At 37.4% G+C, this 104,958-nt stretch overlaps 3 protein-coding genes across 6 annotated transcripts; all 3 read right to left on the reverse strand.

The window, feature by feature from the left end:
* Window positions 1–14,265: 14,265 nt before the first annotated feature.
* On the reverse strand, window positions 14,266–55,717 carry LOC136261532 (interaptin-like). The gene is made up of 16 exons (XM_066055545.1): window positions 55,379–55,717; window positions 50,026–50,622; window positions 46,271–46,336; window positions 43,808–43,864; window positions 43,643–43,708; window positions 41,209–41,292; window positions 41,058–41,132; window positions 37,616–37,699; window positions 37,477–37,551; window positions 36,125–36,292; window positions 33,054–33,137; window positions 32,537–32,611; window positions 31,443–31,610; window positions 29,797–30,084; window positions 20,995–21,994; window positions 14,266–14,463 (listed from the first exon to the last, which is right to left on the reverse strand). The coding sequence occupies exons 1-16, from the start codon at window positions 55,562–55,564 to the stop codon at window positions 14,438–14,440; spliced, it is 3,099 nt and encodes a 1,032-aa protein (XP_065911617.1). The 5' UTR covers window positions 55,565–55,717; the 3' UTR covers window positions 14,266–14,437.
* A 320-nt stretch (window positions 55,718–56,037) lies between these two features.
* LOC136261985 (cytoplasmic dynein 1 heavy chain 1-like) lies at window positions 56,038–93,043 on the reverse strand. 3 transcript variants are annotated; one of them, XM_066056097.1, is made up of 20 exons: window positions 92,576–93,043; window positions 90,257–90,512; window positions 89,454–89,646; window positions 88,044–88,267; window positions 84,861–84,911; window positions 84,640–84,806; window positions 82,676–82,900; window positions 82,354–82,570; window positions 81,934–82,020; window positions 78,824–78,982; window positions 77,482–77,607; window positions 75,791–75,925; window positions 71,316–71,471; window positions 68,879–68,992; window positions 66,590–66,700; window positions 66,430–66,543; window positions 66,188–66,254; window positions 65,886–66,139; window positions 62,988–63,137; window positions 56,038–56,331 (listed from the first exon to the last, which is right to left on the reverse strand). In XM_066056097.1, exons 1-20 carry the CDS (start codon window positions 93,010–93,012, stop codon window positions 56,221–56,223), a joined length of 3,354 nt encoding a protein of 1,117 aa, XP_065912169.1. In that variant the 5' UTR covers window positions 93,013–93,043; the 3' UTR covers window positions 56,038–56,220. The 3 variants fall into 3 exon arrangements, with proteins under 3 accessions (XP_065912169.1, XP_065912168.1, XP_065912167.1); XM_066056096.1 differs by having other exon boundaries at window positions 65,886–66,254; window positions 66,605–66,700; XM_066056095.1 differs by having other exon boundaries at window positions 65,886–66,254.
* Window positions 93,044–95,370: 2,327 nt separating this feature from the next.
* On the reverse strand, window positions 95,371–102,612 carry LOC136259549 (uncharacterized). 2 transcript variants are annotated; one of them, XM_066053013.1, is made up of 5 exons: window positions 102,475–102,612; window positions 98,492–98,587; window positions 96,813–97,634; window positions 95,628–96,695; window positions 95,371–95,579 (listed from the first exon to the last, which is right to left on the reverse strand). In XM_066053013.1, exons 2-5 carry the CDS (start codon window positions 98,522–98,524, stop codon window positions 95,562–95,564), a joined length of 1,941 nt encoding a protein of 646 aa, XP_065909085.1. In that variant the 5' UTR covers window positions 98,525–98,587; window positions 102,475–102,612; the 3' UTR covers window positions 95,371–95,561. The 2 variants fall into 2 exon arrangements, with proteins under 2 accessions (XP_065909085.1, XP_065909087.1); XM_066053015.1 differs by having other exon boundaries at window positions 102,331–102,551.
* Window positions 102,613–104,958: the final 2,346 nt, after the last annotated feature.

Below are 104,958 nucleotides of genomic sequence, written 5' to 3' on the forward strand. Positions count from 1 at the left end.
TGTAAGCCATACATATCTTACTAAGTACAAGTGGAATTTTAAGTTCGATTAGGGATCATAGCAAAAAAAGTAGTGGTCCCCTACACCTGCAGATATACTACTGGATATTCAATACCTAATTTGCTAAGTTAGAGTTCACTACGTGCAGGTGTAAGTGACCTTCTTTGTTTCACTACTTTTTTTATGATCCCTAATCAAACTTAAAATTCCTAGTACCTGTTTGTTTACTTTTTGATAAAATTACTATGACTGGTGTATCTGTAAATACCACATCAAAAGAAAGAACTGCACTGGACTTAATGTTATCATGTGAACATGCACCTCAATTATCAATTACTGGCTGAAAAGTGAAGTGGACATTATGCTTTATTTTCAGCTGTGTTCAGCCTGTTACACAGTGTTACAAATGTGGAACACTTTAAGAACCGCTTCTGCAATCGATTTAGCTACTACAGAAATATGGATGATTTTCATTACTAGTACAAACATAGGGAAGCCATCATGCACCAGCTACCCTGAATTGACTCCTTGTGCTGTCAGCAAAGATAAATGGGACATATGTGATGCGTGCATTGTACATACTGCGGTATGCCAAAAGGCACCTGTCAGGTTAAAGTTACATTTAACAGTGAAAAAATCAAGCTCATAGCCTTAGCTAATATTGAGTTACACTTGTCTCTAAGGTATTAGTAAGTAAATAAGTAAATATTAAAGTAAGTATGTCAGTTAGGAAACAGAAAATTCCTCTCTTTTTTTCATTTTTTATTTCATAGCAACCTATATATTGGAAGCATTTCAGGTCACACTGAAGGTGCTTTAGGACTTGGTTATACCTAACCAATACTGCCAAGGTGATATGAAGGTATTGTGAGGCTGGTTTCTGTTTTGTGAGAAGGTGATAACCTTCACGATCCCTAGTATGCAGTTACTAAAGATAGAGTTTTTACACAAAGATTGTACCTAGGATCAACCATATGCAAGTTGCAAGATATGAGCATTGCTATGTAATTATTTTTAGAGGTACTTAGTACATTTAAAGTTGCTGGAGGGAAGGTTTTATAAGGAATCCGTATAACAGTGATTTAAAACAGAAATTGTACCATTAATACAGTTGTGATACTTTAGCAAAAAGAATGAAATTCCTCTAGCTATATAGCTGGCTACATCTTGGCCACTACTATTTTCTGGATGGATGGTAAACTAACTAGCTACTCTAGCTATGTATTTAGCCTTTTCTATATAATAAAAATTAATGTAAAACTTAATTCTTTGCAATATCTACGTATACAAGTGTTGTACACCCACTACAAACTACCACACACTTGTGCTTGTGATAACTCATCCTGTAATGACTCCATTGATTCTCTAAGCTTACTGTTGTGCCTCATCAAATGATTATTCACTTCTACTAGACCAGCATTTTCTGTGCTCAACCTCCTGAATCTTAGTTGTAACTCATTAACATCTGAAGTGGCTTTAATCCCATCTGAAGTTGCTTTAATCCCATCTGAAGTGGCTTTAATCCCATCTGAAGTGGCTTTAATCCCATCTGAAGTGGCTTTAATCCCATCTGAAGTGGCTTTACCAGTGCCTGTAGTGGCTCTGCAAGTGTCTGAAGTGGCTTTACCAGTATCTGAAGTGGCTTTACCAGTATCTGTAGCAGTTTTACCAGTATCTGAAGTGGCTTCGCCGATATCTGAAGTGCTTTTCAGTATATGCAGTAAAACAAAATTCAGACTCTATCACATCATATATTCACAGCTACGTAGGAATATGTGTATCAAAATTTACCTGTTTAGTACTGCCAGAGAATAACCAATCACATTTGTTCTTATTCTCACTCATACATAATAGCTATTAAATATGTACATTTGTGTGCCTTTTTCTAATGGTTGAGCTTGAGTCACCTTCTTTGGAGAATTTGCTGGTTTTTTCGTCAACAATTGTGCAAAGAAATTTACTAGTACATTCTCATTAGAAGGTCTGGTTTCCTACACAATATAATAAACATGATAGCCATGTAGAATAAGCATGAACCTCTCTCTGACTTGCCTTCTTCTCCACATGTGCGTTTTCCTTTGTGCCATCCTCCATTGGTTTAACCACTTGGTGTTTAGCTTCCACTGGTTCAACCACTTGGTGTTTAGCCTGTTTTAATTAATTTTAACAATATAGCTAATTGAAACACAATTTGCAGATGATAAGTAGTCTAAGCATTTATGTCCACACATTTTGAATGACTGAATAATTAGTTTTTGACTAATTTTGAAAATAGCCTATTATGCTTTTGAGCAGTGCTCAAAAATCAAGCCTATTGTGCTCAAAATTATGCTTTTAAAAGTTATAATTGAGAGCTGACTGTTTTGATACAGTGTGTCAGTTTCCTGACTGATATATTAGGGTAATTGATGGCTTAATTAAGTATATATCTTGATCTTATTCTGCAAGTCATCTAAGACATACATTTTTTGAAGTACAGTAACAATTTAATGTGCAGTGTGTCTTATTTTAAGTGTCCGCATTCCAAATTTCATTAAAAATCTGAAACTTGTACTGGCATAATGCTTGACACTATTGCATAGCCAATTATGCTTGAAACTATGCCGGCATAATTTATGGAACTAATCTATTCGTGACCTAAATGAACTTTTTATCTTTTGCTAATTCTTTGCAATACATGTTATGGTACCAAACATTTGTCCTGCAAACTACAGTTATAATGTTAATGCAAACTAGAGTTCTTGTATTTCTTGTATGCCACAAGTTTCCACCATACCAAACTACTACTGTTGTTACTTCAATCCTGTGATTATATATATAATAGAAACTGGAACCAACAAGTGCATCAACAGTGCTATGGAGCTTGATCTGTATGTAGCAATTAAATTCTAGCTATTTTCTTGCAGTCTTTTTGGCCAACTCTATTTCTTTGGCAGAAATTCTCCCAAATCCTAATATGTTTAAATAATTTATGCTTATTATGCTAACTAAACACATAATAATGTCTTGCCTATTTTGCTATCACAATTATTATATAGTTATACAACGGCCACGAGTGCTCTGCCTGATATAAACGCACGAGCCTGAGGGCCGTTAGGCCCGAAGGCAAGTGCGTTTATACAGGCAGAGCACGAGTGCACGTTGTATAACTGTTATGTACCACTCACCTAATAGGTGGGGAGAGTCTCACAAGACAGCTGTAACACTTATAAAGGCCAGGTTTCTAACATCGATTGTGGGTAACCAAGCCGGACGTTGCGATGACGTTCCCCCTGCAGTACTGCAGCCACCTGAGATATTGAAAGCTAGTACGCTATGGGATAATTATATCACTAACCTGCATTCGCTGTTCGACTCTCATTATGTAGTGCTCAACATGCCAGCGTGATCACTCAATCGCCATATAGACTAAGCGCCAGACTAATCGCCATACTGATTCCCTCGAGCGAAAAAAAGTAGCTAAATAGACGTTTTAAGTAAACAAAACCCAACTACTAAACGATACTAGTCTAATTCTTACTATTCACACTGGCTAAACTCGAATCTGGTGGCATGACAAAACTGGTTACCACAATCGAACGTAAAGGTTAGTATTATTTAGAATATATTTGTTTTATTGAGTCATTGTCGAAGTGGACTATACAGTTTAATCTGGGCTAAGATGGCACCAGACTAGTAAGGTGTATAAGTACGTTTATATATATGTAGACTAGAGTTGTGGCCACCCGTGTTGGCTTTTTCGATCGCCATTGGCTGCTTGTAAACATTATACGTATTGGTGACGTTATGGCCCACAATCGACCTTTACATGTCAGGCTATAAAAGAATTCGAGTGATCTGTGAAGTGTTCTTCCACCTATTAGGTGAGGTGTCGTAGTGGTCTTTGCTACCGGCACTTGTGCTATGCTGCATAAAACCGCAGCCAGTGCAATATCTGTATATTGCACTGCGGTCGGTGCATTATAACTTATAATGCACTCGTTGTGGTCTAAAAAACCGCAACCAGTGCGTTATAAGTTATAATGCACTCGCTGCGGTCTGCAGCAGTGCAATATACAAAATATGGCACTGGCGGTGCCTTTGAACTGCCCACGCAGAGTGGTACATACCAACATAATCGACTGCTGAAAATAGCAATAATATTAATATGTGACTGGATCTGCAAGAATCCCACATGTTAGTGCAAGCCTAATTTTACAGTAGAATGCAATAAACACAATGGGTGGGATATATACGTAAGTTTTTAAAAAATCCATTAATTTTTTGAGTGCTTGTTTTACAATGAAGGAAAGTGCTAATGATAAAATCCTGGCAGCATTGTGAATTGTGATCCCCAAAGCAAGAAAAGTTCCAAAATCATGTTGGTGCTCTCAAGGATACTATTATTATTAATATTATATTTGTTACTGTACAGAAATCAAAAAGATTGTTGTGCACAGGTGTGATCATAATGAATGTTCAGGTTAGTACAAAACTCATCTAAGGTAGGGGAGTGAATTACAAAGGGGGAGTGTGTTCCAGAGTCTGACTGTAGAAAGGAAAAGGGAAAATTTATAAGAGTCAATCATAGTGTCAAGCTGTTTATAATATCCTCCCTTGATGGACGATGATTAGTATAGGTAATCACACACATTTGAGTGCAATTAGGGAATAATTGTACGAGTAACAGTCAAAATTGCACGAGGCGAAGCCGAGTGCAATTTTGGCTGCTACGAGTACAATTATTCCATAATTGCACGAAAATGCGTGTGATTGCCTACTAATCACATAGTGACCACCCTTCATGGTTTGTAGTACACATCTATCCAGTTCTATGTGGCCATTAACTTCTACCAAGTGATTGCATCATCCTTCTTTGTATTACATCATTTGTTGTTGCACTTAAAAGGCTTCATGTGTCAGCAATTCTGATTGGCTACTCAAAATGTCTACACATGTTGCACTTAAAAGGCTTCTATTGTCAGCTTATTTGATTGGCTATTCATTATATCACTTTCTTGTTGTACTTAAAAGGCTTCTGTTATTCTGCTATTTTATTGGCTATATTACAGTGCAATTACAGAAACAAGGCCATGCGATTTGGGATTAATTGCACTCCTACTATTGGGACTAATGTATGGCAAATTAAACCACTATGTGATTAGGTATAAAATCATTTGTAGGTATACTTAGATTGTCATTAATTATTTTATACATTGTAGTTATCTTAGACTTGCTTCTTCTTTCTTCGAGGAGGTAAATTTAATGATGACATCATTCTTGTTACATTACTAAATCTAGAAAAATTATTGTAGCAAAATCTGGCTGCTCTCCTTTGGATGGATTCAAGTTGGTTTATGTTGGTGTGGGTGTGGGTGTGGAGGGCCCAGATAGAGGATGCACATTCAACAATGGGACAGACCATCATCTTATAACAATTGTTCTTAACAGAAACAGGGCATTGGTGAAGATTACGACGCAAGAATCCATTAACCTGGTTTACTTTGCTAGTGACTCTTTGAATGTGTTCATTCCATGATAGTTTCTAGTCAATGGTGACCCCAAGATATTTTGTGTGAGGAACCTCAGAGATGATAGAATTCTCCAGATGATAGTTATGAATGATGGGATTTCTTTTATTGGTAATTCTCAAGTGTTCACATTTCTTAATGTTAAATTCCATCAGCCAAGTATGAGCCCATTCAGTAAGTTTGTCAAGATCCTGTTGTAGGGCTATACAATCGGATTCAGAATGTATGTAGGAGTACAGTAGGACATCATCTGCATACAATTTAACCTTATTATTGACACAAGCAGGGAGATCATTTATATACAGTAAAAACAGAAGTGGTGTGAGTACAGTACCTTGGGGTACACCAGAGAGAACTTAACTGTTTTTCCCTTCTAGCACTACATACTGGGATCTGCAAGTTAAAAAGGACTTAATCCACAATAGGATAGATCCATCAATCCCATAATATTGAAGCTTGAGGTAGAGTCGGGAATGTGGAACCTTATCAAAGGCCTTACTAAAAAGTCAAGTAGAAGTACATCACATTGGCCCCAGTGGCATAGCCAGGAATATTTTTTTGCCGAGGCTAAGTTTATACATTGACCTAATTAAGAGGATCTGACTCAACTGATTCACAAACACTTTCAAGTTTGGCATTTGCAGGATGACTGGTTGGATGGAAGAAACTGTTTCAGAAGATAGACTCTGAGCATTTTTCTACATGTCATAAGTAATGCTCCAGCTTAGTTAATACTACAGTATACCATTTTTCAATTATTAGACTAGTTTAATTTCACTCAGCACAAAATGCTTACTTACTCCGGAGATATTTTTTGAGGTCAGGCTATCCATGGACTGCAACAGAGATCATAGTCATGCATACTATACTTTTTATTGATCTGATGTGAGATTTAAGTCGGAGATTATCTCTTTTGTGTGATATTCAGCTATATGTCAAGTTAGGAGTGTGAGGGTAGCATGCTCCCTCAAGGAAAATTTTGAAAATATATGCTTTGAAATGGCATGTGGAGGCTATTGTTTGATTGTAACTGCTAATGCATGATGTGATCAATTCAGTAGCTCAATGCAATACCATGCAGTTGACTCATTGGAACATTTGAAAAGTAATTTAAAGACAATTAACATAATGTAAATGATTTAGACCAAGCAGTGTGATGAAAACAGTGGCTATAATCTGTACTGAATGCTCTATTAGAGTATATTACGATGACTGCTCTATTAGAGTATCTCGATCTTTTTGATACAAATTAAACTCAAGTAGCTGAAAAGTGGTCCAGCCAATTCCAGACTTTGTCACCGTGGGCTCCGGCCCTGTAGCTGCTTAGTACTACAGCCATATAGATTCTATTATGTGTGGTACAGTAATGCTGTCTTAGTAGCAGTAAACATTTGAGTAGAAAATTAGGTGTGCCACTGAAAACTCAGGCTGCTCAGCCTGAATTGTTCAGCATTTTTTACCGAGGCAGCTGCCTCAATGGTAGCTACACCACTGATTGGCCCTTTTGATTCAAATACTTGGCAAAGTCATTTACCGTGGAAATTAAATGTGTTTCACAACTCCTTTTGTGACGGAAACAGTATTGTTCATCACATAAAATGTTAAAGCATGTTAAATGATTAGACAGACTTGAATATACTATATGCTCTAATATTTTGCAGCAGATACATGTAAGGGGCACAGGTCTATAATTGCATGGGTCTGATTTATTATCTTTCTTATAAATAGGAACTACCTTCGCAGTTTTCCAGATACTTGGTAGTGTACCTTGATCTAAAGAAGCCTGGAAGATCAATGATAAGGCTGGGGAGATTTCATATGCCACTTCTTTAAGAAAACGAGCAGAAAGGTTGTCAGGCCCAAATGTCTTATGTTATTGGATGTTTGATAGTAGTTGGTATATGCCATCCACATGTATCTATATTGGTGGTATGCTAGGTGTTGGATCAGTACTTAGTGTAGAAAAGTGAGTGACATCTCCATTGGTGAAACAGATGAGAAATAATCTGCTAAGAGGTTTGCTTTGTCTGTAGCATCCACAAATGTTTCACCCTGATGTTTGAGGGTGCCCACTCCAACAGAATCTTGCCTTTTATTCTTAATGAAAGACCACAAACATTTAGTAATTGTGTTCTTGTTAGGATCAACAAGGTTGGATACATATCTATTAAAAGCTGTACGACATTCACGCTGGGACTGTCTTTTGAGATCGTATTACTTAGACCAGTCTGTTGATAGGTTAGAATGTCTAGCTTGATTGTATGCACGCTGCTTTCTGTGGGTCAGTCTCTTAATATAGTTATTGATCCAAAGGTGCTTACATTTGGAAGAAATTAGTTTGGTTGGGACTGAATCCATACAGGTATTACAAATGGACAGAAATTCATTCCATAAAACATCAACAGGAGTCGAAGTTGAATAGTTATTGAGAAAGTCCTCACAGAGTGTTTGAATGTTGCTTCGGATAATGTTAAAGTTAGCTTGGGCCCACAGATAAATTATTCTTTTAGATGGAGAGGAGAGGTTTGCTACAACGGATGAGACAACAAGAACTGCTTCATCATCACTGATACCATCTACAGTGTCACATGTCTCAACTAAAGAAGGTCTGTTGGTTATGAAAATGTCTAATATGTTTGGACCTCTAGTGGGTGTGTTGACCATTTGACTAAGTGCATTGTCATTAAGGAAATCAAGGAAGGAGTTGTTTAGAGTAACAGGATAAAAGTGACCGGTGGTGCAACTATTTACCCAGCTTTTTATATCAGGAAGGTTAGTGTCTCCTGCAATCCAGAATGCAGAATTGGGGAATTTCATATGAATAGCTGTAAGCTGTCGACTGAGTTCTGCTAGGTAAGATTTGTCACTAGAAGGTGGTCTGTAAACTGAGCAAGCAATAAGTGATGACTGATCTGTTAGTTGAATATGACAAGCCACGAAACTCACAAGACAAGGCAGTGAGATGAATATCATGAGTAATAATGGTATCACGACAAGCAACAAAAACACCACCGTAGCCGTTGGCTCAGTCTTGATGATAAACAACATAACCACTTGGAAAGACTTCACTGTTCTTTATACTAGATTTGAGCCATGATTCTGTACCGAAAATGACATCAGGAGAGTGAGTATTAATTATATTCTGAAAGGATTCTTTCTTGGAAACCAAAGATTGACAATTTAGCATCAGAGCAGTCAAAGGGTGGGATACATCAAAATCAGCAGAAGTAAAATCAATTAGGGAAGGGGCATGGGATTATTAGTGCAGAGGGGGTTTAAGTGGTCCTCCGCACTATTTTCCCATTTTTTATCATATAAACATTTTCTGACTTATTCATGTCAGCCAGTTGATGCCTCAGTGCTTTGTGTTTCTTTTGTTCAAGTGGAGTGAGATCTGGTGTTATAAACAAGGAATGGATATTTGGTGGACTTGTGGTAGATCTGAGTTTTGTTTTGTTCTTTAGAACAGAAGCTCTTCTTGAGTGGAACTGAGAAGCACTTTCAAAGTCTTTGGCTTACCAGATCTTTTCCCTAGTCAGAAAGCATTGGTGGTTGATACAGATAGGCCTAGGTAGGTTTGAAGTGCTGAAAAACACTTCTTAATGTCATCCTGTTTTCTAGTAGTACCATCTGTGGCAATAGACCCCTCAAGGTTATGTATGATGATGTTTGTCTGACGCTTCTCCTTCCTTTTTGTTCTACAACTAGGGAGGCTGCAATCTGAGCAACAGAATCTTCAGAGACTTGTAGAGGTGTTGAAGAAACTGGGTTGTTGGGAGGTGAGGAGTTGCTTGCTATCGCAGTTGTGATTTCTTTGTGGTATCCACCAAGCTGTGATTAAATATTTTTAATTGCCTCAGAAAGTTTCTTCTCAGTGGATTGGACCTCTGAGAGCTTGGTTTCAACAGATTCTAGCTTTTAATCAACACATATCTGGTCTCATAAAATTGAAGGGCCATAGGCACCTTCTCAAGGCAGGTTGAACAAAAAAAACACAACATTATTCAACATACTACTGAGATCAGCAGTTATCTTGGCACAAGCACTGTGCTGACGACTCTCATACCAGCAGCATTCAAACACATCGTCAGTAGCCTTTTCTGAGTATACAATACAGTTCTCCGGGTTATTCTTTGACGGTGATTCAGTTTTAGGTAACTTGATTCTGTTCACAAACATAAATCCTCCAATTGATGCCCAGGGTAGAGCTGAAAAACAACGCACAAAGCAACAGAAAGACATAAATACTGCTGGCCTTTAAGGTACCATTAAAGCTGACACGGTACCACGCCATTTAGGTTTGTCTTGAAGTTTGGTAGAGAAGATGTTTGATGACTGGCGAAGATGAGCTTCGTAATTTTCGCAGTTTTTCTTTTTTTTTTTCTTTTTTTTTTTTTGATACAGATGATATGAGCATAATTGCATTGGATGACAGGTTCACTATCATTCTTTTTTTCTCACATTTTTGCCTTCACCCTTGTTGTAGGGAGGACCTGGAAGACAAAGTCTGCCCAGTAATAAATTTGCCTGTTCTTGGAGAACCTGATGGTGTAAGTTTCATCAGTAGCTGACACGTTCTGACCGTTCATTTACATGCCTGTCTTTTATTTGCCATATTCTCACCATACAAATCGATTACCACATTGTATCGAATCGATCACTGCTGTTTCACAGCTGTGCCAGATCCAATTAGTCTAACTTGCGAAAGGAAGCAGTACGAGTTTCGATTTTTTTTTCAACACTTCAACAAAAACATGTTCAGTCTTCTGTGATTTTTTAACATTGCATGACGATTGCAGTACAACATATAACCCAATCCCACAATGACTCCATCTATATGCCCATATATATAATGCATACATTTTTTGGTTAGAGACCACACCCTCGGATCTTTGTGTATTTTAAAAACCTCGCTTTTTAAAATCCACTCATGCTAGGTCTCTCTAAGTATGCGAAGCGGCATTTGGTTTGGTGTGGCCACCTATAATGTGGGCAGTGAACAAAGTGTAAATGATGGCCTTACCTGACTAACGCTGACTTGCGCCTGCTGAAGTACCGTCAGTATAAGACTCTTGTTTTGTAAGAATTTTGTTTTGGGTGAGTACATTTGTTCATCGTGGCATTTTAATATTGCCCAAGTAGATAATTAAGGCATGTTTGTAGCGTTTCATTAATATTTATGATTATATTTAGTAACAAATGTTACAAAATCAGTCATTTTGTTAAACGCACATTATTTAGAATGTAACCTTAAATGGCTGCTTGTATTATATGTGTGAATCTGATTATACAAGGGGTAGTCACTACCAGTAGTCCTGTAGAACCATAAATACAGTATACTTGCCACAAATTATCTCGACTACAAACATTACACAAAGTTTTTTACCAACAGATATCACTTACAATTCCTCCATACTACCTACCAACATCACGATCCACGAAACAGTACCATCCACTACACTACATCTTACCACATGTATCTACCACAGTACACCAAAATAGTTATTTTCAAGAACAATAATAATGATTGGAACTCTTTACCAGTAGATCTTATTGAAGTTGCAGATGCTGACATTTTTAGAACTGGACTACAATCAGTATTGTAATTGTGTTGCATGTATTTGGGAAAATCTGAGCACACCAGCAGGGCTGACTGCTCAGCAATAATAATAATAATCATGCTTTACAAAGGACTGGAAATGGAAGTAGTGCACTAAAACATCTGACAGCAGAGCTCTCAACTCTCACACATTGAAGCAAATTCTCTAAACTCACGCATTAATCCCTCTGACTCACAGCATGAATCTCAACCCAAAGCTGCCGTTCGAGCCGTTTCTTAGTATCACATGATCACTCGTAAGGGTGCGCTTAATTATATTCCAGCTTGTATTCATGAGTATAATTATATTCACTTATGTTAGGGTTCTTCAGCCACCAACCATCAACAGAAGCCATGTAAACAGAAAGTCTCCCATTCAGAGCTCTCAACCTGCAGCCTTTGCCAGGAGTGAGATCAACAAACTGCCATCCATCCCATACAACGTGATGGAGTGAACAAGCACAACATACATTGTACGTGCCCTTAGGCTGATAATGTGTAGTTGTGCACTTATGCTTTCTATCTATCCACCTGTTTATGCAGGCTTGTGCACGATACATTATGCTACCATCTGCTATGCCACACTAGAATTAGTTGAGCACACTGACGTATCCATTGAATTCTGGTATTCTGGCAGTGCACTTTTAGCTATCCTTTGAAGGCACTGGAATGCCACAATCTTTTTAATGTTCAGCCACACTTAGTTGCTTGTTCTCTATTTTCATTTTGCAGTGTATCCATGGCATCACGCGATCATTTTATCGTAACACAGCTCAAATAACACTTGAAGGCAGTCGAAACATTCTTTTACTCTTTTATTTTACATCTCACTCTGTTGTCCCAGCTGCAGCCATGTCTTAAACCAGTGCTCTGACCATAGACAGGAGTTCATAAGCCTATAGATTATTAATACCACACACATGTGTGATCCAGTGCCATTTCCTCGTTTAAATACCAGAGATCACGTGAGAATTATCACGTGAGAAGTATCACGTGACACAAACTGTTCACAACTATAACAATCCGAAGTTCTACAGACTTTTTTGGTTCTAATACTAAACGTTTTTGTGAAAGTTGCTTGTAGGCGCGAGATTCAATACCTTGGGTGTGTGAGCGTGAGATATATTGCGCCTCAAATCATGAGACTCACGCCGGAGGCGTGACAGTTGAGAGGTATGCCCATTGCCATTATTGAACTCATTGCACACACCTTATAGCTAGCTAATTAACTGACTTCACAAGATTTTTTAACATCCAATTATTATATACTAAGTCATTTCCATGCTGTATAGTTATTGTATGTATTCAGATCATTATGTTATAATCAAAACAGAGCCTTTTCATAAATGCAGTCCTGCAGAAGCGGTGCTCAAGTCTGCGAAGAAAGCAACATCAAAATATAACAGGGCACACAGCAGCAAACAATGGACTATATAATAGCTATGTATGCATTATGCAATATAATCCCATACTGTATGTGATTAAAATCTGTATAATTTTTGTCCAAAAATCATGAATTTTTGCATTTGAGAATGTCTTGAGTTGCAAACTTTTCTCATACCCCAGACCTCCTAGAGGCAAAATCCTTAATTTGCATTCTGATCTCTCTACAGGGTGATTAGTTTCTATAGCTGATCTCTCTACAGAGCGATTTGTTTCTAGCTGATCTTATTTGTTCATGGCTGATCTCTCTACAGGGTAATGTTTTCTAGCTGATCTCTCTACTGTGTGACTTGTTTATAGTTGATCTCTCTACTAAGAGATTTGGTATCTCTACCATGTGACTTGTTTATAGCTGATCTCTCTACAGGGCAGCTTGTTTCTACTAAAGTCTCTGCAGGGTGACTTGTTTCTATATAGGTGATCTTTCTACATAGTGATTTGTTTTTCTAGTTAATCTTTTTTTCCAGCTGATCTTTCCATTGGGTGACTTGTTTCTAGATCTACAAGATGATTTGTTTCCAGTTGATCTCTCTACAGGATGACTTGCTTCTACAGGGGCGTAGCCAGGATTTTTTTTTGAAGGGGATTCAGATTTAAAGAGGAATGTCTTAAAGGAAAGGCCTGGGTACTTCCCCTAGACCATGCATGTTTGAATGAAAATGATGCATACACAAAATGTGCCCTAGGCAGTAATATAAAAATGTGCTGCTTTGTGCATCTAACTAGCTAAAACCTACATACTGCTGTTTATGTAGCTTATAGAAACTATAGACCTATTGTAAAACTAACTAATCATCACTTTCAAACAGCATACTGACAGCCAACTTCAATTTCCTAGCACACGGAAGCCCTCCACACTCAAGTCCCTTAATTAGCAATACTTCTTTCCAGCTATACATTATTCTCAGCCGGTCCTCCTGTTGATCGTCACTTCAGACTTCGCTTGTACTTCAATATGTTTGAGACATCATGTGCCCACAACATGTAACAAATAAACAAACCATTCATCAGGTAAATATATATTATTATCAACAATTCACAGTCTGTGCTAACCTGACATATGTATAACACGACCGCTCAAGTTTAGCAGCTCCTGCTTTGTAACATGTCTCAACCAACCATTGAACAATCCTTCGCCATTTCACTCGCACCATTTCAATTTGCATCATGTGCGCAAATATGATAATTACTCATAAAATTATCAGGGGCTTAGTTATATTGTATGTACCACAAAAGATTCTTTTTACAATAAAATCCAATGGTTTGAAGCTATACAAGAAGCAGGCTAGCCAATACTACCACTAGAAAAAACTTTTGTAAATTTTTGATGACTGGAAGTACTACTTATGCTTTGGAGATACTCCCTATGCTTTGGAGATACTCCCTATGCTTTGGAGACCATTTCTTTTTAAGACATTACTATAGTATGTTCGCGTTGAGCTGATTTCTCAAATTTATAACCAACTGAGACCAATCAAAGTTCTTACCATAAAGTTTCTATGGAAATATATGGTTTTTTTCTGTAACGTAATGGATACTGGTAATGGATACACTTTTCCTGTCATTACAAGGCTGAAATGTTATTTCTTTTAACCCAACATATTATAGACACTTATTGGCAAGAGAGTAAGTTTTTAATTATATAAATTAGTTTGCTATAGTCTTTTTCAGAACTTTAATTAATTAAATAAATAACAATTACATACTGTACACTTCTACTAACTAACTAAATTCCTTCCACACAATTATAACTAGGAAAAGTTAATGATAATTACATATGTATATAGCCACACAAATAAAGGAACTCTTTAGTTTACAAATATACATACATCATGTATACATACATTTTACAATCACTAAAGAAACTCATCCAATAGGTGCAAGTTCAGCTTGGAGTAGTATTATTTGGCCCTACAAAAATAAAATTACATCTTAAGTACTGTATTAACAAGGATTGTAATTAATGCAGTCTTCAGATTTTCCTAGCTACTATACAAAAATTCATTGACAGTTTTATAATTGTACCTAGCTGATTATGCTTATTGGTATCATATGAAGAGCAGGAAATTAGCAGAATTATGCCAGAATATATTAATTTGGGTTTAAAAGCAAAACTGCAAAAACAGTCTTCCGCTGTGCAAGATTTGCAACAGACAAAATGAATTGCATGTGTATGTCAATCATTTTAAAAACTTGCACATATATAACTCATTCTCTCTACGATATACAGGGGCGGATCCAGGAGCTGGCAAGGGGAGGGACACAAATAGTAGGAGCCAGATTCTCGTTAGTTGGTGCATTTTTGAAGCAGCAAATATTCACCTCTCTACAGTGTCTCACTGTTGAATTTTGGCCTTTGCAGATGGTTGTGAAGTCTTAAAAGCTGTTCAAAAGGCTTCGAATTCCTAATAAACAACATCAACACGATAATTATTTTTAGAGGCGTTTAGTACGCACGAAGGTGGTGGGTAACAATTTTACAACTAGTTTGGCTGGTTTGCTTTGATTCAGCCAAATGCTACTAAAATGTACATATTTTAATGAGTTTTATAGTAAAATTGATCTTGGCCTGGCAAAGTTTAGTATTGTAAGGCCAATGAAACTTGATTACCAGTTTCTCGCTCAGATTTTTGAAAATTTGATGAGGGCGGGCGGTTATTATTCATTATTCATTATTTTCCAAAAGCACAACACACATCCCAAACATGAAGATTTCTGCCAAAAAAAGTGAGATCTACATTGATTACTCTTGCATTAAATAGCTAAAGTACATTACTAATCCATATAACAAATGATTTTTCCATTAGAGTATAGCTGATTGCTTCATTAGAGTAAAAGTGACTGCTCTATTAGAGTATTTCAATCTGAAATTCCAATAATGAAATCCCATGCGGGTGTATCAAAAGAATGCGGGCGATGACGCGAAACTGCTAATCAAGTTTCATTGGCCTAATCAGAAGTAGCTAGCCTGCTAGCTATGGCCAGCTCCTCCACAAGGTGAGGGGGGGGGCATTTGCCCCAAATGCCCCGTCCTGGATCCGCCATTGATATATTATATAATCTATATTCTGTCATGTCATGCATGATCTCATGTATCCTCATTTACTATTATGGTATCATTGTGTTCTTGTTGCATGATTGTTGTGTATTGTTATGTACACTACCGGCTTTGTGGAAAATGTTATGTAATTAGCATTAGGCAAAGAGTAGGCAATGATAGAGCTTGGTGCGGTGGAAGGGTGGATAGCTAGGCAAATAAATGTGTATATATGAGCACATATGTGTAGTTGAATCCTCAATAGATAGTGGCAGTTGCCACTACTCCCAGGGGTGGGTCACAGCAACCAACATGTTAAGATGTGACTAAACAATAAACTTCATTATAGTATGCCTCGGTGCAATATTCTAATACAAATTTTTTTGGTGCACTTCCAGATTTCATTATACAAAACTTCATGTGCCTGAGGATTTGATGCTCTTCTGTTTAGGATTTATTTGAAATGTTCAAATGGAAATACGTAAGACTGTTTGCACAAAATCCAGAAGAAATTTTAAACAGAATGTAAAAAAAGTTGTGGCCCCACAAAGGCCATGGTGAGAAAAGATGCAAAATCCAAGGTGGCAGCCAAATGGCTGTGGTGGTAGGTTAATGGTAAAAATTTTAATAACGACAACTCAGGTGAATTTGGTGCCAAGACCAAGCAGTACCACCTGAATTGTCGTTACTAAAATTTTTACCATTAACCTACCATCACAACCATTTCTTGGCTGCCACCTTGGATTTCACATCTTTTTTCACCATAGCCTTTTTGGGAGCCGCACCTTATTTACAGCTTGGGTGTTTTAATTAGATATCACTTCTTTTTGTATTTGCCTACACCAAGGCCGTCTTATTGCCAGCTTTGGGGTTATTTTAACCTGTGTTTTTTTTCTTTATTACAGAGAAAGAAGAAAATTTTGATTTTATAAGTGATTATACAAAATTTGAAATTATTACATGCCATTTCTTTTCTACAGGATAACTGGTTTGTAGTAGTTGATCTCCACTGGGTGACTTGAAATCCAGCTGAACTCTCTACATGGTGACATACATAAAATGTAGATGAACTCTCTACGGGATGATTTGTTTGCAGCTGATCTCTTTACATGGTGACTTATTTCTAGCTGATTTTTTCACAGGATGACTTGTTTAAAGCTGAACTCTCTATAGGGTGTTTAAATTTGTATGTAGCTGAATTCTCTACATGGTAAATAGTTTCTAGCTGATCTCTCCACAGGATGACCTTTTTTTGTAGCTGATCTCTCTACAGCATGATTTGTGTGTGGAACTCTCTACAGGGTGACTTGTTTCTAGCTGATTTCTATAAAGGGTGAGTTGTTTCTAGCTGATCTAACATAGTAATTTGTTTATAGCTGAACTCTGCTTTAACTGATCACTCTGATTTGTAGCTGAACTCTCTATATGATGACTTGATCTCTCTACACGGTGACCTGATTTCTCTACAGGTGATTTGTTTCTAACTAATTTCTCTACAGAGTGATTTGAATCTAGCTGAAATATCTACAGGGTGACGTGTTTGTAGCTATAAACTCTCTACAGGGTGATTTGTTTGCAACTGAACTCTCTACATTTTTTCTAGCTGATAATTTTGTTTGTAGCTGATCTCTCTACAGTGTGATTTGTTTGCAGCTAAACTCTCATTTTCTGGCTGATCTCTCTACAGTGTGATATTTTTTGTAGCTGATCTTTCTACGGGTGGCTCGTTTGTAGGTGAACTCACTACAGGATGACTTGTTTGTAGCTGTTCTCTCTACAGGGTGACTTGTTTCTAGCTGATCTCCATACAGGGAGATTTGTTTGTAGCTGAACTCTCTACATGGTGACTTGGTTCCAGCTGATCTTTCTACAGGGTAACTCATTTCTAGCTGATGGGTAACTTTTTCTAGTTGATCTCTCTACAGTGCCATTTGTTTGTTGCTGATCTCTCTATAGGGTGAGTTTTTTGTAGCTGAACTTTCTACACGGTGACTTGTTTTAAGCTAACTCTCTACAGGGTGACTTAAAGTATAGTTGAACTTTATACAGGGTGACTTGTTTCTAGTCTCTCTCTCCGGGGTGACTTGTTTATAGCTGAACTCTCTACAGGGTGAACTGTATGTAGCCGAACTCTCTACAGGGTGACTTGCTTCTAGCTGATCTCTCTACAGAGTAAACTGTTTCTAGCTAATCTCTCTACAGTGTGATTTTTTTTGTAGCTGATCTCTCTACAGGGTGACTGAACTCTCCACAGGATGACTTTCTTTTAGATGAACTCTCTACAGGGTGACTTGTTTCTGGCTGATCTCTCTACAGGGTGACTTATTTGTTGCTTAACTCTCTACATGGTGACTTGGTTCTAGCTGATCTCTCTGCAGGGTAAATCATTTCTAGTTAATCACTCTACAGGGTGACTTGTGTCTAGCTGATCTACCTAATTTGTTTGTAGCTGAACTCTCTACAGAGTGATTTGTTTGTGGCTGAACTCTCTGGGGTGATTTGTTTGTAGCAGAACTCTCTACATGGTGACTTGTTTGTAGCTGATATTTCTACAGGATGAGCTGTTTCTGGTTGATCTCTCTACAGGGTGAGTTTTTCTAGCTAAACTCTCTACAGGGTGATTTGTTTTTAGCTGAGCTCTCTACAGGGTGACTTGCTTGTAGCTGAACTTCTCTACAGGGTGATTGGTTTCAAGCTGATCTTCCTACAGGGTGACTTGTAATGGTCTGAATCACTAGAGCGAATTATTTGCAGTTGTACTCTCTACAGGGTGACTGTTCTATTAGAGTATCTCCATCTTTCTTTTGCTACATGTAGTTGGCTTTCGAATCATAACTAAGTGGTTTGTATTCCAATTCTTCTGTACTACTGCAGGGACTTTCTATGATGATCATTCCAGCTACATACCAATTTTAAGCGCATTGCTCTAAGCGGTTTGCCTGGTAGGCATGAAAACTAATATATTTTTATTCATAAAACTTGATCGCGTAATTGTGACAAAGATTGGGTTTTGCGTCATATCTCCATGGCCTTTATCTGGATTCCTTTCAAACCACAACAAAGCAATCCTGAATGGTTACTCTATCTACATATCAACTTTCAGCTCATTCCTTCAAGAGGTTTACCCTGTGGGCGTGACAGAAGTTCGATCTTATTTTACATGAATAATTGGTCATAACTCCGTGAATGTTCATCGGATTCCCACCAAACTTAGTACTGAGATTTGCTTTAATAAGCCTTTAAGTGTACCAAATTTCAGCTTGATCAGAGTACGTGTTTGTATTTTATGGTAGATTTCAATGGTGGATCCAGGATGGGGCATTTGGGGCAAATTCCCCCCCTCACCTCTTTGGAGGAACCATACTCCTGATTAAAATATTAAACTTTATGTCAGGGCTAGATCAACCCATGAAAACGATATGCACATTTTAGTGGCATTTATTACAACAAAGTTGCTATTGTTCCGGCAGCCGGAAACATTTTTTCAGGGCTATTGTTCTGGCAGTCCACTAGATTCTCACTATCAAACACACTAATTGTATGCTATGCCCCGAGTATTCAACTTTAGGGCATGCATCTAGTAGGTTACCCCGAGTATTCAACTTTAGGGCACACGTCTAGTAGGTTGTCCCGAGCATCCAATTTTAGGGGATGCATCTAGTAGGTTGCCCCGAGCATTCAACTTTAGGGGACACAAAAAGTAGTTCTAGTGTTAGGGGTAGGGTCGGGTTCAGCTTTGGTTTCTTCTTCACCTTCAATAGAAGTTACTCCACTTGGAGACATATAAGGTAGAAACTAAGGGAGATGGATAGCTGGGGGCCATGTAGTACAATGGTTAGGACCTTTTTTGTCTAAGTTTTATTTTTATTCACATGACTGCTGGAACAATAGCAACAGGCTTATTACAAATTCACCTGAAACCAAAGTCAATTGCAAACTAGCTGTGAAATTGTCCTCCGGCACCTTCATGCGTACTAAGCGCCTCTGAAAATATTTATTGTGTTGCTGTTGTTTAAGGGATCCATAACCTTTTATATAGCTTTTAAAGCTCCACAACCATCTGCAAAAGCCAAAATGTCAAAAATCAACAGTGAGACACTACTAAGAGATGGTTATTTGCTGCTTCAAAAATGCAGCAACTAACAAAAGAATCTGGCTTTCCCCAACCACCTACAACTTAGCCTGTTTTGTCCCTCCCCTTGCCAGCTCCTGGATCCACCCCTGGATTTTGCAAAGAGTGCGAAAAGAAGTAAAAAAAGAAAAAAAGACAAAGAAAAAAACCTGACACTTTATCTCGGAAATTGCTGAAGCAATTTTCTTCAAATTTTGTTTGTAGACTCCCCTACCACACAGTCACTTCTGTAGCAAATTTGGTTCCAATCGGATAAAGGATCACGGAGCTACATATGTGTGAAAATGGCATTTTCTTTCTTCCTGTCAATATACTCAATGGTGTGGCGCACCGGCTTCTTGGGCTACACAACACAACCATGTGTCTTGATCCCTGATTCAGTCATGGTTATAAATGTCCACTGTTATATCTGCAGGTATAGGTAATCTTTCTTGTTTTACTACATTTTAGCTATTCCCTTGTTTCACTACTTCTTTCTTGATCCCTAATCCAACTTTTTTAAATTCCTAATTTTCTCTTTTATACTTTTTAATTACATAATTATAGTTGCTGAAACCGCATAAAACGGAAGAATGATGCTAGGCATGCATTAAATTATTTTCACATCTGAATGCAATCGATTACTGAAAAGTTAAGTAATGACTCTTTGTTTTCAGCTATTTTCCACCTGTTACACAGCATTACAAATGAAGAGCAGTTTAAGAATTGCCTCTGCAATCAATCCAGTTAACCGTTACAAACATAGGAAAGCCGCTATGCACTACCATGAATCAACACCTTGAGCTGTCACTGAAGAGAAATTGAACACAAATGAGGACAGAGGTAATTCCATGATGTGTGCGTTATACATCTGCAGTGGCATCTGTTGAGTTAACAATGAAAAATAAACCCATAACCTTAATCATTATTGAAATTACTTGTCTGAAGGCGTCAGTCAGTTAGTCAATCAGTCAGCAGAAAATTCCACTGAATAAAAAAATAAAATTTTGAGTAACCTACTGGAAGCATTGACCAGTACTGTGCCAAAGCACCATGAAGTACTGTGAGGCTGGCTTTGGGGTGATATTTTTGGCCACAAAAGCTCAAAGTTTCATGATTCTTAATATACAGTACTCTTTTACTGTATAATGATAATAGATCTAGTTTTGGTGGATTCAAGTATCATGTTTCAAAGTAAAACAACACAATGGGCATTAAGATTACATATCAATTGTATTTATGCAAGTATAAGTAAATTTATTTTTAGATGCAAAAACAAACATAAAAATCTAACCTGCACATTTTAACTTGGAAACAATTTGTTCTTTTTCATTTAGGGCAGCTTCCATTTCTTGAACCCTCATTGAAAGTCTTGCATGTAATTCTAGTACATCTTTAGTCTGGCTCTCTTCACAGGTAGCTTGTAACTCAGCCACTTGCTTAACAACTTCAGCAATAACAATCCTTGATTCCGGAATATTGTCCAAGCACTTATAAACCATGCCTTTTAGAGAAAAAGACTTAGGAATTGCTTTCAAGTATTTTGTTCTTCTTTCGGTTTCTGTAAATGCTGTCACCTTCCCTGTTAAAGGATCAGTTTGCACTTGATCCAATGGAATGGGAAACTCATGGGTCATCACATGTATCATCACACACCCCAGTGAAAACACATCAACTGGTTTACCATAATGTGGTTTAACTGAGAGTGCCTCAGGAGGCATAAATGCTTGAGTACCAGGAGCCAGTGTGTGTGTTTTGTTCAGTGTAGGATCAATCATTTTAGCCACTCCAAGATCAGCAATCTTGGCTGTCAAGTACTTTGTTAATAAAATATTATTAGAGGACAGGTCTCTGTGAATAATGTTTTTAGCATGGAGATATTGAATACCCAGAGAAACATCAAGAAGCATGGAAATTTTTACAAAGTGAGAAACCTGATGGAAATTATATCTTTTAAGAAAGCTAGTCAAATTAGTAGCCAATTTTTCCATCACAAGCCATGGTAGTTTTGCATCTTGGCTAGGATTGAAAATGCCAAGAAATTGTACTATGTTTGGGTGAGACAATTTACTATAGATATCACATTCTTTTAGGAACTTCTTCTTTACATGTTCAAATTGCTTCTTCCCAACATTTTCAACTAGAAGCTTATGAACATCTTTAGCTGCACATCTAGTTCCATATAGCAACACCTCTTTAACAAATCCAACTGAACCACTCCCTATTTCTATGTCTAAATCCACTACATCAGTAAGCTCCAATTCTCTTGCCTTCTCCAATTCAATTTTCTTTAACTACATTATTCAAAAAAGCAGCTACAGTTAATGACTTTATACATATTAGTAGTACTGGAGGATCCTAATGGTAACAGTACAGGTCAAGGTATGGCTAAAATATCTTTCAATTTATGAAGCAGTGTAAAGCAATGTCATACATTTAATGAAAAGGATTTAATTATTTTCTAGGCAGCATGATGAATGACAGGTTTGCCATATGCGTTGATGCTTGGCACCATTTATCAGGTATTTTATGGTCAGTAGTGAAATAATTCTAGCATCAATGGTTGGAGTTTATATAAAAGAAATGTGTAAAAAAAAGCTCATGCAGCTTTGGTTGAACAATAAAATAGCTACTTTGTTGTGATGGCAATACCTGTTCACTTCTATTAACGTACAGGACTTAAGTGAAATAAAATAAGTATGGTGGTGCATGAACACGTATACAAGTTAAACAACATGTATAGCTACATCATTTATACTTGTCACGGACAGTGATTGACTGACTATGTAGTATTGTATGATGTTGTATTGTGGGTTCTGTATGTATGCTCACGTGTGCTGTTAGTTAAATAGAATAGCAGTGAACACATGTACGTCCACAGCGAGGTCATGCCGTTGCGCTTCGAATGCTAGATTGATGCTGTAACCAGGATATCACTCCTTACAGGTAACACCACTATACCCGTCATTTGGTGCTGTAACCAGGATATCACTCCTTACAGGTAATGCCACTATACCCGTCATTTGGTGCTGTGATTGAAATTCGTCAGTATGGATGAAGCGCAACGCCTCTGAGCGAAACGACGTGGACTCAAGGGAAGTGTGACTAAACTCCTGACAAAGGTGGACGACGTTCTTTCCACGGAGCTTAAGACCGTAAACCTCAACTCAACCCCAGAATCCCGAAGATTATTAGCCGCCACAACTGCCACGCAACTAACAGCGAAGAGAGGCCAGATTGAAAAGCTAGATGATACGATCGTGGCAGCCATTGAAGAAAAAACGGAGCTGGAAACAGAAATTTGTGACGCCGACACGTACTTGACTACACTGGAGGTGCGCATCACATTTCTTGAGGAGTTCGTCAAGCGAGCCAGTCAGCCTCCACCAGCCCCACATGGAACTGCTGAGGAATCACAATCACGTGAGTCTCGTGAATTAATTAGTGCCGCTGTAGACACTTACACATGAACCAGAAGTAGTTAAGAAGCCAGTACATTCTGTTTCCACTACACACAATAGGGATGAGATTGCACGTACAGACAGTACTCACTACAGTCACAGTAGACTTCCCAAACTCGCTTTACCGACATTCAGTGGTAACCCTTTGGACTGGCAGACATTTTGGGACAGTTTCTCTGCTGCGGTTGACTGTAACCCACATCTCTCAGGTGTACAGAAACTCAACTACTTACGTTCTCAACTGCAAGGAGATGCAGCTGACGTCATTAATGGCTTCCCACTATCAGACATCAACTACGGACATTCAGTTGAACTTCTAAAGGAGAAATATGGCCAAAACTTCAAGCTGGTTAATGCACATATGGATGCCCTGCTGAACATTTCCGCTCCTTCACACAATCTAACCAGCCTACAGTCATTTTACAACACGATCAACATCAATATGAGAGCATTATCTGCACTTGATCAGCCCCCGGAGACATATGGTGCTCTATTAACATCTGTGATCCTGAATAAACTAGCACCTGAAACGAAGATACACATGGCACGAGACCATTATGATTCGCAATGGACTATTGATGAGCTGCTGGCTAGCTAAAAGAGATAAGGATTTTTGAAGCAGGCCAACAATCTGGTCGTAGACACAATTCTCATGCTAGCTCCTTGCCAACTACAAGCTCCTTTCACACTGGTGCCAATTACAACCGAGGAGCATCTCAGGAAAGGCCCAGAAAGAGTCTCAGTTGTATTTTTTGTAAGGGTGCACATAAACCTGGATAGTGTACTACAATTACATGTCATAAAGAACACCTGGCTATCGTAAAAAATGCCAACCTCTGCTACAACTGTCTCGCACGTCATAAGGTGTCCCAGTGCGCTTCGAAGTTCACTTGTAAGGATTGCCACAGAAAGCATCATACCAGTTTATGCCATGCCTTCACAACAGCTGACAAGCCACCTTCAATTCCACACAAAGATGTGACACCCAAGAGTATGTCACAGCAAAGTCAGACAGCTAATGCTACGACCACAACTGAACAGCTACAAACAGCAGTGACCACCGCATCACTATCAGCGTTGCACACAAGTGTTTGTTTACTGAAGACTGCCATTGCTGATGTATCAAATGGATCCCTCACAGTAGAAGGTCATATTCTCTTCGACGAAGGTGCTCAGCGTTCCTTCATCACGCAGGACCTTGCTGATGAACTTCAACTCCAACCAACTGGTCATGAGAATATATCTGTTTCCTCCTTCGGTGCTCAAGTGTCTGCCGTTAAGAGTCTAGCAGTAGCATCCATATTTGTCCATACACTGAACGAAGCTAAAATATTAGTGAGTGTCTTAATCATTCCCAAACTGGCTGCTCCAGTACGAAACTCAGTACGTACTCACTTGAACCAGCTCTCGTATTTACAACACTTACCATTAGCTCATCCAGTGACAAATGATGAAAACTTTGATATCTCTGTACTCATCGGAGCAGACTTTTACTGGCGCTTCATTCAGGACACGGTGGTTCGTGGTGATGGCCCAACGGCTGTGGAGTCCAGACTGGGTTACCTCCTGTCAGGCCCACTACCCCTCCCTCAGTCTATCAGTACATCATGCGTCCAAATTTCAAGCCTCTCATGTATCACAGAGGACACAGACTACAATACCTTCTGGAAAGTAGAGTCTATGGGAACTACTACTACACAGAATTCAGATGCAGAGTTTTTACAGAATTATCTGAACACTAAAGTGACTAAGCAGATGGACGGCTCCTACACTCTTAAGTTTCCGTGGAAGAAAGATCACCCACCTCTCCCCTCCAATTATGCCATCTGTGCTAGGCGAACCAGATCAATGGCTTACAGACTAGCGAAGACACCCAATCTCCTGAGAATGTGTAACACCATCATTGAAGATCAGGAAAGGAGGGGGTTCATTGAGAGGGTAGTCAATAACCTTGAACATACAGCCACAACTACACATTACATTCCACACCATCCTGTCAAAAAGGAGTCCTCTACCACACCAATCAGGATCGTATATGACTGTAGCTGTAAGCAATCATCTCTTTCTCCCAGCTTGAACAATTGCCTTGATCCTGGACCTCCCTTTCTGATGGACCTCTGTACTATTCTCCTCAGATTTCGTCAACATGAGTTTGCCTTCTCATCCGACATAGAGAAGGCCTTCTTACATGTCCACCTAGACCAGTCGGACAGAGATGTTACACGTTTTTTGTGGCTATCAGATCCAGCTGATGCAAGTAGCCCCTTTATCACATACAGGTTTAGAGTTGTACTTTTTGGAGCCACCTGCTCTCCATTTATGCTGCATGCCGCAATCACCTATCACCTGTCAGAGAAGGACTCAGAAGTATCTCATGACGTCTTGCACAACTTGTACGTGGATAATGTGGTATCTGGCTGTCACACTGAACAAGGTGCTATGAAGTATTTCTTGGAGTCCAGGACACTATTGAACAATGCCAACTTTAACCTGCGATCTTGGACTTCCAATAGTAGACATCTGATGAGTGTAGCAAGGGAACACAATGTAATGGAAACCAGCAATCCAGTGAAGGTCCTTGGTTTAGTATGGGATGCACAGTTGGACCTCATCTACCCATCACCCAAGCCAGAAACTGTCAATTTCACTTCTGCTAAGACAAAACATGCTATCCTGAAGTGCACGTCTAGCATTTTTGACCCATTGGGACTCATCACTCCAGTGACCATCTCTGCCAAGTTATTCATACAACAACTGTGGCAACAACATCACAAATGGGACAGTGATCTTGATGAGGAACTCTATGCAGTTTGGAATGCCATTGCTAGTGATATAATCCATGCTACAACATTGCCATACCCTCGAAGGTGCATCACTACATTACATGATGCTGAAGCAACTCTACACGTCTTTGCAGATGCCAGCCCAAGAGCATATGGCGCAGCCGCATACTTCCAATTTGGATCCAGTTCACACATCGTGATGTCGAAGGCCAGAGTTGCACCCATCAAGACACATTCATTACCAAGACTTGAGTTGATGGCAGCTGTGAAAGCTGCACGACTGTGCTCATACATTTTGACATCACTTAACACCAGTTTCTCTGTCTGCCTTTGGTCTGACAGCCAGATTGTCCTCTCATGGAGCCATAGTAAGAAGAGTCTAAAACCTTTTGTCAGTCATCGTGTGAATGAGATACGCTCCATTTCAACCACATGGAGATACTGCCCATCGGCTGACAACCCTGCCGATCTACTCACAAGAGGCACAACATATGATGTTCTCAACTCCTCAATGCAGTGGAAGCATGGCCCAAAATGGCTTTCCTCACCAACACAATGGCCAACATGGCAACAGTCTGACGTTCTACACATCCAGACTACAGATGAAGAGCTAGAAGTAGTGCAAGAAACCACCACCTTAGTCACTGCACCAGTCGGTATTCTCGGCCATATTGATATTTCAAGGTTTAATAGCCTCTCAAAGCTTCTGTCTGTTACAGCCTACGTGCTCCGATTTATACATAATTGTAGACAATCCATCTCGTCACAAACAGTCAGACCACTGTCAGCCCTAGAGCTTAAAGCAGCAAACCTGAAATGGTTACACAGTGTACAACATACCTTGTTTTCAGATGAAATACAGAATTTGCAATCTCATGGCAATCGCTCACCACTTGTACGCCAACTAAGAATATTTCTAGACAGTAACAATCTACTACGCTGTGGAGGACGCATTCATAATGCACCACTGTCTAGATTCCCATATCTTCTACCATCACGTCATCCTCTTATAGTTCTTATCATCAAGAATGCCCACTCAGTTCAACTTCACAGTGGAGTTAATTCGACCCTTACAGCTTTGAGACAAACCTATTGGATTCCAGCTGGCCGCCAAAGAATCAAATCTATCATTAGAAAATGCGTTGTATGCAGAAGGATGACTGGAAAACCATACACCATCCCTGATCCTCCCCCACTAGTGAAGTCGCGAGTCAGCCCCACAGATCCCTTTGCTGTAACTGGAGTCGACTTCACTGGTGCCCTATATGTCAGAGCTTCGGAGGGTGAATGCAAGGTCTATCTCTGCCTTTTTACTTCTGCAGTGTCACGGGCAATCCATCTAGAGATTGTCTCTGATCTCAGCGTGGAGAGTTTTCTGCTGGCCTTTCGAAGGTTTGCTGGCTGCCGATCTGTTCCCAAGTTTCTCATATCAGACAATGGCTCTACCTACTTAGCTGCGGCGGAGGAACTTAAGAGTCTGTTCTTATCTGCTGATCTAACAGAAGCACTTGCCCACAGAGGTACTCAGTGGCAGTTTATCCCGAAGCGTGCTCCCTGGTTCGGTGGCTTTTGGGAGCGACTAATTGGCCTCACAAAGTCCACCTTAAGGAAAACTCTAGGCAGAACACATGCCACCATGGAGAGCCTACAAACTATTGTTGCAGAAGTGGAAGCACTGCTGAACGACCGCCCCCTCACTTACTCATCTCCAGATGTTGGTGACCCAGAACCAATTACACCATCTCACCTGCTCCACGGTAGGAGAATCACTACTCTGCCGCACGTTACAACTGAGGATGATGAGATCACTGACCCCAATTTTGGAGATGCATCACAGGTCAAACACAGAGCGAGAGTACATGCAGTCATCATCAAACACTTCTGGAGTAGATGGAGACACGAATATCTGACCGCTCTAAGAGAAACGCACAAGACCACTGGTAACAATGAGCAACAAATCAATGTTGGTGACGTTGTATTGGTTCACGATGACTCGGCAAGAGTGAATTGGAAACTAGCGGTCATTGAGTCTGTAAATAAGGGAAAAGATGGTTTGATTCATTCCACAAACATCCGTACGGCAACTGGAAGGACAAATCGTCCTATTGCACGTTTGTATCCTCTTGAAGTGACAGCTACTGAAGAAACAGCTAAGCCACCCAATGTGGAGACTTCGGATATCCAGAATGAGAACCGCCCTGCAACATTGAGGAGACCAACTCGTGAAGCAGCTAGGAGAGGGAAAGAACGGATGAGAGAGTGGGTGAATTCCTTATGTGCCCCCCCCGGAGGATGTCACGGACAGTGATTGACTGACTATGTAGTATTGTATGATGTTGTATTGTAGGTTCTGTATGTATGCTCACGTGTGCTGTTAGTTAAATAGAATAGCAGTGAACACATGTATGTCCACAGCGAGGTCATGCCGTTGCGCTTCGAATGCTAGATTGATGCTGTAACCAGGATATCACTCCTTACAGGTAACGCCACTATACCCGTAAATACTGTTGATTTCATACCTGATGCAGAGTGCAGCATGTTACAGGGAGTTTGCCACTTGTCTGTTTACTAGGAAAATTTAAAGCTGCTTAATGAGCATGCTGCAGTAGCTGTTATAATTGTACATGGTCCAAATTTTCCAGCGAGTACTGTCACAAGCTAACTTAGCCATCTCTCACTACCCACCAGAAATATCTAACAATTACTACCATGTATGTACTCAGTGTTAGAAAGTAGGGTGTAAATGGCAACCAGCGTAACAGTGCCTATGCACCAGTTACAATGTAGTTTATTGTGATCATATGTATTGCTAATAATTTCAAAATCTCTTTAGTAACACAACTGGGAAAGCTAGAAGGATAGACTACTGGTTTAAGAGTGTGCATAGCATCCACTAAGATGTAACCATTGTACATTGCACTATACGTATACACTGTACATATAACGTGCAAAATATTCTGTCATTTTAGCTAATGTGCATGGAAATAATAGATCCATAATGAAAATTCTTTCCCAGCAGTCATGTTAATTACAACTTTCTGAGTTGGAACAGAAAAATACTCTTAAGCTGCGAAAAGAATGGAGTTCTAAGCTTGAAACTGAATAAGGTATAGCTACTTCAATCATTGTAGTGTCTACTTGTATAGTCAGTACATTTAGACTTCCATACATCACTCATGAGGTAGTGTCAGGTCTGTAAATGCTCACAATGTTACATGGTATGGCTTATTAATAACATCCTGCTGTTTACCTTTAGCTTGCTGTGACTGGTTAGTATCACTGGTAAATGCAGATACACACATATACATACATGCATACTTATATAACCAATGTATGCATGTAGATACATTTTGATTGAGAATTTGTGCATGTAAAGTTTGCATAATTCTTTAGTGTACACAATATGCATTTAATACATTGCTTGTTTTGCACCATAGTAGCATTTACATTTATTACAAGCAAGAGGATGCCTGCATGCACATATGTATAAACACATCTTAAACCACAACATAAGCAGATAATGAGGAAGCAAAAATACATTGTACTGTACTAACGCTTAACTATATTTTCATGAAGATTAACTTTTATCTATGTATATACCAGTACTGATGTACTTTATAAACGTACCTACACTGTAGGATGAAAATATGTTAATCACATATAAATTTCTCTATGGTCACAAAGGTATGTGATTGAACACTCAACATACTATGCCCCTCCATTTGGTAGTTATATATCATTTTAAGAGACTACTAATACATTGTAACTCAACCTTTGCACTTTGTAACTAATATTCACATCAAGTTTTCACTCCAAGTTTACTAATACATGCAATTTGAGTAATGATCTCACCATAGACTCCTTGTTTCGAAGTTCTTCTTCTACTCTGCACAGTTCAATTGCCAGTTGCTCAATTTTTTGCTCTGCATTTTGCAGAAGATCTCTTAAATGATTATTCTGCGTGTCAACATCTATTAGTCTAGCCACTTCTTGCAACAGATGATTAATTTTTTGCAACAGAGTTTCCTTTTCTCTCATCAGAGTACTAATTTCATTACCCTTCTGCTCAAGAAACTGTTTTTGTTGATTAATACTTTGCTCTTGGTCAATAAATCTTTTATGATAGTTTTCTACTTTAACCTGCATACATGCATACGTACGAAAGCAATATATACAAGTGATATGTTGTAAATTCATTGGTAATTAATTTTATAGTATGTACCTACACATGTATGGGTGTGCCTGTACATATGTATCCACCTATCTATGTTTGTCACAAAATATTAATTGTTTATTTAAACATACAAACTGTATGTTTAAGAACTATGTATACATGTAAGTAGATGAGTATATGTGTGCATTGTGCCCATCACAGTGGATTGTACGACATCATAATTGTCCCCTTCATCCTGTTCCCAACTTGATCACTATACAGGATACTGTATATGTTGAGGGGCACAATTTTTTGTGGATTTGCGATTGTATAGCTGTCCACAAAATTTTCATCTCAAACATTAACGTTTATCAAGATTAGCTCCTATATAATAGGGTTCCTGAGTAAAAATCCACAAAAACAACACTACAAAAACTTTGAAATTTGTTAACCCATAAAATTACTTACCTCGGAAATTTGTACATATATACATGTACAGTAAGTGCAGTGGCTACTAAAATGTAATGTACATCAGAAGTTACAGATTACTATTAATGTCTACAGGATTTTCTCCATATATGACCCAGTCTGAGAAAACCGGTCTTATCGCCCATGTCAGCAGATTCGATTTTTCACCCAGGACACAAAGCTACATGAATAAACTATCTAATTCCACAATCAAAATCAGCTAGACTTGAGTGGTCTGGTTTTGCTGGCTGCTTTTCCCAAGCCCAGTGGCAATCCGTACATGTGGTGTGGGGCCTTAATCGAGCTCTGGTCAGCCTGGGTATGACTGTATGTGGCTGTACAGCTCTGTGGTGTTGAATAAGAACCTCTGCTGTGAATTTCCTTTCATTTTAGCCAGTTTTGAGACCTCAATGGCCCAAAACATGGCCTAATTCATCCCTTGGCCTTCCTTTTCAATTTTTGAACACCATCTTGCCTGCCTTCCAGGGTCCCCGCCTTCCACCCGATTTGCAGCTCGCCTGATACAGTCAACCTCGGTTTAAAAACTATCTAAAATGGCGGGAAACTTAGTTGTTGGCTACTTGCACAGTGGATGCTCTGGAAGGTAAGGAATTGGTGCAAAACGTGTGAAAATTTGGTACGCATTGCTTCAACCATTGGCAAGCTACAACACACTAAATACTTAAAACCAGCGTTTCTCGAAACTTTTAAATAGGCAATAAGCCCAGTTTTTCCAGACTGGGTCACATATGGCAATATTTAAAAAAAACAGAATTATCTGAAACATTAAATATTTAGTTAGTCACTTGAAATAATAACTTGTATTAGACATGTTAGTGACACCAAGTTGGTCATACACATTACACATAATACACACTTTTGCCGATTTGTAGTGTTCATCAACTTGCTTATAATCTTCTTCCACTTTTTCCTTAATAGCTACAGTCTGTTTCAACGCTGCCTCCATTTTGTCCAACTCAGTGACCTGATCATTAATGAACTCCTCTAACTCAGCTATCCTATCCTCTCTCTCTTTGTTACCAGTCTACACATAAACATGTACACTCTTTAACCCTTAAAACCACAGCTGTTTTTTTTTTTTTTTAATGTAAGCACTGATAATACATAGTCCAGTAAAATGGATTTTACGCATTCCTTTCAACTCATAGCACAAAAATTGTATAAACTACAAACACCCTTTTGCTCACAATTAAATTCTGGTTTACCATCCTTTGTCACATCCTTCCAATCCAGAATTTCGCGCTGTACCTTGAAAGTATAAAAGAAGTATCCCTTTATCTTCCTTCTTCACATGAAAGACCATAACTTGGCCATTTTTTGTCTTATCTACTGACATCACATTACTCGTTACATTATGGCAGCAATTCTTGTGGCGGGTGAGTTTCCCGTTGTATGCTAAAAGTTTAGATAGCTTGCTCCTTGTCAGTAAATAAAATCTGTATTTCTAAGAGAATGGACGAATGCTTCATGAAATTTGAAACCATATAATTATATAAATTAGCAAAAAGTATTGTGCATTTGTAGTTCAATCAAATACAGTTTTCTGGACTATGCTGTAGGGATAAGTGTTCTAAGCATCAATACATGCTAGTTTTACAGTTGGAAATAAAGAAGTACAGTAATGACAATACAGCCTGTAAAATACATATTATGCTACAGATCAAATAAGTGTGGATTCTTCAACTTGTAATTCATCAAACCCTCAATAAGTGCCTTAAAAGTCATGTAGTTCTATGATTTTTTGATCTCTGTCAACATTTAGTTTGTCAAATCTGATGAAGAAAACATTTCTTCTGTCAAAGTTTCCTATTATATGGTAGGGAAAAAATTACTTAGCTATCTGAATTTAAAGCTTATGTAAAATTCAGTTCTACGATTGGCAGTACTTCAGAATACCTATTTGTGTGAACACTGCAATACGGGTTAGTTTAAAACATAAGTGTCACTCACCAACATGTGCTGCTCTAAAGATGCTTTATCAGTTAATAGCTGTTCTATATGACACTTCAGGTAATCCATTTCACACTACAGATGGAAGATTTACATAAAACTGATCACTGCATGCATGTATGTGTGCGGTGTGTGTATATTTATAATAGTGTATGTGTGTATAAGATGATATGTATGTAATGTGCGTGCGTGTGTGTATGTGTGTGTGTGTGTGCGCGCGTGCGTGCGTGCGTGCATGCATGGTGTGTATGTGTGGTATGTGTATGCATGCATATAGGTGGGTCATGTGTTTACATGTGTGTGTGTATAGGCGTAGTGTGCATGTGTGCACATGTGTGTGTATCACATGTGTATAGTAGTGACTATGTTAGGCATGCATGCGTGCGTGCGTGTGTGTGTGTGTGTGTGTGTGTGTGTGTGTGTGTGTGTGTGTGTGTGTGTGTGGTGTGTGTGTGTGTGTGTGTGTATGTGTGTGTGTGTGTGTGTGTGTGTGTGTGTGGCAAAAGCCCATGCATACCCTTGCTTGTTTTGTAATATCTTTTTCAAATGATAATTCTTCAGTTAATTCCTTCACCTGTTGCAAAGCCTGATTCCGATGCCTCTATAAAACCAAATAGTAAAAAAAATTATCCTCAATTTGGTAAACGGAAAATACATAATAATACTATATACATGTATATGTAAACTCATACATTAGGCATAAATCCATTATGCTCATTAAAATCATCTATTACACTCACAAGAAACACCTACTATTCCTACCAGAAGATTGTTAATAATCACTGCATTACACCTATAGTTATGTACGTTGCTATTTCAGTTTTAGTAGTCCTCCTGTATTCTTTAGCTGGTTGCTATATATATATATTAGAATATTTCATCATTCTACCTGACTGTGCAGGAAAAAAGCATGATTGCTCTATCAGCAATACTTTTGGCAAAATTGTGTAAATTGCAGATTTTCTTACTGTCAAAGCTTTATAGTTGTTTAGATAATACCTAATTTTCAGGGTATACATACACATGTTATTTCTGAACTATGCCAGCATGATTGCTGCATCCTACCATTATACGTATACAAAGGCACACGGTAGTGTGTCGTGCGGCCCAAGAAGCCAGCGCGCAACATCCATGAGTATATTGACAGGAATAAAGAAAATGCAATTTTCGCACCTACGTAGCTCTGTGCTGCCTTAATGTAACAAGACGATTTTTGCTGTGGACACGCCCTCCAACTTCAGCACTCCACATTCCAAATTTTAGCGAAATCGCTTAAAGCATTCCTGAGATATGCGACTTCAAAAATTGGCTTAGTTTCTTGGTTTTTTTTTTTCTTCTTATTTTTCTTCCTCTTTTCGCACACTTACAAAAACTGCTATAAAACACCAACGCCATATCCAATTGCCTTGAGATTTGGCACACAGAAGGAGGGTACAATGGCACATCGCGGTACCAACATTGGCTGGAATACGATAAACAGGCAAAGCATTATGAGCGATTATTCACAAAAAATAACACCAATATGTTGTCACGCCTACAGGGTAAACCGCTTATGGGAAGAAGCTGAAAATCGGTGGGTGAATAGGGTAACTATTGAACCTCAAACCTTTTGTGGTTTGAAAGAAATCGAGCTAAAAACCAGGAAGATACAATGAAAAAACCAACAGTGTGTAACAATTATGCAATCGAGATTAGCTAATAAAATAACGACTGCTCGCCATGCCTACCAGATAACCCGCTTGGGGTAATGCTTTGAAAATCGTTGTACAGATGGAGTAATCATTTTAGAAAGGCTCTTCAATGGTGTAGAAGAATCAGACTTAAAGCCACGGAGTTATAACACGAAATCCAACTTGGTGCAGCAAGTGCGAGATCGAGATACTCTAATAGAGCAGTCATCCTAATAGAGCAGTCACCCTGAAGAGAATTCAAGAGATCGGCTAGAAATAAGTAACCTGTATAGAGATCAGCTACAAACAAGTCACCCTGTAGAGAGATCAGCTACAAACAAATCACCCTGTAGTAAGATCAGCTAGAAGAAGTCACCTTGTTGAGAGTTCAGCTACAAAGAAACCACCATGTAGAGAGTTCAGCTAGAAGAAGTTACCTTGTAGAGAGTTCAGCTACAAAGAAACCATCATGTAGAGAGTTCAGCTAGAAGAAGTTACCTTGTAGAGAGTTCAGCTACAAAGAAATCATCATGTAGAGAGTTCAGCTGCAAACAAATCACCTTGTAGAGAGTTCAGCTACAAACAAATCTCCCTGTAGAGAGATCAGCTGGAAGAAATCACCTTGTAGAGTTCAGCTACAAAGAAACCACCACGTAGAGAATTCAGCTTCAAAGAAATCACCCTGTAGAAAATTCAGCCACAAACAAATTGCCCTGTAGAAAGATCAGTTAGAAGAAGTTACCTTGTAGAGAATTCAGCTACAAAGAAATCATTCTGTAAAGAGCTCAGCTACAAATAAATCACCTGTACAGAATTCAACTACAAACAAATCACCCTGTAGAGAGTTCAGCTAGAAGAAGATTCCTTGTAGATAGTTCAGCTACAAACAAATCACCTTGTAGTAAGATCAGCTAGAAGAAGTCACCTTGTAGAGAGTTCAGCTACAAAGAAACCACCATGTAGAGAGTTCAGCTAGAAGAATTTACCTTGTAGAGAGTTCAGCTACAAAGAAACCACCATGTAGAGAGTTCAGCTTCAAAGAAATCACCCTGTAGAAAATTCAGCCACAAACAAATTGCCCTGTAGAAAGATCAGCTAGAAGAAGTTACCTTGTAGAGAGTTCAGCTACAAAGAAACCATTCTGTAAAGAGCTGAGCTGCAAACAAATCACCTGTACAGAATTCAGCTACAAATAAATCACCCTGTAGAGAGATCAGCTAGAAGAAGTGACCTTGTAGATAGTTCAGCTACAAACAAATCACCCTGTAGAGAGAGCAGCTAGAAGAAGTCACCTTGTAGAGTGTTCAGTTACAAAGAAACCATCATGGAGAGTTCTGTAATAAATATATGTATTATATATATAATTTGTACATTTACTGATTAAATCAGAAATATTTAAAGTACATCTGCTTCATCTTTTCTTCTTCCTGTGGTAAAGAAAAAAAAATAGGTTAAAAAGTCCCAAAGCCGGCCATAGGCCGGCTTTGGGGTTTACAAATACAAAAAGAAATGAAATCTAATCCAAAACAGCCAAGCTGTAAAAAAAGTGTGCGACCCTCAGAAAGGCTATGGTGAAAAAAGATGTGAAATCTAAGGTGGTGGCCAAGAAATGGCTGTGATGGTAGGTTAATGGTAAAAATTTTAATAACAACAACTCAGGTGAATTTTGTACCAAGACCAAGTGGCACCAAAATTCACCTGAATTGTCGTTATTAAAATTTTTACCATTAACCTACCATCACAGCCATTTCTTGGCCGCCACCTTGGATTTCACATCTTTTTTTCACCATAGCCTTTCTGAGGGCCGCACACTTTTTTTACAGCTTGGCTGTTTTGGATTAGATATATATATGCACAAGAATGAAGCTTTGGTGTTAACTACAATACTTGTTATGCAAATAACAGAGTACCAACGCACTTTAATCAAACTACTTGTTTCAAACAGTTCCTTGTGAGCACTTTCCAACACTTCCTTATTAGCTACAGTTTGTTTCAATGCTGCCTCCATCTTGTCTAACTCAGTGACCTGATCATTAATGAACTCCTCTAACTCTGCTATCCTGTCCTCTCTCTCTTTGTTACCAGTCTACAAAATAAGCACAACAATCATATAGTGTTGCACTGATAATCGGTTCAATAATCGGTATCGGGCCGATATTGGCTACTAGCCGATTAATCGGTTTTGATTAAATCAAGGCCGATGTTAATCTCCACTGCGCTGTGTAGTATAATGATGTGGGGGAGGCTAGACATAAGTTATTTGGCATTTTAATTAAGTTATGTGTTAATGGTTTAGCGGTGACTACAAGCCATGCCCATAATAAACTGTCAGGGTTTAGGCCATGCCCAACAATAAACTGAGGTTTTTTAGGTTTCTATGTAGTGCCAGCCACTTGTCTCAACTGTATAGCAGTAGTAAAATGTACTTAAAGCCTGTTTACCATGAGTAACTTTTACTTGTGGTATACATCTAACTTTACATTTTAGCCTAGAATGAGCTGTATATCAATGGTTATGTCACTAATATGAGCAATTTAATAATGATGAGGATGAGTGTTAGTGTTATTAGTGTATATCGGATCGGTTATCGGTATCGGCTAATTATGTTGCTTAATATCGGTTATCGGAATAATCGGCTAATTTGGATATCGGTGCAACACTACAATCATACGCAACCACCCCATTTACACTACTCATGTACTTGTCAGGTAACCTAGGTTGGTGAACTTGAGCCAGTTCCTATTCAAACTGCTGCTCAACATGCAACCAAAACAATAACTCGTGACTGCATGTACCAAATAAGCATGCAATGCACAACTTGAATTATAAATTTTAACTCTTGTGTTTAGCCAATAGATATTTGTTCTTGGCTATAGAAATTGTTACATGCTAACAAGTAAAACAGTTGGGGTTTACCAAAAGTTCTTTGTATGTATGCACGGCAACATAGATCCTACTGAATAAATTGTATTGCACCAATCATTAGATTTTGATAGGCATTTATCATCATCAACCCAAGTTAAGTACGTGCCCTGGAAATGTTCATTAGCACCCAGTCAACTTGAGGCATCCCATGGAGTTGGGATGGACCTACATGATGTAGGACAGCACACCTTGATTGGTTCAAAGCACAGTTTATTCTCAGTCATACAGTCCTCCCAGAGATGGGGCGAACGGAGTATAAATAAAATACATGGGAGTGTTCTCAGTGAAAATAAACATGTAAGCTATACCATCACATGGAACTGGCAGTAATTAAACAGTGCTTACTGTCATTTGCTGATCCAATATACGTTTTTCATTTTGCACCTGCTGTAATTTGCCCACTGTATCATCTAACTGACTCTGTGAACAAAAGACAGTTGTAAGATAGTAACTGCCACAGAAATTTAAAATGCTGACTGCATACCATTGCAGCTTCTGTAGCCTTATGTTCAATGGCTAACTCATTTGTTAACTCCTTCACCTTGACTTCTAAAGTCACCACTTGACTCTACACAAGCAAAATTTTTATACCACAGTTAGCTACAAAGTAAAGTCAACTGAAAAGTTTACAATGCATAGGCGTAGCTAGCACCTTGTGATTGGGGGGGCTAGGTAATGGTAAAATAAAGATAAAATGATGGTTGAATATGCAAAGCATGTGAGAAAGTCTGCTTAACTAGGGGTCATGCCCCCCAGAAAACTCAGAAAACTAATGCTCTGAAACTGAATTTCAGTGTACTTTTAGCAGTAAAAGTCATGCCAGTAGTGTTTACTAACTTGTGTAGATTACCTTTATGTCCAACACAAACAACACTGATGAACACGAAAATTAATTTTAGAGGAGCTTATCACGATCGTCACTCTAAAGTGTTGCTGAGGAGCTGGGTCTGCAGGTAGATAGTTTCATAACTACTTTATGGATTGCTGATTGGTTAGAAAGGTAATTATATAGCAATCTGAATTGTTGGTGGTAGATAGATTGTTGTTAAGAGATAACTTGAAATGGCTAGTCAAATTATTGGGATGGCTTTATGCAATGTGTATGTACATACAAAAATCACCTCAGAAGTTTGAAGTCACACATATGTGTGTAGTACAACTTAAGCTATGAATACACACGAACACAACAGATGCATGCAGTTGATATGCACTGAAAAACAAGTGAAAAGTATAGTTTGCCTCAAGCATACAGTTGTAAACTTCACGGGAAGGTTCATTATGATTTAACATAGCATATGTCAACATATGTCAACTTGCTACAGGTGCTCAGCAAGTAGAAAGACAATTCATTAACATTCAACTCTGCATTACAAAAACACATGAATAATTAGCCTCACATTGGTAAGCCCATGACAGGGCTTATCTGTACCCGTACATTACAGAGAATGGCATAGCTGCAAAGATTATTTTCTTATTTATTTCTTACATGCAAAATCTATACGTATATAAAAAAGCTGCTTGCAAACTGCAATTTGTCACACTATGTCCTTTAAAACTATAATTAGCACAACAGAACATTAAAAATATACATACAGTGATTGGGGTATAGCTGTTGGCTATTTTTAGTACAACTTACACAAACTACTACACAAATTATCTTTTAAGTTTTACTCTATGTGCATTACTATACCAGTGCTCAGCAAATGATTTGACATTTTTAGCCATTCTCTTATGTATTTGAGCACTGCACATAGCTGATTAGTAAGTAATATCAAACAGTACAGAAGTACTGTTTAGTACGGTTCTCCCCATACGCCACAAAAATCACTTTTATGGAATAGCCTTAGTGTATACAGATAGCTGGATATTAATTTCTAAAAACTGTATATTCATCTGCCTACCTCAATGCCTCAATGCCTCAATGCCTCAATGCCTGCCTGACAACAGTTGCAAAGCTAGAAGCCAATCAAAGCAGTGCAAGGCCACCATTTCACACCACAATAACAAACTCATAGGTGGAATGTGCCTTTTCTGGTAGCGACGAGTATCTGCATTCTGTGTCTTGTCGTTTTTTTCTTTATGCAAGGAAATCATGCCAAAGCCAGGGATGTGCCCAGGTTTAGAATAGTGGTGGCTACAAGACTCAGGAATTAGTCCAGAAAAGTTGTATAGGGACTTAACTTGTGTATGTCAGAGGTGATTTGTAGTGGTTGTTGAGTAGTAGTGGTGGCTATTTTATTTGAGCGGTGGTCGGTACCAACCACTGTGGTTACATCCCTGCAAAGCATTAATTTTCCGTATCAACACTTTCCTTAGAGGAGCATATTTAGATGTCACAAAACTATTTGAAGTACTTAAGCCACTGTATGTGGAGTAGATACGTGTAGCTGCACTTAGAAAACTGAGTATAAAACAATCATTGATCTGACCGCACCAGCACAGCTTTCAGGAACCAAAATATTTAGCAAACTTGATGCAAACAGTGGCTTCTGGCAGATTCCCTTAGCTGAGAGTTCCAGACATCCGACCATTTTCATCACTCCGCTTGGCAGACTTTGTTTCAATAAGATGCCTTTTGGAATTTCAAGTGCACCAGAACACTTTCAACGCTGAATGAATAAAATTCTCTCTGGTCTCCCTGGTATTCTCTGTCTTTTGTACAGGTATTCTCTGTCTTTTGTACAGGTATTCGGAAGAGCTGTGAGCAACACAATAAACACTTGGAAGCAGTCCTTAGACACATCCAGTCAGTTGGCATAACTTTGAACCAAGCTAAATGTAAGTTTGGAAAGGACACAATGCAGTTCCCTGGCCATGTTATCAATGCAGAAGGAGTTTCAGCAGATCCTCAAAACATTACAGCTATCACAAAGATGAAAACTCCATCATCAGTTTCAGAACTTAGATGCTTCCTTGGAATGACCAACCAATTGGGAAAATTCTCACCCCGTATTGCTGAGATGACCAAATCTCTCAGAAAGCTTCTAAGCAAGAAATCAGTATGCCTTTGGGGTGCAGACCAGGATAATGCTTTTCAAAAGATTAAGCAAGAATTGACTTCCAACAGACACAGGAAACGAGGTCAAAGATACAGCCCCAACGGAAAACCGTGAGAAGTGGGCTGTTAATTTATAAAGAGAGTTAAAATTCAAGGGAAAGCATTTACTGGGTACCTGGTTTTTAACATCAACTTGTTGTATGACTGGTGAATCAGTTTATACCGAAAGAATAATCAAAAATTGTTTTTAATCTGAATTCACACACCATCTCTTGTATACAGTTCACTACAGAAAATACAGACTATTTTCATTATAAACGTATCAAGTTAGCATGGGGAAGCCATTTTAATACTACCATGAATTGACACCTTGGGCTACCAGTGAAAAAAAATAGGACACAAAGGAGCACAAAGGTAAGTCCATGATGCATGCATTGTATGTACTGCAGTATGTCAAAAGGCACCTGTTGGGCTGAAGCAATCCTTAAAAGTGAAAACATCAAACCTATAGCCTTAGCCGTTGTTGACTTATGTTGGTCTGAAGGCATCAGTCAATCAATCAGTCAGCAGAAAATTCCACAGAATATTAAAATTTCATTGCAATAATTATCACATAGTCACTTCGTATTCTAAGAGGCATTTACATTAATGTTTTCATAACAGTAAGGAATTATGAGCAGAATACTGTAGCTAAATGTGTATGACTGGAACAGTTGACAGTATTTAACTACAAATAGTTTAATCTGTGTTGTTTAACCTTTGTGTATCTTTTTAAAATGTTAGATAGTACACCCGTATGGTGTGAAAGCTATGTGCTTGGAAAATTGTATGTATGGCAAACTGAACACTTGTAACTGTTAACCACTGTGCAAAAATTAACATCATTGACATGAATTACAATGTACAAAATTATTACTGATATACTCACAGTCATGTGCTGTTCTATGTCTGCCTTGTCAGTTTGTAATTGTTGAATAATATTCTTTGAACAACCCAATTCATTCTGAACATTAAAACAATTATGTGATATGCTATCACCACAAGCAATTCATTACATAACAATCAACACAGTAACACACCATAACAGATTTAGTAGCTCTCTTTTCATTTTCTAATTCCTCTGAGTGACTCTTTATCCGCAGCTGCAGTGCCTCAACTTGATTCTGAAATATAATTTAACAACACAACTATAACAAACCACATATTGTTTCATAGAAGCTGCAATATTGATAGCTTAAAATGTCCACAAAATCTTCCCAGCTTTCTCACAGATGATAGCACATAAACAACTATTACCCTCAAGTGAATAGTATCATGTGTGTAAATGTCATTTTTGTATGCCATTTTTGCAAGAGCAGACACAAAATTTATTCTCAAATTCCAAGAAAAGATATCAAACAGTACAGTAGTACTGTTTAAGTAAGGATCCTCCCACAGTCAACAAGGCTGGAGGCCAAATGAAGCAGCACACAGCCACCATTTTACACCACAATAACAGTGGGATGTGCCTTTTGGGGTTCTGATGAGTGTGTGCCCTCTGTGCCTTGACTTTCCTTTTATCTTCAATCAGGCTGGTCTTCATCCTTCTTCATGCAATGAAACCATATTATATATGGCATTAGTTTTCTCTATCAACACTTTCCATGAGTGGCATAATTATATAGATACCACAAACCACTTACGCTCAATAGATGTTAACTTATTAACTTCATGATACGTTCAATACCACACCTATTAATGCAATCTTGGTTGATCAATACCAATTGAGCACCAAGATCTTAGCAATGATCATGATGACACACCCCACTATTATAGGTCTATACCAAAGAACAACACCACTTTGACACAGTAGCATTTTTCATTACCAACAAGTGTGCATAATACAGGAACCAATTATCATGCATTTGTACCTCACTAATTAGAGTAAAAACAATTGCCAAGCTATATTTTAAAAACTGGACAACTGATGCACATTCCTATACAAAAATTCCCCAAAAGAGGATTTAAGAGGATTTTGAATACAACATGATACAAATTTCAGCTATAAGTCACTAAGTCTAAGTCCTTGAAATTAGGTTAGGTAATTCTAAGGCTGCAGCACATGTTGTTGTTAGACCTTCAGTGCTGGTCACTGTAAAGTGCTAATAACAATAATAACAATAACAATAAATATTTGGTGAGAGATAATTTTGGCTAATTTTGGCAAAATTTTCTTGTTAGCAAACTTGCAATATGACACAAGCATTTGCCAAAATGTTATATGCCAAATTCCATTCAGAGTTAAAATTACCAAATTTTTCCCTCACCAAAAGTTTGTATCATACAGTATTATAATAACCTGCATTATAATACCAAATTTGTCCTGCCTGTGCAGCCTGACCACAGTCACAGGGCTAGAGGCTACATGATGCATCGTGTGACCACCATTTTTAGCCACACTAACAAATTCACTAGTGGCATGTGCCTTGTGGGGTTCCATTGAGTGCTTGCCCTCTGTGCCTTGCCTTTCCTCTTATCTTTAATCATGCTAGTCGTCATCTTCTTCATGCTAGGAAACCATATCAAGCATTAATTTTCCATGTCACACTTCCTTTATCGACACTTTCTGTACACTTTTTGTTCTCTGGAAGCAAGGTATCATTTTTTGACTGTCATCATGCAAGGACATTTACCATCTGGATTCCCATCTTTGTTGTCCTGCTTATTTTGACCTTTCTGTCAGATGTACCACCCAGTCTGCTATTATTTCCTCTGCTGCTTCTCAGGCTGGAGTGGAGGTTAAAGACAGTTGTTATTTCAACAATTAGAACAGTCAAGGAGGGTATTTCTTTCTTCTAGTTTGTGAGACTTTGACTTTGGTCTCAATTTGCCATCAACTCTATGCTCTATTGCAACCCAAAGTTAGCTAGGCATTAGGTATTACAATGTTTGTCTGTGACCTTATGGTGTTACAATTCATTATGTTCTTTGTTCAGAGGATGCTATGTATATGCATTAGTTTTTCTCCCTGTTGATATACATGCACGGTACGCTTTCTTGGTTGAATGATGTGTCTTGATCACACCTTTGATGCGTAACTGACAAACTATAATACAGTATAACAGCAAAGCTTTGTACTAAAAACAGTAAAACAATTCCCTATTGTATTTGCACCTGAAAGTGCAGAACTTAGCATAACAACTTGAATGGCAATGATATCTTGTTACTCAAGCATGCATATGCTGAAGCTCTTCAGGTGCTGAACGTACTGAGATGTAATGGAATAGGCCACGATGAGTAATTCCAAGAACAAATGGTGACGCTTCTTGATTATGGTTACTGGCTGGTAGTTAATACAATTAACAACAAATTTTTAGTTTTCATTTACAATTTACAAATGATAACATATATGTAGCTCCACAGATACATGTAAATAGATATGCAAGACAAACATGCATGATATAACACAATTAATGCACATATTATAAAGTACAGTACATCCAAAAATGCACGAGTATGTATATACGTATGCACCTGAACTGCTTCTGCGTTCTTTTTGTCCTGGACTTCTAATTCTTGGGCTAGTTTGCCAATGTAATGCTGGATAAACATACATGTAATTCTATACAACTTGCAATTACAATACTCAATGTCCTCTTGCTGAGGCATGCACATGTAAATACATGCATGGACACATACCGTTACAGCAGTTTCTGTGGCCTTCATTAGTTCCTTGGTTAGTTCATTTACTGAAAGCTGTGAAGTATTAACAATGATTACAACAAACATAGTATTGAAGTGCAGAGTTCATCATACACATGTTTATACAATGCATGTATAATATGTCAAAAATGTAATTTGCACAAGCATATAAATGTGAATATAGATACAGCAGTCAAATGTACATCAACACAGTAAAGACCATAGTTTTACCAGTATAGTATCAAACACACCAGCTGAAACCTATGAAGGTAAGTGTTTTGATAGGGTGGGGCAAGACCAGTGGAACAAGCTAAATAGTGGGGTAGGAAGGATAATGTACATTGGTGTTTGTAGCATACAACAAGAAGGTGTCAATGTGCATACTCTGGGGGCAAGCTCCCCACCCAAGCTTTAAAATCATAGCTCTGAGATAGTATTTCACTTTGATGTTACAAGAAAAACTTAGTTATACAGTGAACCTCTCTTCACAAACTCCCTGAATTAAGGACACATAGAAAAACCTCCTTAATTAGGATAAAGACTTTGGTCCTAATAGCTCTGGCTTCATATATTTTTACTTTTGAAAGAGGAAATCCTCAGCCTAAAGTTCTGGGTCCCAAAGTGTCCATTTAATATATAGAGGTTTCACTGTACATGGCCAGAGCCCAGAAATTTTGAGTGGTCTGGCCATGATCATGGACTACAAAGGAGGTCATAGTCATGCACACTACTTTTTATTGATCTAATAAGATCTTTGTGATACTCAACTAAATCTACTAAGTACACACAGGCACATGCACAGCATGCCAAGCTAGGAGGTCTGGGGGCATGCTTGAAATTTTTGAAAATAGATGCTCTGAAATGGCATCTGGAGGGCTAGTTTGCATGCAAGTTCTCTTTCTCCTTTTTGTTAGCATCAATGGTAATTTTGTGCTACTGTACCAATCATTCAATGTCATAGCTAATTTTATTTTCATGATACAAAAAATTCTTGAAGTAAATATTTACGTAGTTCTATACAGAAACCATTTAGATTGAAAGACAATTACCAGAGATTTAATGGCTTGAACAGCAATGTATATGATTAGAACACTCAACAGTGGCTATAGTCTTTACTGAATGCTCTATTAGAGTATCATGGTGACTGTTCTATTAGAGTATATTTTGATGACTGCTCTATTAGAGTATATCGATCCTTTTACAACTTCAAGTAGCTGAAAAGTGATCCGGCCAATGCCGGACCGTGGGCTCTGGCCCTGCTGTACCACCGTAAAATATCATGTCTCAGTTTTTGAACTAAGCCTGAGACAAGTGCATGTTACAAAATAACTGGCATAAGGGGTTTTGACTAACGGATCACTATAATATTATTGTTTACTTTTAGCACCTCCTTTACACTCATTTACTATGCTGAATGGTAGTTACATAGTTTCTGTAAACTCTTTGGTGTCTGGGATATAAGTGCATAACTGGCTTATTGCATACATATTTAGCTTGAAAATCTGGCTGTTCCATTACAGTTGTTGACTGCTCTATCACAATATCTTGATCTTTGGTAAAACACATTGTCCAGCAAACTAAGTAAGGGGCATGGTCTCCCCTCCTCCCATTATGAGGTGCAGAATACAAAGCGTCCTCACTGCCAAAGGCAGATAAATCTTGCATTCACTATATCCAGACAATAAAATACACTTTACAGTATGTCTAACACATAAATGTAGTTAAGCTTTTGTGTATATAGCCATCCCAGTAATTAGTGCCATATTCCTTTAGGTTCCGTAGTATGGCAACTGAGAGGAGCAACAAGCTGTACCTTGGAATTAAGGGTGAGAGGTTGTCAGCTTGACGCTCATGTACCAAGTACTTTTTACATATTTATATTTCAAGTAACTACCATAAAAATATTCAATACATGTAAACAGCTGAAGTGTGAGTGCCTTCTGGTAAATTAGATTTTAACTATGTATTATATGTACACATCTACATTCAAAGCTGGCTAATGGCTAAATATGATTTAGTATAAAACTGAACTGAAGTAACAACTTTCAGTAAGTTTTGCATATTAGAAGCAACTGCATGCCTCATTTCTTTAAATGGTACGCATGTCACTTGAATTGATCTTTATTCATATCACACAATACAGTGATACTATACAATAAGACTTAGTTTTTCTGCACCACAGTACTGCCTAAGAAAATGTGGTTTAAATATTAAGATACTCTAATAGAGCAGTCAATAGTTCTAATGGCACAATATGGTGGATCACAAATAGTAAAACCTTATTACTACATTTTGAGCTAAAATCTTTTGTACCAATGAATGAACAATCAATTAATACCATTGCTGAATATATCACATGCATGCATGCATATACGCACACAGTATGTATGTGGTCTTGTTTACTAAACACCACAATGAAACAATAAATTACATTGAAATAACACTTTTTCAATCACGTACTTTATGCAATCTAGCACTGCCAGAGAGAGGTTGAGCCACAGTCGCTGTGGTACTCCCTATATCATCCTACATAGAAATAAAATGTAAATGTATGTTACATATAAGCATATGATGTGCATATGCAGATATACAGATTACTGCTTACATATAGAAACTTACAATATATTCACTGAATATACTATAGAATCATCATATATAGTTGTGAACTGTGCAAATATATAATAAAACTTGGAAAGGCTATGGTTTGCACAAAAGCCAAATTTGCTTAGAAGCCACATTTCAGCCTGTGTAAATATAGCCATGATCACTACCCTTTAAATAAACACTGTAGCTTATACAGCATTTATCATTATTATAATAGGGACCACAAAGGTGTGGGTGCGGCCCATGAAAAAACATCACCCAAAAACCAGCCTCACTTTCCCTGACAACGATTAGGCAGGTTAGGTAAAAGGTTAGGTAAAACTAAGCCCAAACAAGCCTTTAGATTGACCCAAAACGTTTTTGACAAGTTGCTACGGAATTTAAAAAACATGAGGAATTTTCTACTGACTGATGCTTTCAGGCAAGCATAACTTGATAACGGCTAAGGCTACAGGCTTGATTTTTTTCATTGTTCGGCGTTGCTTCAGCCCGAGAGGTACCTTTTGGCATACCACAGTACATACAATCGATCCTTCATGGACTTACCAGTGTCCTCCTTTGTGTTCCATTCATCTTTGCTGATAGCAAAAGGTGTCAATCTGGCAGTAGCAATGATAGTTTCCCTTCATAATGGAAATTATCTGAATTTTTCATAGTGGCTAGTTTGATTGCAGAGGTGCTTTTTGAACAGTTCTTAATTCGTAATGCTGTGTAATGGGTTGCACATAGCTGACAACGAAGGGTATACTAATGGATACTTCACTTTTCAGACGGTAATTGATAGTTGGGGCGCACAGCACCATTTCTTTCTTTTGATGCGGCATGCGTGGGTTCACCAGTCATAACAATTTTACTTTGCAAAATAGGGACTAGAGCAGGGACTTAAGTAGGGAGTAATGACCATAGCACACCAATACAAAGTACCAAAACAAGCTGGAGTAGTGCTATTAAATCAATAAAAAGTGTTATATCCCTACTGTGCTCAAGATACTATAATGGAAATGCACAGTAGGGATATAGCACTTCTTATTGATTTAATAGCACTACTCCAACTTGTTTTGGTACTTTTTATTGGTGTGCTATGGTCCCTACTCTAATTGAAAATTCCAAAAAAAAATTGTGTACTTGTTTGAATATGTATATGCTTGTTATGTCACTATTATATCTGGAAGTGAAGAACATATAAGGTAAGTGAATATAACTATCAAAACATGGTTGGAGAAGAAGTTGTTTCAAAGTAAATATCATAATGTATACATCCCTAAGCAACAAACTTTGTGATAGCATTGTAATTTACCTTTAAATACATAACTATGCGATGCATTCCATAATTTGCTTTACTATGTAAATATTCATGATAAAATTGTTTGCAAAAAATATTTTGCACAGTTTATACTGACAAACTTTACACTTAAAAAGAATGTGATATCCAAATATTAATGATAGCTGTCAAGTTTTACATCAACATTTTCTTGACAGGGTGATACTACTTGCAATAGCTATTAACAACTAAAATTAGTTAGATATGTGACACATATATAGCTATCCAGAACACTAGCCCACTAGGTACTGCGTGACTGTCCTTTTAGATATTGTGTGGCACTGATGCAATGGTAGAAATCATTGTTTCTCTACAGCTTTGATACTTGAAGGGCTACAGTATTAAAGCAGTCTGGAATATGGAAACTATGAATGTCAATTAAATGAAAGCATAGCTAATGGCTAGTATGTTTTTCCAGGTAAAGCATTTCAAGCAATTTCTGCATTTTTAAAACGAAAAAAAGCAAATTGTAGTACATAATTTAGTAGTCTTTTAATGACAAGGTCTGCACAAAGGATTCCTAGAATACATAGAGGCATTCTTTTGATAGCAAGTCACACATGCAAAAACTGTCAAGCTGTATAAAATCAGTGCAGCCTGAGTGAAAGTTGTGAAATTAAAGGTGGCAGCCATGAAATGGCTGCAATGAAGCAATGAGATTTTACTATCCATACAAAACAGCCAAGCTGTATAAAAACGGTGTGGCCTTAAAAAAGCCTGGGTGAAAAAGTTGTGAAATCAAAGGTGGCAGCCATAAAATGGTTGCAGTGATGTTAAATGATAAAACAGTAAGGATTTCTCTTATTTTTGAATTTTAAGCCAACCATAAACTGGCTTTGAGACTTGTTTTTACACAAATCATTGTTTGTTTTTTCTTATCTACAAACACAATGACCATCATATAAGACAAAGTAGTACTCTACTAATTAGTGCTCTACCAATGCAGAAAAATACCTACCAATTGATAGCAAAGTAAAAGGATCTAACTAATAATAATACTGATAATTGCTCTAAAAATTAGTGCTTGCTTGTTCATGGCTATGGCTATATGGCTATATAATATAGTACCTGTATTTATTGCATGTACACCATCATGTTAAATTCTTCCAAGTGAAGTATACATGATTGTACTATTTATATTTTGCAGTGACTGTTCTATTAGAGTATTTTGTATGAGCATGATAAGCTACAGTTGCTCAACTTTCAACAAAGCAAATTTTGCACTTTTTTAATATGGTAGGATACGATTTCCAGCCTGTTGTCACAATTAAATTTTGCTAGCACTTAGTATGATGATTATAATGATAATGATGATGGGTCTTAATTGTAGTGTACTACCAATCAATTCCAAAACGGCTATAATATTGGTATGGAATACTAGGGAAGTTAGTTACGTTGGTAATATTCCAATAGAGCGCACATTTGTTCAATCTATGTTTTCGAGGATTTCTAATAGAACACACAGAGAATGTTCTAGATTCTCCATTGGTAGCTACAAATTTCATATATAAAGTAGACATTAAGGTGAGGTGATTGATTTGGGCATTCAGTATGGAGGTCCTGGTTTGAATGCTGTTTTTTCAACATTTTTATGCACCTTTTTATCCCGTGTTGATTGTTCTATTACAGTATCTCAATCCCACAATTTACAGATGTTTGATTTACCTTGTAATTCTATAGCTGTCACTGCAATTCTTTTAAATCACAAAGCGTTTGAGCCATGATGGTTATTAACCTATATGCATACCAATTTTTAGTTATTCCCACAAGCGATTTACCCTGCAGGCATGACAATAATTCAGCCTTATTTAATGCAAATAATCATCCATAGCTCTATGACTATTGATCAGATTTGTATCAAACTTGATACTGCCGCAATACGTTCTTAAAGTGCACCACAGTTCAAGAAAATTGAGCTACACATTAGCATTTTATAATGGTTTTTGTAAAGTGTGCAAAAAGAATAATATAGCTCCCAAAATGATGAAAGGAATTAATCCAAACTTTGAGGGCTTGTATTTCACAGTTGCATTAGCAATCTTGCTCAAATTTGGTATGTGGGACGCTGAAGGTAGAGGGCATTTGCAGTACAAAAATGATTCTAATTTGATAAGGAAACACGGAGCTACATATGCATGAATATCACATTTCCTTTCTTCCTGACAGTGTGGCATGCCGGCTTTCTTGGCCAGACAATACACTACCGTGTGTCTTGACCTACTCTACCAAAATTATAAATTTTGGGACAAAAACGTAACCATAATAATCATGGCTTAAATTTTATACTCACTTTATTGTCTATAATAACGCTAGCCTCTACCAAATCACCAGAGAATACCTGCTCCTTCTGTAGTAAATTTATTTGTTTTTGTTCAATGGTTGTACTTTCCGGTGTAGTAAGATGAATGGAGGATTCCCTTGGCAATACTTCTGACTTCCTGCTTTCAACAGTAGCAGTGGTATCACACACTTGTCCATCTTGCAATTGCGAATGCATGCCATGAAGCTGTGTTTCCAAATGTTTTGCTAAATCAGAAATCTCTACATCGTTTAATTCTAATTGTTTATCTTTTTCAAGTAGCTGCAATTCTATATTCTGATAAGCTTGTACCATGTCAGTACCTCTTTCTGCTGAATTCAAACTGTTTGTCAATTTTGAATCTTGTTCTGTGCTAATTTTAGTTAACAGTTCCTGTTGCTCTTTTAACAAAACTTCAACATCATTGGATTCTTCTATAATTTCTTTAATCTGTTCCTGTTGCTGCTCATTATCTGATAAATTCCTAATGCTTTCAACAGACAAAAAGTGATCATGATCAGGTTGCAACAAATTATCATCATCCAACTGGATCATTTTATTGTGGACATCCTCATCAGTTGTGGCAACCTACACATGTAAAACAAACACAATTATTACATGCACTTATATGTAGCTGTTTTGGCTTGTCTTCATTGTAAAACTTGAAGTGAGTACACTTTGTACTATAACTTAAAAGCCTAGGTGTATTACACAGTGCAGACCAGTCTTTACAGGTCAAATATACAGAATGGCTGTAAAAAGGGCATGTATATGTAATTGGCAAATTAAAAGAGCTGATATCTGGAGTGGCCAGAGTGCAACTAATTGAAATAAAGAAGGGTTTTAGTACTGGACCCTTATCATTAACTTGTGTTCTATATATTCAGTCTTGCTGCACTCCCAAGTAATTCCTTTTACCCTAATTGACTAGTAATTCAGCTGCCTTTTTCAATAGTCAGTACTATAGAAAAAAGGCAACCTACCCAATTAATACTAAATTACTAGCCAGGTAGGTATTCTATTTGGGTATTGGGCATTATTTACTTGTAGATACAAGCATTTATAATTAGACAACACACAAGTTACTGTTTGTATCAGAGTTGAAATCATAACAATTCAAAAAACCATACAGCTAACCTAAATGCCTAAATGCAGCCCATTATGTCTGAAACAGTGGTACATGCCTGACCTGGATTCTTAGGCACAGAGAAAAGACTGTACCGTAAATCGGGAAATTTTCGTTCAAGATAATTTAGTTTAAAAATAAATTCAATGTGTTATATTTTCATGGACAGCCCAAGCCACGAAAATATTTTACTAGCAAATTTTTCTGTAGAGCAAATAATTTTGCTGGTGTGCCAGAAATGAACATGCAAGATACGATAAAAGTTGATATACGGGTACCTGTTGTACAATGAACGGGAAATTGTCATGGAATCAGGATGCCCAGCTGTGACTGGCCACGTGAGACTAGATACTGGAACCCTTACGGTAAACCATTAGTCTTTCTTCTCCAACAGCATACTCATTCCTCAAGTGCTTCAATCTCAGTTTTGACAAGAAATATTTCGCAAATAGAAAATATTCAAGAGCAAAAATATTTCACGTAATTTATTTTCGTTGGTAGAGGCAACCACGAAATATTCTTACTGTCGAATATTTCCCGATCTACGGTAAATGCAATACATTACACGACCAAATACTAGAATAGGCAAGCTTTCTCAGAAGTACTTCAAAATTTGTTTCTAAAGTAGGAATGACTATTTCTGAATAAAAAGAAAGTTTACTACAAGATGCATAAAACCTCTGCAACTGAACACTGCATCAGTTACCACATGGGTAAGCAGGAGCAAAATCTTTGTTCGAATCACTGGCTTAAAAGTGTCTAGTGTTTAGCTCGGTTAAAAGTACTTACCCACTGATCCGAATAGTAATCCAGATGGGATCTGGTTTAATTAAACATGGGTGTGCATCAAGAGCTAATTTTTAAGGAAGTAATATATGAGTAGCTAACAAATAGTCATTTAAACACAGATAGCCAATGATCAAAAAGTGGGCATGTCCTCACATAACAGACAATTTCAATAAGTGGGCATGGTTTAGACAACACACATCTTAAAAGTGGGCACAGCTTCATTTGACCTGTATTTTTATTGGTACTATCTAGCGTCACACAATATCTGATCTGGGTCTTACCCACATATTCAAAAAAGCCTATTTGAGCCAGACAATGCATGTGTCCCAAACACCCCACACAATACACAAATGCTCCTTATATACTCTAATTTTATTAATGAGAGATTGTGTTCTACATTTAAGATACAAATCAGAGGTGTTATCCCAGTGAACTTCAATTTACAATTTTAATCGCCCGCTTCAAATTTTTTAAGCATAAGCAGACTCATTATTGCACATGATAAAATTTTAATACAGCATGGTTCTTTTGTGTGACAGTAGTAGATTTATTGTGTAGAAAAGCACTACTTCCATGAAAAATTATAAAATCCCAGAAACAGACACCATTCATAAGTTGTTTACTTCTGTGTTGGTTTCTGGAGCATCAAAAACCAATGGTGAGTGCTATATTAGAATATTAATAATGCACCTATCAATGTCATGCCCCACCGGGTAAGGTAGAGCAATACAGGGGATTTTACAAAGTCTAGTGTCAAATTCCCCAGTACTGGGGATAAGAATCTTGTCAAAACCCCACTATGTCCCCACCTCAAAAGAGGGGTTTCTATAGGGGATTTGATTTACAGTACCTACTAAAATAATTTTTAACTCAGCAAACTGCTGCCATCAAAAGCCCCAGGGGTGGGGCAAGATGTAGATGTCAAATCCCCGGTAGGTGTATGGGGACCCCCAGGGGTGGGGCTTTACATTGATAGGTGCATAAGTAGAATGAATGAAATGTGAGTAGATTTTACAAAACATTACCGAGAGCCTAAGCTACAAATTTTGAAGAAATTGTTAACTTTGTGATAAAAGCACCAAATTTTTTGTGGAAGTTAAATAAGGTGTAGTAAATAATTTGAAATATAGTGCCACATCAAAATCGTTGCCTTAGGGCATGTTTTGAAACTTTTAGACTAGGATATAAGCCAAATTCTACCTGGCCAGGAAACCACACAAGTGCATTTCAAACTGTTTCCGCTTCAATAGCATGAGTGTATTTCAAATGGTGCAATCACCAAATCTTTCAAATTATGGTAAAATAAACTGTTTTTATAACAGTTCTAATGGAGCCAATATTTCAGTGTAAAAGTACAAGTACAATCCAATATATTGTACATCTATGGCTTCACCTACCTTGACCCTCCATGCTTCTAAAAACATTGCAAGGTAATGACCTGAATGGACACCTCCTTGATCAACTTTAGGGTATGACTATCCCTTGCTTGTCATGCAGATAATAAGTTTCAGCATATTTACTATTGAGTGCTTTATGGCTTCCCCGATACATTTTCCAATAGTTTTATTTGTCCATGACATGATTGGTAATTTTAATGGCACCATATCATAGTATGACCAAGCAAATATTGTACCAAGTTTGATACTTTTATCAAAAAGTGAACAATTTTTTTTGTTTAGCCGCTGTACTATTAACCATCTGGGCACATTATAGAAGTTTGGTCCAGTTTAACTCTGCTTAGTCAAGTTGACAACACAATCAATGGGCCATTTGTAAGCCATCTCAATTACTTGAAGAAGTATTCAAACAACTTAAAACTTTATGCATATATACCAGGAAGTGATAACTGATAAAGTTTCAGTCAAATAATTGGTCAAATCACTACTTAAGAACATTGATCATCTCACAATTTCAAGAAACCAATGAAAATCATTCCATTCTCTGCAAGCACACAACACATCAAAAAGTTTGACATGATGATGATATTGTGTAAGGAACAGTGTAGGGGGTAACGCATTACTTATGTAACAAGTTAAGTAATACGAAATATACTAGTAATATAACTCAAGTTACTTTGCATATGTAACCCATTACCTAAGTAATGAAATTACTGTAACGAATCGAATAAAATAAAGTAATTTTATAACTAATTTCATTACTAATCCACTGAGTCACAACGAAGTAATGAAGCCCACCTTGATTTAATGAATGAAGTTTACTTCTCTTGAATGCAATTATAACCAAGATTTACACATTGACTAACAATGCAATCATGTCACACGATAAGGTGGTAGTTGTGTACATGACAGCTTAAGGCTGTGGATACAAAGTAATATGATATGTAACATTATTATACTTTATTTTATGGGTAATGTCTAACTGTAACTAAATAGTTTTAGTGACTTTTAGTTGCAAGTAATATGTAATGAGGTACTTCTAAAACGCAATTGCTCCAACACTGGTAAGGAATGTGATATGTGGCACTTTTGTATTGTAAAACTAAACAAAGAAAAGCACAGCATACATTACCCAAGTCATTATTTGGCAGCTACTTTTATACACATGGCTCTTCATTACAAGATACTGAGCCATTTTCAGAAGTATATGCAAACAACATCAATTGTGATGACCCTATAGAGAAACCGTGCTATTCAGCAGGGATAACTGTTATGTATTGAAGTTGATGTAAACTCTGAGTTTTACCCTCAACGTACACATTGTCAAAAACCTAGCAGATTATAGCACTATATTTGTACAGGTATATATTTACTTTATACCGCCCGCCCACATATATTATTCTATGAGAAGCTGATGAGAAACAAGTTATCTTATTGTAGTGGCCTAGACATAAGAAAAATATAAAAGAAAACTATAACTGTAACTGACGTTAGAGTCATTCTCAAATTATCAATTCAATTTAAGAGTAATTACTTAAATACATATACTGTCTGTTGAAACACTTATGACCTGGATCAAGCTTCAATCAAGTGATCAAGGGGCTTTTGTACAGTGAATCAAACAATCAAGACATTCCCAAAGTGATGATCAAGCACCTATAAAGCCTAACTTTTAGCAACATGAGAATTTTCTAGACTTCTATGGTTGACGATCAATAATCAAGGCTCTTTTACAGATGAAATCAAGCAATCAAGGCAAAAAACAATCAAAATTCTTGATCCTGGTCACAAGTGTATCAACTGGCAGTATGAAGTGACTACCCCTTGGAATTTGACCTCAGTCATTGTCTATATGTCACTGCCAAGAGTTTGTATTGTGCTCCACCAGATCAGTCTTTGTGGTCTGGAGGTGAAACTAGCCAATAGTCAGTACCATACAAAAATTAAGACAGTAAACTAAGGTGTAAACATGATGGCAAAGTTGAGATGGTGCAAAGTTGCACAGCACTGACTGTACTTAAAGTCACCATACCTCTTCTGCAACCTGTGTATGCTGCGCTTTAAGTGAGTCGAGTTCTTTTTCTGTTTCTTTCAGCTTATCACCAGCTTTTCTCAGTAAAACTTGTAATGTCTTTATCTCCTCATCTTTTTGGTTACAACTTCTCTGTAAAGCTGCCAGTTGTTGACTTCTATTCGTAAAACGGAAAAACGACGACATATCCGTGTTGCTGTTGATCCGACGCGCAAATCGTCACGATAGTCTATAGTAGCTTTTAGAATTCTGGATTACAGTTGTTCGTACAGGTCATAGATTATATATATATATATATATATATATCTATGGTACAGTCGCTTCTTTGCGAAGGCGTGACCTTTGTGTTTAGTTCGATTGTGGGATTAATTTTTGAAATAAGAAACAAAATAAGCTGACAAGCGAGTGTATTAAAACGTACATAAAAGGTGTAGTGTGTGTGCAAATATTATTAACTGTTAATTAAAGCTTTGTAATGGTGTACAATTAATTAGCTATAGTATCTGGTAATTTGTTCCACAATTTAATTGCATCGGGGTAACTTGACTCTGAATACCGGTATTTAAACGCATCAACTCTGGTAAATGGTTGTTTGAATCTATTTGAATGTCCTGTGGTTGAAAATTGTATAGCTATATGTGCAGTTATGTAGTTCACAATGAAACTAAATGTGAGTGAATATTAAACAAGAAAACAAACATTTATATATATATATATATAGCTATTCATAATGTTTGTATGTAAATGTTACTAATCCAAAGCCATGTGACCTAGGAACACAGATGCACACACATATATATATACAAATGTTCAGTTGTTGATGTTTCCTCTCAAGAGTTTGTTTAATACGAGTGCATGTCTGTCTCTTGGATTTTTGCTTCAAGTGTAGCAGTGAGCTCTTTTTTATCATTTTCCATTTGTTTGATTAGCTCATCCTTCTCCTTAGCCATAGTCTACACAAGATCAAGCGAATACATGAAGCATACAATATAATTCACCGCTCGAAGGTTTAGTTTACTAATTTGTTAAGCTGCTTTACTGTAGTTGTACCCAGTTATACTGATAGTAAAATATCAGTAACTTTAAGTATATGGAACATAATTATTGTTTTACTAAGTTTTAAACTCTCAGTGAAACATCAGTGAATGCGAGTTTACTGAAAAACTACTAAAATAACAAACAATTAACTGTTCCATATACTGGAGATATACCACTCTAGTAAACTGATAAACTTCAAGCAGTGATTATTATTCAAAAGTTATGTCTGCAATGGGCTGCAGTGGTCATAGTACTTACCATAATATTTCAATGTTTGTATACATTAAGTAAAACATTGTGGGTGGTACCAGTATACATACCAGTATACTACAAGTATAAGCAAGAGTATATAATGGGGTAGGCCCTACCCTATTATACTACTGGTATAAGGAATTTGTATTTGAGTAATATAAAAGTTGTGAAAAAAGGGAAGTTGCCTACACTTGTATGCAGCTATACTAGTGAACATTTAATTCCTGCATGCTTATCAATAGTATAGCCATGACTGAAGTACGGATTACATTCCATAAGTATGGCTGCAGATCTAGGTATCTCCCTTGTTTCTTGGCTTTTATTTCTATAACAAATGCAATTTTCTTTATACAGTAGAACTGTCTAAGCTGGTAACAAGAGTTAATAATAAGAGTTACTCTTGCTGGTAACCTATGGACCAAAATCTTTTGGCCTAAATAGACATGCAGGTGGCTGCTTTAGTCAAGTATAACTTTTGTCTTGGGGAGTTGGCCTTTATATATAGAGAGGTGGCCTTTATAACAGGTGGCTGCTAACATAAGGACACATACTTGTTTGTTTACTTTCAGTCTTATAAGATGATTTATGACTGGAACAGAATGACACCAGATGTTTTATAAAATTAATAGTGCTACTGAATGTATGCCCTGACCATCAGTTACTGAATAGTAAATCGGCCATTTAGCTTCATTTTAACTGTGTCATGCCTGTTACAAACAAAGAATAGTACAAGAACAGGCCCGTAGCCAGGGGGAGTTCGGGGGGTTCGGAAGAATCGCCCTCTTGGGAAAAAGGTCCACAAATTCAGTAAAAAGGTCCACAATTTTAGCAAAAAGGTCCACAATTTTAGTATACAAGTGCAAATTTTCAGTAGCATAAGTCCATTAGCTCCAGTTTAATAAACACCACTAATAAGAAGCTAAATTAAGTGCTCCGAGTAGCTGACTCATTCAGTGCTTGTAATGCAATGCAAGATCGAGATACTCTAATAGAGCAGTCAATCACCCTAATAGAACAATCACTCTAATAAAACAGTCACAATTACATTTTCTTTTAAAATCTGTATGTAACTACCGTATATGACCATATTAAAGCCGGGCTCAAATATACGCCGGGTACAGCTAGGGGACTGTCATAATAAACACCGGGGCTCATTTACACGCTAGGGTGCTAATTAGTCTCGTGTCCAGACCGCTTTTTTTCTTTGTGTGGGGGCGGAGAAAAAAAGGGTCTGGTGGATCTCCAATACATTTTTTGTGCAGTCGAATCTACAATTTTTGGGGATCTTTGATTAGTGGTGATGAACAGCAAAGGCCTGTTAACGAAGCAACAATAGGAATACGGCGCGCGTCTGCTTGGCAAGGCTACATCCTTGGGTACGTGCGCCGTATTTCCTATTGTTGCTTCGTTAACAGGCCTTTGCTGTTCATCACCACTAATCAACGATCCCCAAAAATTGTAGATTCGGCTGCACAAAAAATGTATTGGAGATCCACCAGACCCTTTTTTTCTCCGCCCCCACACAAAAAGAAAAAAAAGCGGTCTGGGCACGAGACTAGGTGCTAATGACATGCACTGTAATAAATGCTGGGGTTCTAAATTCGTGTCAGCTGCTAACTAGACTACAGTAGCAATGTCTCGTCACCAGTGTTATGATGTCTTGTCTTGTTCAACTATGCCTTCTCTTCTGCTGATGGCCATAGCATGTTTATCGTGGTCATTGTCATCTTTCCACCCAACTTCCAATGTTTCACCCAGCAGAGGAATCCAAATGGTTTTATGTACGTGATGGGCTATGGATTTTGTATTTCGTAGGTACTTGTACTGGCACCTGTCAATCTCAACGAGTGGCTAGTAAGAAATAAACGCCCGGGTCCAAATTAACGCCGGTCTTGTTTAAACGCCGGGTCAAAAATGATTTATAGGAAATAAACGCCCGGGCTTCTATACGATCATATACGGTACTTAATTTATTTACAAAACCATATTTGTTGTCTAAACCAGAACTTTCATAATATAAAATTTTTGGTGGGCAATCTCCTCCCATGCAGAGCCCATAAATAGCATCCATGCTTCAATGCACGATCCAACAGAGCGCTCAATCTTTCCCTTTTTTATTCACTGTGACATTTCAATATATTATAGACACAGATGAAATAATCACAGAGGGTATAATTACAGTAGCAGTAGAGATATTTCCCAGATGTCATCCAAATACTTTCTAGGGTTCCTATGGATACAAATACATGAAAATAATATCCTGACCGCCTGGCAGACTCCAGTAAGCATTCGAGCGTTAATCGGATGGCTGCAGGTTCGAGGCTGCCCAGGTCCAGTCATGGATTTTTTCTTCTTTCTCTAACTTTTCAAACATACTTAGTGCAGGTAATATAAACTGGTATACAGGCTCTGCCTTTACCAGGTACTTTAATCATAATAAATAGCTGGTCTTGAGCTTACCTAAAAATTGTTATTTTTATTGAGTGAAATGCCATTAAATTCAACCTTTTAGTGTCTATTTTCTAAAATTTCCTGGGGGGAATGCCCCCAGACCCCCTAGTTTCAGCATGCTCACACCATAATGTAATCCATATAAAAATTAAGGGCCTCAAAAAAGGTCCACTTTTCTTCTAAAAGAACCTACCCAGATAAAAGTCTGGCTACGGCCCTGAAGAAGTGCCTCTGCAATCAATTACCCACTATGGAAATTATGGATGATTCTCGTGATAGATAGTACTGAAGCCACGTGCTGTATGGAAGCTATACAACAGTAGACAAAAAGGGCACATGTGTCAAGCCTAAGCAAAGTCAGACAGTGAAGAAATCAAGTCCATAGTATTCACCATAGTCCACTTATGGCATCATTCAGTTAGTAGAAAATTCATGCACTTAAATTCAAAACATTTAGAGCAGCTAAGCAACAAATTTTGATGAAGCTGTTTACTTGGTGATAAAAACACCAATTTTTTATGGAATTTGAGTAAGGTATGCTAAATCATTTGAGATACGGTGCCACATCAAAACCATTTCCTTAGGGAATTCTTGGAAACTTTTAAACTAGCTTATAAGACAGAATCTAGCTGGTCAAGAAGCCATACAAAAATCTTTGTTTTTGCTTAAATAACATGAATTATTATATTTCAAAATTTACAGGTGCAATCAGAAAATCTTTCAAAATGTGGTAAAATAAACTGTTTTTAAACACTTCTAATGGAGCCAATATTTCAGTGCAAAGAGAACAGGCACAATCCAGCAAAAATAATATGTATGGCTTTATATACCTGACCCTACATGCTTCTTAACACTGCAAGCTAATGATCTGGATGGACACCTCTTACTTTTGGACTAGTATTTTTTTAATTGTCAATTTAAAAGGATCTATGCAACAAAAAGTAATGAAACAAGAGATGAATGATGGTGTTACAGTGTTACAGCATAGCTCAGGGGGAAGTCCCTACTTTGGCATTGAACAAAATAATAATAGCTAATATGCCAAAGTAGGGACTCTCCCACTGAGCTATGCTGTAATACCATCATTCATCTCTTGTTTCACTACTTTTTGTTGCATAGATCCCTACTTCATTAATTTTTTTAAATACTAGTTTGTTTATTTTGTTGTGGCTCAGCTAGCTACAATGTAACTTGTATTTCCACATCTGTAGGTATGGGAAAGGCAGATACCATCACTTATAGATATCTTGCCCATTTGCTCAGTGAGAAGTAAAGTTCCCCATATTCTGTGGTTATGGGCTGGCTTCGCTGTCTCCTTGCTGCACTCTTCAATAATGGGATCGTGTTCTAGATCCAAGCGTCCCTGTGTGCCTCCAGCTGTTGACCTTGCTGTTGCTGAGGGCACCTGTCTCCTTTAGAACAATAATGTAATATACTGATTTTATATTGTGTTTGCTTTTAAAAATAGCTATGTCTACCAGAACAATGTAACTTGTATATAACTGTTCTATCATACATGACTGTTGTATTAGAGTTACTGTTGTATTAGAGTATATCTCAAGTCAGCCAAGGTAGCTAGACCAATAAGGAGTGAGGTGATCTTGTTTACTGTTAAGTAGATTGTTAAGAGGTGTAGTCTCCATACTCTATCGCTATTAGTCCACCTAGATCTTTAATTGATGGGCGTGATCGCAACCCTATCGTGAAAAGGGGTCCCAATCGCAAACTTGCAGATATCTAGCTAGTATATCTCTTATAGTAGCACCATGGCTGAAGCGCTTTTGAAATCCAATGCTGAAATAATTCTGTGGCGTCTAAATATGCAGCTGAAAGAAAGTGTTGATATGGAAAATTAATGCCTTGATATGGTTTCGAAGGAGACAAGCAGCTGCATACAGATACATTATTCGTACCTATTTAACTATACTACAATTCACTTATTTGATATCTATATATATATATATATAAACATCAAAGATTACAGCTATTACATCATGTTGCTATACAGATACATGCTATTACATCATGTTGCTATACAGATACATTGCTGCAATCTGATACAACTCATTGGAAGACTTATTTACTTCACCATCAACTGTTTAATGTGTTGTACCATAAATGCAATGTTTATCAATGTAGCTTGCATAGAAACTTATTACATCTGTCCCAATGATTTCTCCCTAGAGTAATGTGTATAGGAGTGTTTAATTGTACAGAGTTGTTACACATACTTTGTGGAAAATGTTATGTGGTCAGAATTGAGGGAAAATAGGCAATAGAGCTAGAGGTGCAGTGGAAGGGCAATGTGACACACTATGTATAGCTAGGAAACTATTAGTTTTTGTATGTATGCACATATATGAAATCCATGGTTAAGTTGTGGTTTTGTCCATTGCACACTGGAGGGTGAATATTGCTCAAATATGGCAAGTGCACACCACCCAAGGCATTACGGCAACACCAATTAGCAAGTTAATCCTAACATTAAGTACAAGTACACAAAAAATTTAGGAATTTTCAACTAGCATAGCACATCGATAAAAAGTACTGAAACAAGTTGGAGTAGTCTATGATATTAAATCACAGTAAAAAATAATCCCTACTGCGCTCAAGATACCGTAACAGAAATGCATAGTAGGGACATAACACTTCTTATTGTTTTACTGTGCTTTAATATCATGGACTACTCCAACTTGTTTCAGTACTTTTTATCAATGTGCTATGGTCCCTACTGTAGTTGAAAATTCCAAATATTTTGTGTACTTGTTTGTTGACTTTTTTTTGTAAATAATTATTATGACTGGTGAACCCACGCATACCGCATCTGAAATGGTGCCACGTGCCCCAGCTATATCAATTATCATCTGAAAAGTGAAGTATCCATTACGCTTTGTTGTCAGCTATGTATGTTCAACCCGTTACACAGCATTTTGAATCAAGAACTGTTCGAAATGCACCTCTGAAATTCCCACATACCGAAAGAAAGAAATGGTGCCGCGTGCTCCAGTCATATCAATTATCATCTGAAAAGTGAAGTGTCCGTTACGCTTCGTTGTTGGCTATGTTCAACCCATTACACAGCAGTATGAATCAAGAACTGTTCAAAAAGCACCTCTGCTAACAAAATAGCCACTATGAAAAATACACTCCATAATAAAGGGAAGCCATCATGTGCCACCACCAAATTAACACTTTTCACTGTCAGCATAGATGAATGGGACACACTGGTAAGTCCATGAATAATGCATTGTATGTACTGCAGTATGCCAAAAGGCACCTCTCGGGCTGAAGCAATGTTGAACAGTGAAAAAATCAAGTACATGGCCTTGGCCGTTATCGAGTTATGCTTGTCTGAAGGCATCAGTCAATTACTTACTTACTTACTTACTTACTTACTTACTTACTTACTTACTTACCTACTCAGTCAGTCAGTAGAAAATGCCATTAAATATATAATTTTTAAATTCTGTAGCAATTTGTTGAAAGCGTCTGAAAGTTTGTTTGGGCTTAGTTTTACCTAACCAATACTGCCTCATTGTCAACAGGGAAAATTGAGGCTGGTTTTTGGGTGTTGTTACTTTGTGGGCCATGCCTACTCCTCTGTGGTCCCTACACAGTACTATCATACTGTATGACACTAAAAATAACTTCAAATTTGGTAGTTACAGCAGACTATTGTATATTATTAAGCACCTGGTTACAACAGAAAATTGGTGGTCACAAGTACTCTACCATTGAGGTAACTACTGCTGACCACTGTTGGCACATCCCTGGTTAACCCGAACATTAAGTATACTACTGTATATGACTAGTGTTTCTATGGGAAAATTGCTCACAAAGCAATGTAGACAAAACACATCAACCTTACATTCATCTGTTCTAAAGACTTCTGGTCTTCATTCTCAAGAGCTTGTTTGGCTTTCTTAGTCTCCTTTGTTATTGCCTCCAGTTTTACAACAAGGTCTTTCTTATCATCTTCCATTTGTTTGATTATTTTATCCTTTTCTTTAGCTTTCATCTGTACATTTACAAGCATCTTGCATACACATACGATTGGTACAGCTGAAGATAGCACATGGATAAGTACCCAAGAAAAATAACCAAGAAATTAATAACATTTTCTAAGCTCCCAGGTACCAGTTTCTGCCTTTCACTTGCAATGAGTGCATGTTTACTTATGCTAATTGCCTGCTTGCATATTTTTCATGCTAGTATTATATGTGACCATCTCAGCGAAAATCCATCTAGTTTGCACAACTTCGAAATTTCTTTTTATTTTCTTAGCATTATTTGCATAGTCCAAGGAATGGTTTACCAAACTTTCTGTCGATTATGGCGAGTAGTTTTGAAATTACAGTGCTAGAAAGAAGGAAAAGCAAGTAAATTGATTTCTACAGTGACTACACTAAGAATAAACTACAGGTGCTTACATTAGCAGCCATAACTTCCGTTTGGATTAGTCTGCAAAGTTGGGATTTGGCTTACAGTACTCACCATGGATTGGCAGATAAGCCTAGATAAAGTTTTATCCCTGCAGTCACTTGCGTATAGGTGTACGAAGGTGGTTTCATTGAAGAAACAGCTTGTTTACATTTACCGCATCATAAACAAATGCACATGACACGCAAACCATTGGGGCTACAGAAATATAACAAAGATGTTCAAATTTCCCATGAGTAGGCGAATAAGATGGTATATACGTTTGATCAATTTAACACTTCCGTTTCTGAGTAATGACTCGATTAAAACTTGCATAAAAGTTTCTTTGTAACACAGGTAATTTCACTATTTTTTCTTAAAATTTCATTTTTCTCAATACACATGCTTGTGCGAACTAGACAGGTTTTCGCTGAGACGGTCACATATAATACAGAGGTTGAATAGTAGAATGTCACATTTTTGTCAGAGGTGAAGGTCACTAGAAACAAAGCTATACACTATGTACTTGTAATATGATGGAATATGTCATTTCTACTGTGGGGTTGACATATACCAGGTTGACATGTAAAGGACCCACCCAGAACACTTACTGTTACAAAACTTATGATAGGAAAATATTGCTTGACAGAAAGAGTTTCTTCAAGCACATTATTTTATAACATTTAAACCAGATAGTAAAACAGCTATTAACACATGTACATGCGCATATGTGCAAACATACACATAGCAACACAAGCCCTATGCTCATGGCCACATCACCCCACACATTTTGCACTTTTAAAAACCACTGATTATTCTTTCTGGTAACTCTTTTCCTTAGCCTAGCAATGATTCCTGAAAACTACTGTTGAGTAGTTTCTGGAGTTAATTTAGGATGCAAGTTACATGCAATGTCTTTTGCGATGACTTATATAATCTTGGTGCGATCGCTGACATATGGGCATCTACTTCTTTAGACATCAGACTGAGAGGTTCTGAAGAGGGATGGCCTGTTCTTTTGAAACTGTTACAGAGACATCTTTGTGTTTAATTTTATGTATGCTATATGCCTTTTAGATGTTATTGTAAATACAATATTGAAGATTGAGTTACTCTAATAGAGCAGTCACTAGCAATTGGGATGATTATAACATATGTAGTTGATCTAAACCTTTTATCCCAGTATATGCTAGCAATTTTAATACATAACCACTTTCAAAAGTTGTTCTATTACACTGCACGTAAAAACTGAAGCAATCATTCCCAATTACTCAAGAATTATTACCTGCTCTTTTTATCAGCTATTATTCCAAAAATCATTCCAGCATGTAATATTCCCTGGTAACTTTCACACCTGTATGCACTACACAAGTGCTCTGAGACATGCATGCAAATCCATGTAGGGACAGGACTAATGATAACCAGATGGGCTGTACAATGCCTCATACATGGGTGACAGTTTGAGTACATAAAGTCCCACCTGAGCACAACATTATGAGGAACATAAAACGTTCCCTTCAGGTACCCATTAATAAATACACCAGCAGTTGGATACACAGTCACACAACACACATCCATACACTACACTACACAACATATGCACACACACAAAGCAAAGCCTATGGCAACTGTGCAAAACACAGCTATTGCCACTCAGTGAACCAGCAACGGGATGCCTGTACACCACTCAAGCGCTTAAGCCTTGTACAGGCAAATTATATTCTCCTGGGGCAGGGCTAGTAACCAACAGGAGGACTGTCCAGGTCTCAGGGAGAGAGGTCACAGGACTTGAAGTTCCACAACAACTCCATCACCGCTAAGTCAAACATATAGTATAATAGTAGAATGATAAACTGCTTAAATTGCTTCCATTTTCAACTTTAGAGAGTCTAACTTTGAAAATTTTCCTGGAGGTATGCCCTCAGACCCCCTAGCACATCGTGATTGCTGCAGCTTGCCAAGGGTGCCCAACCAATCCTTCAGGGCTAGCTACACCACTGCTAATATACAGTTGCTACCATACTGTACAATCAAGTTTTTACACAAAGATTGTTGGATAAACCATAATTTAAAGTATAAAGTTGCAAGATACGAGCATTGCTAAGTAATTATTTTTAAGCTGCTGGAGGGAGGGTTTATATATCAGTGATTTAATACTGAAACTGTATAATAGCAATAATGCAGTTGTGATACTTCAGCAAAATGATTGAAATTCCTCTAGCTAGCTGGCTGCATCTTGGCCACTACTACCATTCCATTTGGATGGATGGTAACCTAGCTATATTAGAAAATTAATGTAAAACTTTATTCTTTGCAATATCTACATAATATACAAGTTACCACACACTTGTGCTTGTGATAACTCATCCTGTAATGACTCCATTGATTCTCTAAGCTTACTGTTGTGCCTCATCAAATAATTCTTCACTTCTACTAGACCAGCATTTTCTGTGCTCAACCTTCTGACTGTTAGTTGTAACTCAACATTTGAAGTGGCTTTTCCAGTATCTGTAGTGGCTTTACTAGTATCTGAAGTGGCTTTACCAATATTTGAAGTGGCTCTACTAGTATCCGAAGTTGCTTTACCAGTATCTGAAGTGACTTTAGCAGTATCTGAAGTGACTTTACCAGTATCTGTAGCAGTTTTACCAGTATCTGAAGTGGTTTCACCAATATCTGAAGTGGCTTCATCAATACCTGGTTCTGAAGTGCTTTTCTAAATGCAGTAAAACAAAATTCAGACTCTATCACATGTGTAACCATATATTCACAGCTACATAGGAATATGTGTACCAAAAGTTGCCTATTTAGTACTGCCAGAGAATCATCCAATCACATTTGTTCTTATTCTCACCCATACATAATAGCTATTAATATGTATGTTTGTGTACCTTCTTTTCTAATGGTTGAGCTTGAGTCGCCTTCTTTGGAGAATTCGCTGGTTTTTTCATCAACAATTGTGCAAAGAAATCTGCTAGTACATTTTCATTAGAAGGTCTGGTTTCCTACACAATATAATAAACATGATAGCCATGTAGAAAAAGTATGAACCTCTCTCTGACTTGCCTTCTTCTCCACATGTGCGTTTTCCTTTGTGCCATCCTCCATTGGTTTAACCACTTGGTGTTTAGCTTCCACTGGTTCAACCACTTGGCATTTAGCCTGTTTTAATTAATTTAACAATATAGCTAATTGAAACAGATTTGCAGATGATAAGTAGTCTAAGAATTTATGTCCACACATTTTGAATGACTGAATAATTAGTTTTTGACTAATTATACTTGAAAATAGCCTATTATGCTTTTGAGCAGTGCTCAATGGTCAAGCCTATTGTGCTTAAAATTACATGATTGAGAGCTGACTCTTTTGATACAGTGTGTCAGTTTCCTGACTGTTATATTAGAGTAATTGATGGCTTAATTAGAGTGTCTTATTCTGCAAGTCATCTGAGACATACCGTAGACTCTGGTTATTACGCGCATGCACTTATAATTTTCGGAGAAATTATTTGTGAAATTTACTATGCTTGTTAAGCGCATGCACTTATAAATTACGGTAAGGAATTTCTGCTACAGTCGATTGCACATGCGTTTGAACATTGCGTATGGAAAAAATCATCCCTTGAAGTTCACTGGTGAACCAGAAGATTTACGGAACACTTTCTATTCTTTCTTTTGGGTATCTGAACTTGTTTAGTTCTATTTTCTTGACTGCATATCCCTTGCAGGCAGGCCAAATACAATTCACGCACTATGCAATGTTCAAACGCACGTGCAATCGACTATAGGAGGGCATTAGTTGTGCCCACTACATTTTTCAAGCGATTTGAACACCAGTTAATAGTTTGCTTCAGCCATGGAAACGGAAATCCTTAGAAGATAGGTAGCAGCTTCAGCTATCGTTATTACAGATGGCAGTATCTGCTAGACACGGACCTGGCGAGGCATCGAGTGTGCTGTGACATGTCTGATTCACTCTGACAACAATTCTATGTAGTACGAGGTGGCAGAGACGATTTCAACCATATGTGCTTAACAGACAAGTGTCTAGCACAAGTCTACCATATGCGCTTAACAGGCAATATGCACTTAATAACCATGTGTGCCTAATAACTGGAGTCTAAGGTATATTTTTTGGATTACAGTAACAATTTAATGTGCAGTGTGTCCTTCTTTTAAGTGTGTGCATTCCAAATTTCATTAAAAATCAGAAACATGTGCTGGCATTATAATGCTTGACACTATTACGAACTATGCTGGCATAATTTATGACACTAGTCTATTTGTGGCCTAGTTTTGCAAAACTAACTTTTTATCTATAATAAGACTTTGCTAATTTTTTGCAATACATGTTATGGTACCAAACATTTGTCCTGCAAACTATTGCACTAATCAGTTATAATGTAAATGCAAACTAGAGTTCTTATGTTTCTTGTATGCCACAAGTTTTCACCATATGCAATCTACTATTGTTGTTACTTCAATCCTGTGATTAATAGAAACTTGGACCAACAAGTGCATCAACGGTGCTATGGAGTGTATGTAGGAGCTAGCTATTTTCTTGCAGTGCTTTTGGCCAAGTCTATGTTTAAAATAGTTTATGCTTATTATGCTAACTAAACACATGATGTTTTACCTACTTTGCTATCACAATTATACCAACATAATCAGTTCAGGCCTATTGACTACTGAAAATGGCAATAATATTAATATGTGACCAGATCTGCAAGAATCCCACATGTTAGTGCAAGCCTAATTTTACAGTAGAATGCAATAAACGCAATGGGTGGGATATATATGTAAGTGTTAAAAAATCCATAAATTTTTTGAGCACTTGTTTTACAATAAAGGAAAGTGCTAATGATAAAATCCTGGTAGCATTGTGAATTGTGATCCCCAAAGCAAGAAAAGTACTAAAATTTATGTTTCATGTTAGTGCTCTCAAGGATACAGACATTAGTCTGCTTTAATTGCATTGGATGACAGGTTCACTATCGTCCTTTTTTCTCACATTTTTGCCTTCACCCTTTTTGTAGGGAGGACCTGGAAGACAAACTTTGCCCAGTATAATGGATCTGCCTGTTCTTGGAGAACCTGATGGTGTAAGTTTCACCTTGGTAGCTGACTAGTTATGACCGTTCATTTACATGCCTGTAGTTTATTTGCCATATTCTCACCATACAAATCGATTTTTCTGTTGATACCACTTGTAGGGCTATAGCTTTTGGAGCTAAAATCATTCCTTTGGCTATCTAGATCAAGAAAATGTAAAATGGAGGGGTTCTTGCATGCATATTTTACCAGTAATAAATCTTCAGAAGTGACATATATGTATTATTACCTGGGGACTTTCATTGGACTTATCCTGCAACACAACACCAGTGCTGTTAATTTCTTTATTAACTAAAGTCTTGCTTGAACAACTATAGCCACCCTCAGCTATTAACTGATCAGTCTGCACATGAAGACAAACATACATGACACACACACATACTACTGTATACAATGCAAACAATATCAACACATGTTTTAGTGATCAATTAATACAGGCCATTAGCATTGTAAAGAGAAGTGAATTATAGTTATTTGGTGAAATAGGATATGAAAACTTTGGCTGGCAGTAGAAATTTTTTGCAAGTCAGTTAATAGCAAAAGACTAACATACAAAGTAATGACAAAATTAGCATCAAAATGTATGGTCTAAAAATTTGTCTAAAAATTTGTCTAAAAATAGTTCATCTAGAAACTCTATATACTATGTAGTTTATTGCACTCCAATCAGCTAAAACTCTTGTAATAAGTTTTAGGTAAATCTAGCTATGAGCAATTTTAAAAAAATTAAAAAGACTGGTGATTTGTTGTCACACCTACAAGCAAACCAACATGTAAATAAGTTGGAATTTGGCTTGTGGATAATCTAACTAACTCATCATCATACATAGCTCAAACTCTTTGAAGTTGTATATATAAACAATAGTTATGGATCAAATGACAAAGGTATGGATCAATAAGACTGCTTACAGATTTTTTCTGCAAAATGTTAACAAGTAGAGGATTATTATACAGTCAATCCATACAGTGGGATATGCATGCATTAAAAGACCACCTTTCTATGCCAGCCAATTTTCCATTAGAAAATGTATAATATTATATGTGACCTAATTTGGGAAAACCGTCGATCTATGCACATCAATAGATTGTGAGATACGCGATTTTAAACATTTCAATCCAGTATAGCTTGGGAAAGACACAAGCTACGAGTTTTAAATTTTCACCGTGAATACAGCCAACCATAGTGTTTATTACAATAGAAAGCAAGCTGTTGATATAAGCATGATTTTGAGCACCTTTTTTCACAACGGTATCTGTAACACAAGCACGTCGCCATGGGTAGTGGCAGGGGTGGTGGGTGGGTAATTAATATATGAACAGAAAATGGCTGAGCGGGTAATATGGTGTCTCCAGCCTTAATATTGGGCTCTCAAGACTACCTGTGCCACTGAAAGACACAGAAATGTATGCAGAAAGTATCTGGACAACTGTCCAAGGCTGTTCATGTCTCTATAGTCTCATGTTTCAGCATGCCAGTGACATTACAAGGTTCCAGAACATTCCCAGTAGCTGGCACGCGTCTCTAGAAATCCACTGGTGAAAAGCAGCCTGATCAAACCAGAGGTATGGCTGTGGTGCAAATGTGTAGAGTGTTGGTATGGCAATCCATTCATGGTGAAAAGTGAACTTCACTGGTGTGTGCGTAGATTGACAATTTTGGTTACATATAACAATATGTAGTGATAATAGCAAAGAGAAAAGACCCAATGGTGACAGCTTTAAACATGTTCTACTGTGTATAATATTGAAAGAAGAACACTAAGCAAGCCTCACTATACACAAGACTTGGAACTTGCACATGCCAGAGCAGCACAAAAGTGGCTGCCAAGAAACGAATGCAATAATATCTTCAGCTATACACTTTTGTAAAACGATACATTGGTGTGTAACAACCTATGAACTATTGCAACTACCACCATACACTTCAAAACTTCTCCAACACCACATATTTTCCAAAAACTGCTTCTTATTACAGTTCAACTATTCTAGCATTTACACAATAATATAATTAATGCAACCAGATTTTAAAAAACCAATTCAGATCACACATCAAACCAATACACCAGTAGGTGGATACATTACCATAATATTGGTTTTGACCCTTAACATTACTGAGGCTGGTTTTAAGAGCCATCTTTTCTAGCAAGCTCAAATGGTAATTTCTGGCCTTGTTAAGGACCTGGCTTGTCGAGAATCAGATGTGCACTGGTGGATGTCCTGAGTTGATTCTGTTGCACATCAGCAACTAAGGAGCCACCGAGCCAGCACAACCCTGTAGGTCTACCTCCACTTTGAAGTCTATTTCTTGCCCCCACTCTCCATCTTTTGTGAGCACTTGTGATACTACTTCACTCATCTAACCAGTCAGATTTTCTTCTTATTTAACAGGGAAAACTCTGTAAGCACTGGTAATGCTCAGAAAGGTAATAAATTGACGCATCTCTTCTGTTAAATTTCATACGCATGCTCACTATATACCCTTAGCAAGTTATAATGGTTTGAATTGTTTAAAGCCATTAATTTTATTTCTAAACTTCTAATATGTAGTTTGAATTATTTTCCAAAATTCAGTCACATATGTATAGCCTGGGTGAAAATAGCTATTATATTGATCACTCTCAAAACTTTGTATAGACAATAATATTATATATATATACATTACATACTTTTCTTTGAAAGGCGTTAATGCAATTTGATAACTTCTTAGCATAGTTATCCAGCAAGAAAGATTCCCATGTTGTTTCAACTCCTTCCAACAACAAATTCTGGCACTCCAACTTTGAATCAGCCACCACTGAAGCTATAGTAGGAATCTCTGCAATCTATAATACAATACAACTACTCAATACAGCATCATGGAAACAGCCTCCATGAATAACTTTTGTATTCACTGTGAACTTTTTTACACATACAAAAACAATAATGCAACTATCCAGATCTCAACAAAAAAGTTTCTACTGCAACCAATATATACGTATGCATTAGGGTGAGCCTATTTTACATTTTTCCAACTATTTTTCTTTCCAGCAGTTCTTTATTTTTTCTTATCAGGCCTATTGTGCTCAATATTTGCTCAAGATTTTTCTATTTTGCTGAGCATCAATAAAAATTAATTGCAGTATTTCAAGCTTACAAGCATGTGTGACTGCTCTATTAGAATATTTTGTACATAGTGACTGCTCTATTAGAGTATCGCTATCTCTAGCTGCCATTCCTATGAGCATAAATTATGTTGACTATGCATGACTGTTCTATTAGAGTATCTCGATCTTTGTTCATACAAAATGTGCTAAGTTGCCATTCCTTGATGCCCATTTCTCCAATTTTCCACCTATTTTTCTAGACATTTTGCTCTTTGCTTTTTACCAGCATATTTTTCCAAAAAAATCGCTAGCAAAATTGGTGCATCACTAGTATGCATTATAGAGACATAACAAAACAGATACTATGCTATTAAAGTACAGAAGAAATATACTATATAACTGCATGTTTCACAAACACATACCATACAGTATATAGCTACATAGGTTGCTTGTATAACATAATGTTTGGTTTAAAACTTTAATTGGTGCAATGAGATCATTTCAAAGGGAACTATATAAAGATGAATAACTGTCTATCACCGCTGTCTGACTGTGATCCAACTAATTTAACTTCCAGGCCAAAACACTGACTGACCCTGAATTTGCTGCATGCATGGCACCAATGAGTTTATTTATAGAAATTTCTAGCCCATCTGCTCTCGATAGAATTGAAATAAAAGTACTATTATTAAAGGTTTATAAACAGAGCACAGTAATTTCATACTTGGTGGGATGCCCAATGCAGTAATTAAATTTTATGTTAGAATGTACACCCATTAGTGAGAGTTTGACAGTTTCTTCCTCTAGGGAGTCACTAAAACTTTTTACAGTTTTCTGACAAGCACTATATATAATTATACTCCCACATTTCATCAATGATTCACTTTAAACTGTACAAGCCTACTCTCTATCCAAAATGGTGCTACTTGGTTTTTTGAAATATCACATCAACTTATTTGTACATACTTTTCTCTCTTTTTGGCACAACAATTTTCCAGTTATGTATACCTCCTTTTTTGTCTCACTATATTTATAATTTTTTGCTCGACAAGCTATTGATTTCAACTCTTTCACACAACACTGCACCTTTACTCTTGACTGTATACCTACACCAACATATGTGTTGGCATTTTGAAAAAGGTTGTGTTAACTTTAATAAGTGTATTGTAGTTGTAATAGTGGGTAACTACCCATCAAGACACACAAGAAGTTTCCTTGAATTGGTTCCTTAGTAGTCTGTCATGCAGCCTAAGAAGCTGGCATGCCACATCGTGGGTATATTTACAGGAAGAACGGAGCTATATACATATGTGCGAAAACTGTGATTTCTTTCTTATTTGCCAAAAGAAAGTGCAATTTTCAATGATCACAATAAATGAATAAATAAACAAGGAAGAAAACATGATTTTGATTGATTATTTTGTCATCATTACATATTAGCATCAATGTAGCCATTTCTTGGCCGCCACCTTGATTTTTTCACCCTGGCCTTTTTATGGAGGGCCGCATCCTTTTTCACAACTTGGAAATTTTTGGTATAGATCAGGACACATGATAGTGTGTCATGCAGCCAAGTACAGCTAGTGTGGATGCATGACAGACAAGTGCATTCATAGCTCAATAGTGCCTGGACAGAAATTAACCAGCTTTGCTATGGAAACTTCCTTAGGGTAAGGTACCTCCTCTTACAAATTTGAGTTGAATCTGCCCAGCCTTCACTGAGATAGGTGCCTTCAAAGTTCATCTTATTGTCTTCGTATTTTTCTTCACTTTTTAGCTTCTTTTCGCTCAACTCACTATACCTCGTGCATGCTTTAGTCAAATTACTTCTAATCTGGACGGCAGTATGAGCATAATGCAGTACATTTACAGCCCAATTTTCATACAGATCGAACTAAGAACAACAGAATTATGTGCAATTTTGAAAATTGCAAAAAGCGATTCATTGTCATGCCCACAGGGTAATCCGCTTGATGAAATAACTTGAAAATCGGTCTGTATATGAAGTTACTATTATAGTGCAAACCTTTTGTGGTTTGAAAGTACTGAGAGTATTAGCTAAGGAGATATATAGCAAAACCAAGCATGTGAAAAAGTGCAATCAAGATACTCTAATAGAACAGTCACTGAGAAGTAAAACACGTGCGCAAAAATGTTACTCCAGGTTTCGAACCAGGAACCTCCACACCTATATATACCCAAGCCCTTTACCACTCAGTCTGCTGTGGAAATTTCCTAAGGGTGGGGCATTTCCCATTCCTAATTTGAGTCGAATCTGCCCAGCTATCATTGAGTTATTCACGCCTTCAAAATTCCTTTTATTTCAGTTCTGTGTAAATACATATAGCTAGCCACACAGCCTTCAGTGATTCCTGTAGTAAAGGGGAAAAAGTTAAATGGCCAACCGTAGGCTGGCTTTGGAACTTGCAATTATAAAAAGAAGTGATAACAGCACAAAAAAGATGGCAGCCAAGAAATGTTAATGCTAATAATGGCTGTGTGCATTGTTAAAATTTATTAGCATTAACATTATTGCAGCCATTTGTTGACTGCCACTTTTGATTTCACAGCTTTTTCACCGGTTTGGCTCTTTTTGTGCGGATTGTAACTACTGGATCTGTGAATAGTTAATATCAGTTTCCAATGTTGCATAGAAAATAACAATCACCTCCACCCAAAGTTATAATATCTGTAGAAGTATTTCTGTAGTTGTAGTATAATATGTACTATTTCCTTTACCTCACACTTTATACATTATATCAAGACACATGGTAGTGTGTTGTGCAGCCAAGAAAGCTGGTTTGACACACCATGGGTATATTGACAGGAGGAAAGAAAACAAGATTTTCATGTACATGCAGCTCCGTTCTCTTGAGCCCTCAAAGTTCAGTTTAGTGTTTTGTTTTGTATCTTTTTCTCTTTGTTTTGAGGGATTAGATTTTTGCACACACTTTACAAAAACTATCATAAAAAGTACATTCATACCTCAATTGCCTTGAAATTTAGCTTACTTCAGGATGCATTAAGGGCTAATTTATACTCTTGTAGTGCTAAAGCATTATACTGTGACCACTGTGACAGCATTACGCTGGAGATCAGTAATGCCATGAATCTGAGAAGTTGAAATTCTGACTTCCACGTACACACTACACCCACCAAGTTACACACAGAGTTATGGACCAATGTATTGTCATTCCTGCAGGGTAAACCACTCGTGGGACCAACTCTTTAATAGCATAGGATAACCATCATAGTTCAAACTTCATATGGCTTAACACAAATCACATTGACAGTTACAGAGTTACTGGTGTAATATCACGGGGTCTAAATACTCTAATAGAACAGTCACCAACAGAAAAAATGTCAAAAAGTTGTCCAGGGTTCGAGCCAGGAACCTGCATACTCATTTCCCAAATCTTTTACTACTGAACCACTGCTGTCAGCTGATCAGCTCCTTTAAAAAGTAAATGAAAATTTTAGTTTAAATCTATACTTGATAGATAATTTCATATAGGCCTATACTAATGGAGAACCTAGAACGTTCTATATGTGTACTTTTAAAAGTCCCCATATAAAGTGTGCACTCTTTTAGAGTATTTTAATAAATAATAAGATAATATTGCAATATCCGTAGATAAGTAAAAATCAAGTTCATGACTGGGTATGTTATATTTAGAACAATAAGAAGTGAAATCCATGCAAAACAGCCAAGCTGTAAAAAAAGGGTGCAGCCTTCAAATGTCTAGGTGAAAAAAGTTGCAAATTCAAAAGTGGTAGCCAAGAAATAATGTTAATCTTCAGTTTCCCAGAGACAGTCACATATACAAGGCTTTGTCACCTATATACATGCCACAGAATAGTGACTACATATGTAGTACACATGCATCCATCTAGCAGGTGGGAGTATAGCAGTGCTGTAGATTTATATACCATTGGTCATTTTTGACTAGTACATATGTACACACATGCAAAACAGACATTCACATACTAAATATACATACATACATGTATGTATGTATATTAAACCGGACACCATAAATACCACAATACAAGCTAACCTTATCACATGTCAATTGATAGGTAGAGATACTCTCATTCACACAAACAGCTACTGGGTAGAGTTGTTTACAATGACGAACTCTGCTCACCAGTAATAGTGGTGTCCGTAGTTCCATCAGATTAAAAGCACGGACCTAATTTAATCAATAACACAACCGTGACTATTTAACATACGAAAAGTAATACAGCAGATTCATAGCTAACTAAACAATAAACAAGATACTTTTGAAAGTGTTATTTTGTTAAAAAGCTTCATCATCCATTCATGAAGACACACGGTAGTGTGTCATGCAGCCCAAGAAGCCAGCACACCACACTGTGGATATATTGACAGGAAGAAAGAAAATTGACAGGAAGAAATTCGCTTGTTCTTGGCACAAAATTCTCCTGAATTGTCGTTATTAAAATTTTTACCATTAACCTACCATCACAGCCTCTTCTTGGCCACCACCTTGGATTTCACATCTTTTTTCACCATAGCCTTTTTGAGGGCTGCACTCTTTTTTTACAGCTTGGCTGTTTTGGATTTGATTTCACTTTTTTTTGTATTTGTATACCCCAAAGCCAGCCTATGGCCAGCTTTGCGACTTTTTTTTACCACAGGAAGAAGAAAAAGATGAAGTAAAAGATGAAGTAGATTTTAAATACTTTAACTATTTCTGATTTTATCAGTAAATGTACAAATTATAGTAGAGCGGCATAGTGCATAGTACAATAGTTGTGCAATCTTTGATACAATTATGAAACTTTCCATATAAGTTGTACTCCTTGTGACATAATTTTTTGGATATAGAGCCATCACATATTTGACCTTTGGTGACCTTTACAGCCATTTTTGTATTGAAAATTCATCTTTTGTGTTTTTATCTCCCTGAGGCATCATTTTGCACAGTTTCAAATTAAAGGTGCTGCTAAAACGAACTACTCAGATTTTATTTGAAGTCAATAGGTGATTGCATTCCAAAGTTATGATTATTTATATTAGCCATGAAATTCTATGAATTACTTGCCCATTAGTAATTTACACCCCAAGGGCAAGGAATTTTATGACATACAAAAATGATCATAACTTTGTAGTACAAACTTCAAACAAAAATCAATATAGTTCTTGGACCAACACCTTTAATTTGATACTATGTTTTAACAGTGTAAAATAATGCCTCAGGGAGATAAAGACAAAAATGATTAATTTTCAGTGAAAAAATGGCTCTAAAGGTCACCAAAGGTCAAATCTGTATATCAAAAATCATGTCACAAGGAGCACAATTTGTGTGAAAAGTTTCATAGTTGTATCACAAAGTGCACAAAATGCCCATTTTTTGGTGCTATGCTGCTCTACTAAGGCACTCATGGATGTTTGATGAGCTAAAATTTGGCAAATTTAACCGTTTCATCAAATTTGTCAACCTTTTCTTTCATCCCATTATACAGTACTCTAGTATTAAAAGTAGAAACCATCAGCAAATACCTGTTGTGTACACATAAACTGTAGACAGTCAGCAATAGTCGTTCTCCTGCCAGAAGCATATATACAAGCAAGCACACACCAAGAATACAGAAAAAATGCAGTTACACTTAACATTTTTTAGTAAACAAAACTGGAAGAAACATGGCTATATAGTCAGATGGAATTTCAACATGGTCAGCAGTTTATCATTTAAATATTAAGTTCACATCACAATATCTTTACCTCTTTCAGTAGATTCACAATCTCTTGAGAGTAATTTATTTTAAACTTCAAATCACAATCTCTTCGACTATTGCACAAGATAATGACTGTGCCCTCTACTACTAGATGACAAGAGAGTGTTTCCGTCTATAGAGATACAGTGAGCAACAGTTACGTATAATTATGATAAGCAATCAATTAATATACATTAAGTAAAGGCTTAATTTTTGCTTAAATTGGTTACTAACCATGTTCAAATGTACATACAACTATGCCTATTCAGATGTTAAATATTATCATACAGTACAGTATTACTGTATATTAGGGATCATGAAGGTTTTGGCTTTTCTGGAAAATTATTATCATCCTAAAACAAGACTCAAAATTCCTTCATGGTGCCTTGGCAGTATTGGTTAGGTATAACCAAGCCCAAAAGTGCCTCCAGTGCAACCTGAAATGCTTCCAAAAAGTTGCTATGAAATTAATTTAGTGAAATTTTCTACTAACTGACTGACTGACCAACTGACTGACTGACTTCAGACAAGTGGGTTGATTTTTTTCACTATTCGACATAGCTTCATCCTGAGATGTGCCTTTGGCATACTGCAGTATGTACAATGCAACTAAAGTAGGCATTAAGTATATCTGCAAGTGCAGTTGACCTCACTTGTTTCACTCAACTACTTTATTATTTCTATGATCCATAATTGTACATAAAATTTCCCTTGTAATCTGTTTTTGTAACATATTATGACTGGTGAGCCAGCACATACCATATCAAAAGAAAGAATGGCACCAGACATATAATTAATTTTACATTTGAACACACTCAAGGTAAAAGTGGCCATTACACTTTGTTTCCAGCTACATGTGTTCAGCCTGTGTTACATTCCATTATATACAAGTAAAGAACAGTACGAGAAGTGCCTCTAAAATTAATACAGATATTCACAGGGAAGCCATGATAAGCTACCGCCTTACACTGACAGCAAAAAGAAAATGGAGACAAAGGTAAGTACATGATGCATGCACTTTATGTAATGCTGTGTGTCAAAAGGCACCTGTCAAGCTGAAGTGGCATCTAACAGTGAAAAAATCAAGCCCATAGCATTACTGAGCTGTTATGTTAGTCTTTAGGCATCAGTTAGTCAGTTAATCAGTCAGTCAGAAGAAAATACTGCTAAATATATATTTTAAAATTTCATAGCAACCACAATTTGGGTTGCCAAGTTGCTATGAAGGCATTGCTAGATCAATGTTCTCTGGTACAAGATTCCTAATATATCCTAATATACAATACTATCATACTGCATGATTCTGTGGTCTATACAGGATGCATGTATAACACAATACATTGGATAACCTTTAGCCTTTTCCATTCTTCATATTGTCCTTGTGAATTCAGCTTTCTTTTAATGACATCGATTTCTTCTTTTAGTGATTGTCCCTCTCCCTGCATGTCCCATTCTTCTCCCAGCACCTCTGTAATCTTCCTCTGATATGACTTCAACTTTCGCTCAATCTGTTGAGAATTATCTAGTCTCAGAAATGTTATACAAACATACAATTGATATCACTCAGTGATGAAGCCACCTTGCTATGGAGGCCAGTCCAAATGTATTTTCCATGATTTAATTTTTGTTAGGCCATTGGTAACATACTGCAGGACAAAACTGGTAAAATGCTCTGTCAATAAAAAGTCCAGCTGAGCTGCCAGTCAAGGTATCACTGCAAAAGTTGCTGCTCCTAAGTACATAATTTAACTACCAAAAGCCACACATAGCTACTGTTCTGGCAAATATACAAACTCATGCATTATCCAACAAGTAATGGTGGTATGATAAACTCCACTAATAATCATATTTATGTCAATTGTAAATTGCTATTACAGCAACTAGCCAGTTGTTGATTTGTTGAAAACCTCAATAATAAGGTCACTTTGTTTTTGGCCGCATTATTTTCAATAATAGGACCACCTAACTTATTGGGCCACTTATCGTGGGTCCCATAGGTGACTCTAGTAACAAGGTTTCACTGTATCTTAATCCAAGCTGGCCAAATTTTATATCAGTGGCGGATCCAGGGGGGGCACAGGGGGCACGTCCCCCCCCCCTCCCCCCCCCCCCTCCCTTCATCCCTTTCAAAAAAAATTGCATACAAGATTGAAATACTCTAATAGAGCAGTCACTCTAATAAAGCAGTCACAGTGTTCATGAGGCAGTGTAGCTTAACTATGAAGCTATAAGTAAGGATCTAAATAAGGATCTTTATATACTGTATAGCATATACATTTGGTAAAGGGCAGGCAGCTATTATTACTGTGACATTTTTTTTTTTGCTCTTTAACTTTTCAGAAAAGTGCATCCCCCCTTTCCAAACTCTGGAACCACCCCTGCATATTTTACATTTTTAGAAAAGATGTACTATTGTCAGTATGCCACACAGCAGCATAACATCACACATGGACTAGAATACATATTGCTTTTTAATGGAGAGATGTTTCTGTGTTCAAACCAGTCACAAGATCTTTGTTTTTGCTTAAATGCGTTCAACTTTACAGGTATAATCAGAAAATTTTTCAAAATGTGGTACATGCATTTTAAACACTTCTAATGGAGCCAACATTTCAGTGTAAAAAGTACAGGCCAGTGGCATGGCCAAGGGGGGCCTGGGTGGCACTGCCCACCCAAATTTCCCTGGGGCAACGGCACCCACTTGCTAATGCTATTACAAACAAGAAACGAGTAGTGCATACTTTGGCAGCACCATATTTTCATTGTAAATCAACAGATAAGTGTTTAATAATTACATCACATGATCTTAGTAGTTTCGGTACTTTCTATATAATGCACAGCATCATGTGATCCAAAATTTAGGCAGGGCAAGAGGAACACGAGGTCCGGTTTATTTTTTTCGCATCCGGAATGCTGAGTTGTGAATAGCAGCACAGATTCTGTTGTTGGCGAGGTTAAGTGACCTAAAGTGATACTGCGAAAATTAAATTCTCTGGTGTTACTGAGACAAGTCGGTTGGAGATGAAAGATTCAGTGGTGACTAAATAAGCCATACGACTATCTTAAGGGTCAGGCTGGAGTAGAAAGAGTTGTGTACAAGTGCATGCAGATGAGGTAAAAGAGAACAAGACAAGGTGTCATAAGTTGGTTTTCATTTCTAGCTTCTATATCATTCATGCAGTAGCATTAGACTAGTGAAATGAGCTGCAAGAACAGCAGCATAGCGTATTGTTAGTTAGCTGGATACATTCCTGCACTTTTGAAACAGTTTTTAAACCAAATGTATGTAATGATGGACTCGCATTTTGTGCTAGTTAGTAGAGGTGTACCGATGTGGTTTTTTTGCATGTACCGATATCCGATATTGATGTCACTAAAAGAAACCGATAACCAATAATTGATCCGATATTTGCATTATAGTTAAAAGTGTACATTTACCTACCCTACAACAACATGTGCATGTATTCATTGCTATACTCTTCCTGTGGTGGTATACAGCTTGGTAGCGATATCGGTCCTCCTGCTGTTCTGTACCGATACCGATATTGGTAAAAATTACCATACTGGTGGCCGATATTATAGCCGATCCGATTATCGGTACACCTCTACTAGTTAGTTGCATAGGGTAAAAATGTGTGGGTGAGTGTGCCCACTCTGAAGGTCTGGCTACATCACTGGTACAGGCACAATTCAATAGAATTAATATATTGCACATCTATGGCTTCATATGTGCTTAACATTGTAACCTAATGACCTGGATGGACATCTTCCTTGATCATCTTTTGGATATGACCATCCCCTTGCTTGTCTATGCAGATACAAAGTTTAACATTGAACACTTGTGTGGCTTCCTAAATACATTTTCTACTGGTTTTTATTGGGTTCTTTTAGCATGATATGATTGGTAATTTTATTGGCACCATATCTAATATGAAATAGTATGAATCAAAAAAATACTGTGGAAGTCATGATATTAGGTACTAGTTGAATGTAGAGGAAATCCAGGCCAGTCTGTGTGGCTCAGGCACTTGTCTAGATGTCTAGAATGCAAGCTGTTTGTGCATTAAGTCATTAAGTCTGGTCTGGGATTTTTTTTCTACAGTTTTGTATTAAGTTTATGACTGTTGTAGGTCCCTAGTGGGATCACATGCAAACACAAAACTACACACTCAAATAGAAATAATTTATATACAAAACAAATTCAGCTATGAATTACTAAAGCTCAGTAACTAAGGTGCTACATATGTCACTCGTCACTATATCCAATCAGAAAACCAGTCTTGTTGCCTATTTGCAAGTATTGAGAAATGCCGTATGGTTAGGTTTTAGTTCAAAGCGTTGTAGCTTACCATTGGTTGAGTATATATATACATATAGTCACCTTGAACATGCAGTGATTCATACACAAATCGAGCAAGTTGGTTACAAAACAATACACACAACACATATAGCCATTTACCTGTCTCATCCACATTACACAACCAACCACAGGTGGGATATCATACACTGGACTCATTTGAGAAGCTGAACTGTCAGCATACCCCATCTAAAGAATGCAATATTAGCAGTAATATAATCCATACTCATTAAGAACGCATAATATTACTGTGATTGGATATGCAGCATAATATCATTGATCTAAATTTTAACAGCACAAAAATCCAGTGCACTATGTTTTATTAATGAAGAAGGGTGGAAATGGCAAAAAACCTGTTACAATCATGGAGTTTAGACATGTGACATGTCTGTTGTGGTACAGTACGGAGTCTGTGTTTTCTGCATTGTTAGGTTAATATATGATTTAACAATGGCCATCAATGAATTAGGTAGGAAATAAAAGCACACATGTAAAAGTGCAGTGTGGTAAACATTTACGTACTTTCACTTTTTGATGAATAATTTTAATCTCATCTCTAACTTTCTGAAGTAACTTCCAGCGATGTTCTGCAATCACCCCTCTAACATGTGGCCACATAAAGAGGCTCTTAAAATGCAATAGTGTGCTAAACATGCTATGGACAGTCTTGGTGATACTCAACTTCTCCCTGAGCTGGTCTGCTATCATTGACTCTACTTGATTAAAACAATCATCACAGCTACATGTAAACAAAACGATTACACATTTCAATGTTTGGAGGCTCAATCAAATATTTAATACTATATTTGTACTGCTGTATTACAATAGCATACAAACATCGTACCTTTTCATAGCAGTGTCCCAAGTTGTAGTTCCCTCTGGTCCAGGAATAACATCAAGATAATCCACAATCTCTATTTTGCTGTATGCTGAATGCAGTAAAGTAACTGCTCTCACTTCAGATGACATGACCTTATCACTACTGTCAGTAGTTGTGAGTGGCAACTGATCATGAGCAGGTAGCAAATGAGTAATCATTCTTTGTAGTATTTCATATTGTTCTCGAAAACTAAACAAATGTAAAATTCTATATCATATTCATGAAACTGATTCAAGTACTATTACATACAAACATTCAGGTGTTTGCCCTAAACTCCCTATTATTCTTACCAGACCCATAACAACAGTTTCTCATAACTTATTTAAGGGAATTAGTGATCAACGTAGCAGGGGTCTGACAACCCCCAGATGCTGACAAATGTTCAGTATTTGATTCTCACACTGGCCTAAAGGTAAACATCAGCTCACTTGAGTACATATTTTACTTCAACCATAATTCATATTTCACATATCAGCTACCTATCAACACTAACAACATTCAAAGTAATGTACACATTTACTTGATTTTGAAAAATCTATAGATATTTGAAGTTGATTTATTGATAAAGGTAATTATTGCCTGCTGTTTACCTAATGCTTGACTGATTAAAATTCTCTCTTGTAATTAGCTAGCAAATATCTCTTGAGAAATAAAACATAATGTAGCAGCAAAATGTGTAGAATGAGCTTCATAAGATATTAAACAATTACAGTTTACATCCATTAAAAGAATCTAGCAGTACTACTAGTATACCTATCAAGTTATGTATTAACTAGACTAAAATGGCTATTGGCAATGGGCGATATAGCTGGCCAGCTAGTACTCTCTCAGTTTAGTTGTTGATTAAACCACTATAATGTAGCTAGCTAACTCACTACTAGGTACACAGAAGAGCTACAAATAGGGATTCATCTGAGCCACCCAAACCCCCCTGGTTATGGGCCTATCCACAGTTAACAAGAGTTCATAATTTGTGACCAGATTTTACAAAACCAATCCAAATCGCACACATCAGGCAAAATCAAACTAACACCTCCAGTGGATAGCTACACTATTGTACTAGCTAGTAGTTTTGACACTCAGTATACCATTCAAACTACTCGAGGCTGGTTTCAACAGACTTTTCTGGGTGGTGTGTAGAGCTCGAGTGGTGGTTTTAGGCCCTGGCTTGGCAAGAACCAGTGGACATGCAGCCTGATAATGTTGGCCAGACATTTTTTCTGTGGATTTTGCTATATATCAGCCACTAAGGAGCCAGCACAGCCCTGTAATCTCGTCTCTGGACTCCAATCATGGTCTGCCTCCACTTTGAGGTCTAGCCCTTCCCCACCCCGCAGCCCTCCCACCCCGCCGCCCTCCACCCCTTTGTGAGCACTCGTGATACTACTTCGCTCATCCAACTGCTCACATTTTCTATCTTATTTGGCGGGAAACTCTACAAGCAGCTACAAGTACTAGAAGTGGCCTGAAAGGTAATAGATTGATGCATCTTTTGTGTAAATTTCATACGCGTGCTTGCTATCCTTGGAGAGTTATGCTGGCTTGAATTCTTTAAAACCGTAGTATCTCGAAACTTCTAATGTGCGATTTGGACCGTTTTTCCAAAACCCAGTCACATTTATATATTTAGGAGAGTATCCAATGCCTGTATTACCCCTTCAAAACGCACTGCGTAATAATTGTGCAACATTGTGTAACACTAACATATCCAAATATTTTAGTAAAATTTCAGTAAACTCCAACACATGGCTTCGCCGTGAAAGACTTGTTGATAAACGTTGATATACCACTTCAAGGCCCTTATAACTCTTGAAGCCAGTTAACACCTTTGGTGATTATGATTATTGCATAACATTATTACGCAGTGCATTTTGAAGGGGCAATACAGCATTGGATACTCCATGAACTCTTGCAGTTAAGCATCTTACTGTTCCAAAGCTGATAGCCTCTCTTGTAAACGCATGTGCATACATGTTGCGTAGTAGTTGGGCTTTACTGCTTCTTTCTTTTTCTTGCCAATATCTCTTAGTTGCATATTAAATTTATCATACTGTTCATCCCATGTAGTAAACATCTGAGTACACTGGTCCATCACCTAAATTAGTACACTATTACATACATTGATATGTACTATATTGCAAATTCATACTTGTTTGAATTTATTATAAGGGATCGTCATCAATTTGTAAGCACGTAAGATCTGAAAGAGAGAACAAATATTCATATTTGCACACATGACAACATGACTGAATAATATATATATACTTTTGCCCAGGAAAATGTAATATGATAAAATCATGCCTAGCACTGACACTTTCACACAAGCTTAAACATAACTGTGAGCATTTTTACAAAAAAATATGTTGTTCACAAATCATGGCATGCATGCCATGCTATATTGTTAAATGGTACTGCTAACCAACATAATGTAACACGACCATCAAAAGTCTTGTTAAGCAATTCTGTACGATACTATCCACACTATAACATGCAGCCAAGCTGTGAAAAAAGGTGTGGCCTTCAAAAGCCTGGGTGAAAATGTTGCAAAATCAAAAGTGGTGGCCAAGAAGTGGCTGCACTAATGTTAATCATAACAATTTGTTTAAAATCAACATCATTGTAGCTATTTCTTAGCCACCACCTTTCATTTTTTCACAATTTTTTCACCTAGGCTTGCACCCTTTTTTCACAGTTTGGCTGTTTTGTGTGGGTTTCCCTTCTTTTTGAACTTTTAAGGCCCCAAAGCCAGTCTATACGTGGCTTTGCGGTTTGCTTTTACCAAAAATTTCTTCTTATCTACCGATACAATGATGATTATTGAAGACAGAATGAAGTTATGACTGTGTGTATTATTTGACTATTTGTTAATATTACAATACTCTAATAGAGCACACTTTTTTGAGGACTTACAACACACCTACAACAATCTCTATTGGTAGATCAGACACATGATAGCATGTTGTGTGGCTAAGAAAGTCGGCACACCACACCATGCATATAAAATATTATTTTCACCGTATAGCCGGAAATTTTCGAGGGAAGAAACTTTTGCAAATTTTGCAAGTAATGATAGCTTCATGAAAATATAATTGTGAAATTTGCTTATAAACATAGCTATTACCTTACAAAAACTGTTTTCTAGACTTTTGTGAATTTAAAAAAAAAATGTGAAAATCGTATTTTATATATATATATATAAACAGTTTTGCAAAAGTTTCATCCCTTGAAAATTTCCCACTATACAGTAGCTCCCTGATCCCTTCTCCAAAGCACACTACTTTTTTGCATTATAGCTGTCTGCCAGGTAGGGTAGGCCACATTCACTCCAGCCATTCATGAGATATGGGCAGCCAAAGTCTTGTTGGTCTATGGGGCTCTGTTTGAGTATCTCAACCCTGCAATTTTACACCTGTTGGTTTTTGCTTTGTAATTCTGTGACCGTCACTCCTTTGGTTTTCAAACCACTAAAAGGAATTGATGCGATAATTAGCCTATGTATACACCAATTTTCAAGTTATTCCCATATGCTGTTTATCTATAGCCACGACAAAAAGTTTAATCTTTTTTATATCAATAAACGTTCATAGCACCATGGATATTTCAGACATACTATACATGCGAATACGCTCTTTTATAACAATTTTTGCAAAGTGTGTAAAAACAAAAATTTTGGCCCCCATAGACCCAAAATAATAAAAAAATTGAAACTTTTGTCACCCGTGTCTCACAAATGGATGGAGTGATTCAATCAAGCTTGCAGTATTCTTACCCTACCTGGCAGACAGCAAATATGGTGTGCTTTGGAGAAGGGATCACGGAGCTACCATAGAGTGTGGTTGTTAGGAACATTCACTTAATGGACCTTGTCCACAATGACGTCAAAATTGACAAAATGGCTGTGTTTAGTGTGGGCACTTCGTATGTAATCCCTAAAAAGAGCTTTGTTTGCGGATTTCATGACATGAAACTATTGGATAATAAAGGTAAGAGGCTAGTTAGCGTAATGTGGCAATGAGAAAAAGTCCACCAGACAAAACCAGACTTAAGTTTTGGTATCGACACAAAACCACGCGCATTTGTCTTGCAATCAAGTATGTATGCCTCACCTTGCCCCTTGCTGCAGTATGTAAACGTTAACATAGCGAACCGCCATCTCTCCCAATACCCTCTGTACAAGTGTCCACACTATCGGCCGCCATTTTGTGATTTGACATCATTGCGGATAAGGTCCATAAACTTCAATTTTTATCGTATGTTTGTTAAGTGCATGAGCCTTGTCATGAGGGTTTTATGAATTTGCTATAGGGTTGTGTGATTTTATGTGTACCATTACTTGGAGTCCAGTTTCTGTGCAAATCCTTCCTATGGAGCATGAGTTCCATACCATTTCACTTGGTAAGCATAGTGAAATCCATGTTATTATTGGCTATGTTCCACGTGAAACTTCAAGCCTAGTTGAAAAACCTGCACCATTTCTTCTCTTGTATAGTTACACCTCGTCTTGGAGCTTTGTGATTGTCCGCATGTGCTTATCAACCACAATTAGTGCAAGAAATGAGGAAGCACTTAATAAATAATTAGTAGAGTGGTTAAGCAGCAATTGTAATAAAACAACCTTTTTTTTGGAAGTTGAGTAAGGTATACTAAATAATTTGAGAAACTGTGCCACATCAAAATCATTGCCTTGCAGCATTTTTGGAAACTTTTAATCTAGGTCCTAAAGCCATTTCTAGCTAGTTAGGAAGCCAATCAAAACTGTCTGTTTACTTTCCATACCATAAACTGCTTCAAAATATAAACTGCTTTAGTTACTTTTCTTAAGATGCTAATATTTCAATGTAAAATTACAGGCTCAATCTAATATGCTACACATCTATGACTCCATATAGCATAACCCTCCGCACTTCTAAAGATTGCAACCTAATGACCTGGATGAATACCTCCCTTGGGTTTGACCATCCCTTGCTTGTCTACAAAGATACAATTATAATATTTAATTACTATTGAGTACTTTATGGCTTCCATATACACTTTACATTGTTTCATTTTGTGTGAGATATGAATGGTAATTTTAATGGCACTGTATCTAATGTGAAATAGTATCAACCAAGCAAATACTTTACCAAGTTTGGTGCTTCCATCAAAAGTAAACGATTCTTCTGCTTAACCGCTTTACTAAATATGTGTTTAATTATGCATGCACTCAATTAACAACCAGACTCTATGGTTTGCATGTGTGAAAATCACATTTTCTTTCTGTCAATCTGTGCACGGTGTGGCATGCTGGCTTTCTTGGACACACAATACACTACTGTCTGTCTTGATACTATACCTTGAGTAATTGATTGTTAACATCTCCTGATAATGCTCCGGCTACTAGGGCAATGGCTCTGGAGACTGGGTAAAGACTGTTTCGCACCTTCCGCAGGTGGCTAAAAATGATCACTACAGAGGATGTAATGGCTGTCAAATCTCTTGCTGCTAGTAAATTATTCAGAGGAAATTCCTTCATTAAATGATTATAACTTTTAACCTTCTCAGTTGCTTCCTTTAAACCTGAATCAAATACATTGTTGCATTTGTAGAACAATTTTTTCTAGCATATCTGTGTATGTGTACACTTACCTACTGTAGGTGTAGTAAGTACATGAGTGTACACATATGATAATTATGTATGTACATAATATATGTGTGCTCATTGCTGGAAATGTTCCTGACCATGCAGTGGAGACCAGGTAGGATCAGGGTACCTCCTGTAAAGCCATTGAAAGGGCATACATCATTGTGTTTCTCTAATGCAGGAGAGGGTGCTTGCATCTAGATCAGGTTGATGACTGAGGTCCCTGCAATAGTCCCTCCTGAAGGTCCTCTCACCTAACTCAAATTCAAAGAGCACAACCCCTAGCTAAGTGAATAGGTATTTCCCATGGAGGATTGAGGTGGGGATAATGATTCTCAGACAGGCAGTCAAGAAGAAGTCATGAAATGTATGTGTGGGGACATGCATGCATGTCAGTATTTGTGTGCATGAGGTAACCCAATCATATGTGTAAAATTGATTTGAACATCAACTAGTAATTATAAAGATTCTAGGGTTGTAAGTTCAATGCACAATTGCTGTTCCCTTGAGTAAAATATTTACTCGTGTTTATTGCTCTAGTCTATCCAATGTGTAAATTGGGACCTGGTAGAATATTAATTGAGGAATGAAGTAATGGGGAGCCTGGGGAGGCAATGAATGAATCCTAGCTGTCCTTGTCTCACATATTGGATAAGCTCCAGATGGGAATTCAAATAACTTGATTCAGTTGTGAGATATGGTGCAGGTACAGCCTCCTGTGAAGTACTTGTACTGTCCTTAGTAGGGATTTTCCTGCACTGACTATTTATAAGAATCTATGTGGCCTAGTGATATACATGACTGTGTATGCAACAACCAAAAGCTGTTTGCTTCTCTGTGTGTGTTTGTGTGTGTGCTTGTGTGTGTGTGTGTGCGTGCGTGTGCATGCGTGTGTGTGTGTGTGTGTGTGTGTGTGTGTGTGTGTGTGTGTGTGTGTGTGTGTGTGTGTGTGTGTGTGTGTGTGTGTGTGTGTGTGTGTGTGTGTGTGTGTGTGTGTGTGTGTGTGTGTGTGTGTGTGTGTGTGTGTGTGTGTGTGTGTGTGTGTGCCATAGCAAGGAGAGGGAGACATACATCTCTGCCTATACATGTGTTTATTGCTTGTACATCCTTGTTTTATCTTACCAGTGTCAGCATCAAAACTGACTGCAGCAAGAAATCTCCTTCCAGCCTTCAGCACATCAAGAGTTAGTTGCACTTCCTCTCCATTACACTTGGACTGTATCCTGTCAAGAGCGTCTCCTAAGTTGATCCAGAAATTGATTTCTTGTAGTGCACTCCCTGATGGTGGCTTTCTGTCCAGTTGTAACTGAGTCACCTAATGTAAAAGGTGACATTTAGTTTACAAATGTGTATGTAAGTAGGTATGTAAATAGCTGTACATGTACACTAGCACAAACATGACACACATGTACGTGCACCCACTACATAGGGACGCATCCAGGGTTTGGAAATGGGGGGTGAACCAGGGTAGTATAAGCACGTATAAGCAAGGAGCCTGGGAGCCTATTCCCCCCAAAAGCTCTACACTTTTATAACACCGGGTCGAATAACTGAAACTTCATTTTTTAGTTTATGTAGTGTTTTTATCTAAATTGTGGAAATAAATTATCTATGGTCTTCATTATAAAAAAACATGAATTGTAGGCCAGATTAGTGGTGAATATCTATGATCAGTTTATGGTTATGGGGAGACAGCCACTGCTCACTATAAAAGCTTGCGTTTGCACCACTATGCCATGAGGATAAATTTCCTAGGTAAATGGGAAGGGCACATACTCCCAGTGGATTCACTACTGCATTATTTAGTATATTAAAGTATTTACATGGCCCTAAAGTGTATTGTAGGAAAGGGAAGCACTTGTTCCCTGTGTACCTCTGGACCTTCCCTGCTACACACATATATATGCAAAGAATATTTGTTGTACCTTCTTGATTTCTACGATCCAACATCCAACACTTTTCTGTAAATGATTAAGAAAACTTGAGTCTGACACTTGACTACCAAAGTCTTTCACAGTTGGTTTGCGATTCTCCTCAGCTGCTTTCTGCACTACAGCACTTATAGCTGGGTGAAACTTCCACTGCACATCAGGAATATCAGTGTTCTGTTGAAGGTGAAGTAAACTGACTTCCAACTCAGTAATCTTCTGTTGGACTGATGATAAATATTTGTCTCCTTCTCTACATAACAAAGGAACATATATAATGAAACACACACCTGGTATGATTTGTAGCAGAGAAATTAAGTCCTAGCTAGGGACCTGTAGCTTATTAACAATTCTCATGTTTGCGTTATGTTTACTGCTAGTAATTTAACTGTGTCTTAGCTTAAAATGTCTTTAATGTATGTGTAAGCACAAATAATATGTCATGACTATCACAGCAACCCTAATGTGCATACTTTAAACTTAATTAATCAATCACACATGATTTGATCATACTTACTGATGTTCAGTCTCAAAATAATATAATATACATGTGATTTTCACTCGTATTCATTTTAAACAGATTTTGTAATTAGATTCTAGAAAGTCAGTACTGTTTTGTGGAATGATATGCATATAACCAACACCAATTTGGGACAGAACCCATTAAATTACAATAAAGATGTGATGGTGCAGTAAAGTCGTGACCTTTAACATGATAATTATGCAAAATATGTGTGTATGTGATATGCTGTAGATGATAGTTCACATTAGTGATTCAATGAAGCAAATCTAAATCATCATCTCCTACACACCACCCATCTCCAACATTGGAATGCATAACATTCATAACATATCAAGTCTCATAACACAGGTCTACAAATAACTTTAAATTATAGTAAAAAATTTTTAACTTGTATGCATCAAACTCTCTCAGCTCCCTCAGATCACCATGCCAGCTGCTTTTCACATATATATCAGAGTTCCCTGTAGTCTTTTGTTAAGCTCATCAGTGATGGATCTAGAATTTTTAAAAGGGGGTTTCTGAAAGTTGGTATAGCTGAATAAGGCATCTGATGACATTTCTCCAGAAAAGTTTGAGATTTTAGAAACTCTGAGATTGGATTTTAGGCTACTTTCAGTTGGCAATTACAATAAATCCAATGCTTTAAACTGTAAATACTATAGCTAACTATAGGGCAAAGATGGTGACTATAAGCTGTAGCTTTGATTGCTCTAGATCTATTAGAGTAGTTACTTGACTGCTCTATTAGAGTATCTCGATCGTTATTAATGCAGTGGGGGATGAAAAGTGAAGTGTTGCTGAGGGTTTAATAGCTGTAAATGGTGTCAGTTAAGTGCAGCTGCATGCATGCTACTGAAATACAGTGGTATATAGTTGTTTGATATGACAAATTGTCAGTACAACAATGTTTATGTATTTAGACTTCCACTGAGCTAAATTTAAAAGGGGGTTTCTGTCGAAACCCCAGAAACCCATCTAGATCCGCCACTGTTCATTCCTCAATGTGTCAGAGCTATAGGGACTGGATGTAAATTCTAAATGTTACCTCTGCAAATACACTGCTATCATGTAAATAGGCAAGTTACTAGAAATGATGAAATTCACAATTAATATTCTTGCAAGAAATATTCTGTAGCTTTTATGAAAATTTCCTTCTGCATGCATCACTATAGTAGAGTAATTCAGCTGGTATATAGAAGCTCAGTAACAACTATAGTATACAAGCATTAACATATAACCGCTGCAATTTAAGACTACACCAGTTAGTTATAACAAAGAGACATGTTGGCGTGTAGTAAAATTAGCTGGTAGGTATAGATATCATGCCTGGAGTAATACCTGATACATTATGGATAATGGAAGAATATGGCCAATAATGAAGCATTTAGTGCTGACAGTGAACAGATACTGGCAGTAGACAGGACACAGAGAATTTATAAGCAATTATTTTCCTTGCATCATACTGTAACAATCTTGTAAAGTGTCAGCTACATGTCAGTGTGCTATCAAGTGGGAACCTGCACATTCATGTTTCCATTATTTCTGCTGCGGAAATACATGTTTTTATGGCTGTGCTCAGGCAAATAATTGGCTATAAAAGTTGCTAAGCTTAATGCATGGAAATGAACTGCCCACATATCCCTGAGTGGAGGATGAGAAACAGAGACTTCATTTGGAGTGGCTTTATTTTACATTGCCTTATGTTACAAAGTGGCAGACCCTGAACCGGGAATATTAGCTAAATACAGTGTGCGTGCATGGGAACATGCCAAGTAACTGTAGCTATCTCATACCTGTGAAATTGTTTAGTATAATAATTAAAGAGAGGATTCACCATATCTTTTAGCAGCAAATACATGTGCTCCAAACTGTAGTCAGTCAGGTTCATCACAAGGAACTGAGAGGGGATTGTCTTGTCAGCAGTGACCACTACTACACGTTTGATGAACACCACGTGCATGCTGGATGAACTGTCCGTCTGTCGGTAACCCACCCCAAGTTTGACATCATAACTAACTTCTCCTTTATTGCTCTGAACCTTGTTGACTGTCAAAGATACCTCGTTTTGGTCTGCAGCAAACTTGTTCAGTAAATCTTCGTGAGATGTAACGACATCTTTGAGTAAGGATATATTCCTAACTTCATCATTTCCAAACAAGCTGCAACAAGTGTTCAAAACATACTGCGGTAAACCGACCACTGTGTCAGAGCTCGTGGTCCTTTGAGCCATCTTCCTGAGGACTTAGCGCTGACCCCCGCCGCATTGGATCACGTGCTTAATGTCCGAGTTAAAATATCACATTCGCTTGTGCATTTTTTTTTCCTGCTAGTTGTACCGCGCGGTAGCTATGGTGGTTAGACCGCCACGACTTACTGTGTATGGTCTGTGGTAATTGGACAATGGGCACTGGGGAGTCTCGCGGCTTGCACCGCCCACGACCAATTGGGATTGGGGTGGGCGGCGCAAGCTACACAAGTTGGTAAGTCATTAGTCTCGTCCCCAGCCGCCCACGCGCTCGAGCGCGTGGGCGGCTGGGGACGAGACTAGTAAGTCATTCTGTCTTATCCACCTTAAACCTATATAACACTATCACCTACAGCTGTATAGCCTTGTATGGTGTGTCATACCACTTAAAGGGGGCATATGACCATAGCTACACTTTACTATCCTTAGCTACAATCATGTATAATTATTATGATATTTCTCTGGAGCACAGTAATTTCAGGAGCGGCTCCAGAGGAATTTCTGAGGTTCCAGAAACTGGTCAAGTATGTCGTATGTGTTAGAAACCATGTGGTGTATGGTGTTAAACTTTTGTTATGGGTGATGAACACCATACATACATACATACTACAAACACATGCACATCAAATTTCATTAAATCTGAAAGGTGACCCTAAATTCCTTGACACGGAATGTGACCAGACATGCGTCTGTATTTTAAATACTTTTTCAAACGTAATACTAGAATTCAAGATAGCCATAGATGTCTTTTTATAATAAAGAAATTCTGTAAACACCAGCCATGAAGCAGCAAATTGTGATAAGTAAATATATTTCTTTATGCACAACTACAAGACCAGTCATATGACATCATAAAAGTGTGAAACAACGTTAACTATCATTTGGGAGAGTAGTGAGAAAAACTATCTATCTAGTATCTACTTCACTAAAGGATCTGTGATGGGGTCCAATACAAATGGATTTGTGGATGATGAGCTGTACAATGAAACATATGCAATGAGTGCTACTTTATTGAAGTTGTCCTCATCAGTTGTGGCACTACCTTTAGTAACTGTACCAACTTTGATGGTCATACTTGCCATACTCAACAACAAGAAGTTGCAGACTAAAAACAATCTACTCGCTGTCAACCTGTTGATTGCTGATCTGGGAGTTGCATTAGTTCAATGCTGTATCAATGTATTTTTAATACTAGCATACCTTCTAGATGTTGAAATAGATGTTAGCTGTAATATTGTTATCACGTTGGTCTTAACATGGGGGATGGCCAGTAAACTGATGTTTCTACCAATGGCTATTAATAGGTTTGTGTGTGTTGCATTTCCATACTCCCACAAAAGGATCATGACTAAGAACAAAATTATTGTGATGATAACATTCTTGTGGTTATCAGCTATTGTGTTATCAGCAGCCAGTACGTTAGACCATGATTTAGTGTATATCCCATCACTGGGGATATGCAGAAGTACAGGGTTCAGCATAATATTTGTCTTAGTCTTTGTAGGACCTTTGATGATTTCAACGCTGCTGGTTGGCATAACTAGTATCTACCTGCGTCATAAGATTATCAAATCCAACAAGTTTATCCATGGTGTCACAAGACATTCTTCAAGGGAGGACAAAGCTGTAAAATTAGGAAGGTTAGCAGAAACGTTAAGAGAACAGTTAAAGCCTACTCTGGCAGTATTCATTTTGGGTGGAATTGATGGGCTTTTTAATTTCCTTCTGCCTATTGTAATTGTAGTAGTGACTTATGTCCATCCTTTTATCACACAATTTCAAGTTGTGCAATTTGTACTGCTTCCACTACAACTTTGCCAGACACTTAGCCACTCACTTAGTTATGGAATATACAACAAAGAAATCCGAGATGAAATATTTGGCTGCAGAAACATATGCACTAAGCACAGCAAAGTGATTGTGCTCAACAGGGAACACTGAACACTACTACACTCAGTTGCACACACTTATCTAGTAGCTATGATGTAATCATTGAAACCATTTACAAATGTATTGTGTTTAAGGTAATTGTATGTATAATCCATATGACTATGTACAATATTGTATCTATTTCCGTAAATACAATCAACTACGTATATATCACATTTCCGTGATTACAAGCCACCTTCAATTAAGCAATAGACTTGATTGCATAAGTGAGGACGGGTGTGCAAAATCCTGACATCAGGATAAGACATCAGGATAATAAAACACTACCTCAAATAAAGGCCTGGAAATTTTATTGATAGTGCATTACTATCCTTGCATTGCTGTTATTTCTTCACATTAAAACTAGTGTCATCTGTGGGATGAAGGTGCTAGCTATTATACAAATAGTGAAAATTTCAAACTTTCAGTTGTTTATGTAATAAGTTGCACACAGATACTTTTTCTTAAAATGAGTTGTTGGTGCAGTGCTAATATATTACTGCTCTACATACAATTACACATATATACAAAGATTGACTGACAACTAATAAATACATGTAAAGCACACACACAGTACATGCCATAACTGCTGTGTTCTGGACAAGTTATGTAGGAATCCACTTCTGAAAAAGAAGCATGTAAAAATACAGTAATCAAGTACACTTGCATACCTGCATGTTCTCCAGCTGTTTGTTTGCCTCTTGTAGAACTATGTTCAGTCTGTTTATTTCCATTTCCTTTAGAATGATTTCCATTAATTGTTCATTCGCTCTCAATTCTTGAGCCCTCAAGTGCTCCTCAAACTCCAGTCTATTTTCAGCAACTACTGGGTATTGTTTAAAGCAACTTGCTCTTAATTCTTCTAATACTGCACACACCTTAGCAATAACGGGACGTTCTCTAGGGTTGTCATGCAAAGTTAGCAGAATCAAGTCCTTTAATACTGCTGGCTCAACAATTTGATCTAAATATACTTGCCGTCTTTCTACTTCAGATAAGACAACCTTCTTCCCTAGGATTTCATCGTAATGTGTTTCAGCTGCAGGAATAGGCCATTCATGAGTCATCAAGTGTATCATTACACAACCTAGTGAAAACACGTCTACTGGTTTACCATATTGTGGATTACTTGAGACAGTCTCTGGAGGTAGAAAGTGCTGAGTACCTGGAGCTAGTGTGTGTGATCTAGTCCCATCTGGATCAATCAGTTTAGCCACACCAAAATCAGCAATCTTTGCTGTGAGGTGTTTTGTTAAGAGAATATTATTAGAGGAAAGATCTCTGTGTATGATGTCTCGAGCATGTAAGTATTGCAAGCCTAGTGAAATATCATGAATAATGGAAGCCTTTACGTTCACTGAGACATTAGCCTGTGTGTGTTTTGTTAAGAAATTAGTCAAACTGTAATCCATCTTCTCCATCACAAGCCATGGTAGTTTAGCATCTTCACTGGGGTAGTGGATACCTAGGAACTGGACTATATTGGGATGAAACACTTTGCTGCATTTAATGCACTCCTCCAAGAAGTTCTTTTTGATTGCTTCAAACTGTTTTTTGTTAGCATAGTTAACAAGAATAGCATGAATGTCTTTAGCAGCACAAATTGTTCCATGTAGTGAGACTTTTTTCACTACTCCATAAGCACCTCTGCCTATCTCTTCATTCAAATCAACAACCTTTCTTAGTACTTCAATACTACTCAATGGATCCAACAGTGATATCAATGTCAGCTCTGATGTCTACATAATCAAAAAATATGTTATTATTAAATGCCTATATCTGCACAGTGAATAATTATCAAGACAAGTTTTGCAGAACAAATGATCACAGGGATTTATTATAATACTTACACTTACCACTTTGATGTCCTCTAGTTGTTGTTGTAAACTGACAATTTCCTGTTCTCTTTCTGCTAGTATGAGTGCCATTTCCTCAGCTGCAGAGTAAAATTGATCTTCAGATAGCCTATCGCTTTTATTATTACAAGTACACACAACATCTGGGCTCAGCAATCTCTTCTGAGTGGCTCTGCAAAGGCTCTTCTCTAATTCTTTTACTTCAGCGGTCATCTCAGCTATGTGAATATCTTTAGCATTCAGCTGCCTATTTTTATCTTCAAGCTGTGACTTTAATTGTTCATTTTCAGCTTTTGCAATGCTGTAATGATTTTGTAATTCTTTTATTTGTGACATCACTTCGGCCACATAAGCATCTTTGATGTTCACTTGTCTGTCTTTGTCTTCTAATTGTTCATGAAGGCTTTCCTTCTGATCTTTTGTGATTTCAAGGTACCTTTCCAGTTCTTTTACTTGCTCAACTACTCTGGCTATGTGAATGTTAGACTGATTGTCTCCTTCTGAGGGGAAAGTTTCACTCTCAGTCGGTATCTGTGTAGCACCTGTGCATTCTACTGCTGTAGAAGATATCTTCATGTCATTGAATACATGTTGTGTTACTACAGCAGTGACTTGGTCAGTTCTTTCCTCTTGGTCTTCACAGTCACCAGCTTGACTAGATCTGTGTTTGTGTTTTCGTGACTTGAATAATTTAAGGTTAAACTTTCCTAATGACTTTTTGTGCTCCGATACCCTCTTAGCACAGTTCATTTTCAACGATTTAGAAGATGAACGGCCTGCTTTCTTTTGTTCTGATAATACAACATCTGTTCTATCAGTTTCCTGTAAATATGCAAGTGCATAATAATATATTAACTGTATGTTTATAATGGTAGAGATTTGACTGACATAATACAGCAAATGAAAATCCCATGTAAACGATAAAGATTTTGACTCACTGTATTCACAGAGATTCAAGAAAAGTAACCTTCAGTAAATAGCAAGTAAATATATAGCAGGGGTTCCAATATTAATGGCAGTGTTATATATTCCAGAAAGGACCTGTTAGAAGGTTACCACAAAACTATAACAGCTAGCTATATTGAAGTTATGCAAACTTTATTTTACATGAGTGGCAAAATGATTACTTTCTAACAGTACACAAATCTTTTATTGGAAGTGCTCTCCCCACCCATGAAATAGTTATAAAGCCAATAAATTGGCACCTATGTAAAACTGTTGAATACAGAAAGTGGTAACTTGATCCTCCAGGAACATGCAGTCTTGGCATGTGCAGTGAAATGTGCATGGGATTTTCTTTGCATTCAACCTAAGCATATTCTCATTCCACTAGGGACCCATGAGAAGGCACCTGTAATATATACAGGTAATCAGAATGCTTTTAGTGGTTCGAATTTTCAGCATTGAGGCTTGGTAATTTTCAGCTAGACTTGCTTGCTTACAGAAAGTTATATCTAAGGTATAACATGTCTCCTGGTCTCCCTTGAATACACATGCCTAGTACTTGCATGCGGAATATATGAAATGTCCCACTTAGTTAGATTATCACTTAATTAAAAGTGTCTTCATTCCATTCTACACACAGTGTGAGCAATCTGAGCTTTTTTCCTTAAGAAAGACATAAAATAGAGGTTGTGGGTTGTGAATACAAATTCAGCAAATAGATATAATGTGCATACCAGATCATAGTGATATGCAGAAGCACTAAGCATGGCTTCTACCCTTCCACACGCACAGTGAAAATTATAGAGACACACAATCAGTATGCTGAAGATCTGTGAGGAACATAGAGATAGCACATTATAAACTAACACACAAAGCAAAAATATACAAGTGTGCAATATTTAGTCAGTGGTATAACTGAGTTTAGCGAAATCAAACATATGGGTGCAAAAGCCACAAACTGAGATAACACCAGCATGAAGTTGCTGAACTATCAGACCAACAATTTCCACATCAAGCATGCCTTCAGGTCTGCTTTAGTGGACGGTTTCCTGGCCGCCTGCATATAACCACGCTATAGACACCTGTACAGGTCTGTGATCAGGGACATGCTACAGAGGGTTCAACACTCTGGACAGTATATTCTAAAGCATAACTCAGCAGTCCTGGCAGCTACACATATGGATTTTTCACCAATGGTGGAGTAATTCACGGCTTTTAAGAGCATCTGGTAATCCATGTAGGATTTCCCACCATTTTTGACAGTTCTTTACCAACACTGCTGTATCCTGAGTTCTAAAAAGGAGGTGGCAAGGTGGGAAATAGTTAGACTACAAATGGATGAGGATGATAATTTAAGTCGCACAACAGCCCCTGTAGGTGGAAATCTCACAAAGAAGAGTTCTAAAAAGCAGAAATCTCACATCCCTACTTGTCACTTCTTTTTTTCCTGTAAATCAACAATGTACCAATACAGGCAATTTTAGTCAATGACACTGCATGTACTCATGCACTATAGTTTGTTTCATGCGTGCTGAAAACTATCTACTCAAGTCACTGTAGAACAATCCAAACTGGTCATTGTAGGCTTGTTGAGCATAAAAAAGCATCCAATATGATATGCGAGCATAATAGGACAAATTTAAAAAGTGCAATACTTGTGCCAAAAGGACAGTAAAACATGAACACACTACACATTATTATATTAGAAACAGGCAATGTTATTATTTTTACCGCTGATTTATATATTACACTTTGCAGAAATACAATTAATATACTTTCATAGAGAGCAATCACTTACTCTAGTATAGCAGTCAGGAAATACAGATATAATGCTATACTCTAATGAAACAGTCAGCTCTCAAACATAATCTTGATTCGAAAGGCATAATTTTAAGCATACTATGTTGTAGAATTTCTGTATACAAAAACTATACGAAAACTTCTTACACTAACTGTTTTACAAAAGATAAGATACTTTAATAGAGTAGTCATTCATATAAATTATATGAAAATATTTTTTCACGGAACTTTTAATCATGAAATTTTTTTGCACAAAAATAAAGAAATTATGGTATGCTTGATTTTTTGTTGTTCAAAAGCATAATAGGCTATTTTCAAAGCATGATTGGCTTAAAAGCCTACGTACTTAATTAAATTATGGCCCTAAGGTGACCAAAATAAACAAGTTTCACTTTACTGATATTTACATAAATTATGCTGTGAAGTTACAGTTTAACCCGATCATGAGAAGGATATCATTATCAACCCAAGGCCATGGCAAAGCCGAGTCCAAGTATTAATAACAGATATCCTGCAAGTGCAGGTAGAGTTTAACTGGTTTTTATACCACACTTTGAAGTACTTGACTTCATAAGTATAACTGCTTTAGACTCTATTACTTACCTCACCCATGGCTGTTTCTGCTGTAGGCTCAGCAAAAGCGGCTGGTTTTCTTGTGATAATACTAGCGCCATGGTAACTATGCGTCCTCACGTGACAAAATAATAGCGCTTGTTAAATCACTGCACGTGAACAATGCGTAGCGATTGGATAAACCTAGATTTTAAGCATATGCTATATTGTGCCTGAAGGCGTGGAGTATATTAGAAAACAAGGTGCATGGAGTATATGAGATTTATTACCCACCTAAAACAGCCTAAATAGAGGCTAAATAATGTTATAATTGCTGAAATTCTATACTAACAGTGAATCAGTCAATTTAGTCTGTCAGCAGATTAAATAACATTTTCAAAGTGACTATTGACACTGACTATTGGTATCAATAAGTGCCACCACAAACCTAGTTGTGTGAAAGTAAATTGTTGGTGAGCTCATGGCAAGCTAGGGTTGGGCTCATGCTAAAACTCACCTTCCTTTGGTAGTATGAGCACTTTGTGCTTGCTGGCCTTGAACTCACTGAAAACTTAACTTCATACTGACAGAAAGTCATTATAATGATTAAAAAGCAAACTTCACTTAGTGATATATAGAGTTGGGTTCAGCTTTGGTTGCTTCTTCACTAAGCGTGGTTCCTTTAGAAGCCAATAAAGTACTGCATGTATTGTTAGGAGCAGAGGAAGTTGTGTGATGTAAGGGGTGAATTGACCAGATTAGAGAATTTAGGAGCAGGAGGTGCAACTGTCCAGAAGCTTTTAGTAGTCATTTTAGATTTCATAGTTTTCATACAAAAAATGTTATGGTGCACTGGTAGTATTGGTGGGCGTAATCAGCCCCTCAAAATGATCTGAAAAAGTAGTTTCACCAAGATGCTAGATTGTGAATTGGCTAAGCTGAAAATGGAAACAAATTGAACTAAGGCAGATCTCTGAAATCGATTCACCCTCAGGGACAGCTATGTACATGACAACACATATAATCACTGCCTTGCATAGCCTTGTTTTTCTACAGTGTTGGTTAAGATTTATATTCATTGTTAACCATGCAATGATTAACTAAACCAACAATAAACTGGTAGCTATTTAGTAGACAAACTAAATTTACGGAAATTTTGATATATTTCTTTGCAGTAAAGCATTCTTAACTTAAAGATATGTATAAGGGAGGTATTTGTCCAGTAGCTAGTAGGTAAGCAAGTATAGATAGGTAAGCAGTATACTGTATGTACTGTACCACACCATACATAGAAAACTGAAACCATATGTGATATTGTGGTGAAATAGCAATATTATATTATTCACTTGAGGTAATTTCAAGGTTATACCATAGTAATTTAAATTCAATTTTGGTTGATTTGGTAAACCAAATAATGTACTTATATGGGTTCTGTTTGATATGTAGCAATCAAAGAAAAATTATTTATGATGTACCCAGCTGGCAAAATTTTATTTCATGGGACTGTTATGTGGGTAAACATTACACCAAAACAATAGTATGCACTTAAAGCCGCCAAGTATACACAACCTGTCATGATATAATTAGTCAGTATTGATGTTATGACCACATAGCTAACAATCAGCCTACTCCAAACATTACTGAACCAATGGCTAAGTTACTAGCCACTGCTGTGATGAGTGTACATAAACAGCTATAGCTAGAATTGATCAGTATCATCATGCATCCACTTATACAGCATCATTTTAGGAACTGCAGCATAGTTATATACTAGCAGAAACCATAGCCACCAGCATAATATGGTTGCTTGCCGCATGAAATTGCCATGAAAATAACCATGAAGTACCCATGAAAATACCTATTTTACCCCATGAATATTAACGTTTCATGGGTACTGCACCCATGAAATCTCTGCAACGCCATGAAATTACCATGATAATCTGATCTGGAGACGCATTTCATGGCCCATGAAACAACCCATGGTATACCATGAATTGACTTTCATGGTACATTTCATAGGGGCGGCTTAACATTTCATGAAAAAATCATAGACGCTTCATGGCATACTTCTGTGGTAGTGGTAGCTAGGTACTTGCTTAGAGCAGGGTGAGTAGCTTACGATCAGAGTTCACGAGATAATTACATTGTCCAGTCTGCCGCAGTAGCCATGCCAGTTTGTAAACCACTTCCCTGGGTTTTCCTGTCTTGCACCCAAACTCACCAGTTTCCACTACTGATATCATAGGTAGATACGGCTATACTGACCGCGTAAGGCTGGGCTACGCAGAACTATCAACATCTACCGTCACTCCAGGACCATGCCATAGCTACTTGACACACGCACTTAAGTAAACAAACAACTCACAAACTGTCAGCGAATACAAACGCATATGAGGCTTGATCTAATTCCACTCAATCCGAGCTGAGGCTAAAGCAGTAAATAACCACACAATCACGTGAGCAAAAGCCAGTGGCGGCCTCAAGAAATTATAATTGATTCACCGAGGCTCTGCTACGTTTTAAGAATAATGCTCGTAACAATTGCGTTCCTCTCACACTAGTCAGGTGTACTGGAATACCTCTCTGCCTGTTCAACTTAAATTCTTGGATATAGTTGCCCTGGACTGAGCTGTCCAATGATGTGTGGGCTTGTCTTTCCTATTCAGTGCGTACTGGTTGTGATACATTAATAAATCTGGCAAGATGGAATATCATTGTTAGTCCTAAATGTGCTCTTCACCACTTGTCCCAGCCTACATCTAATCATATTCAAACTGGATGCCCCACTACCGACTCTAGATCATCAGGGGAGGACCGAGGGGGAGATACCTGCAGTTCAAATCCTGGGGTTGGAGGTTTTTTTCCTTACTTTGGCCCCTTTTCTGTTACACCTTATCAGTCACTAAGTCAAGTCATTAAGTCTAAGTCCTTGAAATTAGGTTAGGTAATCCTAAGGCTGCAGCACATGTTGCTGTCAGACCTTCAGTGCTGGTCACTGTAAAGTGTTAATAATACACATGGCACCACGACTCTGTTCTTGAGGTCTTTGACTTTTGTTAATGAGTTTAAGAGAGATCTACCATCTTACAAGCTTTATGCTGATCTCCCTGGTTATCATGCAAGTGTTAGTCCGTTAAGTACTATTCCACCCAGGCCTAACCTCTCTCCATCTCTCAGTAGACTGACCAGATTTGGTATTTGTTTCTAATGATGCCATCATTTTGTTTGAATTGTTACCGATACTAAGCACCATCTGTCAGCTGCAAACAATAGAAAACTAGCTCATTATTACTGGACCTTCACTGGTTTCATGCCCATGCAGCTTGTTACAATTGAGATTAGTTGCTCAGAGCACTTTACACCTGTGACGTATCTCGTGCATGCAAGTTACCATCCAGAGCTATATATATATATATATCAAGCCATTGTTTGATCAAGTTGCCAGAATTGCAATATCCTGTTCATACAGAATTTTCAATGCTCGCTCCTCAGAACTGTGGGATCTAACAGATCTGTTAAACAAATTAATTTAACTAATAATTGATGTTTGTCGCAATGGCGGATCCAGGATGGGGCATTTGGGGCAAATGCCCCCCCTTCAAGAAATTGCATACAAGATCGAGATACTCTAATAGAGCAGTCAATTACTCTAATAAAGCAGTCACAATGTTCATGAGGCAGTGCAACTTACTTATGAAGCTATAAATAGGATTTTATTTTACATAACATACGTGATATAATATATTTGGTAAAGGATAAGTAGCTATTATTGTTGTGACCTTTTTTTTTTTTTGGTCTTCAACTGTTTTTCAGCAAGGTGCCCCCCCTCTTTCCAAACTCTGGATCCGCCCCTGTTGTGTGTGTGTGTGTTTTGCCTTGTCAGGGCTCCAGCTTCTTGGTACCTCTGTGTCTAGGCCCCTTATTTACTTCCTGGACATTTGTCTTGAGCCATAAGATGTATAAATCAATCAATTTATTTATTTATTAAATACTTTACAGGATAGTCGAGGGCAACATACACAAATCAAGGAATAAAATTATAGTACGTAACTATAGCAATTTATATAAATAAAATTATAAATATTATTATATGTAATTACAGTTCTGAAGGTCTACCAGTGTCTTGCACTGGTAGCCATAATTAATTAGCTACTGACTTATTAATTGCATTTATCTAATTAACTACTTACTAATTGTCGTAAAAATTATTTTGCGTTTATGGTGAAACACACATCGCATTGAAAACACTCTAATTGAGCATTCAATAACTGGATGCACTGTTCCAGCTTGTGTTGCCATGCCATCTCCTGTTCATACAGGATATTTAATACTTGGGGTTCAGCATCATGGGATGTAGACGATCTGTTAGTGAACTGTTGATATAATTATTTAGTTTTGTAAGTAGCTACAATTTAATTTTCTTTTTGTCTTGCTGGGGCTCCAGTTATCATTACTATTTTTAGTAACTTGGTAACTGTGAGATTACACTCCTGACCTTTTGTAATTATATTGTACATGTGATTGTCAAATTATGATGTTATCATCATACACCTGTTAACCTGTGAAATTGAAAGCTGCATCTGTCACCATTGAGAATTTGCACAATGATAATATAGTTAGTCACACATCAATAATTTTTTTGCACTATAGAACTGAATCTAGCCACTATAAGCCTAACATAACTAGTTGGAGCAATCTTAAATAGTTGCATTCTTGGTCATGTGAGCTATGCAATTCAGCCTATATACATATATTTTAAAAATAAAATGTTGCTGATATTTAACTGTCATAATAAAATAACTTAAATTTGCCTGCCCACAATAAGTATTGGTCAGGGGCGGATCCAGAG

The sequence above is a fragment of the Dysidea avara genome, chromosome 7 (genome assembly GCF_963678975.1).
Source record: "Dysidea avara chromosome 7, odDysAvar1.4, whole genome shotgun sequence".
NCBI lineage: Eukaryota > Metazoa > Porifera > Demospongiae > Dictyoceratida > Dysideidae > Dysidea > Dysidea avara.

Coding starts and splice junctions, on each gene's coding strand:
- LOC136261532 (XM_066055545.1), bottom strand. CDS start 55,564: ATGTCGTCGTTTTTCCGTTTTACGAATAGAAGTCAACAACTGGCAGCT. Junction 32,612..33,053: donor ATATTACAAAACAAGCAAGG/GTATGCATGGGC, acceptor TTCCATCTGTAG/TGTGAAATGGATTACCTGAA. Junction 14,464..20,994: donor TTCCAAGTTAAAATGTGCAG/GTTAGATTTTTA, acceptor TTATTTTTGTAG/GGCCAAATAATACTACTCCA.
- LOC136261985 (XM_066056095.1), bottom strand. CDS start 93,012: ATGGCTCAAAGGACCACGAGCTCTGACACAGTGGTCGGTTTACCGCAG. Junction 82,901..84,639: donor AGGCTATCAGCTTTGGAACA/GTAAGATGCTTA, acceptor ACATTTGTTTAG/TTTTCGAGAACAATATGAAA. Junction 68,993..71,315: donor TTAACGCCTTTCAAAGAAAA/GTATGTAATGTA, acceptor CTTCATGTGCAG/ACTGATCAGTTAATAGCTGA.
- LOC136259549 (XM_066053013.1), bottom strand. CDS start 98,524: ATGCTTAGTGCTTCTGCATATCACTATGATCTG. Junction 97,635..98,491: donor CTGCATATCACTATGATCTG/GTATGCACATTA, acceptor GCATATTTACAG/GAAACTGATAGAACAGATGT. Junction 96,696..96,812: donor AACTAGAGGACATCAAAGTG/GTAAGTGTAAGT, acceptor TTGATTATGTAG/ACATCAGAGCTGACATTGAT.